The sequence below is a fragment of the Chaetodon trifascialis genome, chromosome 17 (assembly GCF_039877785.1).
Source record: "Chaetodon trifascialis isolate fChaTrf1 chromosome 17, fChaTrf1.hap1, whole genome shotgun sequence".
Taxonomy (NCBI): domain Eukaryota; kingdom Metazoa; phylum Chordata; class Actinopteri; order Chaetodontiformes; family Chaetodontidae; genus Chaetodon; species Chaetodon trifascialis.
This window is the reverse complement of record NC_092072.1, coordinates 6,728,583-6,872,761: the sequence shown is the minus strand read 5'-3', so window position 1 is coordinate 6,872,761 and position 144,179 is coordinate 6,728,583. Positions and strand designations below refer to the sequence as shown.

Here is a 144,179-nt window from a genome sequence, read left to right as displayed (position 1 = left end):
CAGTGAAACGCGCACACTGTGCGTCAAAGGACGCGCGCCTGGTGCTCTGTGGCTGACAGCTCCGTGCGCACGGAGCCCGTGCGTAAAAAGTCTAAGAACATTCAAAGACACATGTTTCTCAGTAAAGTATCTCGGGAACTTACTTGTCATACTCTGCGTTGTCCTTGTCACAGCGTGCGTCCTTGTGCTTCTGCCAGTCTTTGCCGTGCTTGCAGGTGGTGAGCAGCACCACGTCCTCCGCGTTGTGGACGTGATGTAAGGCATTCCTGGTGTCCGAGCCGATACCCGTCAGGTAGCGCTTCCCTTTGAACACCAGCATGTATTTTCTAAAAGGCGGGATGGAGTTGTACTTGAGGTACCCCCTCTCTCCGCCGGTCCTCGGGTGCTCCTTGGAGAAGAGGGGGATGGACACGTCGAAGTTGGGCCTGAAGTTCTCGGTGCTGATGCTGGCTTTGGCCAGCATGGCCTGGCCGATGTCGAAGCCCAGGTCTTCCGTATAGTCCGGCCACGTCCCCGAGTACAAGTTAAATATGAGGTGGTTCCTGCCGTCGTTCCACAGAGGCAGGTTCTGGACCTTGGTCTTCAGGTTGTGGACGTATTGCGGGGACAGCTGGTCCCGGTCCAGAGTGTCCAGACTCAGGACGAACAGACACGCCTGTCCGGGGTCTGAGGTGTAAAACCTGGACCCCTCAATGGTCGATAAAATATTCTGATAGCTCTCTGAGATCTTGTCCCCCTTCTGCTGCGGGTAAACATAAACTTTGAATCCGTTCTTGTGACACAGAGAGAAATCAAAGCATGAATCCATGCGGCACCGTTTGCCTTTGTAAACACTCGTGTTGACGTCCCTCTTCTGCCGCGGAGAAACGTGCAGGTTGTACTCCTCGGTGTCCGTCTGATCCCAGGGCAGGAAAGGGTGTAAAGGGTCCGAGAAGTGAGGCCAGGGCTGGTCGGGCCGGTACCCATTCCTGCTGCGATCATGCCGGCTCCTGCTCGCCGCTGGAAGTTGAACCCCTCCGAGGTAGAAGAGAAGCACTAGACATGCACCGGCGGAGAGCAGGATCAGGTAGCGTTTTTTGGCCTGCATGTGTCCTGGGAACAGGGGCGAGTTGTTTAGGAATAAGAAATGTAAAGTGGCCCGAAGTTAGGCTCTCACCAACCCCGGCTACACCGCTCCATCCTCCGGCAGCCTCCAAGGATCCCCAACCCCCCTTCTGCGTATTCGGTTCCCAAATCCAGCAATTGATCCAGTGCATGTGGGCGATTTTAAAAGTATTGTCCCGATCTCCCTCTTCTGTAGAGTTTCACCATATCGCACAGCGCCTGCAGCGGGGCTTGGGTGCACCTAAAACGATCCGAGCTGGTCGGACCCTCTCGGACACTAATCACATGCAGCGACTCTCTTCCCCTGCGCTTCTTCTCGCCCTCATTCGGGCTGGCTCTGCGGGGCTATTCAAACGGCAAAACTGTCCCGACAGCCGTCCGAGAACTCTCTCCCCCCGGCTGAACGGCGGCAGGGGTCCCCGAGGCTCTCCCAGACGGAAAGGTATACCCCGGTGTGGATGTTAAACTCGGTAACACATTGAGCAGCGAGTGTAAAAAGCCCGTCGGTGCAGCCGCCGCGCTCGGATCTCGGGGTGAATGCGTCCTATTTCCCCCGCTTTTGTCACTCCATGGTCCCGTGTGAAGAGCAGCAGAAAACCGGGGGAAGCGTCGTAGCGCAGGGGCAGCTCAGCGGTGCAACTGTAACCTGACGAATCCCTGCATTTCTCTTCTTATTTATCACAACCTCCCCTCAGACCCTCAGACGCGCCGATAGAGAATAAAAAGCTGGTCGGCGGGGAGCCACGCAGCGGGCGAAGTTCTCCGGTCGACACGAGGGGAACGGACGCCGACCTCAGAGCGGCTAAATAGCTGAGAAAAGGCTCAAAAAGACGGGATTCCTTGATCCTAGTGTCCAATTACCGAGTGCTCAGTTGTTCCGATTGTTAGTCGGTAACATTCCAATCCCGACACGACGGCAGCTGACGTGACGTCCCATCGATGCGAATCGGCGCCGCTGATTGGTCCGTCTGTGGGAACGGAAGAGGCGGGACTTGGGGGAAAGCACCCATTCATAACCGGAGTCCTCCGCATGTGCAAATTATCTAATTGTAAGCCTGTGGAAGTTGTTTGGAGATGAGCCAGAGAGCAAAGCAGCGTTGGTGAGAGAGATGCAGATGAGTTCAGCGTCTGATCACACACACACACACACACACACACACACACACACACACACACACACACACACACACACACACACACACACACACACACACACACACTGGATTATTTCCTTTAGTTCATCCATGCCTGCTTTTATTCAATGCATCACACATATTATTAACTTCTATTAATTTTATCTAGCTCTGTGAATTGACCTGATTTTTTTTTCCATCCCTTTCGCCTAAATGTGTCCAGTTTTGATTTTGCACCCATAAATATTGCAATAAAGAGCAAAAACCTCACAGAAATGTATAATAAGAACACAAAGAATCGAGGACAATTTGCAATTCCTCACATCTGGCACATACACATACTTATTATTTTTAATCTTTCTTTCTAAGAAACCATGAAAGTTACAATATAATGTAATTCAGTGTATGTATAGGAACATTTTTTCATATATAACACATGCTGCGGGTTGCACCTTAGATAGTCCACATGTTCTTTATTTATTAATTTATTCTTAGGTCATATTCAGCTCACAGCAAGCACAACAAAATACAATATTACTTTCTTTCTTTCTTTCTTTCTTTCTTTCTTTCTTTCTTTCTTTCTTTCTTTCTTTCTTTCTTTGGCAGTTTTAATTTCTGGTGCTCATTGTCTCACACTGATAAACCACTTTTTTCTTTTGGACAGCTGTAGAAACAGACAGGAAATGAGCAGAGAGGAGGGAGGTAACAATGATCCACAGCTGAAATCAAACTGGGACCCTGTGGTCTCATGTTGTGTCTAGACCTCCAGGACTCCAGGAAGCCTCATCCAATTTTTTACTTTTTACGACTGATTGGCATTTTGTCAAAGTCTTTCTTGGAAATCCAGAATCCCTAATCCACAGTCCCGATAGTGCAAAGACAGAAAATAGCGCTGATATCACCTACAGCACTCAGCATCTGCTCAAATCCATGACCTCATTGTTAACGTGTGCCAAAAACTAACAGTAAAACAGCTCAAAAAAAATGGAGGCATCTAATAAGAATAAGTTGTTCAAGTCAACCTCAGGCTAAAGTTTTTTTCTCCATCCACTAACAAACCAAAGTGACACAGCAGAGGCCACCCGCTTGACAAGGAAATTAATAGCAGAGGAGTGGCTCTCGCTGAGTGTCACCATGCCTCATAAGCCCGCATAATCCTCCCCACTGCCATTTGGTGGCACAACACTCGGGCTGGGTGAAGAGGCCATCCTCATTTTTTATCGGCCAATTAGCTCAGAAGAGGGGGACTAATTAGCGGGGCTGGCTGGGAGACAGGCCAGGATCCTGCGGTTGGCCAGCGCTCATCGTCGGAATATGCTGGTGATGAAGAGGCCTGGGTGCTGTTCCAGAGGGCTGCTCCTGTCTTTGTGGTTATCATGCTTAATCCAGTGCTAAGCGGTGCATATAGGTTGTTGACTGCGAGGGAAATGTGAGTCCTGATTTCGCTGTCTCTGGCTATGATTTGCACCCCGTAACTGGCTCTAGTCGGCTTATATTCTCTCTTTGCTTCCTCCAAGAATGTAAACTCTGCACCCTGATGGAAAAGCCACGCAGCTGGGAAAGTTGCCACAGCTTCGTCTTCTTCTGAGAATCTTTCTTTTGTTTATGCCTGGGGGACTTTGCTCCTAATTGCTTGCAACTCTAATGGGACTAATGTCTGGTTGCTAAATGACACTTGAAACCTTGACTGTGTTAAGCAGAGAAGATGGTGTAATCTGAACAGAGCTGTTCTCCTGAAAAATGCTTCTGTCTGTTTTATGTATTGCGGAGCTGTTAAGCATTTGCCTTGATTGCAGGTGAGACGGAGAGCAGCAGAGACTGCAGCGTTAACTGCTGCACCATCAAAGGCACCATATACCCCCAGTTTATCCCCCCCGTACGCCAACTGTTTTGGAATATTTTGGTGCTGTGTGGTCTCTGCATGGCGGCGGTGAAGACTGGGAGTCATTCCAGAGAGCTTCGCCTCGCTCCACTCCTTCATCCTTCCTTCTTCTAATATTTCCACCCCAGAAAAATCCCCCTCTTCAATCACACTTTGGTCTCTCCTTCACAGGACTGCAGCAGGTCTGAGATGGGAGAGGACGAGGAATCGCGGACTGCTGTGGAACCTTAAAAGCCGGACTGGGCAAGGTTGTTGTTTAAAACGCTGCTTTTTTTAAAATCAGCCAAAATCAAACAGTTGGGTTGGAAACAGACCGAGCGTCCTTTTGCTGTTCTGCACAAATTAAATCCTGGTGTCAACACGAGCATGAGCAGGAAATCAGCCCACTTGTGGAGGGAGAAAAATACAGGAAGTGACTAATTTTTTCTTACGGGGACAAAAGCAAAAGCTCTGCCCAACAAGAGGAACACTCACAAGTGTTTGATCATTAGTTTTATTTGCTATTAAGCTATTGCACGCTGGCTGGTATGGGAGGGACAATGTGTAAAGTTAGAGCTGAAATAAAAAAAAGAACTAGTAAAATGGCTTAAATCATTGTCTTTCTTTGGTATTGCCCCAGTTTGAGGCTGTCACGCACTGCCTTTGCATTTGAGTCACAGAGCTAAGCGTTCAATTTTCTGCAAAATAAATACTGTGCAAGCTTTGAAACACCCAGAAGGTCCACTACAGCAACACTTACTGCTGTTTTGAAGATATTTCTGGATTCCTCAAAGACTCTTCGAACCATCAGGATGAAAAAAAGTATTCCGTCTGTTGTGCAATAAAAAAGATTTTTAGCCGGTTTTCTAGGTTGTTTTCGTCCTCCAAACGGAGGCAACGGTCGGACAAGACACGCTTCCTTGTTCAACTTGTACAACAGAATGGTTTCTTTTCAACCTCATATGTTTTCACGCAAAATAATATGCCAGTATTTTGCTTGCTTTTGTTGTTTAAGAAGAAGAACAAAGACATATATGTCACTTCCTGGTTTAGGGAATAAAGTTGCAACGTGAGAAATGGGAATATATATATATTTTTTTTTTTCATGCAGCAGATGAAATATTTCTTTTTATCCAGGTGGTTGAAGGAGTCTTTGAGGATTAACCTTCAGAGCAGGTATTTATTTTGTGAAAAAATCGTATTCTTTGCTCTGTGGCTCAGATGTAATGCTGATAAATGAGTGGCACAGACTGTGGACACTTTGCTGCAGCAGCTGTTGCATCAGTTGTGTCATCATATTTGAGATAACAAGGAAAACTACCACATGTAGTGTAACACAAGCCTTCCTAAAGTTTTTAATTGGTTTCCATGAAGCAGAGAATCTTGGTTCTAACCCTCACGTGAACTCACGAGGGGCGAATATATTCCCTGTCTTTCACATTTTGGATCCTGGTTTTCAGTGGAGAGCAGGCCTCGTTTTATCTGTCGGTTATTATTGATGAGGTGGTTTCAGCAGATTGAGTCATTCGCAGGTAAAAAGCAGGTCTGAAAAATAGCAGCTGGTCTGCTTTTCCCCAAATTCAGATGTCATGAGATACTCAATTTGTATACTTGGCAAATGGATGAATGGGACTTGGGCAGCTTTCACACTAATGCTAATGCAATTATTGTAGCAGTTCTACGTGCTGAGTGAGTGCACAGACTAAAGAGTTGGTCAGGTCACCTACCTGGATTACCTGTGGTCTTTCTTTAGCTCTGCCAGCCCTGATAAAGCACTTCCCCTCAGTGACTGCACGCCGCCATGATAAAGACTTGCAAATTCAGGCCATGGTAAACAAATACCCACGGCTGGAAGGTAATCTGTGGGTTCAGGGAGTTTCAGGCAAGAGGAAGACAAAACAGCCTTTGAGAGTCTTCAGGCTGCTGCTGATCGGTCTCTGATAAACTCTCCTCTGGATGATGTAACGAGCTGGGTTCCTGCAACGACAAAGGGCATGTGTGTGTGTGTACGAAGGCCAAAAAATACTGTATCTCATGGGTGCGGTGTGTGTTTGGGTGCATGCACCTGGCTTGTGTATCACTTGACACTATATTTTCTTACGTGTGCGTGTGTGTGGATCCGTTTGAATTAATTTTCTAAAGGCTTGTGAAGCTCCTTGTGTGTAATCTCGCCTGCATGGTCTCACAGGGAGTGTGCGCTTCCATTGCTACAATATTGCTTTCATATGGAAAATACAGAAAACTACTCGTGGCCATTTTTTTTTTGTCTTGTCACCTGTGTTGCAATTTCCCAGGGCTAATTCCTGCAAACTTGGAGAGGTTAAAAGTTGAGAGAGGCAGGAATATAAACATATTGTAATGAAATGCTGGTCAAAACACTGGCCGGGCCTCGACCTGAGGCAATGAATTAATTCCATGTTGTTGTCTCTTCTCATAGCTGACAACAGCAAAGTGTGCAGTGACAAACAGGCCAGAAGTTTAGCTAAAAGAGCAATGTGACTGATGTAGCCATGGCAAGTGAGTGGGAGTCAATCTGGACTTGGACTTTCTGTTCTCAGACTGCCAGCCTCATGGATTGCTTCAGGCTACTGAATGCTAAATGGTGTAGCCTTGGCTATCCTTTCAAAGTGCTGCTCTCTCCGTGTGTGGGATGCCTAGTGATCTCCCCATTCTTTATTTATTTAAAGTGACCTTTCGACTCCCGAGCTGAGATTGCTTTGGGCAAACTGAGCTGGGTTTAAATGTTCGGGGGTGTGGGAGGGAGGCCATCGTTTGTTGCCAGGGCCCTGAGCGAACTGCGCTGAAACTCCACAATTTTAACCCCGGAATTCTTCTGGGAAGTGCCGGCTGGCAGGCAGCAGGAAATGAAGCGTTTCAGGTTAGATGTGGTGATAGGTTTTTGTCCTCATTAAAAAAGAAATCCCTGCCACTGCTTCCTCATTTGTAATCCACCGCAATTCATTCGAGGTGGATTTTGATTTGGGGGATTTGGATGGTGTAAGGCCCCCGAAGCCAGGAGAAAAGAGAATGCCACTTGCAGTTTTGTCTCACGCAAAGCACTGAAAGAGCAACTTTACATACGCTTTGTCCTCCCTCGCTTTGCAACTTTGTGATTAAAGACGAAAACTCGGTCTTGGCTGAACAGAATGACTGAATGAATGAGTGCACAGTGCAACCCATGAGAAACCTCCTCTTAAGCACACTTGCAGCTGAACGTGCCAATCACTTGAAACATCGGCCCCACTTCAGGGAGCTGAAACATTATGAGTGTCAGTATCATTAAATCTACCGTGCTGATATTAAATCAGTATCATTCAAAGGAGCTCATGCTGATATCATTGCTTCAGAAAGTGCTGATGCTGCTGTGGGACCTGCTGGCTGCAGTATGATAGGATTTTGCATCCATTCAGAGATTCTCTAATTCCCTCAGGGACTATACTGCACAGTAATCCACTTAATTTACAATTACCCATGCAAGCCACACTCATATGTAATGATAAATGGACTCATGTAGTCCCACTGATAGATCTGCTGAGCGCATGAATCAGACCATATACACTGTATATGGCCTGATTTCTATCCTTCCACCATTTGTCTCCAGCCTGTTGTCATACATACATGAACTGATCTCAATTTAAAAGAACTCACATATTTACAAATACTGTATATATGCTGCACGGACCCTATGTTTCTCACCTTGTGCATACGATATGAACCTCCTTGCTGTCTTTGAGGAGACGCAGGGGTAAAGCCTGGCTGTGCAGAGCGAATGTTAATGTTTTAACTCCCCTGCCAAAGATCAGAGCAGTGCCTGCTCTCCTCGGCCCTTTGAACTCTAACCCACATGTCACTGTATCAACCTCTGTCCTCGCCATGTCCGTGCTGTTGGCTGCTGGGTGTTTGGTATCGAGGGAGGATTTCTTGGCGTGAGGATTGTGAGATAGTCGGACACAACAGTTCTGTTCTTATACCTGTGACTTCAGGTGTCTGCAGCCATGCTGGTGGCTCTTAGAGGCCGCACTTTGGTAAAGGGATGGTTTGAGCCTCCAGGCTATTTTATGGAAGAAAGAAATCCCATTTAAAGTTGTAATGACACTAATAACTAACAATACAACCTCAGTACAGAGCCTTCAGTATGACTTCACATGACTTGCTTTATACGTTGACAAAGATCTAATATTTTTATTTTTTTATCTTTGGAGCAGCATTGGGAAGCAATATTTCCCATAACCCCGAGACCCGTGTAGGCCAAACGGCACAGCTCGACACAAGAGGCAAATCCATGGGCGGTTAGCTGAGACGTCTTTATAACAGCAGGCCAGAGAGGAGAAAGTTTAACAGATTACAGCTGAAAGAATGGAAAAACAACTTGGAATACGTACGAAAGTTATCACACAAGTACCTGCAGTGCTGCAAATTTTCATGGGAGCTGTAGTTTTTTGTATGGTATCAGAAAATGCATATGACACACAGACACATATTGCTGGTCCTTGAGCCGCACCGTTAATGTGGCTAAAAACACGATATAATTTCATCCCTGTGATTAAATTTCCCCTGTTTTCCACTTTATTTCTCCATATTGCAGTCTTCATTTGAAATCAATCTTTAAATCTCATTCTCTGTCTCTCTGTGTCCACATGGCTCCTGTCTCTGATTCGACTCTTTCGCTCTTACGGTTCTCTCACTTTGCTTTCCCTCACACATTTGATTGGCCCTTTTTTCGGTTTCTAGTCAAAGATACGCAAATCAATCTCTCTCTTTCACTTTTTAATCACTGTCTCTGCTCCTTTTCTTGTTCCGTCTTTCTCTCTGACTTAGCCTCTTTGACCCTTTGACTCAGTCAATTGCACTCCCCATACCTCTCTGCTTTGATTCACACATTTTAATTGCCCATTTCCCCATCTCCGGAATTAATGAAATCTTTATTCATACAAAGTTTTATTAAGATTTAGAGAGATGAGAGAGGAATACAGAGAAGGAGGCAGAAAATGAAACAATATACTTTGTTTTTGGTTGAGAACAGCAGATGTTGATGGCAATGATTACACTATAGCCAAATAGCTCAATCACTCCTTACTAACAGGGAATAAATCACAGAAATCACCCTCAACAAAGGCAAATGAGAAACACATTTTTCTCCCTTTGTTCCGAGTATCATTTGCTGTCCAAAGCCTTTGAGAGAGACACTGTGAAGGAAACACGGCAGATCAAAGCCTTTTCCCTCGCCCTCTCTCACAGCAGTCCTCATGCAGGAAGCGACAGATCTGGGTGATGAGTTGACAGCGGAGAAAACGGTGCAGGGAAAAAGGTTAGAATGACATGTGAGGACATGTTATGACTGCTGCCTTGACTTGACAGTGCAGGGTTAATTATGGATGGCCTCCTCTGTTGGCAAGGGCTCAACACAAGGTCGCAGAGACGACTGAGACTCGGCTGCCTTCTGGCTATGTGCGTTAGGCCATCTTATGTTTTATTACTGCTGGAGGTTGCATTGGGGTGGTGGAGTTCCACTTTCTGACATGAGAAGTTAACAACAGTTTCAGCTGATGTTTTATGGCTGACCCATTTTACTCATGGGTTATTAGCAAAACACATCCTTTGAGGAACATGAGGACCCTGTAATGATTTAACCAACCAGACTGAACAGAGTCTGACAGAGAAACGCAGCAGTTTCCTTCATTTGCTGGTAGTAAGACAAAAATCCCCGCGTGTACTTCAAGGAACAGTGTTGGGAAATATGCTTATTTGCTTTCTTTCCTTGAGCGCCTGTTAGCATCCCTCCTGCTAGCTTAGCATAAACACTTGAATCAGCCGCTAAAATCCTCTAAAGCTGACTTTTTCATCATTCATTTTGTGTGTTTAACCTGAGCATAACCAGGAATGTAATGTTGGAACTCTTTCCTGACAAACTTGACAACAAGGTTATTCCTCCGCCAAGCATTTCTGTGCAGTATCTGATCATACGGCCTGCCAAATATTGGTTGCTAAGCACAGGTTTTGGTCTCTGCACAGGCATGAAGGTACCAAACCTGGCAACCTCACAGGAATGACAAGACTTACACAAGCTTACCTGCACCAGGCTGTTGTTCAACCACTCATGAACCACTTTGTGAACTTTCGACAGTGCCACGCTAGCTGTTTCCACCTCGTTCCTGTCTTTGCACTAAGCTAAGCTAAGCTAAGCTAAGGTAGGCTAACCACATCCTGAACCCATCTCTGTAATTAACCCACAGACGCTGATAGCTAATAGCCACAGACCTTAAGCTAATGCTGTCAGCATCAACTGCATGCCTGTAGCCTAAGGCGGGAATGAGAAAAGGTATTGACAGTCGACATGGACTTAATGAGGACAGAGATCAGGATGAATGAGAGCCCTTTTATTGCGATTTCCTCCCCTCTTTTCCCAGCCACCCTGCTGTGTACGTGCACACGTGTAAGCTATGCTAACTATGCTGTGTGTCAAGTCAAGCCATACATAGGTGAAATTTGATAAACTTGTTCAAAGAAAAAGCAATTTCCTTCTTGTGCTTTATCTCAGTCCGCTCTGCTTTTCATTTCACTGCCACATGTTCAATCAATCAAGGATGCCATGCTGACATTGCTGGCACGCAAGCCGAGTTGCATTGATTTCTTAAAGGGTGTCAGCCCTCTGTGGCTGGTAAATGTGCCTCTGAAGGATCTGTTGTGTTCTCACATCATTGTTGAGGCACTGCAGATTCATACACATTTGATTGCCCAGATGCCTTAATTAGCTTGGTCAGGCAAACAAGCGCTCTGAAGTGGTTCTGCCTGAGTGTATCTATTTAAGAGACCTTGTTTTTTCCACAGAGATATAGATTGGAATAAAGTGATGTCAGCACGAAACAAAAGCCTGAAACATTTAGTCGATTTACTGTCCTGACCTGGCAAGGAGAAAGTTGCTCAAGCCAGAAAAGTACTGGATTTGTCTGTGTTGTCTACAGGCTGGGAAGTAATTTGCCTGCTGTGTCTATGTTTGGGGAAATGGGGGGTAGTTTTTGCTTTGTCATGGGGAATGCGATGATTCATGCTAAAAGAAGCCTAACATCTGGCCTCATTAATCATTTCTTTTCAAGTCTAGGTTTTCGGGGAATACTTTTCTCTTTTCATCACATTCTCTCTTCCTCGCTCTCCTTCTCCTCTCCCTCTCTCCCCCCATCTGCACCGCTCGTCATCTGTTGACATTCTGGCATGGCTCATCACCCATATCACTCCTCCCTCCTCATTTGCTCCCTAATTTGTTTAGATGGCAGAAGAAGAAAGAGAGGGGTGACAGTGAAAGTGACCAAGGTGCGGAGGGAGAAAGGAAGGGATAAGAGAGAGTGTGGGAAGGGAAGAGGAAGGAAAAAAAGGAAGGAGAACTGTGGAGTTGTAAATCAAGTTTGATGAAATCCGTTTGCATGCTGTTTAACAGTTAGGGAGTTTCTCATTAGTCACTGAGCTCTGAGTGAATGCAGTGACACATCCACATTAATGCCACATGCTACGTCGCCTGGGGCTCGCCAGCACGGTGATAAGAACAATATTTTCCATTCGTTGTGATGACAAAGCCCCCACACGCCACCGTCAAACATTTACAGGGTTCGGAAATTGCTGCTTTCCGACAAAGTTCCCATGACCGCTGTCTTGTCAGCTGACATGTTTGTTAGTCTTTATTACTTTTTATGGCCCAACTGGCAATCCTAAGGGATGTGCTGCTCGTAACGTTGACAGAGAGAGATTTACTGTGTATAATATTAGCCGTATTACAAAACTGTGGAGCGCATTTAAGAACTAAAGCAGGGTGAAGAAAACTAGGAAAGCTTTAAAAAACATGACAAAGCATTTAAACTCAGAAATGAAAGTTCATTCTTGACCTCTGGAGCAGTAGTTTTACTCAAAAACTTGACTCAAAGTCCACATACTGGCTTTCACTGGAGTTAATAACCACATCGCACTGTCTTCCTCGAGGGATGGAGTTTGCTCTGTTGTCATGGAGATACAGTAGAGCTACCATGTCCATGACAACTGAGCAAACTCCATCAGCCGAGAAACACCACAAGCTGCGGCTGAAAGATCCAGAAGAAAAGCTAGTCAGCAGACATGCAGTTAGATTCTTTTAAGTCAATCATGTGAGTCATGATTGCAAAAAAAATCTGATTGAATGTGAATTAATGGTGCATTTAAAGCAACAAACAACAAAAAAAGTAGTCATGGCTTTGTTGCGTGAGTTGCAAAACACCATGAAGCAAATAAACCAGTTCCAAAGAGACAAAAGAAGTCCCAAAATTACAATGCGGCAAGCCCAAAAAGTCTTTCCCAGTGTGCCATTATTTGGCCATTTTCTTTGGCAAAGAGGAACAGCAGTCACAAGCAAAAGTAAAGGACACTTATGCTAAATACAGTGAGACTTGTAGTGTGAGCAGAACATAATCAACGCCTCTATGAAAACGTGCAAAGCTCATACTGTAACTGTAACATTCAAACCAGCAGTTCGAGCAAAGCTGGACAAGTAAACCAGTGTAATAAGCTCTGATAAGATAATTTAAAAAGTCTGTCCTGCATCAGGTTTATGGCTGGAAAAACCAAATTGTGCTCTCAAACTACAGTCTTCTTCCAGGTGTTTGCCAGATGGTAGCATGGAAGAGCGTCTTTCTGCAGGGACTCATAGGTCTGATGATCACTTTGTGTTCTTGTACAACAGCCAGAGCGGACCTTCTTCTCACCACAAAATGGCTGTAATGGTTCTCTGTGCAAGCATCTTATTTCTTCCCATATTCATATTTGCTTTTACAAACAGATATTACAATGCTCGTCCTTTGAAGTCATTGTCTGAGCAAGGTGCTGCCATTATTGTTTATATTGCAAAGGCCAAATTAAAATCCCCTTAATACTTTCCAAAGAACTTTAAGGATTGCGTTTCTACTTTGGCTTAGAAGCTGAGTTTCAAAGTTTATTCTTGGAATTTTAAACATGCGATATGGTTGAAAGCTCAAGAACAACGACTCTACTATGTGGACAGTGTGGTGAGGTTTTCAGCATTGCTGATTCTAGGGTCAAAAATGATCTTTGCACCTCTACTTGGCAATAATTTAAGAACACAGCCTGAATCACCAGGTCTCCACAAGATCTAATGCCAAACAAATCTATGGAAAGCTCTGCAGTAAAATTTGAAATGTGAAATACTACATAACCATCAAAGAGCTGGACAATTTCCCACTTGAAGAACAGTCCATTATCCACAAGACACAGCTCAAGACTTCAGTACCAGCAATTCATGGTGGACTGCGAATGCTCTCAGGAAGAAGCATAGCTGATTGGATACTTTATATTCACATATTGTAAGACATTGCTATCAGTTTTTTCCACATATGACTAAACTATATGTTTCACAAAACCTGCCTTGGAGCTAAAGAAGATGACTGCTGTGGTTATTTTCAGACACAATGTGAAGATGATAGTCCGTCCGTGGGGGGAAACTGTTTCTGTCTTCCATTGTATGACAAATTCAGGCATTTGCATTAAAAAAATGCCTACATGCTGTTTATTTCTTTTGGTTATGCAAGTATGAAAGCTTTCAGGGAGGGCAGAGTATAAAGTTGATTTAAAAAGCCTGAGCAAAATGGCCACAACGGCGTTGTTTGTATAAAACTTGAATTTGTTTAAGAAGATCTTTGTTATATATGAGACATTGAAGCATAATGTGGCCCACAGATGTGTCTTTCAGAGTGAATGGGTTCAGCATCTATACAGACCATTACACTGAAATTAAATTAAATTAAATCAAAGCAGAGAGGCAGGCACAAACAGACAAACACACATTCACACTCACACACACACGCACACACACAAGGACAAGGAGTCATCCAATTAAGTGAATTCAATGCAAAGTGCTGAACAATAGCCTACAACACAGACAAAGTGCACACGTTGAAGCCATTAGCACTTACATAACTGTGATGTGTTTGCCAAGTTAAAACAAATCCCAGTCAGATGCTGCAGTGCAGTGCATCACCCTCTATTCAAAGGAACTGCGTGCCACACGTGCACGCAAGAGATATCATCCAGCACACACACACTGATGGCCTCTGCGCTTGAGATGAGAAATTATGGGTTTGTACGCTCAGATCTGTAGATTGTGTCTTTGATCAAAACAGCAATTCAAAGTGCATTTACAGCCATTTTAAAAGCACGTTGGCCTGAGTTTAACAGCGAGTGACAACAAGTTTTCAAATCAGTGAAGATTAGGCGTTGACATGTTACACAGTATGTAGAAAGGATAGTCAAAACCGGCTTAAAATATGAATCAACCATATGCTAATGCCCTTCCTCCTAACAGCAATTGACCAATCCTAGCGTAGCAACTGTAGCTATGCACAGCAGGTCTGTCAGGCTTCGGATTCCTCCACATGCTGATGCGTATGGAGCTGTAGGAAGAGACGAAGCATTTACAGAATGTGGAGAGTGATGTTTCTTTCTTTTAGCACTTTGAATAGTTAGCACGTCTTCTGCTAACTAGCTTCCTCCCCACAGCGGTAACCTTGTGTTCCGTCCGAGGTCAAAGAGCACATCAATAACACTCGCTAACGTACGTTTCTTTAGTAAAAACCCTGCTCAGGACTCGCACATCCAACGTGTAGTATTTTAAAAAGGTCCTGGATGATATCAGAGTTAAAGCTAACGTGAGCTGCTCTTCATCAGATTTGGAGAAATTTACGCTCCAGCAACGCAAGCTAATGCTAATCATTGTTAGCTTTACGTTTGCCACGCAGCGGTAAGCCCTCATGCTGAGAGACTTTTCTCCTAAATGTTAAAAGTGAAAACCTATAGGGACTAAGCTCATCTACTCTTCAATACCAGAATAATGCTGTTTCATTATTTCCATTTAAATTCTATTTGGGTCACAGAACGGTGAGGATGGTGACTTTTGCCGTGGGATATGAAGCTTTAGCCTTGATATCACGTATGTAGCCATCAATAGCGTTCTTCTCAGTTGGAAACATTAACAAAAATCAGCCGGAGGCAGCATTTTCAATCAGCTCACAAAGTTAACGTTAGCTTAATAAGCTTGCTCGTTAAAACTGGTAAAATCTGCAAGCAGCAAGTCATATCAGCAGGCAAAAATCAATGGGCGCCGGCTAGAAATGAGAAGCCTGCTTTTGTCTACCTCTGTCTGAAATCAAGCACCCATTGTTTGAAATATTACTAATAATTTCAAGTGGTGAATTTGCCAGAGTGAATATTGTGATGTGCTTGTGTGCCATGCACAAATGGAAAGCTGCACAGGCCAAGCAACAGCAGCCTATCTAAGGTTGGTTGGTTGGGGGTTATATATACATGATATATTGTGCCAAAAAATAAACCTGCAACTTGCATTGTTAAGTTTTGCTTTGCACTGACGTTGCCTGTGGTTTTCTGCTTTTGGAAAAATAGAAAAAAAAAAAGACAACAGGAGGCAAAAATAAGGAGAAACTGCATGGAATAGGTGAAACTGTAGGAGCCACTCAGAAAGGCCTTTCTGTCCACCAATTCAGCACAAAAGTACTTAGCTCAAGGACAGCCCATTGGCTCCTAACCTGTGACTGTCGGCTCGGTTTATCAGGGCCCAGAGACACACAAATTCAACCCTCTCATGCCAGTTTCTTGTGAATATTATCCAGATATGCTCTCTGCTAAAGACAGAAGGTTACTGATATCAAAACCTCCAGCTGTTTCTTCTGCTCTCTGGCAGAACAAAGGGGGGGGGGGGGTCTTCCCGCTGTAAATCACCTGGCCTTGGTCTGCCATAAACCTCTGCGAAGCTGGAACTCCTCCAAACCTGAACATTTGGTGTTGCCTTTTATCAAAATGCCAGATGAAAATAGGAGAGAAGAGGGGGTGACGAAAACCAACAGATAATAAATAAAGATGAAAGAGGAGAGAGCAGACAGAGTAAAGAGGAGAATGAGAAAAAGAACAGCAGCGAAGTTGGACAAAATTTATTTCCTCCATGTCTGAACTGAGATCAGTGTGCGCAGAAGTCGAGGCGAGAGAGAGATTAGCGCAATTGTAATGTAAATGCATTAACCAGGTTATCAAACCGCGATAAAGGGCAGAAGAAGAGTAAAGAAAACCTGATTAAAGGAGCTGTCAAATTTCAAATGTCCCTCACATATCAAATCATTTCTCACTTACACTGTGAACTGTGTGACTGCATACACTGTGTGTCCATTTGTCTTCAGGAAAACCTTCACAGTGAGTAAAAGGACTGAAGTAGGATCTACAAAATGTTGTTAAAGTATCAGAAGTTAAAGTACTCATGCAGAAATACATGGCATGGTGACATGGAGCAAATCTTTGTTACTCTCCACCACTCCATAACCGGATGAACTGACCCTGAAAAGTGCTCTGTAAATTCATTTACATGATAAACAATAAACACCAACATCCTACAGCAGCACATCCTTAATTATTAACACATTATTAATCCCAAGATGGGAAACTAATTTGGCTGTTTATGCGCAGTGACAAAGAACAAAAGAGACACAGAATTCAGACAACACACAAACTAGCAAATATTCAAAGAGCACATGAATGTTGCTCACAAGCCTGCAGCCCAATTAAACCAGAGAAACAAAGAAACAAACAACGTATTGAATCAGAGTCAGAAATCAGCAACAGAAATAGATTAATTAAAGTAGGTTTTTGCATGCAAGGCCTTGGTAGTAATGTATGTAAAGAATATGTGAAATGTTAGAACTTTCAAGAGGTGCACAGTGATGGAGTGGGCAAAACATTGACTCAGTTGTATTGAATATAATTAAGTACTGAATAGAACGTGGACTATTCGTGAAGCGTCTGCAAACCGGAACGAAGAAACAGGCAACATGAAGTCAAACCGAAAAAAAGAGGAAATGCAAAAACTGTGCAAATGATATAAAACCTCACAAATTATGTCAAAAACACAACTGAAATCTCAAGAAACAAGCATTACATGCCATTCAATAGTTTCACCTGTTCATCTTTTGACCCCACCACTACTACTATAACTACTACTAGTACTACTACTGCTGCTGCTACCAAAAACACCATAGAAAGGGTGATGTATAAGAGCTCCTCCTGGAGCTGTTATAGGCCCGACCTTTTTAATAACCTAGTCGTTCCTGTTCCGCTCATTGGCAGTAACACTGTTTCACCTGACATACAACAGAATAAAGTCCTGTTGCTGTGCACCATGTGAACGCAGAAATTTCAGGAAATCATGACAGCACCAAAATGTTTGAGGTTTGAGCGCCACATGATGTGGGATTGAAGGTAAGAGAGTGCAAATAGCAGATAGGGGAACGAGAATGTCTCAACGATTGTCAGGGTGACGGACGAGTAAGATTGAGAGAAAGACCTGAAGAGCCTTTTGAAGACAGCTGGTTTGTGCAGGCTAAACAGGCAAATTCTGAGAATTCTCAGTGTCAGCACCTTTTCTCAGGAAGATGTGTCTTTATCAACCTATGAAATCAGACATGTAACTTTATCTACAGTACATTTGTCAATACAAGTCTGCAGAAATTTCTTCATCCCTGTCTTTTTCTGTCTCCGCTCTCCGACCCCCCCTCCTCGCCTCGCTCTGCTCTCAGTCCGAGCTTGCCTGAACAGCTTGGCAGGTATCGCTGCAAAACATTCCATCTACCAACATCCCTGAAAACTCACATTTCAAGGATTTCCAAACTGATTAATCCCTGACAAATTGTCAAAATTGAAGCGATGTAAGGCAGACATGGCTCTCACCCAAATCTTGTCAATTCATGCAGCAGATTCAATTCATGAAGGTTATTAAAAATCTCGCAGCGCACGTCCCAGTGTGAGCAAATGTGAAATGTGGAACAGATTTTTCGACCTCCACTGAGAGTAGATTGGGTAATCTTCAGGTGAGGGAGGAGAAGGACAGTGCAGACCAAAGGATGTGGTCATGAAATGCTGCTTCTCATGACTGCACGTGTGACCAGAGCAGGTACAGGAAGGACAGCAGAGAAGGTGGAAGAAGAACTGTATCACCGTTTGAAAGGTCATAGTGTGTGAGTGTGTGTGGTGAAGACAGGATGGGAGATTCCACTGGGGGAAAAGAATTTGAGACGGCGCTTGCAGTAAATGAGGAAGCGCAAACAAAAACATTTTACCAAAGAGCTCCATTGGAAGGGATGAGAATTAAACAACTTATAGAGCATTTGTAGTTTAACGAGCTTGTCATCCATGGGAACACAAACTGGTGAAATTGTGAAAATGCAAACTGAGCTTAAGTGATCCAACAATGGGATCAATGTCCAGTATTATTAAAAAACCTCACTATATTTAAATAACATGGGTTTCAGTATAAAAACCGCAGGCCTGTGCTGTCATCATTTTAACTATTATTTCTGCCGAAGTCAAATTCCACTTCACCCGCTGGAACATTTAAAGTCCAAAAGAGAGCCGACAGGGAGTTTTTACAAAGCTTATAACTTTTAAATAGCAGATAATGGACTTGTTAACTGTCACATTTTATAGAGGTGTTTTATGTCTGAAATTGCTTAATGTGAACCTCGGCAATCCTGATAAAGGGACAACTGAAGTCAAGTCACGTCAGGTTTATTTATATAATGTCAAATCAAAACAGAAGTTATATCTGGGCACTTTTCATATAGAGCAGGTCCAGACTTATTCTCTGTAATATTATTTACAGAGAACCAACAATTCCCACTATGAGCAGGCCCATGGTGAACGTGGCACGGAAAAATGTCCTTTAAGAGGCAGAAACCTTGAGCAGAACCAGGCTCCGGGTGAACGGTCATCTGCCTCAAACAAATGGAGACAGAGAGAGAAGTAATACTACTACTACTAATACTACTACTGCAGATCCAGACTCTGCAGCTGTGGAGGCAGAAATACCTGCAGAAAGATAGAGGAGAGACAAGAAAGCACAAAACTGCAGGAGGGAGAACATGTCGAGTTAGTACCAGGCATTAATGGGGTAAGATGCATGCAGATAGAGACAGAGAGGAGGAGAGGGGAGCTTGGTGCATTATGGGAAATCCTTGGGCAGTCTAGGCCCACAACAGCATAACTGAGGAGATCTATATAATGTGTTTCAGAGGTGTTTGAGGCCAAGCACAATAACGTCTGAGTTTAACAGCAGGCCATTCAGGTTTTCATGTCCTTAAGGCATGCTTGAAGAGTAGCTAACTAATATAATTTGGTATCATAGGCATAAGTTTGTGGAGTGTTTTCTAATAATATTGCCTGAAGGAAGCATATTTTGCGTAAATGGATTAGGTCCAAGCACATAACCTTGTGGAACTCCATGACTAACTTTGGTGAGCACGGAGGAATCATTATTAACATGTGCAAACTGAGATTGATCTGATAATTAGGATCTAAACCAGCTTAGTTTGGCTGCTTCAATGCCAATTAAATGTTCTGGTCTGCAGTAGGATGTGATGGACGGTGGTGTCAAACGGTGCACTAAAGATCTAACGAGACAAGTGAGGAGTCAAGTTCTTGATGCAATTAGAGGGTCATTTGTAAGAATGCTGTCTCTGTGCTGTCATGCACTCTAAATTCTCAAACTATTGTTTATGTAGGGAGTCACACAACTGATTGGCGACTGCTTTCTCAAGGGTTTGAAAGAGAAAGGGAGTGTTATGGTTGGCTAAAAGCCCTGGATCAGGAGTGAGCCTTTTAACAAGAGGTTTAATCACAGCTTCTTTAAAGGACTTTGGTACATAGCCTGTTAATAAAGACAGATTGATCGTATCGAGTAAGGACGTGCCAATTAAGGGGAAAACATCTTTAAGCAGCAAAGCTAGGATTGGGTCTAAGAGACAGGTTGATGGTTTAGATGAAGAAATAATTAGTTGGTGAAGGTCAATGGGAGAAAAGCAGAGAAAATATATCAGGTTTTATAGCTGTTTCTCAGGTTATAGGCATAAGAGTGGTGTCCAGAGACATGCATGCCAGAGATGGCAAGGCTCATGACATTCAAAGCTATGAAAGTTAATGTGTGCTAACACTAGCTGTCATTTTGAGCGTCAGGTAATGGCAGAAGTAAAACAAGACTAATAGTCTATCCAGCAGCTCTTCCTCAGTGAGGGTGTACTTGTGCTGAGCTTTGTGCAATACATTAGCTTAATTAACATTCCCACAGTGACACTGCTAAAATGGTAATTGGCACAAAACAGTAAGAGTCCAGTTGAGGCTGATGGAAAGTTTTGGAGACATGTGATCATGAACAAAAGTGATGATGGCATGAAACAAAAAGTTTAGAGTTGAATGTCCGAGCTGAATTTCATAACCATCCCACAAAATCTGTCTCTGAAAATACAAATGTTGACCTCTGGAGAGCATGACTACCAAAATCTGTACCAATCAACTGTGTAAATGTTGAGATCAATAAAAAATGCATTCGTTACATTACTCATTAGCCTGGTCCAGTCAAAAGTGCATGTACACATTGTGTCTTTTGTATTCAAAAACATTGTGGTGTAACAACCAGGCAGCTCTGTTATTTGGAGGGATTTACTTCATCATCCAGCAGCTAGCTGAGCCTCCAGAAGTTCAGACCTCAGCTTGGCAGTTCACACACCCTCCAACTCAAAAAACAAAACAAAACAAAACAAAACAAAACAAAACAAAACAAAACAAAACAAAACAAAACAAGTGAACAAGTGAAAAGTGAAAGTGAAAACAACACCTGAATGTAGGCTTACCTGTTGGGTTGGCAACTCAGCAGATAACACACATGTAAGGAGGACAATCTTTCTTGAGACTGATCCTGGACCAATCTTTCTACTGAACACAGACAGAGACAATACTGACATTAAAAAATAGTAAATACTGACTTTCAAGTTAAAAGAAAAAAAACCAAAACACACTTTTCTGCATTTCTGGAGCAGGTAAATATTTTTGGATCTGGTCAGGCGCCAGGTGCAGCATCGCCCCGCTGCGTCTCACAGTAAGTAAACTAAAAGTAAACTTCCACATATTTTGGGTGCATCAAGGTTTTGCCACCTAATGGTTAAGCAGGTACAACCTGACCTACATGCAGTAAATAGAGCGGTTCTTTGTATCAGCAATTAATCAAAGTGAGTCCTAACAAAGTGCTGCTGTCCCGGGTACTCAGATAAGGGAAGGCACAAGCAAATACTGCATGATAGGCGCTGTATGCATCATGCCAGGCTAATATTCCCACTGAGGATTTTTGTTTTTATGAGTGTAAGGTGGGAGGATGTTCTCCTTTCTCTGTGCATTACAGCTCAATGGGAAGATAAAGGGACAGGTTCATAAATAATGCTTCATCTCCACGTGTCTGCCTGCATGTCTGTCTTGATACAGTATCTATAAGACAGTCTGTCATCCAGCCGACCCACCTGCTTTCCTGGCTCAGCTTCAACAGAAGTCACAGTTTTAGGCAGCTGAAAGGCATTCAGTTCATCCATACTGCACTTATGTCACTTCACATTTGCTCTCTTATGGGCTGTTGTTGGGTTATTATTTCACAATGCTGTTTTTTGAGGCCTTCTATGCAATGGTGCATTTGCACAAGTGTTGTCACAATGCATGAGAGTTACTCAAAGTAAATGCGTGGGTGGGCGTGTGAAAAATGAATGCCATTTTCAATGCATGACCGCCATTGTGTGCAAGTATGTATCATCAAGAGGGGAAGGCCTGAAATGTTGATCTAACCTTGTGCCCCAGCTGTTTTCATTCCGCATTCAGTAGAGTTTAATATTGAGGGACTCCGAGCTGTCAAAACACATCAGAGTGATAGCGTACACTCTGGTACAATGTGCTCCGCTGCCTGGTGAGGCACATTTTTCCATGTTGAGAGATATTTTCGTAGTAATATCTCTCACATTGGATGGATGGGTGGAAAGATCAGAGGTCTGTTCCTATCTTGCCGAACACATGGTCACTTTTTGTTTTCTCCTCTTCATTCTCTTATTTTCCATCTTCTTCCTCTTATCAATCACATACAGCTTCAATTTTCACTCAGTATAAAAACCGTGAGACATTCTGCGTCATTGCTAATACTCCCACAATCCAGTGCTACATTCCTGTAGCATTGCTGGACTTGTGATGGACAGTATCAAGTACCAAAATCTCTTTAATTCTACACATTCCTCTTCCATGTCAAAACCAGGCAGATGTATTAGTCACAGTGCATTGGTGGAGCAAGTGTTCAGATCCTCACACTATAAAAACACTCTGTTAGGAGTAAAAGTCCTGCATTAAAAATGCCAATTAAGTAAAAGCATTTCAGTAAAATAAGATAAATGCACCTAAACTATATGTAGAAAAAAAATACTTTTACTTTGCAGAAAAACTGTGACTGTTAAACTGTTATGTATCATATCATTATACTATTATTACTCGAGCTTGCTTTTTTCAGTCAACAGACCAGACCTCAAAATAATTTAAAAAAAACAAAACAACAACATTAAAAAAGGTAAATGCAGTGAATGAAAAAGAACAATATCTCCCTCTGAGATGTAGTGGAGAAGAAGCAGAAAGTGGCATGAAAATAAAAGTAAATGAGAAGTACCTCAAACTTGTGCTTAAATACATGTCAGCACATGTTCTTTGTTAACATTACACCACTGGCACAATGCAACTCAACCGCCGATTCGCTTGTTGCTGCTAGCATCAAGCCATCCGACAACGACTCAAGTGACATCATGTGAGGCAGTTTATCAGATTTTGCCTTTCACTGACGAAGTCGTCCTCCCCAAGAGAGACAGACAAAACTCGATGTGCAAAATTAGTGGAATTCCCCTTTAAATGAAGACATATCTTATCTTATATTAACACAATGAGCTAGCTTCATTTCAAGAAAAGAAGGTTTGAGCCCAAACACAAGAGTCAACACGGTATGATAACTGAAAAGTGTTAAAATGAGTCGCAGAGTGGGAAACGGCATCAGATCCGGGGTCGTTTCTTTCTATTTTGAACGGTTGCTCGCTAGCCAGCCGTTACAGAGTACACTGACAAATGAGGCGAGTCGGACAGTCAGCATAAAAAAAACTCAAAGGTTCCGCCTCACCTCCACTGTTCCCTGATTTACTCCCATTAACCTCCCTCCCTCCCTCCCTCAGCGGCTCACGGCAGTCTTCGACCTCCACGACTTCGGCCTCCCGCTCTCTCAAATCCATGTCCTCGTTTTCAGCTCCCTGATGCCTGGAACCACAGCCTGTGAGTCTGGCACCTCTAAAACGCCATGTTACCTTTGTGAGTTTGTGACTTACGCTGCTTCAATGACCACGCACTTTACATTTAGAGAATAATGTGGTCATCATATGAATTTTTCATTTTGAGAAAGCTATTTAGCAGGAAAAAATAAGCTGAATATATCTCAATCTGTAGTAGTTAATGAAGTGAAAATGTAAATCCTTGTAGCCATGAAATGCAAAGACATTAAACATTAATCTGTGCCCTTTCTCTTCAAGCACATTTAATACTAAATACTTTTTCTATCCCTGTAATAAGAAAATTGTCTTTTTTTTCCAAAGTGAATTGCGGTTAATTTCTTCTCTTATCTGTGTACTTATTCACCACCGCCTGACATGGAAATAGAGCAATTCAAGAGCCGGCTAAACTCTGGGATGAAAAATTTATAATACCAGCTGATTAAGAATTTTAATGCTTTAAGACGTGCAAGTATGAAATGGAGGCGCACATAACTATAAAAACAAGGAGGTCCAACTGATCCCAGGCAAGTTGAACTTAAAGAGATTAAAACATTTTTAGCTTAATTTTACTGGCATCTGTTTTTAATTTTCCTTTAATTGTATTTTATTTTTCTATTCTCTTCTAATCTTTTTCTTTCTTTCTTTCTTTCTTTCTTTCTTTCTTTCTTTCTTTCTTTCTTTCTTTCTTTCTTTCTTTCTTTCTTTTGAAATGTATGATTTTAATCTATTTTTATGCTTCTGTAAAGCACTTTGAATTGCCTAGTGTATGAATTGTGCTATACAAATAAATTTGCCTTTGCCTTTAATTTGTCTGGGTTTTGAGAAAAACACTGCTAAATACTGTTGATAAAGGACGATTCTGCAAAACACCCGATAATGTTCAAAGACAACTTTTTTTTTTTTTTACATCCAATGCCAACTTTTTTAAAATTCTGGTGTTCAGGAAAGGTCATGGTTATTGTGAAGGTGTGGCTACACTTGTAGTAATGTTTTTGGCCACTTGGGGGCAGCAGTAACAAGCCGTGAACACATCACTATCATATTAAGCTTTAAGCTGATATGGAGGACTTTTTAGTTTATACTGTAGTCACCTACAACCCCCGATTCTAAAAAAGTTTGGACCCATGAAAAATATAAAACAGAATGGGATAATCTGGCAATCCGTGTTGAAAAGTCTCCTTCTTTAGCTAAGTAAACTATTTAAAAACATGCTTGGATTAGCTGGAAAATGCATCGACGCAGACCTGAATTCAGGCTGTTTTATCTGAGCTCATGATACCTCTTAGAGATACGTGGTTCTCACAGGACAGCGACACTACAAACATATAATGATCTTATCAAATATGATTCATCGCTAACAGCATTCAGAGTATTTAAAAAGAGCTCAACATCTAGAGCAGTTCATAAAGTCTTCATGGAGACCTGCGTTTTACACACATCCTCCGTATGAAAAGGATACTAGAAGTAAGTTTGCTGCAGTTTAGTGAACTGACCCTTCAAACGGTGCCGCTTCAGCTGCTTCCAGCCTAATTTAACACTGCATAAAACTACTCAGCTTCTAACCTGTGACGGCTTTTCTGAAACCACATCCCATCTTTTGCCTTCCGTCCAATCCCGTGTGTCATCCTGCATGTGTTTCTCTCTTTATGTGTGTGTGTGTTGTTGTGTGTTTGTGAGTTGTGTCTTGGTTGGCACCCAGGTCCCAGCTGTCGCAGTAGAGCGAATTTGCGCCAAGCCGGATACCCACAGGGCACACTGGAGCCAGAGGCTGCCAGCTGGCCCACCACTCTTTCCCCCCACCCCTCGATGACACACTCGCAGACACACACAAAGTCATGTTTCCATCACTTTTGGGGACATTAAATAGACTTACATTTCCTGGAAACTTTCCCAAACCTGAACCTCAACCTTACTCCAAGTCTTCAGCCTAAAATGTAATGATTTACATTATGAGGACTTCATAAGGAAGGCCATTCCCCACAATGTGACGGTGTAAACAGCTTTATGTCCCCACAACATGAGACATATGTGTCCACAATCCCCTCTTCTACTGAATCTCACACCCAAAATCTCTTCCATTGACCTCCCAAACTCGCCAGCTCCCCCCTCCTCAATGCACACATTTATAGACACACTGAAGGTGGGCACACATCCAAGTCTTGGCATGTCAGAGCTGTAAAGGCGACAGGAGTGTCAACAACATCACACTGCTGCTACATAATCCCCCTCATCCCCCTGAGCACGCCAGCGTAGACACATGGCCTCAATCAATAAATCAGCCCCCTCGCTCAACATGTCTTAAGGAAAAAGAGGCGGGTTGCAGCGTTCAAGTAATTGCTGCTGGGACAGAAAGTGATGTCATCTTTAATTTTGGTGGACTATTTATTATGGTAATGCAAGATCATAATGGCTGAGATTAAGAGGCCGATATGGAGATAAATGCTTGAGAGAGAATGTAGGCCAACGAGACAATCAAGACATTTAGACGTGGCGGAGGGATAAGAGCTGAGAGTGACTTTTGTTCCTTGAATTGTTATTTATTCGCTGTTTTGTTGCCATAGATCTTAAACTGCCCATTCATATTGAAACGGTTATTGTTCAGCGTTATTTCAGCCCACGCATTATGCAAATCGAATCCAAGCCAATCAGCTGCAAATGCTCCACAGAGCTGCTTCTTAGAAACAGAAGAATACTTGTCATCCTGGGTTTTTGTGCTGGATGGTACTGAGAAAACTCGATGTGTCTCGCCGTGTTGTGTTCGGTGTGAGTTCACCCTCAGAGGTGTGGATGGGATGTCATTTCCTTTGTGGCTTTGACTGTGAGGAAGTGATGCCAGTTTGTATGACTAGAAGTGGTCGCAGGAGTAGACTGATGCACACGATCATCTCGTAGCTACCTGTCCATACACTTATTTTCATGCACATATGAAGGAAAGACAAATATTGCTACCTCGCCTACGCACACACCTGCGTAACAGGCTTGACTTACGTACATTTGATGGAGACCTACCCAAAATATAAGCACTTTTTGCCTAACCCTAACCTTAGTGTGTAAGATTCAGGCGAATCTATTGGCAGAAATATCTACCTCCAGTCCACCATGTTTCTACAGTAGCCCAGAATGGACAAATCAAACACTGAGTCTACAGAGCCTTTTTTGGGGTGTTTCGCAGCCACCGTAGGGGAGGGTAAGGTGAGGTGAGATGCCACTAAATCCTGCACACTGGACCTTTAACGACTGACCCAAATTGGGGAAACGGCTTTTGTCTCCATTGGACAATCCGTCCCAACTGAATTGGTCTTTAGCCTAAAATTGGTCCTTGAAAGTGGCCTATGTCAGACAAACATGCATACTGGTGGCTCTTGCAAAGCACACAGTCACTCCCAGATGCTCTGCTCCAGTCGAGCTCCAAGTGCAGCATCAGTTCATTTGATGCTCTGGTAACAGCAACAAGGTTGCTGGTTCGATTCCCTGGTCAGATGGGGCATTTCTGTGTGAAGTTTGCATGTTCTTCCCGTGCATGCGTGGGTTCTCTCCGGGTACTCCGGCTTCCTCCCACAGACCAAAAACATGCTCATTAGGTTAATTGGTGACTGTAAAATTGCCCCTAGGTGTGAATGGTTGTGTGTTTGTGTCCTGCGATCGACTGGCGACCGGTCCAGGGTGTACCCCGCCTCTCGCCCGTTGATGGCTGGGATAGGCTCCAGCACCCCCGCAACCCCGAAAGGGATACGCGGTATAGAAAATGGATGGATGGATGGATGGATGGATGGAGGGACGGCATCATTCGTCAGTGCAAAATATCACAAAAGACTAATTCAATTCAATTTCAATTTTATTTGTATAGCGCCAAATCACAACAGAAGTTGTCTCAGGACACTTTCCATACAGAGCTGGTACAGGCCGAGCTCTTTTATCTACAGAGACCCAACAATTCCCCCATGAGCAAGCACTTGGCGACAGTGACGAGGAAAAACTTCCTTTTAACAGGCAGACTAAGAGTCTACAGCCATGCTATGGTTTTTGTGAGGCTGAACTTGTGCACAGCATTGCTTTGAGCCAAATACCAACATGCTAACTTGTTCACAATGACAATGGTGATGGGGAACATGCTGATCTTAAATTTTAGTTTAGCATGTTAACATGCCAACGTTTGCTTTAGTGCTAAACACAAAGCACTGCTGAGGCTGTCATTAGTTTTGCAAGCATGTGGTCAAAAACAACAAATTAAAAGTTTGAGCTCATGATGGCATGAGAGGATGTGTGTGCCAATGTGATATGATGTGTCCCCAACAAGGGTGTAACAGGAACATACCTCATCAGTGCAGGCCGTGGTGGTGTATGAAGTTCCTCTGTCGTCTTGTCCTCGATCATTTGCAAGTTGTAAATGACTTTGTCCAGTCTTTCTCAACAGCTGGAATAGCCTGTAAATTCATATTAGCTGCTGAAACATTTTTTTTCTCAGCTAGCTGTTAGCCTGTGTGAAGCAAATCTGACAACGTGTAATAACTGTGAGCAGTGCGCTTGTCTCGTGGTCAGCTGGACACAGGTGTGTGCGGTGATGCGTTGGCTGTCCACCCAATAATTAATGCCATGTGTAAACAGGATCATTGAACAAACGACTGATTCTGTAGGTTTTCTGGGGAGGATCTCACACCTCTTGCCTAGTTTGACACCATTTAAGAAGTGCTGTGTGCCTGAACATGAGACCACACACAGACAGACAGAAAGCGGCCCCTCCTGCTTCGATCGGTTGGGATTCATCTATTTGTGTTTGATAGCAGAGTCACGGCAGGATTTCATGGCCACACTCCTGACTGACCATCTTATTTTCTAGACATAAATGTGCAGGCTGGTCGTGGCATTAGAGATCCACCGCTAGTAAAAGCAAATAAAAAATGAAAGAAATGCCTGATGGGTGATCTGATTTGCGTAACGCAGCTCGGAAATGATTGCCTAAGGAGATTTTTATCAGAAGATCTACGGTTAACCAGAACCCACATACAAGGTTGCACAACAAGGTAGGAGGAATGTTGCTGTTTGTTCCAACCACCCATCTATTACCTGCAGCTGTCATGAATTTTGCATAAAAATATTGTGAAAGCATCCAATTTTCTCCGGGAATAGAACTGTACAGCAGAGAACAGAAGGCGCTAAGACACAATGAACGTCTGAGGCGCCGGATTGAAAATTTCTCTCACGTAGCAGTTTGTTTGGATTGAGGGTGCTGACCATAAATGTCCCCTTTCTATTGATCATCAACCTGTAAGACAAATACGACCTGTGGCAACAGCTTCTGTCTCAATAACAATTCTTGTAAGGGAGCAATTTGGGACGCTGATGTTAATCATTCACCGGGGCAGTGGAAATACCCTGACATCAAATGTCTCCTGTCCAGGTGGGGAAAGCACAGAATGAAAAGCCTCCAAATGAATATTGACTCATACACACAGTGGATGAAAGTGAAGAGGCCGTCAAACAGGCCTGTACTTTAAACCCCTCAGGATAGTCACACCACCGCACGTTTTACTGTCCCACTTCTGTGCAACAGTGAAAACAAGAATAGACGATTTCTCACCAAAGGCAGCCTGTTACATCATTTCTTTTGTTCTGTGCTTTTGTTCTTTTTTTTGTTTTTCTTTCCTCTTTTTCCTACACGGTATCATTCCACAGTGAAGGAAGCCATCAAGTCAGTCACTCACGAAGCAGACAGATCAAGGCCCAGCAGTGTGAAATGTGTCGGCCATTTTGGCTCCACCGGAGCTGGTGGCACGCAGAGCAACTGCTCATTAGAAGGCAAGTGTGACAGAGCCTCACTCCCGCCTCCACCAGACGGGTTCGACTTCCTCACCCAAACAGAGCGGGGGGGGGGGGGGGGGGGGGGGGGGGGCAGATGGTGGCGGTGAGTGAAAGAGGAGAGAAAGCGGGAAGGGAGGAAGGCTGGAGGGAGAGTGAAAGTGAAAAGAGAGGAGAGATGCAGCGAGAGGGAGAGAGGTGGAGGGAGAGAGGGCAGGGGAGCGAGGAAACGTGCCGGCGGATATCATTAGGGTCGGGCGCAGGGCTGTTTAACAAGCGAGCTCACAGCACCCCTCCATCCTCGGTGGCGCCTGCTGGCTGGAGGCCCCCGGGTTCTGGCTCCGCAGTAGGGGCTCCTGCCTGTTCCATCACCGCTGAACGTAGGGGGGAGCTGAGGGTGGAGATTTATTTTCTCTCACTACCTGTGGAGCAAGCAGCACATTTGCACAGACACACGCACAGACTGAAAAAACAACCCAAGAAACATTCACTCAGGATCTCGCTCACATAGACACAAACAGCCTCGGGTGGGAGAGGTTTACCACATGCGCTCGCTCTCTTTTCCCCCCTCTCTCCTGTCAGAGGTATAATTGACTCTGCCCGACACATAAACGTAGTGGTAATAACCCCGGCTTCCCCTTGATGTGGAGCGGCGGAGCACACAGCTGTGCGAGGCGCTGCGAAAAGTCACTAGGCAGCGGGCGCTTGCTAGCTCGTAGCATCGCCACCGCCATCGCCATCCTGTTCGACTGTGTGACCGTGCTGCCGCCATGGGAGGCTGACCAGCAAACATTTCCTCTGTAGACCTGTAGGAAGAGCCTGAATACATCAGTGAGAAGAAGATAGAAAGATCTGGATCACAGGGCTAAGAGGTTATGTGAGTTTCACCAGTGACACGTGATGGCCGTGTAATGGAGCACCTCTTGGCTATGCGCCACAGAAAAGACACAAAAAAACAGATATCAAACTTCACAAAAATGTGACCCCTACTTTAATTGGTTGCACTGAATATTATCTGTTATTTAAGCTGTTTCCTATTTGTCAGTATATGAAATTCAACAGTTCTGAGCCAGTATGGAATCTGAAAGAAATCACATGAAAAGACACAAACCACCAATGACTTGATCCTCCATGGCTTCATACTGCTGATCCCTTTGTGCCATTGACTTCCACTGAAGTCCAAAAATGATTAAAACATTAAAGAGGATCACTGTTGCACCGGTGGACCCGTCGCAGTTTATTTTGCTCTAAGTGAGTATACTAGTGCATCAAATTAGGTCCCAACGTATGAACAATTTACTCCTGAGTTACATTTGCTAAAAATGAGAGTCCCAGCAGCTTTACGAAATTACTTTTCAAAAAACAAAACCATTTATTTGTTTTTAGAAAGAACCAGTAGACTTGGGGCTGAATACAACAACACAGGACAGGGAAGTCAGGAAGTATTGAAGCATGGACTAAGACACTGTCGGTTTTGATCTTTTCATGTTATTAGAGAAATTTCAAGGAAAGAGGAAAGTTCAAGCACTTTGCAGGATAGTAGAACATTAAAAGTCATGTTTGTTTTGTTTTTTTTACTGGCATTTGTGATAAAGAAGAAGACATGAAATGCTCGCACCTTTTGTCTTCTGTACGGAGTCCATGGAAAGCAGTAAAGAGGCAATTACAGAATGCAGAAACACTGAATGGCTAATGCTGAAAAATGGCATCCATAGTAACAAAAACGGCCATTTAATATAAATAATTTGTATGAATTAACAACTTTCAACCTGCAATTTGCACATCCACTAACAGTATTATTCACTAAACATGTTTCTGGTCAATATTGGCTCTGCTTGTAGTTTCGTTTTGGTCTCCACCAACTTCAGAGAAAAAACATCTGCCCTATATCTCCTGCGTTCAGCAGCTATTCACTACCTTTGTCTGCTATTTGGTAGCAAACAGCAAATCAATATGATTTTTTTTCTGGAAAAAAAGCTGGCTGTTCTGGCTGAGAACGAGGACGGCGCGATTGAACCAAAACATTAAAGCGGCAGGCATTTGACCCTCTGCTTATATAAAAATATTGATTCATGCAGCTTTAAGGCACAAGCTTCCAGGAGAAAGCCGAAGCGAATGTAAAGGTTTTTAGATGAAACTCCCCATTTGTCTGACCCATTATTCTCGCTCGTCCCTCACGCTGCCGATGCCCAAATGAATAGATTTTACAGCCGTCTTGTTTGACCTGAAAAAGACCCCTTAAACTTTGAAAGGTTGCCACAGTAAATCAGAGTAACGGAAGCGCACATTATCCTCTGCAGGGCTGACACTGGTCGTGGCAAAGCTGGCAAGATAAAACCCCATAAAAAGTGGCAGTTGGAGATGAGAGCATAGCCGGGCGCCAGAGAGCGAGGACTGAGAGTTCACGACCGGATGGATGTCAGCTTGATCTGTGGTGAACCAACACACAGCGACGCTTGATAAGAAGGCTTAACCTCCTCAGCTGGTGAAGAGACTCTCCTGATGCCCACTTACATGTGTGCACAGTTTTGTGGAGATACGGTACGTACATAACCGGCCAATGACGTTTCCACATGCACATACTGACGCATGTGGAGATAATGACACACACAGAGACGCAGGCACCAAAACGCAAGACAGAGCCAGGATGATCCTCGCCAAAATAAGCAACATCAATTGCTCTGAACGGTTTTCATATCAGTCATTTTGACAGGATCAGTGAGAGGAGGATGAAGAGGGAGAGCGAGAGAGAGGAGATGTAGGGGGAGGAGAGGGTGGGCTACAGATGAAAGACAACAGAAGGACAAAAAGCAAAGAGATCAAAAACAAAAGGAGAGGCAAAAAAAAAAAAAGTTGAATAAAAGTTTGAAAATGAAAGCGAGGGAGTAAAACAGGGGGAACAGGCGAGGAGGGCGAAGCCAAAAAAACAATTCTGACACAAACCACCGGTTGAAAACAACACGCAGGGAGAAATCAAACGAGATAAGAGAAGGGGAGAGATAAGGCGGCGAGAGACAAGGAGCGCATAAGAAAGAGCGAGAGAAGGCGGAGGGAAACTTTTCTTTGTCAAAGTGGTGAAGCTTTAGCACTAAAGAAGGCCTCTCTTCTACGACAATAAAACATGAAGGAAAGCAGATGTGATAACCGTCTCTGCTCTGCACGACAACGACTAACACACACACACACACACTCTGACAAACACTCGTGGTGTGTGGCCAGAGCCCCCTATCTGAGTACCAGTGCTCATCCTGACACTCCAAAGGCGCTCAGCGTGCGCACTGTCTAAGATGTTTAATTCATACAGCCGCCTGCTAGTGCTCAACATGAACGTGTGACGGAGGAGGACGGGAATGCAGAGCGTTATGCGCAACAGCCAGGCTGAGGATGATGCAGAGGCACCAGAGAGGGAGAGGGGTGATGCCAACGAAGGAAGGCGATGGAAGTGAAAGGAAGTGACGGAGGAGCACCCGCAAAAAACAGACAAACAAGGTTATAGAAATAGACGGCGCTGAAAAGTGTGAAGCAGTGGAATGATGCCGGAGAGAGAGGAGATGAGGGAGTTTGAGGAGACACAGAGTGAGTGATGGATGGAATTAGAGCAGAAAAAAGTGAAGGAGGGAAAAGTGAGAAAACAGTGGAGGGAAATTTTGCAGACACACACGAAGACAAAAAAACCCAAACAAAACCTGGAGCTGATCTCATCCAGGCAGGAGGCGAGAGCCTGGAGTGCTGAGGGTGTGTGCTGCAGGTCTCAGGAGAGGCAGGCAGGGGACTGAGCGCGAGCGATTTTCTGTCATATCTCTCTTTCTCTTCATCTCTCACGCCTGTTATCCTCCACCTCCTCCTCCTCCCTCGCCCCACCCTCTCCGCTGCAGCACGTGTAAAGCAGAAGGTACTACAGCACGTGTGGCACTTGTAGGCATCAATTTCAATTCAGGCAAAGGTCAATACCGGTGTGGCATTGATCGCGATACCTCAGCATAATTAAGGTCTCAGAATTAAGATCGTGCTCCTCGTGCAACCTGCTCCTTCATGTCCTTAAAACAGGACGTCTCCTCTCTCACTGCAACTATATGTAAAATCTTTGACTTCAAAAAGCAAACATGCAGATTTCCTCCAAAGTTAAAGCACTTTTCACAAAATTTGGAACAGTTATTTTAGAAAACAGGCTATATATTTTATCTAATGGCTCAATGAATTATTAATAACTTATTAGTGCCTGCCAGCGCGTCTAAAGCTCACTAATTAATATGTTACGTCTCATTTAAGTGTCACTTATGAAATAGTCCCTCAGTTAAAATGCGACTAGTCCTTTCTGAGCGTCAGTTTTGCTGTTGTTTGTGGTTGGTTAGCCTTTTCTGCTGTTTCCAGTCTTTATGCTAAGCTAAGCTAGCTGTGTCCTGGCTCTGGCTATACTGAATGAGAGAGGCATCAATCCTGTCCTCTGAAACACAGCAAGGAAGTCTTTCAGCGCACGTATTTGTGATTTTTGTTATAAGACAGACGTGAAAAAATCCCCACGTACACTTCAATCCTTCATCTCAAAGACAAAAAAAGGCTAAAGACCTACTTTTAAAGATCATGTTTGATTGTCTTGTATTACTTATTTGAAAGTTGTACCTCCAGTTTAGTTCTGTGTAATGCCGCATTAGTTAGTTTTAAGACAGAACAATGAAGGACAAGGCTGAGGTTACAGCCAATCAGAGAAGCGTCTGTGGCCACGGGAGAAGACCTCGACATGCGTGTGCACCTTCAGCTGCTTCTGCTACCACTGCTGCCTGTGACAAAGTGCAAAATGAACGGCGGCTTTCCAACTTTGTAAATGCTCACTATGAATTTTTCATGCCGCCGTGGATACGTGCGTTGTGTGTGCGCGCATTAGACGTGACAGCAATGTGTGAGTGCTCTCAGTCATTTCCAGTTGCGATTGCAGCGTCTCCTGCAGGGTCCTGAGGCCTGATGGAGAATGCTGCGTGCTAACCAGAGGAAACCTGCCCCCGAAACTGCAACGTCACACCTCTCCAGCCGCAACATCTGTCACATCTGTGCAGTAATCTTGCAAAACCTCACATCTGCTGCGTGCGAGTGGATGCACACACACACAAACACACACAAACACACACACACACACACACCCTGCACAGCATGAGCAGAGATGTAACATCCTGAACAGAATAAACAGAACAAACAGAGAACATGTTTTACATGAAGATTAATCTGTTTATTATATATATACTCATCATGATATCAATATCATCATTAATATCCATCATTAGGCACCTTATATGTAGATAGACTGGGGGTAGAGACTTGGTCTGCATGCCTGTTGGTTACAAAAACACTCAGAACAGAATCAAAACATGCTGTTAACACGGCAGAAACAAAACTCTTAGATTTGTTGTCGTCTGTTTAGATTGTTTGAGGCGTCGCTTGCATGTTTGCTTCTACACTTGTTTATGCATAACTAATGTGAAACCTGTGAGCGGCTGTGGTTGTGTTTACTGCTAATTTGTTCAGAAATGTGTGTATATAGTGTCACTGTGCACGCGCGCGTGTGTGTGTGTGTGTGTGTGTGTGTGTGTGTGTGTGTGTGTGTGTGTGTGCCTTTTAAACACAAAGTCTGGGTTTGTGTGCATGTGCAGCATGTGTGAAAGTTCTTGTGCAATAACGTTGTGTGAGGTTTGGTCTGCCGTTGTGTAACAGTGCACTGCACAGCAGCCTCTGTGAGTGTGTGCCAAACCTCTTACAGGTACTTTGAGACCGAGGCCTGAGCCAGTTCAGGCAAGTCCTCGGACACCTTGGCACGGATGCCAGATCTCGAGCTGGTTAAACCTGGATATCAGAGCCAGAAATACAGTGGAAAGTTTCCCTCATGTCTCTGGAGGAAAATCTATTCCCTCGCTCTCCCCCTGCAAGCAGGGAGCAAGCACACACTCTGGAGAGTAACAATAAAGAATCAATATTTTAGTGCCAACACCCAGGGTTATTACAGCGCTGCAGCCTGGGATATGGATCACTAAAACACACTGCTACATTTGTTAGTTTGTAGCCTGCAAGCAAATTTAGGTCCTGACCCAAAGTTTAGCCCGTCTGCATGATATTTTTAAAAATTAATTTCAAAGAGGCTTTGAGAGAAAAGGAATACAACACTTTGAATAATCCTTTACAGCCACACTGAAGTGCAGAATTGCAATTGAGCTTGAACACACGCACACAGCACTTTCTTTACAGGGCCACAATCAGAAAATATGATGAAATTCAATGCAAGTGGTTCATATACTACGAGATCACAAGAAGTCAGCCGTGTGTTCTTCTCCCCCCGGATTTTGGGAAAGCATGGACCTTGGCTTTGTCAGGCTCTTGTTCGCAAATTTTAATGCTTCAGACGATATCCGAGCAAAGTTTTATTTGAAATTAACTAAAATAGTTTGACATCTTGGGAGATATGTTTATTTTCTTTCTTGTTAAGCGTTAAACGAGAAGATTGATAGCACTCTCATGAAGTGACAGTCAGCAGCCGCTTAGCTTAGCTTAGCTTAGCATAAAGACTGGAAACAGGGGGAAACAGTTAGCCATGCTCTGTCCAAAGGTATCATAGGTAATATAATGAACTAATCTAATGAACACCTTACATCTCATTTGTTTGACATTTTTACACTCTTTTTTACATTTAGACTGAGACGGTCTGTATGCTACGCTAAGCTAACCTACTGCTGGATGTAGCTTTATATTTAATACAAGTTTTCAAAGTTAAATTTAAACTTTCACAACTTCTACAAACTAAAAATGATGAAGCAAATGAGATATAACTTGTTAAGTAGTGAACTTTAGAGGTGCTGGAAGGAAGATTTTGTTGCCTTTGGAGAGAGCGAGACTCGCTGTTCCCCCGTTTCCAGTCTTTATGCTAAGCTAAGCTAATGGACTTGATATGACAGAGTATTTCCCAAACTGCCAAACTCTTGTTTTGATGCAGAGGTTATATTGATTTTTCAGCATCAATATCAACTGATTATACTGCTGAAAATAGTCATAGAGTCAGAATCTCTTGCTGAGAGTCGTTGGCATGAATGAATCCAGATCTCAAACTCACCGCCCTTTCACCATCACAAACCATTTCTCCCAGTTCACATACTGACAGTTTTCCAATCTGGAATCGAGGAGCGGAGAAATTCCAAACTTAACGGAGGCTTCAGCCCTCCCCTTCCTCCCGTGGCCTTGACAGACGTGGACACGGCATCTCCACCCGACCGTGAAATAGCCACTTGTGTTTTAGCCTGAACAACTCCATCCCTATGTGACTGTCAGCACACACGCACACACACACGCACGCACACACACACACACACACGCACGCACACACACTTCAGGCTTTTGTAATCCTGGAGGACCGACTGTATGTCCTGAAGAACTGATCAATACTATTCAATCTGCTCACAGGTCTTTGCTGCGTTAGGCTGCGGCTGCTATCCAAACAATGAATGGCTGGACACAGAGGGACCCGTGTACAAATGGAATCCCATTAAAACGCAATGGCTCTCAGGGGCTGACGCTGACCCCCCCCCCCCACCTCCCCGCTCTGACCGCAGCAGCTATTTTATGCTCCTCTGATTGACAGCTCCCATACGGGAGAGGAAAGATGCTGTTACCATGACAACAGCTCATGCTACACCGCCGCGGATACGAGCTTTTGATAAACATCACTCCAGAAATCAGCGGCTGATATTAAGAGGTCGTTAAGCCGGCTACAGGGTTTTTATAATGTATTTACACTCACAGACAAGGTGGAGAAGGTGACAATGATCCGAGTAACAGCTGTTTTGTTTCGTGACGGGCACGTGTGCTTTTAAGTGCAGTTAAAATACCTATAATATCAACAGTGAGTGGCCATTATTCACATTGACAGAGTTTCTCATTAGAGATAAATAGAATACAGTGCGTCTCCCTAATAGGCTGACAGACAACATTTCCATGATGAGCTTTTTGCACACAGCACATCTCCTTTCTACACTATTTTCAATACATGTCATCTAAAAATAGTTCCAAGCAGTGAGATGGAAAGCAGACAGAGCAATAAGGAGTCGGCGATACAGAGGGGAGGAAATGAAAAAGGCTCTTTTGTTATCCGTGATGTCTTTTCTTCTTTTTCTCTCCTCATTAGCAGTAAAGAATATCAAGTCGTAGTATCTCTCGGTTCACGGAGCCCTTTTGCTTTTCCTGCTCATTTTTTCTGTCTTTCAGCCACTCCCTTTCCCTTTGTTTCAGTTTACCTACTGACACGTTGCTTTTAGGGACACCGAGGGAATTTCCTTCTCGCAGTTCATCCCTTTCTTTTTTCGTTTTTCCTCAGGTTCTGCTTCATCTCCTTCAGATTGCTTTCTCACAACGATGTCATTCATTTCACGGGAGCCAGCTTAACCGTACCTAATGTGATGCCAGGTTCAGTGTTTATTCCCAGACAAACTGTTGGCTGTTTTCACAGTGAAGTTCTCTCAGGCTCACTGTCTACCCTAAGAGAGTGATCCACAACATGGAGAGGGCTACGGACGCTTCGGTGGGCGTTCTTGAATGCCGTTTACGGGATCTGCGCACAGAATGAGAGAGAGAAAAAGAGCACAACAACACACACATGGTTGTGTAAAGCGTCTCACCCCTTTTGAGGTTGTGGGATCAGTCTGTGAGGAGATAAGGAGGAAGAATCAGGGAGGAGGTGTATAATAGTGGTATTTTGGACAGTCATTATGCTGCCGCCACTGAAAGTCTCAGCAGTGCACCACAAGAGTACTCATGGGAGAAAACACATGTTAAAGTGCTACGATGAAGGAGCTAACATGCCACAGACTGACCAAGAGACTGCGTCTGAAAGGAGGAGTGGATTATAGGTGTCACTCTTCACTGTAAGGGTAGGTGAGGTCCCCGAAAAAATCAGCACACACACACGATCCAATCACAAGGCAATGGTGCAGAGATTATCTGGTTTAAATGCTTTGAGGAAACCCGGCCAAGCAAGTGTTGAATTGTGGGTAGATGATGGTCAGGAGGGCTTGGCTGTCTTCGTAGTTGTTGAGGGAGAGGGGAATGAAGGAGTGTGGGAGTCATAGCGTGAGAGGTCTGGTGGAGGTTTGGCTGCAAAGGTCAGAAATGACGGGAGATGGGACGCCTGCAATGGAAACTATTGGTCAGATTCCAGGAAGCTGTGAGGAATTGTTTGGACAGCGAGGAAACGGCAAGTCGGGACTGGTGGGAGCTTCTCAGGAGTGGCTGGGAAGAAGGCAGGAGCTTTTTTTTTTGTTTCCAGATCTGTCTGAAGACGAGGACGGAGACCGAAGGTGTGAGACGGAGAGCTGCGATTGTTCCACGGAGAAGTCTGAGGGTCACATGTTGGGTGGATGTCGACAAGGCGGCGTGTCCTTTTTGTGACTGTCCTGCTCCGTCAGGCTATGGTGAAGACGGAGTGCACTCCAGAGAGGCTGCAGACAAACAAACAAAAAAGATTGTAAAAAGTTAATGAGAAAATGACAGAAAAGAGGGTTTGAGGGGTGTGAAACAGAGAGAAGGAAACACTTCTGCGAGGAGGAGGGGAAACGGCGAGAAAGGGAAAAATAAGACGAAAACAGAAGAGAATGACGACCAGCACAGAAAGAGGGATTGGGGAGGGGGGGGCAAAACGAAACTGAGCGGAGTGACGTACGTAGATGAGAGAGGAAATTAAGAAGTTGAGATCAAACAGAAAAAAAGAGAGAAAGGGCCGAGATAACAAGCATGGGCACAGTGAGGCATAAAAATGGATCAGGGGGATGGAATTAGAAAAATAGAAGAGAGAGGGGGGGAGATAAGAGAGACAGGATAAAAGAGAGAAAGAGGGAGAGAGAGGGGGAGGACGAATAAAAAGAGAGGAGACATAATTATAAAATGGCACGAGAAAATCAATGCGGTGAGCGTCATTGTGCTTGCAGGCGCTGTACAAAGGGAGGTGGAGAGCAGCAGCGTGTCCATCAAACGCATACACACCACCACATGTCAGTGTCTCTCTCTCTCTCTCACACACACACACACACACACACACACACACACACACACACACACACACACACACACACACACAGAAGCATTTCAAATGCAGAGTGAAGACAAGGAGGATGAGTCAGGCAGATGAAGCAGAGAGAGACAAGTGACATTTAGAGCTCAGTCGGAGCATGTGATGACAAGGCACAAAGATACATGCCAGCCCCGACTCTGACAACAGCTTGTGTGTATGTGTGTGCGCGTGTGTGTGCGTGTGTGTGTGTGTGTGTGTGTGTGCAGGGAAACAGATTTGTGATTTTATATGTTATTCTGTTCAGCTGCAGGAGCGGAAACTGAGGGCAGACAGCCCGGATTCATATTAATACCGTGAAAGTTGGGGCTACAGTGAAAAAAGTAGTAAAAAAAAAGTGCAGATACGTTTGTTCAAGTATTGAGATACTTTCCTTAAGTAAAAGTACAAATACCACAGTGTAAAAAAAACCTCTTTAAACTAAGAGTCTGGTATTTAAAATCCAACTTAAGCAAAGGTATTATCAGTAAAATGTACTTAAAGTATAAAAGATATGACATTATTGGATTTATAATACTTTTGCCTCAGTATCACTTTCCTTTGTAGCCACTTTATTTCACTTTACATACAAGAAAGTCGTTTATTCCAGTGGTTCCCAACCTGAGGTCAAGCCCCCTCCACAGGGGGTCATGAGACGATTACCAGAAAGTTTATACTGCTACACAAATGGTTCAATGGTTGAGAGGAGAAATCGCTCTTTGCTGTGACTGCAAACATCACCCAGACATCTGAAATGTGACATGACCACCTCCAACTAGACTCTCTGCTTCTCTTGTAAAGGGGTAACAAGCCAAAGCACTGGTTTCATCTTTAACAATGAACTAAATTTTATAAGCTCATCACACGCTTTTTCCACCAAATTAAATAACAAAACACACTGTTTATCCGTGCCCTCCAGAACAACATGTGAAAGTGCTTCCCAAAGCGTTACAGTCACTGCTGCAAAATAAATCTGTTTTATGCAACCCTGGTCCTAGAAATTACATTTGTATCTTACTAAGTTATTTTCACAATTGCGCTGTGGTGACAATGTAATCGCAGCCTGGATTATGTTCAGAGACAGCATTTGAGTGAATGAAACACAAAATTTATCTTCCCCGCTGGAGTTGCACGGAGGTGGTCGTGGCGGATGGTGGGCGTATAAAGTGGAGGACTGTGACACCAGAAACCAGCGTTATGGAACAGACTCCTGCCTGTGGTCGGTGCTGATAAAAACTCTGACGACCACGATCCTTCTAACATTAACCAAATGCTGCCAGTGCGAAACATAACCAGAAAAAAGCTGCATAACGCCGAAGTCACATTGCAAGATTACGTATTTTGGCCGAGAACAAATGAAATCCGCTGATATCAGTATCAACATTGAGACTTGGCAGGTACGTTAACTGGGTGTTTCATGAAGGGAAAATGTTATGGTTGAGGTTTGGTTAAGTTTAAGTTAAGCTTAAAGGAAACTCTAATTTGCGGATGTTGGGGGAGCTTTGTTGCCATGGTTACAGTAATAAATATGAAGCACCTGTAGGTTTTGGGAAAGATCGTGGTCACGTTGAAAAGAAAACTTCTACTGCGCTCTCCATGCCTGATGTTTCGTTGACCCATCCATCCAACCAGACCTCCACCTCACTTCTTCCTTTGCTCCAGTCACAGTTAATACAGTCACTGGAGGCCTTTGTCACTTGGATGCAAATATATTTTGCTTCGGGGGACTCTACGATTTAGTAGCTGTCAGATAAATGTAGTAAAGTACATTTTCCCCTCTGAAATTTACTGCAATAGAATTCTAAAGTAGCAGAACATGTGAACGCTCGAGTACATCAAAACTGTACTTAAGTACAGTACATAAATAAAAGTAGTTAGTCACAAACCACCATGGCTTGGGTATTATTACACACACACACACACACACACACACACACAAACAGCCATGCAAATTCAACCATGTAATATTCATCATCATTACTGGCAAACACTGCAATGCATCAAGCTATTTCTGCTCAAAAGCATGTAAACACCATGTCAGCCCACACACACACACGCAGGCACACACACACACACACACACACACACACACACACACACACACACACACACACACACACACACACACACACACACACACACACACACTCTCTCTCTCTCTCACTCCTTGTTAACTGTATTAGTGCCAGGGCTTATCAGTGCAGCGGGACCACACACCACAAAAGGCTGAAATTCATTACAGTCGTAGGAGGGCCTTGACAAGCTGTCAGCATGTTCGAAGGATTCTTCAAATCCCCCCTCCCCTCTCTGTCGTCAGACGATCGTGAGAATACTCAGAGCTCGGATATCTGTTTCCTCACACGCGCGCACACGCACACATGTACGCACACACTGGAGCGTCTCTTGGTCGACATCTTAATTTCAAGGATAGTTTGCACACGCAGAGGCAAACGGCTACATTTACACCAGCCCACAAACACAGAAAACTGTGCTCTCTGTCTTAATTTCATGGGTAGTTTACATTGACTCTCTCCATCACTCACACACACATGCACACACACATATGTACACACATTATTCTGAGGTAGAGCTGAATGGAGAGCGAGCCCAGAGGTGCAGTTCAATGACATACTCTGTTTTTCCAATTTAAGTCACCACACTTCTCTTGGCTGCCACTGTACACACACACACACACACACACACACACACACACACACACACACACACACACACACACACACACACACACACACACACATGCTGTGTATCTTAATATTAAGGATAGTTTGCTGTTATGGCTGAAAACATTTTGGGATGATCAAAGAGATTATTGTTGCCATAAAACTGTGCAGAACAATAAAACCCTGGATGCCTCCACAACCTTTATGTGAACATATTTTCCAATCTGGTTGAACAGCTAAGCAGCAGAGCAAGAAAAAAAAAAATGGAGCACAATCATCCTTCAGCCTGCGCTGTTTCAGTCTTCAAGGACAGAAAAGGGCAAATTACTCTGGAAAATCTTTTCTTTAGCATAATTACTATAATCTGCCAAACCTAAATTAAACAGACCAGCGTGTGAATGCCTCCCTGACATGAGTATGGAGTGTGTGTGTATGCGTGTGCTGTAGCGTTTGACAGAGAATTACAATTTCGACATCTTTCTGTGGTGTGTGCTTGCATGTGTGTGTGTGTGTGTGTGTGTGTGTGTGTGTGTGTGTGAATGAGATGCAGAGAACACTGTTTGTCTCCTGTTATTAAACTTACCAATTACAAGGCCCACTCATCACATTTATGTCGCAAACAAAGGGAGAGTTGATCTATTATTAATGTACTGTTCCGCAGTGTAATTCACACAAGGATTTGGTGTTGTACCCATACCTTCACACATGAATGCTTGCATGCACATCACACACACACACAAATAATGCTCCTGCAGCCTGCAGACGCTCGGTCTCCTGCGCCGTCGGTACGAGTGATGAATGTGATTTGCCAGTGTTAACAGATGAGCAGCTTTTCAGAGACAGGTAGTAAAATGTCTGGATCATCAAAATCTCTCCCTCTCTCTCTCCTCCTGCCATGCTTCACTCCTGTCTTCATATTTCTTCCTCTGCCTCTCTCACCCGTGCATTTGTAATCAGACCCGTCTTGCTTGTTTAATCTGAGCACACCTCAGCGTGCAGCCTCCTCTCCGCTGTGCGCCGCGTCTCGTAGTAAAAATGTGCACAAAGACGTATCTGCACCGATTCTGTCCGTCCAGCTTTAAAGTATCTATTCTGGATGCGGGCTGTACCTGGAGGGCTATCCCTGACAGGCTGGCTGCTGGAAACCCTGAGATGCAGCTTTTAAAGGATAATGCTGATGATCCACTATATTTTTCTTATTGTCAACAAATGCCATGAAAAAACTCCAGACTAGCACGCTATAGCAGTATTGTTTGTGCAGCCAGAGCCTGGTAAACCCTCTTCCTCTATCTATAACTCACTTTTGTCCAAACATTTAACAAGACTAAGAGTCTACAGTCATAGTAATGGCTCAGTGAGGCTGCACTGTGCTGAGCTAAATGCTAACATCCTCATGCTAACATTGAAAACATTTGGTTGTTTGGCAGGAGTTCACCCTCTGAGTTCAACATGAAAGCATGCTAACATTTGCTGCCTAGCTCTAAACACAGAGCAGACTGAGGTTGATGGGAATGTCATTTGTTTTGATGATGGCAATACGAATGTCCACCAAAGCTTACAGCAATCCATCCAATAGTTATTGAGTTATTTGAATAAGAAGACACATTGCTTGGGTTGAATATCTTCATGTGCAACAGCACTATAAGCATGATGGCATGTTGTGTTGTCGCAATTTAAATCCTGGCCTTCGGGAACAGTGGATGATGAGAAAGAAAAAAATAAGGCTTCCTGATCTTGATCAGTTGTCAAACTCTGTGGCTCGACAGTTGTAACTCTTGTCTTGAAGTAGCAAGTCCTTCATTCAATACAGCAGAAAGTGAAATCCTGTTAAAAACGGAGTTTGTGAGCTCTGGGTGCATTAAGGTCACACACAGCACTTCCCAAACTTTTTGGCTTGTGACCCTTTAAAATGAAGCATGTGACCGCTTATTACAGGTTATGGCCTCAGTGTGGACGTGAGCTGTGAACAGTTCACAGAAAAATAGATTTTTTCTTTCTGAGATTGTTTCATTTGAAGGATTTTCTGAGGCCTGAAGACGTAAAAGATTTCACAATCGAAAACTTGTGAAAGAAATATAATGGTTGATTCCTTTTAACATATTTAATGTCTTTAATATGCTTATATAATGCAATTTATGCTTATTCTGAATTTTGGGACAGGAGCAATAAATGACTGGGAAAGTGTGGAATGATCCAAAAACAGCTGTTGGGATCATTCCACAGGTAAACAGGTGCATTGGTAACAGGTGAGAGCATCATGATTGGGTATGAAAAGGGCATCCTGGAAAGGCTCAGTCATTCACAAGCGAGGATGGAGCGAGGTTCACCACTTTGTGAACACATGAAGGATGCTACTACATGGGCTCAGGAAGACTTTGTAAAACCGTTGTGTATAAGCACAGTTTGTTTGGAAATGATTGCATCCTGTTTTTATTTACCTTTTACACAGCATCCCAACTTTTTCTGGATCTGGTTGTACTGTTGTCTTGACAATAACACAACAACCTTACTGCCAAACAAGAATTCAGCAAATCCTCAGAGCCTCACGTTTTTAAAATTCTTGCTTTCAATAACATCTGCACAAGTCAACCACTGTGTGCTTAATATTGTGTTTATGGCAAAAAACATACTCTTAAAGTGTGGTTAGGCCTTGGGATGCCTGGAGAAAGTTCACAGTTACAATCATTTAAAAAGATGAATGATTCCAAGTCTTTAACAGGAAGTGAATTTCCAGTATTTCTTGCATTGAACATTGCCATTGTAAATTGTGAGGTGTGGAATCATTCAATAAGAACGTAAAGATACTAGACTGCATAAGCATCAACATTAGACACTGTAATAAAGGGAAGAATGTGAACAGAAGTTAACACTCACAACACGACACCAGCGACCTACAAGGCACAATCTCCGGGAGTCTTTGAGTGATGATGTTGGTTTCTGAAGGTTAACTTGTACAAACGTGTGGCCAATCATCATGTTTATTCTCTGTATGATTTTTATAAAAGCAGCATAAACATGGTTGTGGTCTGCACTAAAATGACTTACCAACAGGCAAACTCTTTGAACTCAGTAGAAGGTGCAGTTGCTCAGGGGTCATTGAGTCCACCTGCATCACATCTGCCACAGGTTTAGATAATTAACCTAAGTGAATGTTCAGGAGGGGCCGCTGATACATATATGCACACATGGGTGCATACATGCCGTTAAATATGTGGAGTTTTCAGCCTCTGTGGTGCTCAGATAAGGTTTAGAGAGCCTTGTCTCCACAGCGTGTGTTCAAAATAGGTCATCTTATTCTGCGACTCCAAGCAAGCACGCCTGCTTCTTTTCCTGCCCTGATTTCAACAACATAAACAACTGACGGGAAGTTTCCCCCCCTCTCTCCATCTATCTCTTTAAAGCAGGGCTCCTCATCAGCGAAACCCAGTGAGGTTAAGTAAATAAGTCTATTTTATGCAGAGAAAGAGACAGAGGAATGGTAGTTCTCAAAGTGCTTGTATTTTGGTATTCTAGCTTGTGTCAGGTTGGATTTGTTTGTTACTGTGCCTTTTCTGGTGCCACCTGCCACCACCACCAACACTGACACACACATTTCCCACACACACAGACCTTGCCTCCGTGCTTCGGCTTCCTTTAGTTGCTCAGCGGGGGACTGTCAAACTGAGCTGAGTACTGTTTCTTTACCGTGCTGCTCTATCATGCAGGATCTCTCTCCCGACACAGAGCTGTCATGGCCTTCAGGGCTTAAAGATGGCAATGCAAAGGAGCAAAAAGTGGAACGGTAAAAACAAGCCCCTCATTTATTTCAGTGCATGTATGCTGATGTCTGCACGTATCTATATTTACATGAGCGTCTTCGAGGGTGAAAGCGTGGTCATGTGCGTGGAAATTTCTATAGATATGCCTTCAGATGATTCATGGTGTTAAACAGGAAGGCACAATACAGTACTCTTGTTTTACCATGATGACATTACTGGTGGGGTTAGCCCAAGGCTTTAGCAACATGTTAGCTGGTAACTGGATTTGAAACATAACCGGAGTTAGAGCATCTCATGATAAATGGCGAGGACTAGATATGACGATGCATTTTATACTGCAGCTCTGAAAAAAGTGTCTGTTGACTGGACACAGCAACAGTGAGCATCCCGTTACCTGGAGGTCACTGCGCCTGGCCAGGAAAATAGTGCAGCACTTGAAAAAAAAACACATGCTTTTACGCAGTTTTTCTGAGGATTAAATACACCAGATGAAATGTGTTAACAGTGAGCTTTGGAGGTGCTGGTAGGTGGATTTTGTTACCTCTGGACAGACCCAGTATAGCTGTTTTCCCCTGTTTCCTGTCTAAATGCTAAGCTAAGCTAACAGGCTACTCACCATAGCTTCATATTTGCTGCACAGATATGAGTCTGGTATCAATTTACCTCATCTAATTCTCAGCAAGAAAGCGAATAAATGGATTTCCCCAAAATTTGAACCTTTCCTTTAAGAGACTGGCAGGTGCTCCATTGTTGTTTGTACTTTGTACTTGTTTGTACAATGGATGATATGATGATACACAAAGACAGCAAACTGCAGTCGCTGTTAAAGTGCGATGTGGCAGAAAGCTCTGAAAGTTTTCCACTAACATTTTTCAGCTGTTTCCAGATCAGCTCCTGCTTCACTCATTCGTGATAACTGATTAACTGCTTAAACAACTTCTAATGTAAAAACTCTCCAGCTTCTCTGTTGTGAGGACTTGCTGTTTTTCTCTGTTTGATGCCCCTGAAAACTGAATGTTTTTGGGTTTTGGACTGTTGGTCAAGCACAAGAAGACGTTCGGGGATGTTAGGTTACACTTTCATTATTAGCTTAATATTTATAACTATGCATCTCAGATCTTCACTTGGCCTCAAGGATGATTAGATTTGGTGGTCAAAGGTCAAGGTCAAAGTTACCTCCATCCCACTCTTGTTGGTGATATCTCAGGAACGCCTTGAGGAAATTTCTTCAAATTTGGCACAAAGGTTCACTTGGACTCAAGGATGAACTGAGTACATGTTGGTGGTTTAAGGTGAAAGTTCAAGGTCACTGTGACCTCAACTGTTGACCTGACAGGTTGGCAGAGACTGCAACAACTGCGCGGCGGTAATTCTAGTTGTTTCTGCACATTAGACACCCATTGAGTGGAAAACAGTTAGAAAGAGAGAGAGGCGGAGAAAGACAGAGGTAAAGACATGTGGACCCAGTGAGGGAGAGAACTATGAACTACCCTCAGCTCTCAGGTTCCCGCTGACACTGATAAATACCTGAGGAATAGGACACAGCCAAGAGCTTGGCTTCACCGTCATTAACCTTGCGAAACCTCAGCCCGCGCTGGTGATTAACGACATCCCATTATGTGCTATTAAACAGCAGCAGACGAGGGTCTCCTCTCCCATACCAAAACAGCACAATACTGCCAAGAAACTACAGCTTCTTACAGAAAGTTTCCCTGGGCCTGACAGCATGCTCCCACAGGGGCCAGAGGAAAGAAAAAAAACAGGCCTTAATATTACACATCTGCTAAGAAAGATTTGTTTGCGAGTTGGAGAATGACCCACTGTGGCCTAATATCCTCTGACTGCTGCTTCTTTAGCGTGCCACTTACATGTTTCCCCTCCCTGTCTTGTTCAAAGGTCTGTTATTGTTTATTACAATAGAACTCAGAGTCCCCATAGAGGGCTCAGTGATAAGCAAAATACCCCGACACAGAAAGGAGGCTTTTACCATATGAAAGGCGAGGGGAGAAAAGAAGGAGAAGAACGAAGAGGGGAAACAGGAGAGCGGGAACAGATAGAAGTGCAGGGCTGGGGTGGAGATGTGGGGAGTGGAGGATGTGTGTGTGTGAGGGAAGGAGAGAGCGGGAGGGGAAGATAAAGGCAGAGCTGTATTCCCTGATGTGGCTGCTGTGTGTTGGCTCTTCGCAGCTCCTGCTCTAAGGATTACTGCATTTACACTTCAGCTTAAAAATAGCCCCCCGTGATAATTTATTTAGCTGGAGCACGCCATCCGGCATTGTGTTCCCAGAGAATAGTTTTTTTTCCTGTCTGAGTCTCTATGAGATTCTTGCTCTCACTATATTTTAGCTGTGATATTCTCTTCCTCTTAATATCTCTTTCTCTTAATCTCCCACTCCCTCAGAAACTCGCCTGCTCTCTTAAAAAGAAAAAACACATATAAACAAGTGGATACGTTCACCTGCGCAAACCTGGCTGCTGGTTATTTTCTCGTCGTAATCTTATTTGTGCTGCTAAATTGGTTGCGTGAACCTCCGACTGACTCAGTCCAATAGTCCATAACACTTATTCCTAAAATATTCTGCTTTAATGTTGCTGATATTTTCCTGGATCTGTGAGGATTTGGGAGCAAGATGTTGATACGATATAGTAATCTTATTAGAATAAACCTTTGTAATCTGCTGCCAGGTTCATAAGAGTATGTGTATGTTCACAACTAAAAAGACAGAAATATGCACCCACTCGTTTCCATCGTATTTATAAACCTGTTTGAATTCATGGTTCTGTTATAAATATAAATGTGAGACTGGGCACAGTGCATGAGCCTGATTTCCACTCCCACAGTTAACTGCATGTCGGCCTTCATCAGGCATTGCACATATACATAATTTATACACATATATATATAATATATATGCATCCTCATGAAATGTCTGATGAAGGTCACTTATAGTTATTCAATAAGTTTATGTTGTGTGGGAGCTGATTTTTTTCACTCTGCACTTCTTCTCCTACATATCTGAGTGCAGGTACGCAAAGATCACTTTCCTTGTATGGCTCACTCCTGCAGTTAGCCGCCATGATCTCTTTGTTCTCATCAGTATGTCTCTCTGCGTCCTCAGACTGAGTTAAAGGAAGGAAAGAAGACACATAGGCGATGTCCTCAAACACTGGAGAATATATATAAAGAGAGAATATATGACATGTATATATAAACCACACCTCAATCATCAGTTTATAGCAGAAAACAGACCCTATAAAGAAAAAAATATGTTTGCAATATAAAAAATACATTTATTCCTGAATGCACCTTTAATTTGCATATTCGAGATTGCCGTATAGACTGCAGATATGAGGTGTGCATATTCTTCCTTTATGAATAGGTGTGGGTAATAAGGTATGCATGGCTTTTGCACAAATTCAGCATTTATACATTTGGCCCCTGGATCCTCAGTATCTCAGTATATGTTTAACCCTCTTACTCCAACCATGCTATCACATTTAGATGTGTATTTACTTCTTTAAATTCTCCACGCAGTGCAACCAAAGCCACCCGACATGAGTGAAATTAGCATTACCACAACACTCCTGATTCTAGGACAAGCTCCTAAGCCAATGATACACAGCTCAAGTGAAGAAAGCAAGTCCATTACCACAGTGCTATTCAATTTGCCCTTGGGATATGCTTGTTGAGTGTAGTTTGAGCATACTCGAAGGAAACGATCCCCCCTCAAGTCGCTCAGCTGATACGGCCTATCAAGACTGGAACAGGGGCATGTTCAAAGTCAACAGCACTTAAACATAAGATATGGGAGGCCTGCAGTGAGCAGAGACAAAAAGGCTTGGTTGCTATTTTGGAACGAGTGCTTCAGTAGCTGAGGTTAAAGGGGATCATCAGTCTTCGTGGCGCAGCGAATCTCATTTTCCGCAGAAATGTGATGACTCAACAGCAGGGAGGACAGCAGTGATGTACACGGTGGGTGCAGGGATATGGGGCTCACAATAAGGAAAGGATCGCAATGTATTCCGCTCAGCGTTTTCCCTTTCCTGACTGTCTCACTTTCTGTGTCTCTCACAACAGCAACCCTGAGAGCTGTTGGTGAATAATGATGACCTCACATGGCGCCATGGCTCACAAACACTGACAACTCTTATTTCCCTTTGTGAGTGTAGTAATGGGATCTTATTCCTCTCTCTCAGGTTTCTGCTCTTCTGCCAACTGCGAGCAGCTCTGTGGTGAGAGGGCGGCACTGCATGCTGCCTTCTGTCCAAACTCTGAGCTCATTCATCACAAAGTCAGAGGCAAAGAAACAGAGATGCTTTCAAGAGCCACTCCGAGATCTGGTGGGCCCAAAAAAAATGATGTCTTTATTTTTTTTTACGTTTTAAATAATGCAGCCTACACTCATGTAGATCTAAAACTGACTGTTTGCTGCACTGCCTTCGCCTTAGGCTACTGTGGGCAAGCCTGTCAAGCTTTGCATGGTACACATATGTTAGTGATGGGAAGTCTTTGGGCTCCCAGATGGCTCCTTCAGTTAGTCCAACTAAAGGCTTTTATAATTCAGCCAGATTTAGCAATGTGTTGACCTATGATTGGTATGTGTGCTCATATACCCCTTAAATTATTCAATGTAATTATATAAACATAATTTCCAGAATGCCATACTTTTTACATTATGCTTGGTATAAAAACTCTGAATAATGTAAAAACATTACAAAATACCACACACATATCTTAGTAATTGTTGAAACATTAGGCCTTTGGTTTCAGACAGAGCTAGACAAAGGCGAGCTTATCACTTTTAGCCAGCAACATATTGATTTTGCCAGCTGAAATGACAATGGTCACGTTGCGTTAGCCAGCTGGCTAGCCAAGCTAACATTCGCTCCATGAGCTAGTTGAAAACACGGTGACCAACTTGAATGTTTCCAGCTGATTTAAAAGGACAGTCATGTAAAAAAGGTCTTAACTTTGCACTTGATGGCTAAAGCTTCCTATCCTGAGCAAAACCTGAGATCCTCATGGCATGTAACACTAAATCCTAGCTCGCTCATTGCAGTGTAGAGCTAGTTAGTCCGATTATTATAAGTATGATACATAAGTAAAAATAATTTTAGCATGAGCCCTGTTTGGCTGCTCAGCTTATATTTGATGTAAACTTCCTCAAATTCAATAAAAAGCAGGACAGAGCGGCTAACATTAGCCTAACTGCCGATAGCATTCAGGACTGGCTTTCACTAAGTAGGGAAATATGACATGGTGGATATTCTAGTTACAAACAGGACTTTGTTACATAACTTATAAATCAACAAACTAATAGTTTGGCTGATGATATGTTCCTTGTATTTCAAAGTATATAACGGTTAGTAGCCGACTGTTGGTAGTGAGCTAGATAACCAGATGCTAACGACTTCAGCTAACTACGAGCAAACGAAGAATCTAATAAAATGTAAAAGTTGGAGAACAAGGACGGCTGAACAACTGAATGACTCAATTTAAAATAACGCTTTTTTAAAATTATCCTAGTAGGTATTAACATACAGCCTGAAAACAGAATTATTCGGGTTGTTTTGAGGTGAACGCAAGAAGAACCGGCATGAAAAATCACTTGCTGCAAGTTTAAAATGCATTTTGTAGTTTAACCATCTTTATTTAATGTGATTGCAAACCTTTACAGTTGCAAGCACTGTGCCACTTTCATAAAATGACTTGTGTGGAATTATCATAAGCAAACTGCTGAGAAAGAAAACCCAAGACATTTTCTTTGTGTTTTCCTCAATTTCCATTTAATCTGACTCATGCATCCGTTTTGTCCCTGAAGGCACCATTGCCACTGATGGCATCATTATCCTCTTTCACACAGTGACAACTTAAAGAAGCTGCTTTCAGCATTTGTATGTTGCCAAAGGAGCAGTGTTAAATATATATACGCTCTCCTCAATCTAACCTGTGTGAGAGATGCCTTACTATCACTATTCACTTTGGAAACACACTGTGTATACTCAGAGGATAAACTTGGGTGGAACTGCAAAGCCTTCCTCTCAGCGACACAGCCGATCATCATGAAAAGAAAATTTCAATTTCCAATGAAATTTTTTGGAAACACTTTAATTCCCCTTGAGTGGCTCTGGGATTTCAACTTTAAAGTAATTTGCTTGTCTGCTAATTAAATAAAAAGTCAATCCAACAAACAATTGGTTCCGCCGGTGCATGCGAGCTTGTGGAACTTTAAATGTTTGTGAGAGTGATTTTGAGTGTGGAGGTGCTCTTGTGTATGCATGCAGGACGTGCATGTGTTCAGGCACATTTCTGAGTGCGTTTGCTGTGTGGGTGTTGTGAGAAAGATCGCCTTCTTTGAGATTGATTGCAAATATTTTTGCTTTTCTTTGCTGGGAATCAGAAAGGCAGAAAACGTAGGCACACCTTGGCACATTCCTGTCTATGTTTAGAGCCATTACAATGCATGATTATGAGACATTTCTTACATAAAGTAGGAATAATGCAGAGAAATATGTCGATTAGTACTTAAATAGGCAAAATTGAGATTCCGTGCTCCTGATGACATACTTAAAGCTGTTGAACACCACTCAGTTTAGAAATTCACATTACTCACGCTGCTGCTTAAACATTATCCACAACAACAGTGTCATCATGCAGACAGTCTTGAGCTGCTCTGTAAGGACAAAATCCTGCTTTATTTTTTTTAGATGAACATACATTTGATCATTTGAACCAGATAAAACTAATCAGATGTAAAATGTGAAATATTTGGACCGTGTGGAAACTTCTTGCCTCGGATAAACTTACGCTTTCTGTGGGTTAAGTACATTTTGGCTCAATCAAACCACCTCATATACCTCTGCTTTGGCTTTTCCATTGATTCCCCACAATGCACTCGAACAAACCCCGGAGAACAGGAGCGAACTTGTTGCATTCAATTTGTGTGGGAGGAGAGTGCAATACAGATAATGATAGCAACAGCAGAGTAACTGCAATGGAGTATCTCCAGGCAAAAAAGGGGCATTATTTCATATTACTCAATAGACATGATGTTTTGTGTCTGCAGCGCCACAAGACATGTTGTCTATTGTCAGTGGGAAATTAGTATCTGCGCTCTCTTGCAGAAGTTCCCCGTGTACGATTATTGAATGTCAGGAGAAAATGCCGAGCCGACAAAAATGCTTTTGCCCTTAAAGCTGCAATAATCAATATCTTTATATGAACAAGGAAAATGACTGTAGTGTTAAGGGGGCTGTTTGTATTGACAAACTCACAGATGATTATCATCTGTCTTTGCAGTTCCCCTCAGCTCAAAGGAGCATTTTAGAGTCTTTCAGCTCATTGTTTTGTTTTTGCTGCTCGCAACTTTACTTTTATGGCCCATTCTCACTGAACAGTGTCCAGCCTTATTGTGATATACAATATACTGATCAGAGAACTGTTCTTATTGGTATACTGATATGATTTTGGCTAAAATACTCTGTGCTAACGAACACGTTCTATGATACATTTTTCCTAAAGACTAAGTGAAGTCAGAACTGCTCCTGTTCACTGCTGCCCGGACTGCATGACACCATGAAATTACCCTAGAAAAACTGTTGCAAACAATGGCAAAATATAGCCTTCAGCAAAAAACTACTTCAAAATCCAATGCTAACTCCTCAGTCCTCACTGGAGTACAGACTTGGCTTTCATATAGTGTAAGGCGGTGTACAGTCTTCATGTGCTGACACTGAAAATCTTCCTACCAGTCCCTCACACCCTCGCTGCTTCAAACAAAACCACTTGAAGTGATCGTGTATTCTGTGCGCGCCGCCTGCCCCTGCTGACTCTGTAGCATTAAACGTGTATTTACCAGCTGGGGGTCTGAATACATGACGAGGCTCCTGGATTCCCAGCAGGACCAAACCTGCCACCGCTACACCACATCGCCCTTGAGCTAGACACCTTAACCTTAGCACAGCACACAGTCGAGTACGCATCGCATCAAACCGGCTGTGTGTAAATGGATATAATGTCGGTGTCAGGGTGTTTAGGTCCCAGTGGATACAGAAGGGGCATCAGCAGGTAGTGCAGGAGCTATATGATGAATATTAATCATCATATGTGCTCTAGATCTGGACTCTGGAGATTGTAGACAAGTGTTACGTAGGGGAACAATATACATTCATTAACTATCAATATTGCCGTATCTGCTGCTGCAGCAACAGGGCGCCATGTCCCAGTATGTCTTGCAGTCGGAGCAGAGTAGTTAGAGTTGTATGTGTGTGTGCATGTGTGTTCAAATTATACACACATTACGCCACGTGTGACAACAGTGCTCCCACTGTGCGACAGGATAGCGATGCTCTATGGTGCGTGTCTTTGCTCGTCTCTCCAGTTTCTACCTGTAGGTTTATAATACGTCTGGGTCAACAGACATTGGGAACACAGAGGGAGGTTAATGTGAAGCAGATAGTGTGTCTGCCTCACCGCTGGCGAGCATCAGCATTGTTTGCCAGATGCATTAGGCACACAGTCGGCGAACGAGCTGCAGAAACGTATCCATTTGGAGATTGTTTTCAGACATCTGACACACTTGAGATGTGATCTGTTTGGATTGCCTGATACTTGAAGAACCTCAATATTGGGAGTGCCTCTTATAATCAAGCTCTCTCTTTTTTTATTCAAATCAGAGAGCAGTTATTCCTGAATCTTAATCTCTCATCATGTCTCTTCCCTCAAATTTCAGGGTGTGCGCTGCACAGAGGGGCAGATCTGGAGGAACAAGGTAGGTCAGGGATCTTTAGGCACTTAATCCTCAGCCGACATCAACATGTGAGTCGCTGCCTACATACAGCACACAAGCATGGCGTTGCCCCTGTTTGAAAAACAGCCAACCAGAGCTTTAGAGGTGCTTTTAAGAGAATTGAGGATGACATCTTTCTGTGCCAGAGCCAGAACGATGGCAAAAAAAAAAAACTGCAACGAAAACAGCAACAAGTGGATGAGATCAACACACATGTGCAGGAAATAACTCACATTTCTTCAATAAAGACATGCACGGATACATCACTAATCGATTAAAAATAAAACATGAAAACAAAGTCAGCCTGAAAAATGAAATGAATAAAAAAAAGACAACTCAGTCTGATTACACTGTAAAGCTACGTCATGCTAATATCATCCGTATATAAACATATATATTTTTCTGAGATTTCTTAAACAGAAAAAACACCAAATCTTCACATTCAATAAGCTGGAAACAGCAAATGTTGAACTAATTAATCAATTTTCAAAATAGTTTTTCTGCCGATCACCCATTTGATTGATCGCCTGTTCGTTTCGGCTCACTCCATCAGACCCAGCAGTCATCTTGTGTCAGAGTACACAGATGATTAGGATTCGTGTTCATGAGCAATCAGCTGCGTTTGTGTTGCTACAGGAGCAGTTTGCTAAAACGAGGTGTGTGGCCTCAGCACAGAGCTGCACGTGTTCGCATCACCTGCATGGAGCTATACCCTAAAAACACACATTTGATCTGTTGAATCCCTTTTAAAAGGGGTTAGCGGAAGGCTGCCTCTACAGACGGAAAGCTGGACTGTAGTAGAGCAGATTACTGCGGTGAGTGTTACATGAGTGCACTCCACACAGACTGGACTGAAGTGCTCCAGCATGATTCGTCCTGTTTTTGCATTGAGGAGATATTTATCATCTTTCCTCCGCGCGACAGGTAGACCTCACAGAGAGAACAGATATCTGCAGTCAGGTTGTGCGGCACAGTCTACAGGTGTAGGAGTGAAGCTGACCGCTTTTGCCAAAGTGCTGGAATGTGTGGCAACAATTTTTATTTTAAACCAAGACTCTCTGGTCTCTCTGGGAAGTGAAAGAGAAGAGAGGGAACATTTGCACAAATGATGACTAATCGTCAAAGCCTTCTTCGCGCACGCCCCGCAAATAAACGTGTCACCTGTTTTCACCGCCTACTTGACACTGAGTAATCACACAGTGAGAGACATCTGCCATGTTACTGGATGGCAGGGTTGCCTCCTACGGCCATCCCAGCCAATTGGGAGGGAGGAACTGAGTGCTGCAGGAAGTACTGAGGGTTTACAAATGACCTCTTTAGCACCACGGGAAGCATCAGATGTTGCAGGAAGCTTTTTTTTGTGCGAACAGTTGAACAATGGTGTATCTCAGCAGCCAATTCCTGAGATATCAATGATCCATCCTTCTTTATTTCACTGCCTGAAGAGGCAAGATAAGCAACATTACCCCAAATAGCATTCCTTGTGGTTGGTTGCGAAAGTTATTGTAGTAAAATGTCAAGTAGGAGCCCTTGCAGCCATACAGGAGAACACCTGCTATGGGCACAAATAATGTACTAACTGTCTGCCAAGTAGAAAGAGGAGGAGGAAAAAATAGAGAGGAGGCTTTGGAGAGAAAAACAACATCAGGACAAAGACACAGTGCAAAACGGACAGACAGATGGAAGCAAGGGAGGAAGGAGGGACGTGGAGACACGGCGAGGGTGAAAGAAAGTATGGATGGAGCAAAGTATTAGAGGACTGAGGCGCAGTCGGAGGCACACAAAGCATCAGAGCAAGCGAGCAGACAATTTAGCATTTGAGAATTAGTTTAGCTAATATGTGTGCACAGATGGTTCGGGTAAAATTAAACAACAAATAGAACAGAGAAGGGAATGAAAGAGAAGTGTTCTGGGGTCTGCTTGGTGCATATTTCTGTGTCTTGTTGCAGTAAAACCCCACCCATCGAGTACTCTATGCAGGTTAAAATAAACACTGAATAATTTACAAGTGCTATTTGACCCAGGTTTGCAGGAGAGGGAGCTATATCAATTGGATCAGATGAAATTCAGGTAGGTTGGATATGAGCCAGCGCTCTAATGAAGGGCTTTTATATATCCTTCTGTTAACAACCCTGGCTTTTCTGCTTCTCCAAGTGGAAGGGCGAGTCTGAGGAAAGCTGACTGAAGTAGTGCCGACAGAAATGCAAATCAATTTTTTCCTCTCAAGCACCCACTGTATGATAATCACTGTGTCTTCAAGAAATGAGGTGATTTTAGAAAACCTGAGGATGCTTAATTGCTAACCTGAGGAGTGAGATAACTAAATTACCATGGCCAGGAGCATATGTGTGTGAGGAGACAGAAATGAAGCAGGCGACAGAAGAACTGCACTTTCTATTAATAACCATTATGATTTTCTCTGCCACTGCGGGGATGTGGAACAAACTGTAAACCAACCTTGGCTTATTATCACCTTATAAAGTTGAAGGTGTTAGCAAACAGTTCCCCATTGTGGTGTTTCAGACCTCCTGATGAATGCAAGTCCAACATTCACTCTTGTTTTAGTTCTTTTTTGACTCCTGAGAAAAATATCTGGCTCTTAAGCTGCTAAACGCTTCCCTGTCTTCACCGGCTAGTTGCTAACTTCGTCTGCTCTTTGGTGCTGCAGCATGCAGACAAAAACACTTTCATGCTGGGCAATTTTGAGATTATGAGCTTTTGCTTCCATAACATTTCTTCCTTCAGACTGAAAGAAAATGCTCAAAATGCACATTCAGATGTTTATTTTAGTTCAGATTTCTCTTTATGGAGATGAATGCAAATTAGTGCATATTTACTAGATATTGAATAATTAGCATATTTAAACATAACATTTCAGAAAACTTGTAATACAAAACAATAAATACATAACTTTCTTAATAAGTAAGCGACAGGTGAAGTTTCATGTTGATGTCTGTCAGTTAAAATTTTTCCCCTTTTCACCTGCTGTGTCTTCTTTATTTTTACAATTTTACATGCTTTTTTGTTTTTTTCCTCATCTCCACTTCAGTAGCACTTACATACAGTAAACTTTCCAGTTTTATTCCCATGCATATTCTAAAGGTTTTTACTGAGGGGTGTGTTCATATATCATTCATAGCCTCATTTATGTAACATTTTATTGCTAAAAACAAGAGTTGATTTTTTTATGGCTGCTGACAGTATTTTCTAATTTATGGAGTGATAAAAGGGGATATCGAACATTTCTTCTGCAAAAACATTATGTCAATAGAATGGAACAAGAATTTTGAGCCTGAATATTCAGGTTTCTGTTCAGAAAATGCATGCAAATTAATAATGCCTTATACCTCATTTAATGCCTCATTTGCATATTCAAATGTGACATTTCTGAGCTGCTTCTGGAAACAAGGCTGATGACTGACTTGAGACTGAAGCAAAAACTAAAGTTGTGAGATGTGTGACCAAAACAATGAGCTGAAAGATGCTAAAACTCTACGACTTGATCCACTGCTAATATAAATATATTCATTAGTGCAGCCTTAATCTGTATTTCTTCTTCTACTTGGAATTATGCTAAGATGGAACCATGTAAATATGTAATACCCAGCCGCAGGCAAGGAGTTTTAAAAATTAAAATATCTGAATAAACATATCTCAAACACAAAATAAGACGAGTGTGCCTCTAAAAAATCCACTGAGGTGAGGGGGAAATTGTGTAAACAGAATGAATTACCTTGACAATTTTAATTTGTGGGTTGAGGAATTATGATTTAATTCAAAAAGCCCAAACGAGCAAATCTAATTTGAATATTATAAGGTGCTTTAATGCTGTGGTGCTATATAATTACACTGTGCAATCTGCATTGGTAATTGCCAGGAACGGCAAAGTTAAAGCATTTTGTGTTGTGCCTATACATTCACCCAACTATCCAATGTTTGTATTAATAAGCACTTGAGAACATGAGTGTGCACGTCTGTGTGTGTGTGAGTGTGAGAGTGTGTGTGTGGGATCCATGAGGCACTGTAAGAAAGGCAGCCAGCTAACAACACATGCTCGAATGCCTCTTTAAATGAATCATCTGTCTCAGTGAAAGGGCACCAGGCACTTAAGCAAAATCTTCTTGGTCTCCTCTAGGCGCAGACAGAAGTAAAGACAATTGTGTGCTAAAACCACCGCTGTTAAACAAAAGGATTTCATTCTTCATTACCGGCGCAGGAGAAAATGAGTTTGTCTACACGGATCAGCGGGCGCAAGGCGAGCAGGTAGCGCTCAAACCGCATCGCACCCCTCTCTGACAACCAAATCACCAGAGCGGCTTCAGAAATCAAACCAAATAACACACCGATCCTACACGGAGCAAGGCCATCGCTGGCACTGTGATTCAGCCTGTTAGTCAGTTAGGGGGGGGAGTTGATGGACAAATAAGCATTGCAGCCCTCGCCTCTTTATCTCCTCGTTGTGTTTAACACTGCACTTGTGTGATTGATGGCTGAACGCAGGCCTTGATTTGTAGGAGGTGAAAAGAGGGGAGTCAGAACGCCTGACAAAACAGGAACAAAGGAAGAGGAGACGTAGATGGAACGGAGGAGGAAGGAGGAGATGCGGAGATCCATTGTTAATCCTCGGCAGAGATGGGCTGACATTTGTTGGTGCAGCAGCCAGGCATTAACGCTGATGCCTGCTTGAATACCACAGTACATATATGGTCTTTGCACAGATTACTCAGTAGCATTCTTCTGACGTTAAGTTAGTCATTTTTACCATTTTGCAGTCTGTCAAGAGCAGCTGATATTTAAAATGATTACATCTTACATTTAGGGCTGACCCAAATGCACAGGCGCTTTGAAGCTTCGAAATCTGCATTCGAATGCTTCCTTTTATTGTTCACAATGGCGTCTGGGCTGCTAGATATTCGAGTCTTGCATTCACGTACGCAGATATGTTGACCGGGCTTTGGCTGGCGAGCGAACGCACAGCGTGTATTTGCAGAAGAATGGAACAGAATAGAAGAGGAATCATTTGGATTTGCAGCAGCAGGCGAAGTTTTGTACACTTTCGATTTCTTTTTGAGGCATTTCAGGGCTTTTCCCTTCCACCGATGAAACAAGTGTCACTGCTGTAGGAGATAAAAGTCTTATAACTCCTAAAATGGAGAAATGAACTTGTCAGAGGAGGCTGCTGGTTGGCTTATAACTCCCCATTCAATGCCATCAGTTGCCATCCTCCCTCTCAGTCCTCTTCCTCCGTCCCCTCGAATTCTGTTTGCACTTCATTTTCACTTTTCTTCGTCTTCCTATTTCCCTCAGCTCTTGTTTATACTCGCACTCCAACTGCCATGTCATCTTCTTACTTCCCTTCCCTCTCTCCTGCTTCCTCCCCCTGCCCTTCCCTGGGGTCTGCAGTGTGTTTAAGACGAGTGGCTGGCAGGTAATTACCGTCACAGCCTAAAGATCTTAATCAAGGTGTAGATGTGATAGAGTCACAAGACCAGGTGACCGATTAAGGCTTGTTTACCGCACGCTTCTCGCTGCACTGCAGCACAAACAACTGTGAACACTTGCACGGCTATGCACACAGACGTGAGTGTGTTATTTTGTGCAGATGAGCACAATCTTTAACACACACAAACACAATAACGTGCACTCTGCTCCAACCCGCAATTACAGAAGCAGCCACTTCAGGCAATTTGGAGGCGGTCGCGATAAACGAAGGTGTTTACATCATCAAAACGGCGCCGCGCTCGCAGGAGAAAAGAAGAGAGGAAATTAGTGTCGTTCGTCACATGTCAAGATTAAGGAGCGCTGACTTGAGTAAACTCAAGTCTTTTCACGTGATGCTGATGGAGCCCCTCTTCAGGTTTACTTATGGCACATTATCATGTGCAAACAAGCGAAGAGGGGGAACACTCCATACGCTCACGAATGGGCGATGGGGTTTGTTTTACATCACAGCTCAGCAAAGAGAGAAAAGAGGGAAAAGCAAGTAAGCAACTTCCTCTCTGTGCAGCGGTGCGGAAAACTAGACTAGACAAACTGCGGATTATTGTATGTTCAGCTGTACATCACCTGAGAGTCACTACAAACAGCAGCGCCAGAGAAATCAGGGATGTACCATGTTTTCTGCTTGGTAGCAAAACACTCGCTCGTTAAATTTCACTTGATTCAACACTGTCTTGCTTTACATCCCTCTCTGATGAACCCGGAGTGCATTGTTCCACTGTAACACTGGACTGACACAACCCCCGTCTTGTGCAGCAGAACTGCAGGGTAGCAAATCGAGCCGGTTCACTGAAAGCATAACTCAGTGTTTCCGCATATGAGGAGATTAACGCGCCTTATGCAAACTGCTTTCTTCATCAATGTGCTTTTCAAAGTTCATTCGTAACCTTGGGAAACAATGACCTTGAAAACTATCTCACCTCAAAGTCTGTTCTGGAGCTTCATTAGCAGGTGATGTTTGCTTCGCTGCTACAGAAGTCTAACTAGAAGTGTATGGAAATCCCTCAAGTGTTGTGAAAAAATGCTGATTTGAACATCTGTAAATCCACCTGCCTTTTGATCATGTGACATTATCAAAAGCTCAAAAGCTACTGAAATGACTTAGAGGCAAAACTGTTTTGTGAACTGTTCTCTCTTTTCTGTCAGTTTCTCTTCATTCATGCTCCGTGAAGGACTCTAATTATTTGTTTTGAAAGCAACAACAAGGCTTTTTATTAGACCTGCAATAACAGATTTTTGTCACTTTGGATCCCCCCCCCCCAAAAAAAGAACCTTTTAAGTAGATTTTAGCAAACAGTTGCATATTTACACATCAAAGACACACAGAGCTGGTATAAGCATTCATTTTCTTTCAGGTCTGAGGGAAACATCTGGCTCAGTGCTCCACTGTGCTCACCAGCTAGTCGATAACTGTCTTCTGACTGCTGTTTGGTGCTGGACAGGCAGTGTACAGAGGTGTTTTGGAGCTTTTTCACTAAAAACAGCTGCCTGCTGTGGCCAAAAACGACACTGATGAGAGTGGTGAGACCGAGCCAGAAACAGAAAAGTTGTGAGCTGGAAAAAACAATGAGCTGAGACTCGCTATAAAGCTCCGACGGGCTGAGATCGGCTGGGGAGCTGGGTAACAATTCTCTGTGGTCGTCACTGCCAGAGACCCCTTGTGCTGTCCTTGCTGCATTATGTTAATATTCATTTTAACTGATAATAATACAGCTAGCATGTATCCGCTCTCTTTCCAAACAAGCACGAATTCAGACAGAAATATGCATCACTGTTCATTACCTTCCCTTTAAAGAAGAGCCTCGAAACCAGGGTCAAACCTGCAGCCCACTGACACTCATTCCACTTATATCTTCCTGCACGGCTGTAAACATTTAGATTTAGTTTGTGACCTCAGGAGGGAAACAGACTCGGTGCAGCTGCCATGTAAGAGTCATACAAGCTCTGAGCCTAAGCACATTTATTCCCCAGGAGGTGTAGAGCCGATGTCGCACGACAGCGACATTCTGTAAGCTCTCTACGGAATAAGCCAGTAAAAATGAGATGCCACTATGATTAATAACCATAAAAATGTATGCACACATTCCACTTGAGGTGGCAACAATATGGATGCCGTGAAGCGAACAATGACAAAGTTTAGCAATTTCTGCTCCGAAGGTGCAGTCATGCACATCCTGGGGTAGCCATTTTCTATAAAATGTAATTTTCAGTGTATGGGCATTCCCAGAGTCCCGGTAATCATGCAGCTTCCAAAACACTGCAATCAGAGTGGACTCAGAAATGTGCGCAAGTGAGTCACCGTTTGTGTGTGTGTGTGTGTGTGTGTGTGTGTGCAACTATTTGCCGGCCGATGAATGTGTGCGTTTGTGTGTGCGTGGAGCCCTGCCCGCCTCCTTCACTATTTTCCATCAGGCAGTGTGCTGTCAGGCGGTGTTGTATAGCGGGGAACCATTCGATCAGTCACAGGGAATAGAGTGTGTGTCTGCAGCATGGCGGATGGCCACCACTCTTCTCCCAGGAGCCAGTTCACTTTAATTGAAGCTCCACTGAAACACAAGCCCGGGCAGTACAGTAGCTCACACAGCACTGTTATCTCCAGCATCTCTTTCTCCCATAGAAATGAAATCAGACTGACAGCCAGTGGCCTGCAGAGCTGCAGTGTGACAAACACACACAAAGAAATAGATGCACACGCACAAACACACACACACCCTTATAATAAAAAAGACACTCTCCAAACAAATAAATACACACACAAAACATCGCATACACAGCAGCAGAGACAAGAGTCGCCCGCACACACAAACAAAAGCACACACAAAGACAGTGTGATGGAGTAGCTGTGGCTCTCCATCAAACAAGAAATCTCATATTGGTCTGCTTTATATTGGCCAGAGCTGCTGCGAAGGAGAGAAAGACGTGAGAGAAGGAGACGATGGAAAATGGGAGGATCAATGGTGGGAGGGTGAGTGATAAGAATAGGAGAGGAGAGCAGAAATGGAGGTGAGGGGGAAAAAAAAAGCGTTCGGGAGACGACAGGGAGAGACACGTCGAGGAAGGTAGAGATGAAGGGAAAAGGAGCAGAGGGCGGGTGTGTGCACAGAAAATTAATAGTTAACCCTCTTTGTGGTTTTCACTTTACTTTCGTGTTCAAACTGGGTTAAGGCTGAAGGTTAAGAGCTAATCATTGTTTAAGTCTGTTAACCATGAAAGCGTCGCATGATGATTTCACACACAGTATAAATTATTAAATAAATAAACCAGCCTACTCTCAGGAAGGAGCTTAAGTGCGATCTGTGATTTCCTGTCTTGGCAGGACTTCTACGCACTGACTTTCTCACTTAAAGTCCTTTTTTCTTAATCAGCTTCTTACAATGAGTCTCCAGCCCTCAGCGTGCATGTAGGTGCAAAGCTATGCAGCAAAGCAAACACACTCTGAGAAAAGTTTGAAGACAGCAGTCTGCCTTTTTACTGGAAGCAAATGTGGAACTGAGACACAACAAATCCATGAGGGTGATTACAAATCAGAAAAGAATTAGATGCAATTAACATCTAAGTTAAAGTTTTTGTTTCCAAAGTGAACTGATAGAGCAGCAAGAAAACTGGACTCACACATGTATGCTAGCAGATTTGTAAGTAATAGTAATATTAGTAATATTGTAATATTGTCCTACAGGAAGAAAGTAAAGTGTTAATGGTAAAAGATCAATATCCAGCCCAGTAATTCATCTGCTTAATGTATAAATGGAGTTAGAACATATCATAGCCAAACAGTAAATAAACAGTTACTGTTACTTTGTCAACACGTTAGCCTCAGGCAGCTAATATGGTTAGCTTGGTTAGCAGTAAACCACCACAATCACAAAAGAGCTTTCATGACGCCCCCCAATGAAAATCAGGTTTTCAGCCTTGTTATCATGTCCATGGGGTGTTTTTTATGTGCTACAGGACATATCAGGAGCGAAACAAGCAGTCAATGGAGTTTCACATGTCACGCATCTAAGCAGCCAATCAACATCGAGCAGCAGGCGGGCAACACATTGTCAGCTGTTTGATAGCTTCGTTAAGCAAAAGGTCGTTACGTTTTTAACACCGTAATACATAAAATACGTTCTGATACGGCCACTTGTGGTCCTGTGCAGTCGGTTTCCGGTTGATCCGCACATATAAATGAAGGCAAAGGTGTCGAGTTGCGTCTAAGACGTTTTTAGCCGTGAGGAATTTTCTTGAAACAACAGAGATGAGTCTTGAGGTGCTTACTGAATGCCAGGAGAGAAACTTTAATAAAAACTGATCCTTCAGATGATGCTCCAATAAGGGCATTAACAGAGTAGATAAAAGATGCCTGTGTATATCGGACAAAACGGTGGATATAACAACGTCGGTTAAACTGCTGTGGAAGTCGTCAGCAGGGCTAAATATAGCAATGTTCAACTGAAACCAACTGCTGGTGGCAGAATTATGAGTGTGAACCCTCTGTGGCCTTGTTCAGACTGCAGATCCAGATTGATATCAGAAAGGACAGCAAAACCTGGATCCAAGCCACAGGTTGGGGATGGTTTATATTACAGATGTGTCTCAGTTTGGACGCTTTGGCTGTTCAAAGCTGATTTCCAAGTGTCCTTTCCGTCACTCGCAATGAGACGCACAACAACAACGTCATTGCTTGCTGCTTTTCTCTCTTTTTATATGATCTTAAATTGAATATTTGGAGTGTTGAGTTGATATTAAGATGTCTCATTGCAGTCAATTAATCAGAAAAAGGAAATATTCATATTTCTGTTGCTCTAGATCATATTCATGTGTCTTGATTTGACGAAGACAGTGAGGATGAAAGATGGCTTTTTGATATATTCTTCTTTCGTTTGACTAAACAGAGCCCACTTCACTGGTATCCGCGGATAGCAACAATATCTAGAAACGTTTCTGAAGGTTTCACAGTGTGGGCAGCTTTTGGCAGATAGTAGACCTGCTGCAGTTCATCTGTAATGCCTTTTGATTCCACACTACCAAATGCAATACAAAGGAGCATTGATTTATTAATTATTAATTAGCCCCAAAACCCTCTGGCATTTCCCTTGTTCCACACCATGATCTGAGCTTCTGCAAGCCAAGGTCACATGGTACCAAGCGGTAGTAACATTCGATAGTGTGTTTCATCACCCTCCCCCGAATTTTAATGTATTCCCACCATTAAGGCCTGCATAATGAGCAGCAGGACACTGTTTAGTATGCAGTAAACACCTGCTTGGGCCCAAATCATTTTTCACTCTTTTTCATCGTCAGCAACTCTTACAGGAGATGGTGTAGGAGTTGGGGTGTAGAGGACGGGGGGGCTATCTGTATTCTGCTAATCCTCCAGCACAGCGCTGCAGAGGGTAATGGGGGTTAACAGGACTTTCACTTAAACACACACTGAGCTCCCAGCTCTCAGTCAGTTTCTTAGAGGCCAGAGGAGGGTGCGCCTCCAGGTACAACCCCCTCCATCGACCTGCTCACCCAAGACTGCCTTGGGGTTATGAAGGTGGGGGTGGACGGGAGGAGTGAAGACGATGGTGAGTGAAGTTGCAGTGCTGGTGAAAGGGCACATGCGGTCACGGTAAAATATATAATTACGCTATTACTGCATGGATGATGCTTTTAGAAGAGACACTTCCACACACATGCTTGATGCACACATGCATGCTCACTGTCACTCAAATGCAATGGTGGAAAGTACTCACATTACCTCAGAGCATGAGGACAACAAAAATTAAATCGAAGTACTATAAAGTACTGAAGTGAGACTGTTTTCACAAGACAAAAAACAGTATCAAGTGTCTCAAAACTGTGTTTACACTCAAGTGAAAAGTCCTCTCGTGGTTGTAGGAATTATGACTTATGAAGGAAAAAGTCAGCATTTTAAACCAAACCACAATCAATCAAGTTGTTTTTGTGCCTAATCTAAACCTAATCGGATTTCAATCAAAGTGTTCAGAAAAAAACTTCTGAACACAGGACTTTTACTTACAATAGAGTATTTATATATTATGGCATTGCTACTGGGCTGCACGGTGGCGCAGCAGGTAGTGCGCGTGCCTCACAGCACGAAGGTTGCTGGTTCGATCCCCGGGTCAGGCGGGGCCTTTCTGTGTGAAGTTTGCATGTTCTTCCCGTGCATGCGTGGGTTCTCTCCGGGTACTCCGGCTTCCTCCCACAGACCAAAAACATGCTCATTAGGTTAATTGATGACTCTAAATTGTCCGTAGGTGTGAGTGTGAGTGTGAATGGTTGTTTGTCCTTGCATGTGGCCCTGCAATCGGCTGGCGACCGGTTCAGGGTGTACCCCGCCTCTCGCCCATTGTAGCTGGGACAGGCTCCAGCCCCCTGCAACCCCGAAAGGGATAGGCGGTATAGATAATGGATGGATGGATGGCATTGCTACTTTCACTTCAGTAAAAGATCTGAGTAGTTTTTCCACCTCTGCTCACATTGCTCCTTGGTGGCTTCTCTTTTCTATTCATGTATTCTTTATATTTACACAGTGAGGTATTCATCAATAAGTTATCTATCTATCCATCCATCCATCTATCCATTTTCTAAATGGACTATCCTGTCCATAGCTGCAGGGACCTAATATAGAATGCATCCCAGCATGCACTGGGCAATAAAATCAATACACTGTGGACAAGTCACCAGGCAAAACACATTCACACACGAACAGGCAACTTAAGAGTTTTTCAGTTCACCTAAATCCACGCTGCACCTAATCTGCATTACACCAAAGCCATGCAAAGCAGCAGGGGGAGAAATTAATATCAATTGCAGTCATACTTATATAATTTAAAACACTGATGCACCATTTTCTCTAATACACAGTATTATGTGTGCAGCACTACTGCGTCTACATTTTGTAAATTATTGATTCTCAATGTATAGAACATTCTCGCCCTAAATCATATATTAGTCTTACATTTGCACATTCCATTTACTGATCATGCAGTGGTTCTACATTACGAATTCACTGAGTGGGAAAAGATTTGACCCGAGGCTTGCAGTACAGCCATGAGGCCCATAAAGAGAATATTATCTCTTAGAGAACATGAACTCACAGCGCTGTCACTGATGCCATCACGCTAAAATCCTATATTATTTTTACAGTGTGTTCACATTGCCAGTGTAATGGAGATTCTTATAGCCGCTTTAAGCTGGTCATGATGGGGAGGACTGTAAAATATCATCATAATATTCAAGTTAATAAGTGGCTGGGCTCCTACTTTATTGCACTGTTTAAAGTAAGCCAAGGTAACAACAATTAAAAAGCTCAAGTAAGTAATTTTTAAAAATAATTTTAATGTCTCATGGCTTTTATTCAAAATATTGCCACTTTTTAATTGCAATCGGGCAACATCTTCACATTTTTAAAGATTACACTGTAAACAGATTTATAGCATTTTGAAAAAAGCTTCAGCCGTCATGGTGTTTTTATGAAATTTGAGCTCATGGACGTCTTCCCATTTTTGACATTATTTTTAAGGCTGTTCTGCTTTCACTTACAGTAAGCCGTGAACAGGATCAAGACAGAAGAAAGCGGTGTCTTGAATCACTCAGATCCATGCCGTCCAGTGTATGTGGGAAAGTGAATGCCGCTCTTCAATGGACCACCGAGGTTCAGGACCCCATGCATGCAGGCATTCACCCTGCTGGAGTGTGCTTGAGAAAAACAGTGAATCCCTGTGAACTGCTATGTGACCCGGCACTCAAAGGGCACTTGGACATCTGGCCTTTCTTTCCAGTGTAGACACATTTCTATGCTTTTGTCATTATTAGTACTACTGATAATAATGATTTAACCCTGAAAACGGTCTGGCAAAGATAAATGTCAATATATAATTTCCATGTTGACTTTTTAACTTGTCAAGTTAGTTAACTTATTTTCTGAGGTTTAATTTGTTCCGCCCTTTTCTTGTTTTAGACACTATTGACTGATACATTACATTTTATTTATTATTTTCTCATAAATCAATGATGGCCTCAGGAAGATACTCCATAATACCATATTCCCTAACCCTAACCTGAAACATCTTTAGGTTTGCCAAACATGTCATCCTTAAAAGACTTTTCTACTGTCATAACAATATTAGGACTAACGCGCTGGGCGTGTCCTCCACCATGCCTTTGGTGCCTGCTGCTCGAGGAAAAATAAGGGGCCTTTCTATGTGGAATTTGCATGTTCTCCCTGTATCCTCCATAAAAATACCCCCACTAAAAACATGCAAGAAAATCACCACCTGACCAATGGCGACGCCAATGGAACTGGTCCCTGGGCTCTTTTGGATGGGTCAAAAAGCGGGAAAGAATTTCACAGATCCATGGTGTATGCAGTTTCCCCCTCAACTCCAAATAAAGGAATTCTTCTTCTTCTTCAGAATAAACAATGTGGTTTCTTTATTTAGCCTGGACATTGAGCTTTAGCTTAAGTCTGTTGGCCATCGATTGCATAAAACATAAAACATAAAGCTAGCAAAAACTTAGCTGCACATGTTCTTGCATTTAGCCAGTTAATTGATAAAATCTTTCAGTAACAGGAGTTTCAGCTGGCAAAAGTGATGGTCTCTGGATAGTAAAGAGAGGCCTGCTTTTGTTTATTTCTGCTTTATGAAGGAAAATGCTTGCTTGAGGTTCTAGAAAAAGTTTCGCGTCTCATCCAAGAGGCTTCTTCAGTTCTGACTGATGGGGAGTCCCAGGCATTCATCCTCATGCCGGATTGTTCACACCTTGGGAGTCGTTGAGATCACATGTGAGTCATCGACCCACCTGGCCATCATGTGAGTCATTGGTCACATGAGTCATGGTGCTTCTGTTTGAAATCAAGGAGCCATTGTTTGAAAAATCCCAGCAATTTCTAGAGGTAATTTTTTAATCTGGCTCTGGGGGGGCACCTCCACTGTCCGCGCACGTGAAAAAGACAACAGCAATCAGAGAGTAATTTAAGAGGCTGTGCTCACAGAATCTGGGGTTACGCTGTGTAACCAGTGCTTGCTTGGTTTATACTGAAAATTTGATGGCGTTTGCTCAGCATGAGTGTGAAGGTGAAAGCCTGGTAAAATGCATGCGTGCTGTATGAGGATGGAAAGAGAGAGGATTGATGTTGAACATATACAAATACATATTTCACAGTGTTAATAGTATGTCTTACACATGCCATACGAGGCTCTGTCTTTGATGTGTCTTGTGAGGCTGTAAAAACGTCTTTACACCAGATTCACTCTCCACTGATGTCCGCTGTGCTTGATTGCTATGACCGTGGAAAGGTAAAGTGAGGATGATAGACTATGCACCCTCAAAGAGCCCTCAGGAGAATATGAGAGAATGGTAAGACTCTTAAATATAACATGGGCTCTGGACATTCATTAAAATGAGAGCAATGTCAAAAGAACAGGGTAATTGATATGACTCACAGGCAGAAAGGATTGTTTTCAAAGCATCAGTTTAGCTTCAAAGAAAGATATATTTAGAAGAAGGTTTGAAGAGGTCTACATAATATTCAGTAAAAAAAAAAGCTTAATATACTGTACTGAAAGGCTGGTCTACATGTCAAATACAAAAACGTATCCCTCTCCTCCCTCCAAAAACGAAGAAACAAAAAGTATTTCCCTTACTATAACCACAGCCTGCACAGTGAGAGACAAGAACAAGCGTCTCAGATGAATGGCATGATATTTCAAAGAGACTGAACTCCCCATGTGGAGCATTTTATTCTTACTTTCTGCCACCAAGAATGCTGACACCACCTAAATTCTGCAGGTATTCTCCTCGTGCTTCATGAGCCCGATTCATCTTCTTCACTACCTTCTTCTATCTGCGTTCTGGTGAAACCCTCAAGGTGCACAAAAGTACTCGTATGTATTGCTATCTCCCGAAAGAGTTGGCGAAACCACCCACAGATACTTCAACTGCGAGAGAAAAACTTCATGATAATCTTTCAGCGAAGATGTTACATTACATTTTTTGAAATTTCGACCGTTTCTCATTGGTTTCATCAGTAGTGAAATAAGAAAACTGAACTTCCTCCATCCTGATCAGACTACAACAGCATACAAATGATGGATAGTTTAAGGTGAGGCTCCACGGGTCAACACGATTCTGCAGCCTGGCCTCACCAGAAAAACAGCCCCATTGAGCGTTTATGCAAAGACATCATTAAGACCCATGTTTACGTTTATTCTTAGACGTCGACCTCTTGTGGCCACAGCAATTATGACAGGAGCAAAGGCGGAAGTCAGGCAGAATACAGAGCAAGAACGGCTACATTCGCATGAGGTGGGGTGAAAGCAAGTGCTAACTTATTTTATGTTTTCAGTCCTAATCATGACTGTTTCCTAAACCTAGCCTTGTAGTTTTGTTGCATAAATCTAACCAAGTAGTTTTGGTGCTTAAACCTAACCAAACAGCGACTATTTCACAACTTTAACCACGTGCTAACAAAAGTCCGGTGCAACAAAGGTCCGATACGCGTGTTAGTACTCCTCATTGATGATTGGTTATTGAATCTGTAATCCATTAGATGTCCGAAAAGTCCAACAAAACAACAGATAATGTTAAAAAATTGTCCTCTTTTCTAGAAATGATATGTTGCAGCTATAGCCACAAAAAGTCTTTTGCTGCGAGTCTTAATTAATAGAATCTCATTGCCCTCCTCAGTTCAGAAGCAGTTGTTTCCATTTAGTAACAATTTAAGTACCAATAAATATTATTATTTAGTACCAATAAAAGTTGCTCATAAAACATGGATTAAATCATTTTCAATTATTACATTAAGGAGTCAGCTTATCACTTTCAACAGACAACGACAGTCTCTCTCTGGACTCATGCATAAATGAAGGAAATCTTCTAAAGTAACACTTTGCTTCCTGGATTTGGCTCGTGAGCTGTCCTGAACTTCTTTTCCTTTCCTCATCCAGCCCTCACTCCCAAAACCTGTTCTTTTCTCCTCTCTGACTCCACCCTGCATAAGTTCACCTATGAGCCTTTCAAAGGCGTTGTGGAGGTAAAGGTCACCTTTTCAAAAACACGCCCTCCACCTCAGGCAAGAAGACGAGCACCTCAGTCACATTCTGTGTTTTCTCTCCTGGACTCTGGAGAGTCAACATGTTCTTACTGTTTGCCCGCTCTGCCTGGCTCCATCGCCTCTCTTTTCAATAAGTCAGTGTTAATGCCATTTTTGGTACTTTTATATAAAATCAGGTTCTAGCCGAGTACACGCATCCACAGAAATAGCAGGGGATCTGCGCTCAATATCTTTGTCAGATAGTATTGTAATTGTGTGGGGCTAAGGTGGCAGGAGCAGAGCGCCTTGGTTTGGATATTGCCTGGTTAGATTTCCCTTGAGCCTGATGCAGTGTAAGTAGTCTCTCTAGGTCTCTCTCTCTCTCACACACATCTGTCTGTCCCCTCCCTGCTCTTCATCTGTCTCTCTGACTCTGTCTTGCTGTCTCACTTCCTGCAGAAAACCGAGTCACGCCTCCTCCTCTCATACATCAGATGGAACGTTTTTAACGTGGGAAAATGAAATGTGTTAATGCACACCGCACTGAAGAGGCACATACAGGAAACACACTTACCAATTTGTGCTCTGACACACACACAGGTGCAGGCATTGCACAAGTCCTCATTCTGTAACATCAACCTGCTCTTTGAAAGATGCCCATCACCGCCGATGCACAAGAGCATTTTCTGATCTCCCACCTATACCTCTTTAATCCGAACAAAAACCGGCAACTAGCAACCTTGCTGTCACATCCAGGCCTGCCACTGCACCAGGCAAAGAAAAAGTCTGGCTCAAAGATGTAAAAACATAACATCTTTGGCTTTTGAGCTGAATGACTAAAACAGATATCGCATCAATAGTGAGATGCTGGTAGCTGAATACTGTTAAGACAGAGGCAGGCTACCTGTTTCTCCTGTTTCCAGTCTTTATGCTAAGCTAAGCTAACTCTCTGCAGGCTTTACCTCACAGATATGACAGTGGTGTGGCTGCACTCATTTAAGCTGCAGAACGAGTAATTGTATTTCCTGAAAAGATTGATGTTAAACCAATGTGGACTGCTGGTAGAAGACGGGAGTCAGACACTGAATGGCCTACTCCGAGAGGTATTGTGGTGCTATAACAGAGTCGCGCTGCTTTCACCTTTGTGAAGACAGTCATTATTCACGCGACCATTCACCATTCACGCGTTGCATGTCGGAAAATGTAAACATTTTAACGAATGCTGTCTTTTTGTCTGAGGAGGATAGTCTTGCATTACACACATCAGAGAAATGCCTTCCCTTATTGCAGCCTTGTAATGACACGTAAAGAATTAGACCCCTTGGCCACATCAAACAGGAAGAGGAGGAGAGGCAGATCAACAAAGGACACGGTCAAAAGATGAAAAGGCCGAGGTGTTCAGGGTGTGAAGGTTATGAAGCAGGCAGTGGTAATCTGGTCCAGGGATGATAATGTCAGCGGTGTAACCACTTTAATCATTCCCTTCTCACACCTTCCTATCTCTCTTTCTTTGTCTGTTTGCTGGTGGTTCTCCCTCCCTACTCCTCTCCTCTCCCTCTGTTCATTTACACTTGGCTGGAAACCGAACGGCTGGGCCTTAATTCTCCCGCTGCAGCCGGGACGAGCTGGCTGGAGACACAGGGCCATTTTAGGAAATGGGATTGAGGGGAGGAAAAGTTCAAAAGCACAGGAGAGGAATAAGACAGCGAGTGACAGCAAGAGGGAGAAAGCACAGAAAGAGGGATTATGAAAAAGAGATGGAATGTGTGGGAAGGCGTCTGACACGTCATCTCATGCTCTTCTGCAGAAGGTGAAAAATGTTGTGCAAAGATGGGACTCAGACAGATTGGCTTTAAGTGCCTCCTCTGTATACGGTCTAGGCTGTAAATATGGAGGTGATGAATAAGTCAGCGCTGTTGGCTGCTGGTCAAAATGCAAGTATGCAGCTGCATACTTGCATTTTGACAGAGGCTGGATATTTGAAAAGGTCACCTGTTGATAGACCTCGGGTTTCAACTGACAAGGGGCTAATTTACAAAGGGCTGCCAGGAAGGAAAATTTAGCTAATGCATCTTTATGACATCCTTAAAGGTTGTGGATGATGGTTGTAGTTTGAGGTCTTTGCACAGGGCAGCGTCTGTAAATGACGACCTCCTGTCATAAAATGGTCCATTGTGATGAACTTTGAAGCATCTGTCTGACATTTGCCCAGTGTTCCCAAGTGATGGTAAACAAGGATAGATGGCATCCAGAGAGCTGAACATAATAGCAGCTGATGACTATCATCTTTCTTGGTGTTGCGTGAAAGATGTGTCTTCCTGTTGTGTGATTTGTCACACTATTGTGTTCCCTTTATGAGGAAGGGCGCCGAAAAATGCTCAGTCTAACTCATCAACAACGAGAAAACACTACAGAAAAAGTTTGTCAGTTGCCTTCAGCTGATACTATATCAAAACTGAAACTGAGGCGATATCATTAAACGCTGAGAGCTTCATTAAAAACATTCATTCGAGTATAGAAATGATCAAGATGACATCTAGGACGCAATCAATAACAGTAATTGTGTTTTCTTTAGTTAGTAAACCAGCCGTTCACTCGCACAGATGAAAACTAAATAAGAAACAAGTATCTGTGTCATTAAAAATAGAAACCTCGACTTTGTCAGCGAAAAGTCTGCAGCGAGCCCGATAATTCTTAAAATTGATTTGAGCAACTGATATTAACGAGCGTTTCTCTACTCTTCTGCATTGCTTCATGAAATCAGTGTGGGTCACTTTCCTCCCTCCTTCCTTTCAGGACAATCTGTTCTTCATAAACGCAGATAGCTACACACTGTTGATGCAGAGTGATGCCATATATGAAATAATAAGTATGCTTGTTATTGCTCCAGATGGTTAGTTTGCTAGTTGGCTAGCCAAGCAGCTAGCTTGGTTATTCAGCTGTTCCCCCCACAAGTAGATCACAAAACAGTTAGTAAAAATAGCTAATCCTACAATCTGTGTTTTTATTTGGACTCGGGACGATTGGAAATGATTTATGCAGTGGCTTTAGGAGGGTTGAGCTGCTTGCCTTGATATTGTTTTACCAGATGTGTTTCCTAAATCACTACAACAGAGGCGTGTGCATGGTTTGCGTGACCCACCAGAATAACACCCAAATTGAAAAGTTTTCCTTTCATATCAACAAATCCTTTTCTCATGCACCTTCATCAGCCGCAGTATCTTAGCAATCCGGCTTGTGTGTGTACAGCAGAGCAATGATAATATCTCATGCAGCTACTGTCATTAGATAAGCAATTGCACTGACACCGCACATTTTAATTTTGAATAACAATAAACCTGCCTGTAAGTCTCACCTTTTAATAACCTGGTAAATTATGACTGAGAGAGTCATAACCAGCTCCTCAGTCCAATACCTTAATTACACCAGCCTCGCTTTTCCATTGTCTGTTAGAGGCTCCCAGAGGACACACATGTGAGGCAAAAGGAAGCCTACGACTATACAAGACTCATCTGGTGAAGTGTCTAAGAATAGCAGCGTTGATGTAAAATATGGTAGATTGCAGGGCCCATGTTTATCAGATGTGAATGTCATTAAATTTAAATATTCACATACATAAATTTACAACCTACTGTCAGGAACATAAAATTCACGAGGAATTCTCAGAAGCAGAAGCGGCACCATCACAAATCAGAGGCAACGCGCTGATTTAAATCCTGAAACGTCTGGACTTAGCAATGCATGAGAAAGGAGAGCCGTACAGTATTTCTCTGAATCTCTACATCCAAATGAGTTTTGTCTTCCACAGACTAAAAAAGGGTCCCTAATCCTTTAAGGGTACTCTGGGTTCTGTCTTTTTTTTCCTCTGTGTTTTCAGATGTCTTTGTACACAGAGCTCAGAAAGTGCGTTTTCAAAGATTCTGAAAAGGGCAAACTGCTGCTAACAACTAACCATGCTAGTGACAAATAGAGGTTGTGCACATACACTCTGAGCACAGACACTGACAGTGGACTGTTTTGTTTGAAGCCGTTCAAAGGTTTTTTACTTGGAATAAATACTAACCACCTTGAATCCAAGGTGGCTATGTGAGAAATTGTTCTGCAGCTGCAGCAGCTTTCAGCAGAAAAGCTCTGATAAACACACTTAACTGCCCAGCACCAAATGACAAAGTTAATGACTAACTGTAGAACATAGTGGAGCAATTTGCAGCTAAAGAGTCAGATATTTTTCTCAGGAGTTGGTAGAGACCAAAAACAGAGGTAAAAGTACAGAGAGAGAGAGAGAGAGAGAGAGAGAGAGAGAGAGAGAGAGCGAGAGTATTTTTCTCTCCTGTTTTTACTTTTTTTAAATACTTGCATGCTGTAACGTCTTTGCCCATCCCCGGTGTGGGATCAATAAAGTCTTATCTTATCTTATCTTATTGGACTTCACCAGGTGGCAGGGCTCCAATCACTCGCCGTCCAGGAAAACAATTTTAACCATCACAAAGTGAATATAACCTGTCGAAGAATCAAAATGTTGTTTCTTTACTTTGTTCTTATCATCTGTAGTTGTTGGTCAAACAGTTGATTTGAAGCTCGTTGTAATCAATAACAGCACACTTTTTCATTATCAAAGTACAAGTACCTCAGCACTGTACTTCAGAACAGAGTTGGAGAAAAGGCATCTGGTTGCTTTCATCTCAGAAGGTTGTTGAAACATAAACACTGATGTGAAGTGTAACTTTACCTCAAAAGTACTCAAAGTACTCCAAACTACTCAGTTGAAGTATTTCAATACATTTATTTACTGCAAACTTATGTTGTCACATTAAGCTGCAGTTCAGTGTTTATTGTTTCACGTTCCTCTGAACAAAAACTCAGTCAGGCCATGTGTTTAGCTTCAATAGCTGTTAGCTGCGTTAGCTCTGTCGGCTCTATTAACATCAGCAGCTGTTAGCTCAGTTAGATCTATTAGCTTCATTAGCAGTTAGCTGTGTTAGCTTTGTCGGCTCTAATAACACCAGTAGCTATTAGCTCAGTTAGCTCCATTAGCTCCATTAGCTGTTAACTGCATTAGCTCTATTAGCTGTTAGCTCAGTTAGCTTTATTAGCTCTGTTAGCTCCATTAGCCATAGGCACTGCAGGACTCTGCTGCCCACCATCTGCTAACAGCTAATGCTCTACGTTGATCTCAGCATGAATTTATTGTTCACAATGTAGCATTATCAGGGAAAGAAGAGGGTGTGTTCCCCATCGGTAGTGAGTTCACTGCGTTGTTTCGGATTGTTGTTCAACAAACCAAAACATCACAAAATCAACCACTTAAACCCACTAATAAAAAAAAAGACCAAAATAATATGTGATAGTAACTATACAGCACTGACTGGCTTCCCGGGGAAGATCTCTGTTCATCCCAAACACTGTGTGTGTGTGTGTGTCAATAATGTGTCAGTGTTGTGTTTACAGCTTGTTTCTGATACTCCCAAGTGGCCAAAAAATCTGTTAATGACAGTTAAAACAATGAGGAAAATCATAACAGGATTAGAATCTGCCATCCCTCCCACAGTAACAGACAGGCCTGATAATTTCAGCTAAGTAACACATAAATCTGAGTTATTAATGTTCTTTGTAAGAGTGTAGTTTGTGAACAGTTGAGTAAAACAGGCCTGTATGCTAAACTAGGTGGAGAAGCACACAGGATGGGTACTGGGTGTAGAATATAGCAGCAATTTATTTAGCCAAAAACACATAAGGGGCCTTTAAACTAAATCTAAATTTAGATAAAATGTAAATTGTTATTCCCCCTCCGAGAGGCTTGATATCACCACATGAATAAGATGCTGACGGAAACCAGGCCAGTGATCTAAGATTAACATCTTATTCTGGGAAACCGAACGCATCGTCCTGTGGGTCGACAGTCCAAATGAGCATGCACAGATCAACAATGTGCTCAGCAGAGCAAACACTGACTCACTCACACCTACTTGTCAGTTACCTTCGCTCTGACACGCTCATGCAGTTTTGTGTGTGACAGGGAGGCAAGGTGGTGCTGCTGCAGAGCGACCTTTAACTCCAAGAGGGTTCGCAAGTGCGATGTAGGCGGAAAACAGAAGTCTATGCAGAGCATTTAGGAAACAGTGCATCTCACATCCCAATCAATATGAAACAAGCACGGGTCAAACTGTTGTCAGGAGATATTTATACAATCAGACCAGCAGAGAAACACACCACCTGTGCTGTTAATTCCCTTAAAGCAAGTCTACGGCAAATCTTGTGGGAACCAGGAAGCCAGCGTGTGATGTGGCAACTGCGGGATAAAAGCCATGATATCCTTCTGGATGTTCTTCACTGTGATTATGGGTACTTTGATGATGCTGATGCTGTTCCTGTTCCTATTGCCCTCTCAGGTATTACTGCTGTAGTCAAACACAAGAACCAGAATGTCCCATAAAAGATCACGTAGCAGCTATATCCTCAAAAGTGCGGCCTGCTCTCCGCTGGGATCTGGTTAAGTAGCAATCTGTGCCGTGTCTGTCAGAGTCAAACAGACAGTGTTAAGAGTTAAAGGCACTCAAAAGTGAACTACTTCCAAGTCACGGTGGTAATGGGCAAATAAAACTCTAAAGCAAAAACAGGAATTCTTGCGAATGTTTTCAGGCTCTGGGGTGGAATCACACAGATGACACAAAAAAAAGAGAGCGAGCGCTCGCCTAATATTTCAAGCGATGATTTAATGTGTGCATAATGAAAAATAATATGTCCCTCATAAATATCTGCTGGGTAGATTTGGTGTCATGTGCCCCAAGTGTGCACTGTATCATGATATTGCCGTGCCAGGGTAGTAAATGGCTGGCATAGCAGAGCATGGTCTGCCTGCCTCATTCTACTTCTTATGGTTTCTCTGCACCCATTTTATAGTGGCAGCACTTAAAACACTGACATGCCATAATTCTACAGTTTCTGCAGCCAAAAGCTGTAACATTGATCGTCTAGAAAAAGGTGGAGGTGGAGATGGAACTTAGGAAAGTGAAGAGAGGGGAGGTGAAATGTGTAAAGAATCAGCAACAAAATGGGTGCGCGCGTAAATACACGTGTGTTGTACATTTGTTTTACAACCAAATGCCTTTGTTATGAGTCATTGCCTGAGGCGGAACAAATTACTGTAAATGGAACTATTAGCGAAACATGGAGGGTGAAAGGAGGAATTCAAATTAAAGCATTGCTCGCTAGCCACTTACTTTCTCTCCATCTGCATAATTATGGTTAGGACACCATGCGGTCGTGTGTGTGTGTGTGTTTATGGATCTGAGAGCGTGCGTGTGTACGTGTGTCTACATCCGACCGAATATCAGAGGTCACAGAGGTTTCCTCTGATATGCCAAGGTTATAAACACCAAGCGTGTTTCCCCCCCATAATCAGCATACACTCAACGAGCTGTTTTAATTACAAAGAGCTTGTGCACATGACAGATGAGCAGAGCCTGGGGTATGCCTACACCAGCCAGTCCATACTGTTTAGTGTCGTGTTGATCCGCACACGTGCAAACACACACACATGCAAAGCCGCAGAACTAAAAGCAGTGACCGCATTTCAGCTGGAAATTACAGCTGTACTAAAACTGTCACAGGTGGCTCTATCATTAGATGGTGGCTCATTAAAGAGTCACTGCGTACGCGAATGTGCTGTGTGTGCACAGGTCTGCAGTGTTTGTGCACGGCTGTGATGATTTTACTCAAAGCTAAATGGGCCTCTTTCTTGTTCCGGCAGCCAAATTGACCTCTCACCTTTATTTCTAAAAGGCTAATACGCTACACCGAGGCACAATATGCTTTGAAGTTCACAATCCTGCCTCCTGCAGAACCTCCGATGCTAAAACGTGCGATAATGTGAAGGTGAACACGACGCAAAAGCACACAAGGAGCGGCAGCTATGGGCCTGGAGATGGAGATGTGAAGAATAATGCATATGTGTGTTCAGTCAGGGGAGTGCAGTCAACCTTTCCTGATCAAATAAAGGTTAAAAAATAGACACACATATAGAGTTTGCCATGCCTGCCGCTACACATTAATATCCAAGAAAGCAAACAGACACACGCGGTTGTGTTAAAGCTGCAGCGTGTGCAGCACCAGCCCACAGAGGTGGAGAGAACTCAGGACTGGAGGGAAAGGAGGAGCATACTGTATATCGATACTACTCCGCACTGGTAGGGGCATGAATTTTTTCCTGCATCCGCCGCACTGACAACTTCACGGTCCACTGCTTTGACACCTAAAGCCAATCATAGAAAGTGGATTTTAGTGGATTGGTGCATCTCGTGGCCGCTGGCTCTGCTGACTGTGGGATGAGTAATGTTTTGGGTTTGTCCAAACTTGTGAGCGGAGCATCACAATTAGAGCAGGAGGAAATTACTTGACGATCATTTTGATAAAGAATAATTGTAATTTATGAAGGAGAAATGCAAAACATTGACAAATTTTCAGAATTGCTTCCTCTGTTTTATATCACTGTAAATTGAATGCCTTTAGGTTTTGGATAGTTAGATTTTCTTTCTTCAGTGAAAGTAACAATACCACAATGTAGAAACAGTGTCAGAGTCAAAGTAAGTGAGCTAAAGAACAGAAGCATCAAAAGCGAAAGTATTCACCATGCAGAATGGTCCATTTAGGAATAATGTGCATCATACTACAGGACAGACTGATGTATAAGCATCACTTTAATAATGCAGGTGCTATCTATAACAACACATCATAATCTATTAGCTAATTGTATTTTGTATTAATAATAAGTTATCAAATAAATGTAGTGGAGTAAAAGTATAAGTAGCAAAGAAGAAAAATATTACATAAAGATTAAATAAAGTATCGTGTAAGTAAGTGAGTAAAAGTACTTCCTTTCCTTTCTACTGCTGCTGCTTGCCAAACTAAACTCGGGTATTTTGCAGATTAGACAAATTACCATTAGCAGATTAATTGATCATGAAAATAATCGTTAACTGCAGCTCTAAGTTCCACGGTTATGGGGTATAAATCTGAATCAAAACTGTGCCAATACCTTTATTTTTATTAAGAGGATAAAGCAGAAAATCTTTCATCTCCAGAAAAAACCTTGTGACAGCCGTCAAAGCTACAGTAAGACGGCGGTAAAGTATTTATGCCCCTTCCCACCTACCACAGTCCTCTGGAACATCTGCATATCTCGTCATTAAGCTTAACTTTGATGTACTGCAACCACGTTCGTCTTTTTGTGTCCAGAATGTGCTGTATGTCAACTTTTAATGTCACGTCGGTAATGTCGTGCGACGCTGCGGTAAAGCCCATTTCCACATGAGGTATTATACATGCACCACTTCATCACTGCTACAGACGAGCTGTTATTTAGCATCGGCACGCTTGTCTGCGAAAGACCACAGGATAGGTACAACAGTCGGAGAGTAAACTTCATTATTTAATGTCTCCTAATATAGAGGAATGCAGCCGCAGGTATGCACTGAGCGAAACAATAAATCAAGGAGTCAGCCAGCAGTGGGAAACACTAGGCGTCCCTCATTAGCTGCAGCACTAGTAGCGGCTGCCAGACTGGTGCATCAGGGCCAGGCCATCCTGGGGTCAGTCTGGAGGATAATCAAAAGCTGTAATTATATCAGGAATGTCCCTAAAGCACAGCGACTGGTGGGGGCAAAGGATCGCTGGCCAGTATCAAGCACAGAACATGGAAGACTTACAGAGACGATGAGAAAGAGAGGAAAGAAAGGCAGAAAACAAACGCAATAAAGTAAATATGAAAGAGAAAAGCAGTCTCAAGGAAGCACAAATCCTTGAGCTGCTGCCTGAGAAAAGCAGCGCTCATGTAATAATGAAACAGCAATGTGGGAGGAACAGAAGGACAAAAGTGGAGAGACAATGAAACACATGAGACGTTGACATTTGAATAGATAAAACAGACACAAACTAGCTGTGAAAAGAAAATCAAGACAGAGAGGGAGAGACAAGGAGACCCGCTTGGCATTCGTAGCTAGCGTATGAAAGAGGGGTGGGGGTGGCAGGGATGGAGGAAGATCAATCATGTGGAATAGCAAAAAGACCTTTCAACAAACTGGCTTTAATCTCCTGACAATGCAACAAACTGGTCCTGATGTGAAACTTCTTCCTGAGGAGCAGGGGCCCCTGCCTCTAATAACTCCCCTCTGTGAACAAGCTAAATCTTTAATGGAGGGCAAGTTCAGCCCAAAACTTCTCTCCTGCAGCACGCACATAAGATGCATAAAGACAAAAGGCTACCTGTGCTGAGGAGAGCTTGGCAGGGCGACGCTGATTGCGTGCCAGTGTGTGTAATTCCACATGTTATTCTGTACTTCATATCCATACGTGCGCAGAGGCTACTTCCACACGTGCCGACAAAAACATCATCAACGCAGAGAAAATGTGGATATGTGCAGGGAATTAAATCATGAGCTACTTACAAAAAAAAAAGCCTCATTTATATTTCATCCCTCTGGCAACCCTTGCCTCTAAATATTTATTAAGTAATTAAAATAAAAGTTAAAAGGCCTCTGAAGCTTCAGGTCCTGTGGTGGTGTTGTGGATAAAAAGCACAGTTCAGTTACAATTAATTCTGTTTAAAACCCGAAGCTTATAACAATGCTGCCTCAAATGCATTTGGGGAGCAAAGTTTTGCTGAAAACGATCATGGGGTCAATGAATGCTGACTAGCTGCTAATGCTGCTTCTAGAGGGCACGTCACACTCAGTAATAACCCATAAAATCATAACCTGCAAAGTCAAAGGTAATATCTTTATATCTTTATTGATATGCCAAGCACCTGCCAGTCATGTATATCCAAAAACAACAAACAAGAGCAAAGCCTTCCTTGCATGGGACCAGTATTACCAGGGGACCTCATGGGAAGGCTCACATCAGCATTTCAGAGGCAGAGTGTCGTGTCTTCAGCAGCCGCATTAATAATACAGAGTTGTTTCCCCTGTTGTTTTCTGCACGTGTTAAAAGCATAAATTGACATTTAGATCGAGTAACAGATGCTCTGTGGCTGTATGGCATCCTTTTGCTGCTCCTAACCTCCTCTGACGTCGCTCATTTAAAACATTTTAAACGTCTCACAGCTCAGCTGCTGACTGTTGTTCAAAATGTTATGAGCTGCGATCAAATTTTATACCTCTGTGACCTCTGTGTTTGCTAGGTAATTTGCGGTGAAATTTTTACTTTAAATTATGGACATGGCAGATTTGCACAGGATTAAAGACACAGATGACCTCTGCAATTATTATAAGTTACTGGGAGTCCCCTGGTTGTACTGGTCCCATGTGAATTGGGCTGGTGGCTCTGTGAGGCTGTACTGCTGGCTGCTAATACATGCTAAGATGCTCATGATAAATGGATTTCAAAGCATCTGGATATTTAGCAGGTATAATGATTACCATACTTACGATCTTAGCTTAGCATGCTAACATCTAATAAGCAATAAACACAAAGCACAGCTAAGGCTGATGGGAAGGTCATTAGTGTTTAGCAAGTGTTTGGTCATAAATCACTAACGTAATAATAATTAATCCACCGGGAAACATGTAAGCCTGCACAGAATTTCCATTGAACAGTTAAGATACAGTATTTATTTGTTTGTTTTAGTTTGGACCAAAGTACTGAACTAACCAACTGTCAGGACGGTGGTTTAGACCAGGGTCAGCAGCAGACCAGTACCACATGAATACTGCTCTGCTGAGATGACAAAGTGCAAAGAAGGTTTATCACACTTCATATATCAAATATCAGATAACATCATCTATATTTATTCAATTTCTGCCCTTTCCATTTGCGAGCTGTAGTTTGGTACATTATACTTCATTTCAGATCGCTCAAGAACATGTTGAGCAGGAGTCATCCAGGACATGGTGTTATTTCTCTGTCGGGTTTAATTGCTTTCATCGTGACCCAACACAGCGGCCACAGCGCTGTACAACGTGCATGAGTACGTGCACTGAGGCTTTACAATAACAAGGGTCATTTCCTAAAATTTTCACCGCGAGTTAAAAACAAACAATTACAAAAAAATGTAAAAAAAGTTGTTTTTCCAGTTTTTAATGTGTTCAAGTCACCCACTTGGCACTGAGACAAGCAGACAATAACTTTTAATTACCGACAGTTAAGAAAAAAAAAGAAAAATGCGACAAGAAGGAAATAGATAGGCTGACAGTTTGGCAGGCAATCAAGCATAAAAAGACTAATGGCACCAATTACAACTGATGTGGGGGGGGGGGGCTGATCTGTGTTTCTAATGCAAGGCTTGCTTTTGATTTCTGACTTTTTCTTTTTTTCAAATTGTGTTTTACAGTGAGTCAGTGCCGTGTACGCCTTTTCAGTGGCTGTGAGAGGGCAGCTATTAGAGTGTACTAGAGTACAATCACATTAATTAGAATAGAAGTTCTCCATGGGTGCAACAGCAATGGGCAGCTTTGCCCATAAATTCAGATTAAGGCACTGAGTACTTAAAAGCTTTTTTTAAAAAAAAAAAAAAAAAAAAAAAAGGTGTACAACCTCAAAGCAAATGTGAAATTGAACACAATTCCCACATTTTCTACCCAGATATAATGCAGATTTTTAAAGCGAACATTTAGGACGACACATACAGTAAAAAGGGACAATACTTAATGATAATTTTCCTTGTTTGCTTGATCCATTGCTGGTAATCACTTGACAAACGACCGTGTTCTTTTCAGTGTGTGTCCAATTGCAAACACCACCTTTTTAAATACTGCGTGTCACTTTTGTGGTAATAACAATTTCAACCCAAAGTCATTAACAGCTCCCCATCAATCACGCCTGCCCCCAGAGTGAGAGATGTTATAATAATAATGGATGATCAGGTGTGGTGCGGCGCTGTTGCTACGTACACCGCCATAAATCCTCGATACACAAACCATGAGCCTGGACTAGCATAATATACATCATTTCCTTTTATGTACCTACTCGTTGCACCCCATTTCCCTCAAAATGTCCTTGGTATCCCCCTCTCTTCTCTACTCACCTTTCTCTCGCTCTCCTTTATGCTCGTCTTTATGCTCATCTGTGACACTGAGCGTTCTGAGGCGATTCAGCGAATAAATATTCTTTTTATGTCTGTCACTCTTGCTCCTGGCTTAGCTGGCTATGTCTGATTGATGCTCGCATAAACATACAGCAATAACTTTGGAGGGAATAAGTCTTTTATTAGTTAAGCACTGGAACACTGAACTTTAGACTGTTTAACGGCTAATACACTGAGGGCACTGGAAAGTTAAAGCTGCACAAGATTTTGTTGGAAAACAAATTTTGACTATTGCACGTGCTGGTGGCACGACGTGCACAGCACTGGAGCTGTGAGCCACCTTTGCCTGACACCTTACCAAGCTGACCTACAGCATGGCGCATGTTTAAACTGCAGCTTTTCTGCATACAGGCTAATGAAAAGTTTCTATGCATGTAAAATATCCAAGATGGTGCAGGAAAAATAGAAAATTAATGTGTCTTGCTGGTGCCACAGCTGCATGAATGGTACGTTTTGCCTGTTATTCTGATGCAAACTATAAGTGCACGCTAATTAATACATTCGCCCTCTTTGGTTCTGCTGCTCTGCAAAAGCCTCATTTAAATCTGTTAACTTCATAAACACATATGCAAAATGAAAGTCCACATTTATCGACTGGGAAATTGAAATAGTATAAACACATTTTTAAAATGTAAATTAAATACATATTTACATCCATATGTTTTCACAACATATATTTAGGTGCATGTCTTATTGCGTGGCGTTGTATAGCAAATGGGCTGAGCGGCTAGCATAGGCCTATTCTGTTTAGCACAAATGTGCAACACCCCCAACTGACTAAAGCTAATGCAGTTTTAATGTAAGTAATTGTGTTCTAAGCACAAACTAGGCTGGGAACTTTGGAAACTGAGGCATTATCTTATTATCATCTCCAGTAAAGTACCAGAGAACAGAGCCATCCTGACACATTAACGTGTCTGATGATGCATTAACTGATAAGCTCATAGCGGGCGCCCTGGCAACAAACAGAGGGCAAAACAACATCTCAGGTGCCATTTTTCTCCTCTCCATTACAAGTACCTACAGTAAGTCTGGAGCCAGTGCTCAGGCATGTTTATGGGGTAATGGCTAGTCTCAGAGTCCAGTAAGTGTCCTATGGCTATTGATCCAGGTTGGTAAGATCATGAGCGAATGCTGGGAAGCTGAAGGCGTGTGCTCAGGAGTCTGGCCTGTCCGTGCTCCGTGCGCCTGTCTGGGCTCCTGGATGTCCGGAGGTGGTCAGGGAGGCTGGAGACGGCAGCAGACTGAGTGGAACCAGCCGCGCTGCCAGGCGACCGATGCAATGACTTTTTAATGGCTTCTCATTTCATGATAAACTAATGAATGTGGCCCTGCGCAGCGAAACCTTACCCGCCGCTTCTGGTTTAAAAAGGCATAAAAGAGCAAAGTATTGAGCGTTTGGGTTTCATCGACCGGCGGGGTCGTTTTTGTTACAAAGAGTTCAGGTTGTGATTTCACACCAACATGCCATTTACAGAGTGCACTTCTGCAAGATGCATGAACTTCATTAAGTTTACACGACCGACAGGCTCCAGACTCTGCAGAGACTTGCCTTCTGTGGCGCACGATCACATCTATACAAACAGTATATTGATGGCTAAGCTCTCTGCAAATCTCCCTTTATAGCAGTCACACAAGCTACAGTCAAAGCCTCAAACCCTACTGGACATCTGGCGGCCAAGGACTCTCCGGAGACTCTGGCAAAAGAGCAGAACATCTCATGCAATGTCAGTGGACCTGTCAAAGCAATCTGTTTTTCTCTGCCATGGGTCAGAGGCCAGAGCAGCGAGTGCACACACACACAGCACATCACATATGACTAGAGCGCCGGTGCTTCGCCTCGAGCTATTCCACCTGTGCACCTTCTCCTTCCTCTGCCTCTCCTGTTTATCTTTCTTGATTAGCTCACTTTATTCCTCTCCATTTTCTCTCCTTCTTCCGTTCCCTTGCATTGTTCTGAATTCTGGCGGTGCCCCCTTTCCCTCGGCTTCATTAAGAGATCTGCACATGCTGTTCATACTCGGCTGCATCCTGCTCTGCTGTCCTTGAGAGCCAGAGTTGGAGGTAAGAGCGGGCTTGTTGTATTTGTGCAACCCCTGCTTCTCCCAGGGCGAAACTAGATGAAATGTGCTTCGCCTAACCTTGACGCCGCTCAACTCCCTCTATGCGGTTTTTCCCGCAGAAAAAAGAAAATGGCCGACTGGCAGTCCAGTGTGAAAGCCTTTGGAGTGAGGTGAAAGTCTGTAATTGGGGGCCCTGAGCAGGGGAGTCTCCGCTGCATGTCAAGGAGAATTATAGCTTGAGGTTATGAAAAAGTATTTTTTGGGGAGGAGGGATTCTTTTCAATATGCCACATTAGTTATGCTCATTTTCCTCTCCCTTCCTTTCTTCCACCTTCCTTTCTCAGTATTTAAAAATATAACCGGACACCATTTACTGATTGAATGAATGCCGTACCAGCTATGGGGCGTCTGCTCTGCCTTCATTACCAAGGCCAGTTTCAATTCATGCCTTAATGAAAGGAGTCTTTACTTTCACAACAGGGGATGCAATTACTCTCTGTATTTCGTAACATTCTACCATCAGAGGTGTGCAGCTTTATTGTGAAAGTCTGCATTTAGGCTTTGAGACCCTCAGAGACCCACGGCGTTAATGAGCAAGGTTAGGGCACACTGTGTCGTCTGGGCAGAGAAGCCATTTGCTCCTAAATGACATTTCCTTTGTTAGAATGAGCCCATATTAGCCCTTAATGTGGAGAGTCACCCAAGGCATCTGCATCGTATTCATACTGGATTCAAAGAAGGGTAAAAATGAAACTGTGGGAGACTTTATTGAAAGTGGGATGACTGCACACCTTATATATCTATATGGATAAGGAAAAAAAAAACATTATTCACTTTGTCAGACACAGGTATTCACTTTGTCTTCACCTTAATCACATCTTACAGGCACCGAGCCATAGATGGAGCCTCCCAGGGAGGAATCTCGCTGACAGGAAATTATGAAAAAGAATTAATTTGACCTTTGCTTGGAGCAAAGAAGAGAGAGAAAGAGGGGGAGTGAGGAGAGGAGATAGAGGGGAGGGTGGAAAGATGGAGTCGAGGGAGGTTTAAGGAGGAAGTGCCTCCGCAGAGGGCAGGATCCTGAGGAGAGAACTCGGATAATGAGAGCTCTCAGCTTCCCACATGGAGCAAGACATCTGATTCACTGGAAAGCCCAAAGGAAGGACGGTAGTCACCCTGAGCTCCCGAAGTCTTCAGAGTGAATGGCTTCAATAAAGACTTTGGAGGAAAGACTCTATTCTCTCACGATGGCCAGGACAGGAAACATTGGTGCTAGTTTGCTCAGAAAATGTGGGCTTTCCTGCACTAAAGAACCCGGCTCTGCCGAACTCGTGGCCGTATTCAGGTCTACTGGTAACTGAGCAAGATATGGTGTGTGTCATAAAAACAGCTTCAGCAGACCAGCTGTTTATTTGAGGCTTGCACTGATTGGTCAGCGTATCAATGGCTCTGCTCCTCATCAGCAAAATGAGCTCATACGACCTCCTCATGAGGCGCCTCGGTGGTCCAAACAATGAGTGTGTATCAAAGTATGGCTTCATTGCTATTACTTTGGATAAAAGCTGTGAGGAGTTCACTGACTGCATGACTGTCTCGGTTTGTTTTTCTTAAGTAATTGCATTCTAGTAATTACATTCTAGGTTTTGTCAGACACTATAGTGAAAGTTACTCAGACTTGTTGTTGGGCTTTATAATATGTATGTTATTTAGTGTCAATGTCGCCGCTGAGTGAACAGAAAAGTCAAAGCTGCAGGAGGCAAAATCCTTTCATAATAATTTTGGTTGAATTAGCTCACTTTGAGCATTGTATGTCACTAACAATACTTAATTAAAGGCTTCTTTTAAAAAAACGTGTCTGTGCGCGCCCGCCTCCAGTTTAAAATCAAGGCTAGCTAACATGTAACGAGCTGAATCTGTTGATGTGGTTTTCTATTTATCAGATTTTGCTGCTTTGGTCATTTTTCCTTGATTTTTGTGCTTCTACCATTTTTTTCTGTCTGTTTCAATTGTGTTTATTGTCGATGTACGAACGGGAGTCTGCACAGGGTGTTTTATTTTGAAAATTTGCCGGATTCTCCACATCGTTCCTGAGTCTGACTTCCTGTCTGGCTCAATCTACTCTGTGCAGGTGAAGCATCGTCAGCCAAAAACAGACTCTCATGCTCACTTAATAAAATTTCTTCTTCTTCTGATCAAATTGAGATATCAGCTGGTCAAATGTGTCCAATAGCAGAGCAACACACCTTCAGTGTTAGCCTATCGTCTTGCTGATGCCTTTGAAACTTAAATGGCCTCTCACTGCCTTAGTTCATTCATGCTGCTGTTATGTTACCTCCCCATCGCTGACGAGTCTTTGCAGACTCATCAGCTGACACCACCAGTGTCTGGACTCCATGGGGGGATTTATCTGGCTGCTGCTGAGGGCAGACGCCCCTCAATTACAAGATCTCCCTGCAGAGTCTCAGCGCCGAAGACTTTCTGACAAGACTTAATCATCACATACAATCTGTCATAATAAACAATTATCTTTACTTCGTTCACTGCTCCCCTGCGATTAAAATACAGTTTGAGAGGAAAAAAGCAGATCTAAAGGATCCTTTAGCAGACGTGGTGAGATCAACAAATCCTGCTCATGCTCACAGGGCGCCTCGACACTTCTGAGGCGAGCTAACAATGTTCTTTCTCCAGGCCCGTTAAAAGTTATTGATCGGGCCGCTTGTTATCCCACAATCACCAGACTGTAAAATGAAGTGTTAATCTACAAGCTGGGGGAAACGTGGAACCCACCAGTGTGCAATTCTTCAAAAGTAAAGTTTCTCGAGTCACTCAAGATCTTCATGTCAGCAAAGTTTACATGTTGAACTCGTTAAAAGCCGTGGAGAAGAGACAGAGGAGGACATCCTGCTCAGCGAAGCTCTCCGACTGAAGAGATTTCCTTTATGAAGCCATGAAGCGCAGAGAGATAATTCATTAAGGTGCCCGCAGCAAAGGAACCGAGGTCTGCTAAAGCACAACAGGAAAGCTTCCTTCATTTACAGCCCCGGGGCCACAAAAGCTGCTCTGAACTTTTTCACCCTGAATCAGAAATTTAGACTATTGTGTCTGAGATTCAGGCACAGAGAAGCAGCTGCAGCTCTTGTTATCATATTTTAACCACGAACAACACCTGCCCAAAGAAGACTAAGAGGGTATTTTTAAGTATTTGCTTAAATTTTCTGGGACTGACGGGCGACTGCGCTGAAAACTGACAGGAAAATCACCTCTTTAACACTCCGGAAGCAGCAGAAATTGTCAGCAAACACACTTCTCGGCAACTCTGGACAAATGCTACGATTGTGGTGGACAGTAACAGACACAAAGTGAAGCAAAGTGAGACTGTCTGCGTCTAATTTTTTTCAAAGTTGTCCTCGTCTTCTCTTTTAGATGAGACTCTGTTACAGTAAATGAAGCATAAACAGCGCGCGGGTGTCTACATTCACAGATTAGCACTATGTACTCAGAAAACCACTCTCATACAGCTCTGTCAGCTGTGTAATTCAAGTTTCTTTTAAGAGTGATGATTTCACAAGCCAGTAATAGCATATTTACTGGCATACGGCTGTTATTGAAAACTCTGAAACGGTTATAAGCATGAAATTGAATACAGAAGACGAGCAAAATGAGATTTTTTTTTGAGGAGTTGGAGAAACGCGGCGGCTTAACGGCTTCCAATCTTTGTATTAGAGTTAATTCAGAGAGATTCAGTGCAGTCACTACAGGCTTTTACACACAGCTATTTGAATGGTTAAATGCCATTATCTAGAAAACAACCTAATTAATCACAACAGGCTCATTCCCGCCTCTCCATTGTCCCAGAGTGTGACTTTTTAAGCTGTCAGGGGGTTAACACGAAGCCATAACTCACTGTACTTCAGCAGAGGAGCGACGGACGCTCGGGTTTTACACCCTGCCCTCTACATTTTGTCTCAGGTGCAGACAGACCTTTGTTTGTTTCTATGGATACACACATTAAAGCTAAATATAATCTGTACAACGAGCACCTCAGACGTTCACCAGAAGAAAGGCAGAAAGGAGCTGCTGGGCCAACTCCATCTTCTTTTAAATCACCTCATAAAACCTTACTTTTATTAGTTTTCTTCCGTGTATTGATCTTTTATTAAATGTCCCTCCTTTTCCATGTTTTAGTTGTTTTCTAATATGTGTTGACATTTTATAAAAGCTTTTCCTGTTGATTTTATCTTTTCTTTTCATTTCCGCCCTTTCAAAGCACAGCTGCGCTCAAAAAGCTCTCCAATAAAAGCGTCTTACCCTTAACTGTCGAAAACAAGGTTTTATTTTGCATCGGATGACGCGCTAAGATTTGAAATACTTAGTCTGAGAAAGACAACTGAATAAATTCAATTCTGCTGATTCTCACAGCGGAAGAATTTCATGATACTTCCTGGAGTTGAGGACAACTTTTTACGATGTCAGTTTGATGGTAATCAATCAAGAATATGAGGATATTTGTTCGCATTTCCTCACAAATCAGAAAGTTCTGGATGGAAAAACACATTTCACCATTGTTATAGAGAACAGATCTATATTGTCACCTGGTTTAAACCTGTGCACAGAGCCGCATGTAGCCCAGAACGGGAGGTCGTCTGCGTCAGGAGCGAACCACCTTACTGGAAACACTGGTTTGGTTCTGGACAAGGGGTGGCGCCTGGGTCGACCCTGCAGGATGGTTAGCCTCTGAATTATGTGCCCTATGCACACATCGGCTTAATCAGACGTTTCTGCATGCAGCTCCTCTGGGTAATGTCCAGATAGGTCCCAGGTTGCAATGCATGTTTAGAAATGGACTTCAGGACGAAACTTAACATTTATTGTCATGACTACACCCCTTTAAACCTTTTTCATTTCAATAAACCGTTACGTGTATTCAAGATTGGATGCTATTTTATAACACCAAACTCATAGAGAACCCGTGCAGCATGTGTCCTTTCACTGCGATCAGAGCAGCTGTTGTGCAAATGGGAAAGAAGCTAAACATTTCTAAACTTTTGAGACACGAGCGAGCAAGTGAAGCTAATTCGCTATGCTAGGTGCTATCATTATGTTATGATAGTGCGTGCAATCAATGCACATTAATACACACACCCTTTTTCAACGTCAGATTTCGGAGAAAAGATTTTGAGAGAGTCGGCAAGATTTGAACTTCTTTACGAAGCCGCTTTTTCATTCTTCGCGCAGCGCGGCATAGCGGCGAGGGGAATGGCGGAGCTAAGCGCCCTCGGTTCTGCTCCCTGCACCGACTATCAGGCCGTCCTCTCCACAGTCCGAGGCCGTCATTGTTTGGGTATCACTCTCTATTTGGAGTGTCTCGGCCCGTCTCTGTTGACTGTAAGCAATAAGCGACGAGCCTGTACTCTCTGCCGTCCCCGTGGCAAAGAGAGAGAGAGAGAGGGGAAATCTAATTATTCCCCTCCCATGGCCCAGCAAGCCTTAAAGGTTAATCACTGTCCGTCTAGCTAATTCTGTCTGGGTACACTGCAGTAATTACAACACCTCGCTCTCTCTCGCCTGCTCTCTCGCCTTTTTCTCTATTGTGTATCTTTGCTCACTCCAGCGCTCTTTGCTGCACCCTCTCTCTTTATAGATACTGGATGTCTCTCGCTCTCATGCTCCACCATGTTTGCCTTTATATACAGATGCTGCACTCTCTCTTCTCATCTTCTGTCCCTATACACCGTAAATGTACATTTATATCTTTTATCATTTCCTGCTAAGGCTTTCCACTCTCCTGCCGCTTTAGTTTGCTGCCGATGCTTATCGCCCGACACTTCCTCCATGTTTACCGAACCTGATAATCAGACCGAACAGCCGCTTCTTTTCACTTCGTTCATTCAACCTGACGATGTGATCATGTTAGCTCATGTCTTATTAAAAAGGGTGGGGCCGTTTGCTCTGTTCTGCACCAACCAATCAGGAGTGAGTGACTTATCCATCCCCCAATGTCCACTGAATATTTCGATCCATGCACACTACATGAAGGCATAGAGCATGAGCATGACAGCAGTCAACAGGAAGTCAACTCCCAACAACCTGTACAGCTCGGCCAGCATCATTTACTCTTGTTTCCTTTTTTGAGGCCAGTTCTTGTTGCTGTTTTTTACAGATGTAGCAAGTTGGCTACCTGGCTATGGAGGTCAAAAACATAATCATCTACAAAGCTCTGATTAATGGTCAGAGCTGGAAAAAGCTGTTAATGAGCTCAACATTTTTCCTCACAAAGCAGAGATGTGAGGGGCAATTCAAAGGGCAGTCTGGAAGTTCATTTTTACCAGCATAATCTACCTTTAATCTACAGCCGTGTCCGAGTTTCTCTTTTTAAAGAAGTAACTCCGCAGTTAATTCCACTTACACTTTACCGATCTGTGTTGAGCCGCTGTCAATAAAACAGAGTACTTCCTGCCCAGATGTTTCACATTTAAAGCTTTCCAGTGGCTCAAATGGCACAGAAGCCTGGTAGCCTTTTAACGTGAAACATCTGCAGGAAGCGTTGCGTTCAGATGATTAAAAAAAAAAAAAGGAATAAAAACGTATTTTTGTTAAAAAAGGAAACTAAGAGCAGCATATTGCTGAGTCTGGCAATGTGTTACGCTGATGGAATAAATGCCCCCCCTTCATTTGGCTTTTATTAGTTCAGCCATTGTTTGAATCCTGGATTTGCAGAAAATATAAAAATGTACACATACTGTATAGACGATTTATATATAGTTCTCACCTCCTCTACTTCTCACACTCCTCGCTCTCCCTTTTCTCCATCTTCTCACCGCCTCTCTTTTGGCTGTTCTTCCTCATCCTACCTTCTTGTCACCTACAGTCCCCCCCCCCCCCTCACCGTTCACCCCCCTTCTTCCTTTACCTCTTTCTTTCTCTCCATCATCTCATCACCACTCCCCGCCACCCTCTCACTTCATTTCTCTCCCTCTGGCTCGGCTCCTCGCTGGTTACAGCTGCATATCCCTCCAGCAGCAGCTCGAGGAAGAGCGCCTTGGGCCTCGAAATACTCCACCACCTCTTCTCCTTCCAATTTCTGCCTCCCTGCCAAAAGCATCTCCAGAAGCGACAGCTTAGGAGACTTAAAATACTTCTGTTTTCCTTCTTCTCCTTTTCTCACTAACTTTCTCACCGTTCCATCACTCGCAGTACTTTCAGTGACACTGCTGCTAAATACAGGAAATGTCCAATAATGGATATAACAAAGGGAAAAAGACTACAGATGGTCAGTTCATGCTTATCATTCCTTACGAGACCTCTTCCTCACTTCTACCTATTTGTTATTGCTTCGAGTGATGATTGTGCATAATTCATGTGATGTAAAGCCAGATTTCTCCAATAAAAACCAAAAGACTCCTCTCCACACCTTCTCTCTCCCATTTCCACTTTCCCAGCATGCACCAAATTTCAGTCTTTTCTGTCCCTCTGTCCTTTCTCCCCGAGGCCCAGATAGGCTCGACTAACAAGCTGCTTCCTGCTGAGGCCAGCGGCCAGTCGCTGCTGAGGATGGTGGGCTGTCGCTTTTCATATCATCAACACAGAGGAGAGGAGAGGAGATGATAGCGGAGGAGAGGAGATAGGAGATGAGAGGAGAGGAAGAGTGGCGGAGATGAGACAGAAAGCACTGGGAGGGAAAGGGACGGGAGGCTGAGAGCAGCCCTTAGCAAAGTGTCATCACTCAGCTAAACTCTCTGCTTTGCGCTCTCTCTTTCTCTTTCTATTTTCCACTTGCAAGGAGACCAAAACAGCGGTCGGGGAGAGAAGCTGCTTTATTACCCTCCAAATGTTTTCCAGGAATTTCGCAGAGTGACAAAGATCCCTAGAATTTGTTTCTCAGCCCCTGCGGCAAAGCCCTGTTTGAGAGTCTGTGGGCAGACGGGCGCTGATGGAAGAAGCGGCGGCAGCGAGGCGAAGCGCCGCCCGTAGCGGTGATGGAGGAGGGCAGCTGCTAGAATCGCTGAGGAAGAGACGAGGGAAGCTGAGAATCACGGGGTGAGAAGGACAGAGCGAGGAGAGGATGGAAAACAACAGCGCCCTGTTGCTGCTGTTATGAAACATGCTACAGAGGATGCACAGCGCCGAGTGAGAAGTGAATTGTGTAGAAAGCAAAGAAATGAGGTTTAAGTGAGAAACTGCAGGGCGCACAGTGTGCATACAGGAAAATATGCTAAAGGAGGGATGATGGTGGTCTCTTTGTAACAGAAAACAGCTGGTAGTGGAAAGGTGATGCTGTATTTCATGTATCTTTGGTGAAAGGTCAAATTCAATAATAATGTAAATCAGGTTGATGTATATATCGTACTTCATGCGGATACACAGCATGTTAAATTTTTGGTTATTATGGTTTCCTGACAGCGGTGGAAAGTAATACTCAAGTACCACACTTAAATACAGTTTTAAAGGTACTTGAGTATTTCCATTTTACGCTATTTTATACTCATACTACACTCATTTAAGTAGGAAATACTGTACTTATTATTACAGATTAACAAGCCTAACAGTATTAAGAAGCATTAAAATTAGTTCCATCCCACGAAGTACAACTTTAAAGTACCGCTTAATGAACGAATGACATAATGTAAAACTGAGAGGGGCCATTCTGATACATTTGCATATATACAGGATTTTTACTTGTATTTCTACACAGAGGCAGTGTTACTTTCATGTCAGTACATGACGTGAATACTTACCACTGCTCACTGTGTTCTACTTGAGCATATTTATTTATTAGTTAGATTAACTTGGAAATTATACATTTCAAAATTTTAGTCAAATTACTTTAATGAAGGGTTTGAATTATTGGACAAATTCTTCACACTCGAGAAATATTATACTTTTGTCTCCTTTTTTCTGTTACGCTGGGTTTCTAATAAATTATTCTGGACCTACCACGAGCTACAAACCCTCATTATTGAATTCCATCTCTGATGATATTTCTCAAGCGTGACTGTTAAGATAATCATTGATTACTGTCACACTGTGATGTGGAAGCTCACCTGAGTGAATTACGACTGTTTGAGAAACCTCCTCTGTTATTAGACACACTTTGTTTGTGTGAGAGATGTTGTCTCAACAACTCTGGAGCACTTTCTCCCAAATATGATACAATAACCTGCTAATCTCTTCTTACAATTAAACTGACTGCATTTCCTTTTTGAGTATTAATAGTCTAAAAACATGGCTGACAAAACGGTGAAGGTATTTGTTCTTCTGTCAGCACGCCAGCACTGATTATCCTCCTGCTTGCGTTGGAGTGAAATAGCACCTACACATATTGTTGAGATGAGTGTGTTGCATAGACTCTACAGTTATCCTGAAATGTGAGGCTTCACATTCTAGGTTATCCCTGTGCAGATAAGTTAAGTTGTTGATCGTGTAAAGACCACGAGCAGTGCTATGGTGCAATGTTCTGCACGGGGACGCACATACTGTAAATACACGTCGGCCTGCATGTGACATGACATGGCTTGGTTAAGTGAAGCATGTGGGGCCAGTTGCTTGATGACATAGTGACTAAATGCAGTGCAGATTACTGAACCGCTGTAGCTGACGAGCTAAATGCGCTAACGGGCCTGGATTACTAGTCACAAAAGCTCCTGTAGCTTCTCAATAAAACATTAGCATACTTGTCAGCTTGTCTGCTAACAACAATTTGATGCACACATCTTTCTCATAATTGTCTGCTGACCTTTGCTCTTTCGCAGACTATTTTGTAGGTTAAATAAAAGTTGATGGTGCAGCACTGCTAATAAGCTAATCCTGCTCTCAAACATCAGCACTGTCGAGATGTCTTGTTATTGGTTAATGGCACAAAGTTGAACTCCACAGGCACCGTTCACGCAGATTAATATTCTCAAACTGATCCTCTGATCACAGCGATTCCACTGGAATGAATTGATTTCAATGTGAAATCTGGTCCTGGTGCGTCCAGGCCTTAAAGCCATCTGTGATCACTTTACACCAAAAGATACCGACGGAGAAAATTCGTGCACGACTCTTGTTGTTGCATAATCATTTTTGATTCATCACTTCCTGCCAGTTTTAAAACATGCGTGATTGCCATGACTACAGATGGCATGCACATAAATGCTGCACAGTAAACGACTTGAATATTTAACAGAATGTGAGATGTCGTTCTGCTTATGAATAATCTTTACTCAGGAGAGAAGCAGATACAGCACATGCTCTAAAAACCTGTTGTGTTTCCAAGCTTGTGCGAGCAGATTATATGCTGAGTCAGATAAATATGGGGAAATGCGCACAGTGTGTTTTATATGTTCAGCGGTTGGTTGAGTTTCACGGGGGCTGCTCGGAAGTCTACCTTGTGTGAGAAGCTGAAGGGTCCTGACTTCCTCCCGGACGCGAAGCTGCAGGACCTGCTGCAGGATGTGCTGCCTCTGGGCTTCCTGCATGATGCCCATTCTTTCCAGCTTTCTGTCGGTCAGCCTCATCAGAGCCCGCCCTGCGCAGACAGGAAAACAAAAAAACAAGGCCGAAGGTTAAGGGCCAGAAGGAGTGGGAGGCCAGTGGGAATTCAATATGCACAGTTGGAGACACTCTTAAGAGGGAAGACATGAAGCATTTATGTCCGTGGAGGAACAGAGCGAGGAAACAAACACAAACAGGGTCAGAAAATTACAGCCGCACAATTTGTGCATTGTATATTGATAAGAGAGAGCTTTTCAACATCGCAGCGCTGCTTCTGACATAAAAACCAACAGCTTTAAGAGCCTTTGCCTATTATGTGAACGTCAATTAGTCTGAAATTTGCTATTAAGCCGAGCACAACTCAACATGAAGCATGTTCTCCAAAAACACGGCGCACATTTTACATAAATATCAGGACTGTACATCCCTAGAGCGAGACTCCCTCACAGCTCCCTCTTTAATTGCAAATCCTTGTATAAAATCCATAATTTAATCACCCAATCAGTTTCTATGAGGGGGATTTGGGCGGCTGGTAAAGCGCGAGCAGAGTATGGTGTAATTATTAACGCTTGTTATGAGTGCCTTTGTAACATGTGGGCTGGTAAGCAGATAGGATGATAATTCAGGGTAATTACTAGGCATTAGGTTGGACCCCGAGAGCTCCGTTTGCTTTGTTGCCCCGATGACTGCACGGGGATGAAAGTACCTCTGATTGGTCGACAGCCAGGGGGGAAGATCGGTCCTGATAGGCTCTTGAAAGTTAGTCCGTCCTCGCCCTCGTTTTCTTCACCTCCCTCCGTCCCCTCCCTTTATGTCAGATCATTAAAGCTAACAAATGTGATGCTTAATTCACTCAGACTGAAACTGAATTTTAAATTTGTTCTCTCATTCAAAGCCTCCTTTTTGGAAACAGCAACAGAGAGAAAGGCAGACTTGGTAATTTCACGTCTCTTGACTTGTTTGGACGATCTATTGTACGTCGTTAGGACACGCCGAGCCCCACGCTGCCACTTTGCTACCACGGCACAGAAGGGAGCAGTTGGGAAAGCTAAGCACCCTTAAGTGTTAGTTGGTAAAACATTGACTGCGTTAGGACAATTTTCCCCTGCCTTAACAAAAGAAGCTCTTCGCTCGCCGCTGCGGCCAGAAGGGGGTAAAATGCCAAACATAGTTAAGATGCTTCATTGCAAAATGGCGCTGAAAGTACCCATTACATAAACACTGGGGAGCTAAGTAGAGTCATAAAGGCTCAGACGTGAGAGGAGCGTATTAAATGGGAAAATGGAAAGGACAAAGATTAGTGAGGTGGAAAGAGAGAGTGGACTAATGAATCAAAGGCGGGGCGAGGGCGGAAAGTTGGGGAACGGAGAGATGCGTACCGAAGAAGCCCGACGAGCACATAAAGCACAGTTATTAGTCTATAAATATTGACCAACCATCACTCGGCACCTCATCCTATGACCAAAGATAGATCGGCATGGCAACAGAGGCTCACTTTCTCCGTGCTTCAGTGATGTCGATCTTAAATAACAGCCAGGAGATAAACAGTTGGTTCACACAGCGTCTTTGCTAATCTTTGTGTTATTTATTGAGGCATCCGCACGCTGACACGGAGGGATCGTTTAACTCCTGTGTTTGCTGACGCTGAACCGCAGATCCCACTGCTGTTTGTGTAAAAATAATATTGCTTTATTCCTCTGACCTTTAGAAAACAAATACGTGAAAGAGTACAGAAGTAATCACCCACGAACAAATGAAGCTGACAGTTGACCCGATGAGGAAATGTGAAGGATGTGAAGGAGCGGATCAAAAGTTGGAGACAAACTCCTGCAAACTGTCTAACTTGTAAAGAGATATTTATTCGTGCTGCTTTGGCACTACGAAGGCATTAATACCAAACAGCAATTTACTATATGAGAGTCTCACATATCCTAAATTATTGTTTGGTGTTTATGCCTTTCTACTGAGTGAACGGGACTGTTTGCAGACTTACAGTCACTCCCTATTTAAGATGTCTTATCACAAATCTTATCTCACACGGACAATAAATGAACAAATATATAACCCTGTTTGGCCAAAGAAGGAAAGTGCAAAACGTTATCCTACATATTGATGTCAGTTAGACCAAAGAGAGGTGATGTGTGACATCAATCACAGATATACAGAAGATTGTACTAAAAATTCATTTTTATGCAATCATCAGACATTTAAGGTGAGATACCAGTGTCACACCTGTAGGTTAAATATGTAGCTAATTCCAGCTAGCTTAGCATAAAGACTGTAAACTGAGGCAAACAGTTAGCCTGGCTCTGATCTTAGAAGCTAACTAATGAACCAGAACCAGATGCTGGACAACCAGCGGAGAAGCAACTGCTACCAGTAATCTGGTCCATAATTCCACATAAACACAGCAGTTTTTGTACGGATTAAACAAATGAGACATAACATGTTCATTAGCGAGCTTTGGACACCTTTGGACAGAATCAGGCTAGCTGCCTCCTCCACTTTCCAATGTTTATGCTACGTAACGTACTCTTAGCAACAGAGCAAATGAGTGTCACAAAATGTTTAACTTCTTCTTTTATCACATTTTACTACAGAAACAATTTGCCTTTCTCCGCAGAGGACTTCTGCAACAAAATCAAAATCCCAGTTTATAACAAGTTTTTATAAAATTGGTCATGAAGTAGAGAGGTGATAAAAAAAAGTTATTGCAGAGGCCTCAAACGCAACATCAGGGTTAATGAAACCTTCCAGTTATGATCTAGACTTGCTCATCAAAAGCATTTTGCATAATGTTTATTTCACTAATAACTTTTGCTGTGGATGTCTTAACACATCAGGTCTGACATCCTCTAACAGCTGAAAACAACAAGTGTATTAATGCGGGCAGGTGAAACGCTGCGGATGCCTGGAATATGCAAAGCTCGCCGATGCCTGCGAACAAACTGCCCGTCCTCGGCGGTGGGCGCCAACGCGGCGCTTCCTTCCGGTCGGCGAGGCAGCATCAGCGGGGCGGAACAGCTTCTGAAAGGAATCCAAGCTTTCACTCTCTCGCCCCGCAGTTCTGAGCCATTGGCTTTGACAATCCCGCCGAGCCTCAGCTGGGAATTTTTCAAACCACAATTAATACACTGAGCAGTGTAGCATGGCCATGAGGAGAGGAGGAGGAGGAGGAGGAGGAGGAGGACAGAAGAGGAAATTGGTCAAGAGGAAATAAATGAGGTAAGAGTGGAAGGCATGCTTGATCAAAAGTTGAATTTCTGCCAGTGATAGAAAACAGAAGTGATGAGAAAAATGCTAACACCTGAGCAGCGTACAGCACCAGCACAGTATTATTATAAGAAAGAGCGGCGCCTCAGATCACTTAGCAGGTCAACGCGAACAGACGACGGCAAAAAGAAGACGAGGCAGACAATCACTGACTCTTGACCCAAAAAATATACATTACGCACTGTCACATATTGACAGTGTTGTCCACTGCTCGCTCAACAGCAGCAGCATCTGAACATGCGTATAATCACCGGCAGGGTCTTTGAAGGCACCACATCCACCTCCTCATGTCACCACAGCTGCATTTATGAGCATGGACGGGCAATTAAATGAATTTTATTACGATTCAATTTAATTCAATTCAATTCAATTCAATTCAATTCATACAATTCAATTACAGTACGATTTGGGAAGATGTGGAATAAAAAGTGAATGTAAATGACTGCGTTCACTTTTTATTTACCTTTTAGGTAAGGCAAGGCAAATTTATTTGTACAGTATAGCACAATTCATACACCAGGCAATTCAAAGTGCTTTACAGAAGCATAAAAATACATTAAAATCATAAATAGAAAGCACATTTCAAAGAAAGAGAGAAAGAAAGAAATTAGAAGAGAAGAGAAAAATAAAATACATTTAAAGGGAAATTTAAAATGGAAGCCGGTAAAAGACAATAATTTAGCATTTAGAATGATTAAAATCATTGAGCAGATATATTTACTTTAAGTTTTACACAACTTTTTGGGGAATTGAGGTTATAAATCCGACACGCCGCTTCCCCTCACAGCAGTGCTTTGTCGTCTCTTCCTAAAAGGCCAAACTCTCCATCCGAGCTGCGGCATGTTTAGTTCAGCTCTAGCGAAGATGATGGAAAGAGAGCCTTTGGTCAACAAGAAAGGTAAAACCAATTCAGCTGGTAGACGTCACACAGCAAGCACACGCACGCACAGCAGGCGGGGACGGACGTTACACACTGTGGAGGACAGCCTCGTACGAGTAAGTCAGACAGTCTAAGCATATGGCAGCTGGCAGCACAAGTATGGGCTCTGTAGTCATGATGTGCGTGCACGTTCAGCACTGAGTGAGTCAGAGAAAACTCTGAATGACGCCGCTGTAAGTATTTCATCTATTTCCCTTCATTTGTCCTGTTGTTGAAAGTTCGAGGAAATCCTCTGCTGAAAAGACACGTTTAATTCAAAAGTTCGAGAAATGCACAACTCGTCCAAAGCCAGTGAGTAATTTTCTTCATTACTGTGATCTCAACATTCACCAAATTAATCACGATTATGATTTTTGCCAGGATCGAGCAGCTCTGTGACAAAAACGCCCACTCTCTCCCACCGCCTCCACTGAAAGGCTTTGAGCTAACTCCTCAAATTTAGCTAAAATACGACGTGTCCATCAACAACCTCTATGCCAGACTGCATCATTCTCTTGCCCCCCCCCCCCCCCCCCCCCATCATTGAAGGGCAGCTCGTGCCTGCAGTCCAGCAGAGGTTTTCCAGATGTGCCACAAACACATATACGAGGTTCTCATTGCATCAGCTTGGCCTGCAGCTGTTGTTTTTAACCATTTCTGCATTTTTCAGTGTTTATTATCGACTGCCATCTGCACTCCGATTTGATGCATTAGTGTTTCATTGCTGCTAAAATGACATTTGTCTTATTCAAATGAATTAATTCGTAGCCTGCGATCAATATACACCCTGCAGTGTTTTTAATCGGCACTATGGTGATATAGATTCTGTCTCGTCTCAAACTGCGAATATTCAATTGTTATCCTGTTTTTGTTCTTTATTTTTTGGGGTTTTCTACAGGAGAAGAAGCAGGAACCACAGCGTCCACGTGTATCAGCCTGTAGACCATCTTGTTTTTTCCCCAATATGGCACCTTCTCCATCCCAGCTCTTTTTTTTTTTAATAAAAATTGAAAATGTGCATAAAAACAAGTGTCTTCCTGTCTGTATGCTTTCCACACATACCAAAAAACTAACCCTTCTCAAGCCTTCCCAGCTTCCTGTCCACTCACTCATTCAGATAGCTTCTTGGCTACCGTACTTTTCTGGGCCCCTGGAGGTAAATAATTTCTTCTTCTCTTTCTATAAGGGGGTTAGTGGATCCAAACTCGAAGGAAGCTGCTCCTGCTTTCACCGAGCGCTGAATATTTCTCTCCGTCTCACCTATTTCCTTGATTCTGGATGTTACCTGTAGCACATCTCTCCCTGATTCATAGCCAAGAGTCTATCTGGTTAGACAAGAGCTATACTGTCACAACACTAAAAAAATGCATCCCCAGCTATATTACACTGAACGCATTTTTACACACAAACCAAATACGGGCACACGTGTGTACACACACTTTACAGATGCTGATGTGAGTATACACACAAACACATTGTCCCTGGGAATTAGATTAATGAGTGGTGTGCGAGCAGCAGTGGGGCTGAGGCAGATTAATCTACAGCTATAGCCCGGCACGTCAACCACGGCGTTGATGAATGGGAGCTTAAAGTGCATCTGCACATACACATACACACACACACACACACACACACACACACACACACACACACACACACATACAGATTTAAAAGCATTGGAGAAGTATTTGCTAACCAGTCACATACACATGTGCATATAAACAAACAGTGATCCTGCAGGAGTCCACTTCACTTTCAGCTGAAATGCCACGCTCACTGTGGCTGTGTGGGGCAGCCGTGGGTGAGGACGGCGGCACAAAGGCAGCAAAAATTAACCCTCCAACCTCAAAAAAAAATCTCACTTTTCAGCTCGGACGCGCTTTGGCAGCTGTGCGAGAATGTATTCTATGACTGCTTCTCCTCAGGTAAATCTTCCACACCGGTCACACATATTTCTCAAATCTCCCACGCAGCTGTGTGTCCATATGTGTGTCCTCTGGGGATGAATGTCACCGAGCTGCATCTGGCGAACTGCACTCCAAAACCTGCACTACACTCTGTCAAGAAGAGAATAACAAGTGATGTGAGAGTAGAGCGCTGGGTAGTAAGTGTACTCATTGCTGCCAGATGCGACGGTATCCCCCCTCAAGAATAAAAGTGGCAGCTTCAACTCGCTGGCGATGACATAACGTAGACTGTAGCGGCACTGGGCAGAGTAGGGATGCACGGACTCACGTTTTCTTCAGTTGCAATCTGATTTGATTAATATTAATAAGCTGTGTGCTGTACCATGAACATCAGCATCATTCCTGATATTGTAAAACTGACGGTCCAACACAGGCTCATGGTGGTGCACAGCGCATGTTCATGCAAAGTGCCCACGTTGTGTAAGCAGCACCTTGCACCCAGGTTATGCGGCATTTAATAGCAAAACTAGAGTCAGTCACGCCCTGAATGCACTTTAAAGCATGCGCTATAGATCCTGTTATTCATCATTAAAATAAATAATGGTGCACCAGCAATTGTACAAATGTAACAGGAATTGAAGTGTAAATCTTTCAAACGAAGCAACAAACTGGTGCAAATAAACTTGATGAATCACATCAGAATTCACAAATATATAAACAAGTAAAACATTAAATCTAATGGTTTAGAGCAAATCACACGAGTAGACGTGAACGTAGCTATTTGAGTCAGCACCAGAGCGGTGGTGCACAGGGTTCGCTGTGATGTGGTGCAGCTTGAAGTCCTTAAAGCAAATGGTGACTGATTGTGTCAGCCACAGAGCTGCTTGTAGCCCTGCAGCTAAAAGGCTACTGCAGCCATTAAGCACCTGTGATCCAATGCTAATGCTATTCCTGACTGTAGGAGAGGAGACCTGTTATGATCCTGGAGTTCAGCCTCGGCAGTGAAACCAGTCCAGCCAGCCAGTGAGGCAGACACACACACACAAACACAAACACACACACACCCACACACAGATAATAAGCTGCCTCGATCCTCCACTTGTCACAGCAGCAGTGGCCTCATGCTGATTTCACCACTACTGATCTATTTCAGTTTGCTGATCATTATACGGCGCCTCTGTTGGTTAGCCACAGCTAACAACCTGCAGACAGCTCACTGGGACTCTCGCGTCGTGAAGTCGGCACAAATGACTGAAATCAGTGTGAGGTTTACTGTGGAGCTAACTAGCTGTCCTGAGCTAAGCAGAGATTTTCTGCGGTCATTACGGAGGGACTGCTGGCTGTGATTTGAGAGCGCTAACGTCCCGTCACAGGTGAAGGAGATCACACGGGATGAACGCGCGCTCTTGTTGCGCGTCGCAGACTTCCCGATGACCTGCTGTGATCCTGTCACTCAAGCCTCGAGTTGTGTTCGCTGCCGGCTGACACGCCACATCACACGGCTCTGACTGGTGGCATAAGAAGTGTGGCTGTGAGATTATTCAATATGATACTGTATTATCGAAATGTCACGTTAATATTAAAAATTCTGCTGTTCTCCTGTGTTTTTAATTGATGGGCATCTGTGCTGCATTGAATTTTAGGCCTCTCATTACTGCGCTGTATTTCACATCTCAGTTTATTCTCATTTAATTGCTTTTTAAATGCAGTTATTACATTATAATGTAATAATAAATAAATGAAAACGGAGAAAATTAGTTTGTAAATGTTTTGTTTGAAGACATTTGCTACAACATGATTTACTTCTGTTTTCTGTTCTGTTTTCCATTAATGTTTTTGTGATATATTTTAATATACGAACACACACTCCAGCGATTAAGTGTTGGACAGATGGAGCTGCAAAAGATGGATTAAAAAATGAAGTTTGCAGTCAATGCAAGAGATATCCCGAGTCCCATAATGAAGCGCAGTGGTATATTATGTGCTGCTGAAATACACGTCGTTCAAACTCTATAAGTCACGAAATAATGAAATATCCCAACCTCTATTCAAGCAATAAAACCATGCAGCTAGAGCTCTGAATGCGCTTTGGACACGGACAATGATCGCGCAGGTAGTCATGGCGTATCTGAGAGTAAAGACGCACTCAGCTTCATTTCCAGCGTCTGTGTGGGAACTGCACACGTGCCTCCACTTCCTGGTCTTCGCCTTTCCCGAGCTGGAGTGCCACTGCTGAGCTGTACTGGTGAAAGGCTGGTGAGAGGTACTCAGCACAGCGTGATTACTGTGATTGAGACTTTAATCACATGGCCACATAGTGGTGATGAGATGGGTTGTGTTTGACCAAATCTGTAATTTTCTTGCTATGATCATTACAACAGGCTCACTGGGGACAAGAGCTGTAATGACTTGAACATCGGGAGTCCATCTTTCTCTTCTCTGGCAGGTCAAGGCTTCTGTTCTTTCTTTATGTGATTATGAAGGTGGAGAGTAATAAGACCAAAAGGGAGTAACAGAAAGAGAGAATGCAGCGGTTTTGTTTGTTCATCGTCCTTCATTTAACCGCTCTGCATGTCGCTCACAGTCTCTGGAGATTAATGTCTAAACTCTCCATATGGAAAAGCAACAGCGACATTTTCCAAACATGCAATTGGCAGAACAGTAATTAATTTCATACTGCACATTGTTATATAATCATCTTGCCAATGGCAGCGTCATTAACCACGCTTCCTTCTGTCTGTGGACCAAATCGTCCCCCAAACAGCTCATCAGCAGCGAGCTGTTCGAATTTCCCGTTTGGAAATTACACAAAACAATGGCCACCAGCGGAGCCGTTTTGTGGCTCGCGACTTGATTCGCAGCCATTTTAGTGCCTTTGACTCGCTCGCTGTTCCTCTATTACACAGCAGCACTTTTATGACAGCAGTCTGTGGCGCCCGCACACTTCACCGTCTCATCGCTCAAGTGCTGTTTAGGCCTGTTGCTGGGCGTCCTCGCCTGCTTTTAAAATAGCGTTTGTCACCTTTCATCCTTTTGTTCCGCCGCTCATCAAATATACATTTTGTACCCGACGTGAGGCCTTCCAGTGGACGAGGAGATCACGGCCGGAGCGACGCCGGCTGCTGTTATTTTCAAAGTGGAGCGATGATGGATCCGCCGAAGCGGAGGGGGCTGAACACAGACCTTTAAGAGAAGTGAAGTGTGAGCTGCTGAATACAGGCCACCCTCCATTAAACTGCTAATATTACAGGCTATTAATTATTCAGAGTAAGGCCTTATGACACCATACATCAATGGATATTATGGGGCCGGTTACTCACTTATCTGGAGTATTCCTGCGTGAGGAAAAACAGTCTAACCGATGGATGATAGTGGTGCTATTGTCTTGGTCCCAATTCTCACTGCACTGCACAAAATGTTGTTTTGTGTCTCCTTCCCCTATGCAAGAGGGGTGGGGGGCTTTTATAGGTCTCTATCCAGGGACCCTAATCTGTCTGTGGCTGTTGGTGACTTTGAGTTACAAATAGGAGCAATAGGCTAAATCCAGATGGAGGGCAGGAAGTGGAAAGCACAATGGATGAGATGGAGGAATGTTCTTACTGTGCTAGTTTAGATTAAACTATGACAGAGAGGATTAATCAGAAAATCAGAACATATGTTGGACGTGACCTTTACACTATGAAGAGAAGTGATTTTTCAACTGAACTGAAAGATTTGCTGCTACCGAGGCAGCAGATATAACAACTACCTGCTCGTTCAGATGTCGTTCGACCCTAGAAACCAAATGAAAGCATATAAAAGTCTGGAGGCAGACGACTTTTTGCATACATTTAAACAGATTTTCAATAGATTTAAAGCAACAGCTGATGTTACACCATTTCCAGCATAATCTGACTCGGCTCCTCCCGACCGCAGACGGTTAACAGGACATTTTTTTCTGGTGTTTTTCACTCATTTCTTGCATTTTTCAACTTTTTGAACAATAACTTTTGATACTTAATACAAGCTCCTCATGGTTTGTTGGTTTATTCGATTTGAGCAACAGCAAACGATGCAAAAGAGCATTTAGAGTGTGTTATAGCGCCCTCCATCTGCAGTTCACACCACGACATATTAAAATTGTTAATTTAGCATTAATTTATGAGACTGAATAATGAAGAGAACTGCTTTTCACCCTGTCAGCATGTCCATGAATGTTTTTATATGCTAGAAGACATAAGCAGTCAATGCCACGGCTGAGCTTTTCTGCCTTGGAGCTTAGAAGTGGACGAATGACAGTCAGACTTTCACACTTCGAGCCTGTACGATTCCGGGTTTCCGGGTCAAACACGTATGGCTGCATTACTCCTATATAACCACTTAGCATTGTGCAGAGAGCAGTAGCTGTCCAAACAGACAACAGGCAGAGGTTTGTGTGCTTGATGAGTTAAAGGTGAGCCGGTGGAGAGTTAATGGACTGCATTTATAAAGCACTTCCCCAGTCTTACCACTCAGAGCACAAGCCTGCATTCACCTACTCGCACACACATTCGTACACTGGAGGCAGAGGCTGCCATGCAAGGTGCCATCAGGAGCGCCACCATCCACACACACACTCATACACACTCACACTTGCAGCACAGCTATCAGGAGCAATTTGGGGTCAATACCCTGCCCAAGGATACTTCAACATTTAGACAGCAGGGACCACCGATCGAACCGCGACCTTCTGATTAGCGGACGGCCGCTCTTCCTCCTGAGTCACAGCCGCGCTGACGGAGGAGCAGGGACTATTTTCATATCCATAGATCCGTGAATACAAGCTATAGAGTTACATCTCAGACATTTTGAGGCATAAAGGGATTTTTTTTTCATGAAAATGATGTAATTTTGATGAACGGAGATGAGTTTTTGGTGGTTTAATCAATGCCAGGGAGGCACTTTACTGTAACGTTTACAATAATAATGTCCACTTCGTTATGGGCTTTAAACGTGAGTCTTTGTGCGAGACGTTTCTGCAGCCAGCCTCTACAGCTGCATCTAATTCTGCCTTTGTATGCCTTTAGAGAGCCTCTGAATTTCCACAATATGATGTAATGATCACCCCTGACAGAAAATACAACTCAATAGTGACTCACCCTTTTTTCCCCCGTCTTCCACCCTCTCGCTTTTGATTACCAATGTCATCACACCTTTTGCGCTGATTGCATCTAAGGTATCGGAAATTGTGAGTTTAACTAATTTATCGTGCCGAGCTACTCTCTAACCAGAAGAGCTTCGTCCTCATAATTACAACGGATTAGGGACTAATATCTAATTATGCTGTAATATGCTTTAATGCATTTTTAATGGCAGCTGGGTGTTAAAGTCAAATTCGCCGCTGTCTCTGTTGGGGGTGGGAGGTGAGGTTTGAGGGAGGGAAAGGGTTTCTTGGCAGCATGGGCTGCAGGGAGGATGGGAAACATTGATTTCTTTGGCTGAGGTTGCAGGAGCCTAGCAGGGAGGCAGCTGCTGCATACTGAAGTCATTTGACGTTAAAAATGTTGCACCAGCCCCTGATATGCAGTAAAATGCATTTCCCTCGCTGCTGTTTTATGTCAAAGGAGGGAGGACACAAATGCCTGTTTGAATTATGATCTGGAATAGAGACCGTTTATTGATTTGCTACTTTATGAAAGGATGACTACGTTGCCAAGACAAGTGAGATTGAGCACCGCTGGCAGCCGAAAAGAGGGTTGAATATTCTGTTATGGATGGATTGGATGTGAAATACAGTGAAGAAAGGCTACAGTCTGGAGAAACTTACGTTCTGGAAACCAAAAACCTGGCCTGTTCATGCAGATCCACACATGAACACACACACACAGTCTTCCAGGGTCAGAGCCAGTGCACGGAAAGCACATTGAACGCCGCACTTACAAATGTATTCACACTCTCTGTTTGATTGCTTTCCACAACAATACTCCATTCATTTCATCATTCATTCATTTGTTCCCCCCTTGTTTATTCTAATAAGGCGCAGGAACAGAAAAAATATCTGCATAATATTTCAAAGATTGATTGGGATGCAAATTGCCTTGTGAGCCCAATTGGTGTGGCTTGGCCTGTTTTAATTGGGTTCTGTTAATTAATGCTCGATGTGAAGACAAACTGAATTACTTGCAGGTTTTGCGCATGTCATTATCTCCTAATTGTGCCAGTAGGAAAGCGTGTGTGTGTGTGTGCCGTGTGTGCGTGAGCGTGCATGCATATTTGGTTAACCCTTTCGTCTCTTGCGTGATCCTGCAAAAATCATTACACCCTGACAACAAACACAGGTCATTAAGTTAATACGCCATTAGGAAGCCGAGATCTCATGTTTTAATCACTGACAGACTAATCAGAGAAAATATAATTTATTTACAGGCTGTAACTGAATGCTTTAGGCTCGTCAGGAACACTTAGGTGTTTAATCTTAAAGTTCGATTAATTTCCCTTAGTTTGATTTGGACCTCATGAGAGATTTCTGCCACATGAATGACCGGATGGCTGCACTTGACATGATTTCTCTATCATGTCACAGCAAACAGGCGGTGGCCTCTACAAGCCCCTCTCCGCATGAGCCAGATAAACGAACTGCAAAAAACAACTCATGTTCCACCACAGCCGTGCTTCTGCTGCGCCTTCAATGAAAGGAAAAGTCCAACATGCCTCCATAACCCCGTCTCAAACAAGTTGGGACAGGAGCAAGAAAAGCTGTGTGAACACATGATTGGATGAAGGAACACTTTGTAAAACTGTTGTCAGTGAAAACAGCTTGCTTGTAAATGACTGCATTCTGTTTTTATTTATGTTTTATGCAACGTCTCAACTTTTTGGAAAATGGGGTTGCGGTTTGAAAATGAATCCAAAGTGTAGCGGCGGTTCAGCAAGCATGCAATGAACTGTGGGTTATCTCCTGGACCTCTACGCTGCCAACGAGATATATGTGCAATTCAAACTGCAAAGCAGCGAGATTCATATTTTCGGACCATTAAACAGATGACGCTAAATCTCAAAACCCTCCATGCAAACATATAACAGTCAGAATGCATCAAAGGCTAAAACGGGAGCGTGAGTCATTACGCCACTCATCATGACCGCTGAGCGATTTATCCTGCCAGCCAGCCACTGAGTCGAGGAGGTCCTCGGCAGCAACAAATAAACATATTAATGTGATCAGTCGTGCTCCGAGAGCTAGACTGCACGGCAATTAACAGTCATCTGTTACTATGCAGACTGGAGTGTCGTTAGCACCGGGGTGACCTTGAGGAGCCTCGTTAGGGAAATGATTGACGTGGCAACTGCTGTCAGTGGTAACGCAGACAGCGGGAAGGGAGGGATGGACAGACGGGTGGGCCGGGTGGCAGGGCTGCAGGTGGCAGGCAGAGGGTGCAGAGCACACCTGGGACCTTATGAATGAGATCTGGCTCCTTCAAGGTGAGAAGTGACAAATGCAGCAGAGCTGTAAGAAAGAGATGCCGCTCCAAGTTTTCACAGTTCGCTGGAAGTGAGAAAAGATTGTTTTGTCTACAGAAATCACAGCGTCAGTGTCGTCAGGTTCTCCGCTCAAAGTTGTTTCTCTGCGCCTGATAAACAGAGTGATTTTGATATTTCAGCATCAACCGCTAATCACCAAGCAACACCCATGGCACAAAACCAGTGCTTTTTAATTGCTTGACAACAACAAAAAAAACAGTTAAGCTGCAGAATGAGTGAAGGCTGGAGGACCGTCCTCCATGACAGTCGCTGCACAGGTGTGAACGTGTGAACGGTACCTGTGATGTCGTGCTGCTTGAAGGAGTCGCTGTAGATCTGGTGCTGATTGGGACAGTGTTTCTTCAGCCATTTGCACACGTCCTGCTGGGTCCACAGGGCCACCGGCTTGGACAGCTTCACATATCCTGGCTGTGACAAACCAAAAATGAAACGTCAGGAACATTTCAGAGCCTGAAATACGCCGACTGCGGTTTCATGAAGCGGTAGCATGAGTGCCTTTTTGCCTCTGTTGTTGCTCTGCTTTAGAGATTCCTTACATACAGTATTTAAGTGTATTATCAGGGTTATTGTGCACACTGGTTAGAGCACAGGATGCCAGGACCGCACACAGTGACCTTCCACTTGACTGCTTGTGTTTAATGGTGTTTGCTGGCTGCTGTGTGACATTTTCCCCTCAAGGATCAATTAAGTATTAATCTTTGAAAGTGAAAAGAAGAGTCAGTATGAGAAACGCTTATAAAATCTAAAGCTGAGTGCACACCGCATTTTGTGTTCATCTGTCCAAACGGCTCCTGTGCTCACATTTTACTGTTTGTTTGAGTGGTTATAACATGGCTGCTCTCTAAAGATGATGCCAGGCCGTCACTGTAAATAACAAACCGTTCCTAATGTCTTGCCTGGTACAATAGAGGTGAACTAAAATAATGAAATATGAAAATATGGTTTAGCTCTGAAGTGAAGAAGAAGAGTCGGTGTGGTTCTAAAGTCCGTTGACCTCCACAGTGTCTGTCCAGCGTTAAGGTACCCTGGGAAGCTTTAAATGTTTTTGTTTACACTCAGTTTTACTCCCCATTGTTTCCCGAAAGCATGTGGAGTGAATTTTCCTTTCTCAGAAAAAAGTCCTCTTTTGAATGTTTTGAAACCTGCATTATTTATAGCAGCTCTTATTGACAGATTCCTGCCTTCAACAGTGCATCAACAGCACCAAATGCCTTGTTTTAAACCAGAGCAAAACAACACAACATAAAAACATCAGAAAAATGAGACAAGACTAGAGCTGTGCCCGACGCAGAGGAGGCCAAATGCAGCAGACGCGGCCCCATTCGGTGTGACTTGTTTCCTGGTTTTATAGTTTCCTGCTGCTGTTGTTTTTTTCTCGATAAATCTTTTCATCCATGAATTCAGAAAGAGGTGAGAAATGATTTCCCCGAGCCTGAGGTGACACCTTCAAATGTTCTGTTTTGTCTGGCCGACATTTCAAAAAACAAGATTCAGTTGAAGCAGGAAGCAGAGGACGTTTGCAGCTTTTGATTTATACGATTAAGTGATTGAAAGGGGTGTGAAAGAGGAAATAAATAATAATAATGCAAATAAAATTCAATGCTGTTATGCATCTCACACACACACACACACACACACACACTGCATGTGCTGATAGCACTTTAAATCAAGGTATTTGCTCTACGGCGCCACGAGTTCCACTTACTTCAAGTGATGTAGTTGAGAGTGAAGCTTTGCATAAAACTGCTGGATGGAGCGAGGTTCACCACCGTGTCAACACATGATTGTATGAAGGACATTACTACAGTAATGCAGTAAACACTGCGTGTTTAGAAATGGCTGCACTGACGTCTCAACTTTTTTGGAATCGGGGTTGTAAATGCCTTTAACATCATTAATAAGTACTTTTTGGATCATGAACGTCAAATTGAGATACATGGTTTGTCGAGCAGACGCAGGTCTTATTTGATGCTGTTTAGCTTGTCATTACTGCATTAATGCTCTTCTCACCTGAAGCTGCCATTTACAACCGTCTTGAATCAAGGTGTTAATGAGCAGCTTCACTGGAGCAATAAAGAGTTCATTGTGCTGCTCGACAGCAAAGTTAAAACCGCCGCCGGTAAACGCAGTTCTCCTGCAGATGACCGGATTCTGTTTTTATTTATGTGTCACACAGCGTCCAAACTTTTTTTGGAATCGGGGTTGCACACATATGCACCCGTCTGTATTGGACTGTACTCCGGTTGCAAGATGCCACTCGAGCTTAAATACTTCAGCACAGTAGCCTGCCAAAGGATCCCTCTTGAAAGTGCTGGCAATGCTTCTGATTTTGATTGAGGGGCTACTAAAATTACAAACAGAGAGAGGTGATTAAAATTTCAAATCCACTCCCCTCCACTTCAGCCTGCTCTCTGGCTGCCGTGTGGTGTGGCATAGCAATGGAGGCCCCTCTCTTCTCCACCCAGAGAAAGCAGAATAACAGGTACTGGCAGCACTTCCTCTGCTTTGCCTCCGCCCCCCCTCCCTCTCCCATCCCTCCCCCTTACTCAATCTTGCCCGGTCCCTGTCAGATCTATCACATTGTCTTTCTCACTTCCTCTCGTCGTACACTAGCTCTCATCTTTCCCATCCCTCTCTTTCTTATTATATCGTACTCTCCCTCCACGGCTCCTTCCCACTCGCTCTATATGTAGCATCCCAGCAAGAAAGAGAAATTGGGAGGGATGTACGCACTGGTTTTGGCATGTGGTCCGTATCCCCTGCAGGTAGGCGAGGTGACAGACAGCCAAAGCGAGCAGGTAGGCAGGTAGGCGAGGCCGCCGCTCTTAATGCGATTGCTCGGCAGCCCGCGTGGATAGATGCTGATTCTGCAGCGAAGGGAGGGCACGCAGGAAGAAACCACATTAACCATTAAACACAGCTCAACTCAATGCTAATTAACCCTGACTAGCAGCCTGAGGCGACGAAAGAGAGAGGGAGGCCTGGATGGAGAAAGAGTGAGGGATGGAGTGCAGGGGGAGAGGAGTGTGTGTTGAAAGCATGTGAGGAGGGAGAGCTTGGGAGAAGTAGCAGGAGAGAGAGGAGGAGGATGGCTGGACTGACAGATGAGGCAGCGAGAAGGGGAAAAAAAGCCAGCAGACTCTGACACAGGAGACTCTCTCATTTTCCATGAACCCATTTGTGAGTCAATGGCCATCTGTGTTTTACATTCTGCACCGATTTAGCCCATAGCTGTGTTCCCGGGGCCGGTACAATAGGTGCGCCGGTGCCTTCCTGCCTGCCAGCCAGCCAACGCAGCCAAAGGGCGGAGAGAAAACAGCAGAGAGAAAGAAAACAGGAGTACAATCATGCTCAAAGAGCTGTGTTGAAGAGACTCCGGGCCAATTAGAGATTTGAGTGACAGCAGAGGGGCGAGAGAAGAAGAAGCCTGCTTTAACACACACACATCCACATGTGCAGGCCAGGCAACACCCACATTGAAAAAAAAAAAAAAACAGGAGTGAAGCACGCACACACGAACCATCCAAACATGTGCGCCAACATTCATTCAGAGTGTCGCCGTCCTTGGCTTTAATTGATAACCGAAAGCCCAGCGCAGCTCCCAGTATTCTTCACGTTACCTTAGCAACAGAGCAAGGACAACCTCAAAAATTAAAGACGAGGAATAAAGCCTTCGGGGAAAACGCACAGCCCGAACACGAACCGGAGTGTGGAATAAACATCCACACATTAACGACCACAGTGGAAAACTATTACTTACATAATGAAGCATGTAATCGCGCCGACACTGATAAGCATTTATAGATCCAATATGAATGTACTCTGCTAAATTAATCAAGAGGCAATCGCACGGCCCCCTTTGTGATGACAGTACTGGAATACAAAAAGAGCCGGGGATGAAAAGCAGTGAAAAGCATCCAGAGACAAACACCATCCAACTGAGAGAGTGAATTTGGCGGTTGTGTTGAAGAAAGCAGTTTCCCTTGTGGCGAGATTTTCCCTTTGGCTCCAAGATCGGGTCAAAAGGCTTCACACTCAATTAAAAATGACGAGTGCAGCAGCAATTAGCGCGCACAATGACATTGTTTCGTCGATAATTTCCTGTATGTAGTATTAAACTGACCACAAAGACTTTATAATGTCAAACAGATTCCATAGTTTCTCCGAGTTTTGTTTACTCCACAGGAAAAAAAACTCAAATTGAACCTCAACCCTGGATATTTCCCCAGACAAAAGAAGCGGGCAGAGTTCATTTATTGAGCAAAATGCGTACAAGGGCAAAACAAATATTCAATAGCTCTTTGACAGCAAAAGAGCTCTTACTTTTGTTCAGAGCCATTACAGCTGTCTGGCAGCCTTCATTAGGAGCCATATTGTTTGTTGGATGAAATGAAGCTGTGTTCAAAACAAACGCGAGCCAGATTCATTGTCCAGTCCTGAAAGACACAACGGCATGAGACGTCTCGGCTACATGCATGATGCAGAGATAGCTGCGGACTTGGGGGGTAAATGGAGCTTTTATGAGCAGAAGTGAGAGTGAACCAGATATTTTGAACATCGCTTTTCTTATTTATGTCACAGTTAAAAGAGGTGAGAGTGATACGGTCGAGTGTTTAAGGTTGTTTTTTCAGCCTTTTTCTTCATCTCTATTTATTTCAGAGGGAACCCGGAGAGCACACCCCTCCATCAAGTCCACTTTTCAGTGCCGTTTCTGAGCATTTGCTGCGATGACACTCGACAAGCGACACTCCCGGTGACTTGAAACCAGAACGTGGCTGAAGTCTACATGCGCCTGCTCGTTCGAACATTTGTCCTCTGGTGGAGTTGATTGCAGACAGCTCACATCTGGATGTGAGTAAGAGCGTAATTAGCTGCAGATATGTGCGTGTTTGTGTTTCTGTAGCCGCACCTTAGCTTGAGAAAAAAGCATCATCACAATTGTGGCGATGCTACAATTGTTCTCCCATGAAACCACTGTGCCTGAGTGCTGCATAATGACTGCTCTCTGTGTGCATTCTGCGCAACCACATGTGGAGGCTACCCCACAGGATTACTGCTATCTGTGATTGTGGATGGTGATTCTGCAACTGGCAACTTTTAACATTAAAATGCACGGCTTTCATCCTGAAAAGGCCCAATATCTTGCAATTTCGTCATGTTAACAAAAGTGAAAAATACTTTGTTTATCCGCCCTGTGATTGTTCGGATCCACTCCACAAGTCAATGGGTTCTTCCTGGGCTTATGCAACACCCTTCCAACAAGTTTCATGGAAATCAGGCCAGTTTAATTTTTCATAAATCCTGCTAACAAACAAACAAACCAACAGGACTGGAAACATAACCTTGTTGGCGGTAAATATGGGGAACAAATCAACATAATATTCATGAAAAGTGAGAACTTAGCTGTTCAGTTTTAAACATAATTTCTCTGACTAAAGCAGTATTTCTAAAGTTACAAACTCTGCTAATAAGAAGTTTTATTTTAAAGGCTTAAATACAAGCTGGGAGGGGAACAGCAGAGTCAAGCTAGAAATGCAGCAAAATGGGAATTTCTGCAACAATAAAGAGAAAAATCACATTGATTCAGCACCTGTGAGACTGAAGTTGTAATGAACTGTCACATACAGCTGTTACAATTAGCTTTAAGCCCCTCTATTAAGCATTTACACCCAGTATTTAAAACATATGACAAATTCTTCATATTATAATGTCGCTATAAGCAGATGTGTTTATTGTATAGTGTTTATTCACATACAGCATCATAATTATAACCCCTATGAAGACTGCAGCATCTGGTTATGAAGTGTCATCAACAAAAGACCTGATATCTGCTTACAATTACATCACAATGTGTCATAAAGCATTCATTAAATAGGAGGTTATGTAAAGTGTTGCCACGCTGTGTATCTTGCCCTGCGTGCGCTTGATGAATGTTGCAGTGTCATGCCAGTTTGCATGATTCTGCATACTATTTTCCATTTTTTTGATCAATTTTTTGAGAAAACCAGAAAAACTGCAAGGCTGCATTAGACTGTGATCCCTTCACGTCCTGACGTTGCACCAGTCAGATCTTCTGTTACATACTACCCTCTAGTGTCGCACCTACACACTGCATGCACTTCGTTGAGTTACTGGACAGAAGAGCGCCGAGGAGGAAGAGGGCCGCTGCCATTAGTGTCATGTTGACTGAGTGAATGGCTGTTTGAGACACGGAGCCCTGTGTCATTGGCCCTATCTTCACTGCACAGCTAATTAACAGCTCTGGCATGCTCTCTCTCACTTTCCTTTCTCTCTGCCTCGCTCCATTTCTCTCGGCCAGAGCTGGCAGGAGATGAAAATTCCCTGTATTAATTAATCTGTTACATACAGGAATGGGGATGAAACCGAGATATGTGTGTGTGTGTGTGTGTGTGTGTGTGTGTGTGCGTGTGTATGTCCAGAGAGCTGACAGAGAATAACACGCTATGCTGGGTAAATTAATAAGATTTCATAAGGAAGCTCGGTTAACAGGCAGCGCCAACTTCACTCTGGCACATCAAAGGAAGTACACAAGGCCTCCTCACAGCGCCTGACCTTGGGATTCGGCAGGGTCCATAAAGCATTGCGGGGTGTGTTAACACTAAACAAGATATATTCACCTTGGGCTTGATATTGATTACGGCTGAGATGAGCTGATTTGCTGTGGATGTTACAGCCATCCACTGAGTCTAAATGGCTGTTTTATGCCTCATGTTTAATCTATGGCTAAGCCTTGGCTCCATTACAAATCCAGCCGGGTGCAGCATTCAGCTTCAATCTAATATTTAAAAATGAACGCTGCTGATGTGGTGAACTGAAATGACCTGGAGTGCGTTTTTCTACAGGTACGAACTGCGCGAAGGTCTGCATTTATTATGCCTTCACATTCATGAAGAGATATGAGCTTCAACATTTCATTTTTCCATTGCAAAACAAACCACAGCATATTTTTCGGCATAGAAACAAGAATATCTTCATCTTAGTCAACAGCCCTGACAAGATATTGAGTCTCCCACCATGCGAAGCAGACTTTTTGAATTATATATATATGTAAGGCTGGGTATCAAACTTTAAAGCTAGGGTAAGAAGTGTATTTTAAGAGCATTTTTCCTGCATTTGTGGAACATCTTGACAGACGAATCAAATGCTTTGGCAAGAAAAAAGTTGAAAAATATCTGGTATATGTGGCTGTCGCAGGTCTGTAATAAGCATACCTGCGTGCACGGTGCATGACTGCAGCCTTCCACAAAGATAGGCAGACATATAGCTAAAGCTACCAGCAAGCTAGCTTCAAACGAAAATGTGTGTAAAGCCTGGCATTAAAATGTCCAACTCAAGGCCAGATATCTTGATAACTTGATGATGCAAAGTAGGCGTTTCTGGTACATTTACTTCCAAGGTTCACAGAGAAGGGAAACAATCAGAAAAGGTCAAATCTCCAGCTACACCTCCAGCTCGTGGCCTTCATCAGGCTCATCATCGCATTTTTTATATTACAATCACTGCTGGAGTCTTCAGTTCCTCACTCGAAACTAAATTTGTGGCAGTGATTTTGCGTCAGATTTGTGGGAAAATCATACCAGGCCAACTTGAAGCTGTATGCACTCTAACTGCTGCTGACTTCAACTGTTAACAGTGAAATTAATATGCTGCAAACCTCCCACCTGCTTCTTAATTAAGCTCAAACCCTAAAAGTATTAATAAATACTATCTGCCCTCTGGCTGATTTGCATGATAGAACAGATTGCCATTGTATGTAATTATAGGCTTTATGCACTTACTGACCTATCGAATTTCCTCCAATGAGAAAAACTAATCCTCAGCTGCAATCTAGAGACACAACACTGAAAGTGAAAGCTCAGTCAGGGAAATTATTTCAGCTAATAGAGAATAGAGTCCTCCACGTCTCTGATGTAATTCAGATTTAGCTGCAGCCTCGAGCAGAACGATGATATAAAATTACATGACGATGTCCACAAAACCCACACAGCACAGATCGTATGTTACAGATACTGTGTTATTTTTGTTGCTGCAGAATGAGCGCATATTAACTTACAGATACAGCACAATAGAGAAAAAACTGAGCCACTCCACCCTCTGCAAGTGTGCGCGTTTGCACTCATTGAACCCAGGCCTGGCTGTCTGTCTGGCAGCTCATCCCGGGCTCACACAGAGGACCATGTTTGACTCAAAAGTGCTTCCACATGCTTGACTGACAGCTGATTACCACAGATTTCACACAGAGAAAAGAGAATATGAAAGCCATCACTCCCATCTCCTCCCACTGTCCCAGCCGCGGTCTATTTCTGGAGAGGAAGTAAGGAGTTTATTCTGCATAGCTGATGATGGATCCTTTGATCTACTATCAGAAACGCTGAGGAAGAGTTGAAACACAGCCTGAAACAACAGCTTGTCTTTCACTGTTTATTCCCCGTTAAAGTCTTTGTTTGTACTGAAGAGGTGGATGTGTGGAACATAGGGGATTACTTTATGTAAGTGGGTGGCTGATTTGTTTTGTGTGTGGCAAGCAGTCAAATTACAGTACAAGGACCGTTTTGTGCGCAAACTGTAATTTGACCACAAATACTATCAATTTAGGACCAAATGAGGGTATTATAAAAGCAATGAAACTGCCGCAGCGAAACCAGGCCACCAACATGAATTTCCTGTGTGAAAACATGAGTCAGAGAAACATGCTAACTCCTCCGTTTAGCCGTACCTACATTAAACACAGCAGTGTTTTGAGCTAAACGCTAACATCAGCATGCTAAAATGCGCACAATAACAACGCTAACATGTTGATGTTCAGTAGGTATAGCTTTTACCATGTCAACCATTATAATTTAACATGTTAGCATGCTAACATTTGCTAGTTAGCACTAAATACAAGATACAACAGAGGACAAAAGGATAAATGAATTAGACAAATTAAATGGTATTTAACAACTTTCAGGTGATTGTTTTGTTTTTCAGCCATCAGCTTCACCGTTTTTAGTTCAGTCTCACCACAGCAAACGACAACCAAAGTTAGCCACTAGCTAGTGAACATAGCCGAGCATTTACCAGCTAAAGAGCTAAATATTTCTCTCTGGACACTAAAACAGAGCTGAAACCGAAGTGGATATTAGAGTTATATTAATCAGGTGGTCAGAAAATGAATGCTCATGTTGCTTCATGTCTGCTCGATGTGTAAACAGCTACCTGTTTGCTAGCGGGTTAGCCAACTTTTATGGCTGTGTTTTTTGTTTACAGCTTGTTCTGCTTCCAACCAAGAGGCCAAAAAAAAATTGATTCATGCTTCAAAAATCACACTCATCACGTATATTACCACTGGCCTTCATAATTAACTGAAACTAAGAAAATCAAGTTTTTACTGTTATCTGTAACTGAGTGAAAAAATGCATCCCATTTCCAACTCTTTGAGTTTTTAACAGCGGCAATGTCTTCTCAACAAGAGACCACTTCTGTTATAAGCCCACTTATCTAACTCATAGTAGGGGGAAAGTACCAATATGGCAATGCAGACATCATCGTTCTGCATTAAATGTTGTATTTGAGTAGCAGTACCAAAGTCTAGCGGCAAAATGTACTTAAAGTAGGCAGAATGACCCACTACAAAACTATATAGTTGAATGATAATTTAATGTGTAAGCATCACTTCAATGTTAAAACTGGTACAGACGGGAATGAATTGAACTACTTAATCTGCAATAAAACATCTGAATTTATTTCTTGATCATATTTTGTATTAATAATCTGAATCTGCAAAGGCAGTTCTTCAAAACTGTACACTAGTACAATACTTCTGTAAATGTACTTAGTTATGTTCCACTACTGAACTCAAAGGATATCATTCAGTCTTTGATGCCCCCAGGTGGTAGCATCACAAAAGACGCTACAGGAGACAGACACTGAGCTCTTACCCGCGTCAGCTCAGACTCGGAGACGGAGCGGTGTGGCGGCGAGCGACGCTGGTACATGGGGGGGCTGACATCCTGGTAGCCTGGGCTGTCGTCGTCCAGCAGCACGGCCCCAGCGTCCACCAACTCCTCCTCTTCCTCCAGCTGTGATGTCATGTCCTCTGGACACATCTGGTGGTCGATCCCATTCTGGCTCAGGTTGCAGTGAACAGCTGTGAGGGCAAACAAATGGCTGGATGAGTGGTGGACGAGGGTAGAAACGAGTATATTTTCAGACAGTTTACGTACTTGGTGAGTATAACATGAATGTATTCAGAAGTGTTTCAATTCTAATGACTTTGGTTGTAGTTGCTGTAATGCATTAAAGTTGTACTATACTGCAGAAATGCTTCAATGGAAATGCTCTTCAGTTCTTTTGGCTTCCAAAACAGCACTACATGATCTGATTTTTAGTAACCCAAATTGATTTTTAAAAGGATTCAAGGTGATTCTGAACTATGTTAGAATGTAAAGTTACTTGCCAACTAATGATATTTCCACCTGTGAGCATGTTGAACCACCTCAAGTCCTCCCACACTGAATGCCATACTGTTATAACCCCACTAGATGGCAGCAGATAACGGTACATGGTGGATGGGTAACCACTGAGTCTCAATTCAAACTATGCCATACAGTCAGTAATATAATGTACTTTTTTGGACATAATATACAAGAACTCAATGTATTTATCAACAGGCACCAAGTCCTGTGCTGAGGGATAAAGTCATTAAAACATAATTAAAACTGGGACTTTAAAGGGTCACTGCCAATTTCAAATTTGGCAATTTAAGTGTTCTTTTGTTACAAATTAAAGGTTTAATTCACGAGCAGTAAAAGCATTCTTGCCCAATTTAACACACGTATATGATTTGCTGCTTTATCCTTACCCAGTCTGATGTGACCAGTAGCTGCTGGTGGCTAAATACTCACAAACTTTACACACAATATTGCTGAGTCCATTTGTCTTTATTACTTTTCTCTACTTGTGCTACTGTGAAGGTGCATTTCACCATTTACCATCATCCTGTCATTGTGACCTGAGAGCAAACTTTACATCATCTCTCAAACAAAGACAAAGCAAAATGTTTTCCCAAAAAAATGCACTTTCAGTGATATTTATGGAGCTGTCTCACCGCTGTCTGCTGTTTATTCCTCCATTTATTTTGTGCATTGCAGTGTGAGACAATAGTGTCCATCAACATCACACACAAAAGTCAAGTGATTCAGTATGCATACAATCGTCTTTGAGTATCTTTTGTCACTTCTTCACCACCAACACGTATTTATTCAAAACCCAGAATTAGCATGCAGCATGGAACTGAGCCACAGCTCGACCTTACACCAGACGTACATCAAATCAAGAATACACAAATGCAAATTAAATACAGTATGTCTGCATAGATTTTGTGGACGTTTCACTTGTGTGATGGAGCTCTTGACCTTGCAAAGTCAAGATTAATAACGGAGCTCTACAACAGCAGGTTCATCTTCGGCCAAAAAGAAGCATCTGTTCAGTGAAGGTGTTTGGTAAAATAAAAAGCAAATGAACTGCGCTTTGACGACAGATCAACATTTCTGCAGCTTTAAATCCGACTAAAACTCTTGCTTGTAAGGACACATTGGCAGTCAAGTTCAAATCTCAAGCGTACGACTTAAAGTTAAAGACAGGCTTTAAATCCAGTGAATCAATTCCTCTCCAAAGTAAGGGCTGGATTCTGTAGACTGGAGCTTTCAGGAGATGAAAGACAAAACTCACGTATCAGCAGCAATTCCTTCTAATAAACTTGTATTGTACCACTTTGCCGTTTCCTCCATGACGCGATTATTTTTAGTTTTCTTTCCCGTCTGAAGTGTCAGGCTCCGGCACTATTTCAGTCTCATCAGCCGGTGATGCAGGCGCACAAGTGACAGCGAGCAGTGAGTTGTGAGGTGTCACTGAAATAGGCCATTTGTCATCATGCAATCTGCCCACTTGTTCTAAAAACACCAGGAGCTCATTTTTGTGGAATGGGAGCCAAAGACCCGTTTTCATCACACCTGAGGGCTGCATCGGCTTCTGCCGCAGCTGCAGATCGAAAGGTCAGAGCGCCGTTTTTCAAAGCCATTCTGCTTTTCCTGAATGGTCTAAAGAGAGCTGTCGTGAACTTGAAAATGGAGTAGAAAATCTGCAAGAAAAGCTCATTAACGCACACACGGACTAAGACACGGTTAATGGTCCATAACGAAGCGTTTTTAGTGACGTCGAACACGATAAAGGCACGTGTTCCAGGCAATGACGCGTGTAAATGGCTTCCACAGATGAAGATTTGAGTGGACAAACTGTTTTTGGCCGAGATTAAAAAGATGACAGCCATATATCGGTCAAACAAAAATTTCTGTCTGTTTGCTGGCAGGCCCAGCAAGCCCAGGAAAACAGCCAATTAGGGACTTATGTCAGGCCACTGTCGCCAAGCAATTACAGCGACTGTGACACAGTCCAGAATGACGGGAACAAGACAATAACAGCAACAACATCTGTGCTGTCATTTGATTTAACAGGAGCAGGAGCGCGAACGCCACGGTAGGTGGTCCTGTCCTCCTCCTCTGACAAGACATGCTGTACAGAAGCAAAACAGGAACTCGATATGATTCAGTGAATAAATGCACTGAAAATTAAACGAGCCTCTGCGAGAAACGTCCTCCTCCGTGACCTTAAATCCAACCCTGTTCTCAGAATTATTGAAAATGTTTCAGGCTCACGAGGCAATTTTAAATATCAATTCTCTGCACTTTCATTCATTATTCTGTGGGCGTAGGAGTATTTGTTATACATACTGTCAGAGAGCACTGAACCCTTCACAGGTTTCTGCTGGGTGGCTCAAATTGAACATGTTGGAATTTATGCTTCTGAGTTCATTACAAGTCGCACGCTGTCAGAAAGCCAAAAACAGCAGCACAGCAACAGTGGTGGAAAGTGCATTTACTCAAGTAATATAAATACTTCTACTCCACTGCATTTCAAAGGGAAATATTGCACTTTTTACTCCATTATATTATTTGACAGATGTAGGTATCTTTTATTTTTCATATCACACGTTAAATTAAAGCCCAAAAATTAATGAATGCAGAACAGCAGAACTTGTTTTTTATATATATTTTCCACGACCCTTCAGTTTTACCCTGTGACCCACTGGCGGGAACCTGACCCATAGGTTGGGAACCTGTACCATGCCACTAATGCACTGATACACCAGTATTAAGACTAAAAATGTAACATTCATTAATATCTATTTATTTCTCTGCAAAATTAAGTACTTTTACATTGATATGTTAAGTACATTTGGCTGACAATACTTCTCTGCTTTTACTTAAGTAACGTTTGGAAAGCTGGACTTTTACTGCCCAGCAAACACTGGTGACATCGTGCCAAAAATGGTTCCCACTGAGCGCCAAAGACTGCAACGTGGTTATGAGACTTACGGCCAGATGGTGACGCTGTTTCATGTGGAACAACGGCCCGACCCAGAAACCAGGAAATACTGATCATGTTACTGCTATGAATAAAGCAAATGCATGCGTCTATGCTTTTTATACAACACATTATTGAGAATTTATTCATTCATGTGTTGTGCTGTCGTGTCTGTAAGAGCCGTTGATCGCATATGGACCAAGTCTGCCTTCAGGACGTTCTGGCAGAAAGTCAGGTGATGCAATATAAAGAGGAAGAGTCACATGTAGTGGTGGTGGTGGATAAGTTGGTAAAACACAAGAGAGTGGGGTTTGTGTCTTGTGTGGAACCAAAAATCAGCACTGACTCACTATTTTTAGACTTGGCTGACTTATTATTTTCATTTTTTAGGATGTATAAAGCCGCTGAATGCACACCTAACCCTAACCCTAACCCTAACTCCTTACCTTACCCAAACCTAAGCCTAACCTTACCCAAACCTAACCCTAACCCTGCACAGGCCTCGTCACTTGGTCAGGACCCTTTGGTGTCATTTTTGAATGTTGGGTTGGTAATCCTTACATATCTTCATGTACGTAACGAACGTACTTATTCTAATTAAGGCCACAGTCTAAACCTAACCAAGTAGCATTGATTTGGTTATTTTTTGTTCCCAGCAAGTTTTATTTTGAAAGTCTAACCAGACGTTGCCTACTGGATGTTGCATATTTATTATTGCTAACTTTACCTCGGAGCCCTGTACGTGGAAACCTGGCACTAAAGGGGAACTTCAAGTGTCATAGTTTGAAGTGTGATGAGTTGGGGGTGAGAGCGTCCAGCTGACGGCCAGGTGACGTCATTTTGGAACTATTTTTGAACCATAACAAGACGTCCTGATTGGCTGTTCAAATGATGGTCATTGAACATCTCATTGTGTTCTATCATTGTAAAAGATCTGGACACTTGTTCCACTTTTCTCTGTGAGGTGGAAACAACGGCAGACAGAGTTAATGAAAACAGCACAACCTCAAAGTTTGTCTTGCAGAGTCGAAGGAGCGTTTAAGCAGAATAACTGACTCACGGCTTTTAATGGCGAACAGACTGATCACAGTGCACTATTATAACGTAATATCCCAAACAGGGCGAGGGCTGCAGACCGGCTCCGTATTGATCCCAGATAAGAAACAGAGGTCTTGAGATGCCCTGTTAAAAACCCAGAGAGAATATACATGAGCGAGCCACGCTTTAAACAAAGCCGACTTGAGATGCGCGGCACGAAGCATCGCTCCCTCTCACTGCCTCTTTATTCCCCTCTCCTCGCCTCCACGCTCACTCCTTCTCCTCTCTTCCTCGCCCTGACTCAATTCACGACTGCCGCGCAACAACTCTGGAAGAGAAATGAATTATACATCCTCTGCTAAAAGCATCTAAACAATGGTACAAGCAGACTGGAGGGATGGAGGGATGGATGGATGACAAGATGATGAGAGGGGTCAGGGAAGTGGAGGACCACAGAGGGAGGACAGCTGCGTTTCTCTCCATCCTTTTAATGGAGGAAGGGTGGGTGGATCAAGGGGCTAGGAGATACAGAGATGCTTTTTTTTTTTTTTTTAAACGGCAACAGTTACTATAAATAGCACCATTACATTCTTCCCTCCCTGACATGCGCCGTGCAAGCATGGCGAGGGAAGGGAGGAAGATGAGGGAGGATGTCTGCCTCCTTTTTCCCTCTGCTGTTTTTTCTCTCAATGAGATTCAGGGAAACAATGGGGGAGGAGGGGAGGAAATGAATGGAGAGCGCATGGAAGACGAACAGCGCCATGCCCGCACCACCGAATGCATTACTGTGATTGAGATGAAGATTAAGGAAGAACTGGATTAGTCTTACATATCTCTTCATTATAGTGCATGACTTCAGACATGGATTACCAACAGGTCGTATCCAAAAAACACCACCCGACAAGAGTATATATCTGTGTGTGGTGGGGCGCGTAATGATGATATACTGCTTAATCATTTTCTTCTTCTTGTATTATTACGCTGAGAGTCTGGACCAGATGAAAACATATTTCTAAGCACAGCAGAGATGATCTGAACATCCAGCCTTTGTTACCAAGGCTGCATCTTCACCTTTGTGGGGACTTTCTGAGCTACGTCAGCTCTCACCCAGATATTTTTATACCTTTATTAAACCTTTGTTGAGGTGTTGAATTCTCTTTTTTTTTATTGTGCCAGTTCAGTTTGAATCGACGTCCTTCAGGCCCGACGAGCACTTCTTTTACCTTTATCTCAGCTACGCCAGCTCTGACCCGGAGAGCAGTGAATGAGCAGCATCGGCCTGATCTTCAAGTTCAACACAATCCTGAGAATAAACAGGACTCTCTGCATTATTAAGATACCCTACATCACCTATATATCATCTACATTAAGACTCATCAAGTCCTCAAGCTAAGACTTTTTTTTTTTTTATTATATAATGATTAATGGTAACATTTCTGCAGCTTCTTCTTTAGTCTGGTCTTCCTCTTCTGGCTCTCTCTGGTGGTTCGAGCTCAACTAATGATTGTTTTCATTATTAATTAATCTGCAAACCATTTCATCTCTGAATCAATGAATCATTTAGTCACTAGAAGACAGTGAAACATGGCCGTCACACCTTCCCAGAGTCCTGGCTGATGCCTTAAAATGTCTTCTTTTTGTCCAATGAGCAGTCCAAAACCCAAACAAATTCAGTTTACAATGACACAAATCAGGAAAAATGAATAAAAAAAAGGCTAACTGCTTAATTAACTAATTGTTTCAGCTACTCTAGAAATGAAGTAAAACACAGAGAGCGGTGGAAGAAAGAAAAAAAAGGTTCTCGTTTCCCTTTTTGTACTTTTCTCTAATCTTGTCTTTTTTGGTGAAATATAGGATCATTTGGCCTTTGAACAATTATTTAAATGAAACCATGTGAAAAGTTAAATAAATGTAGTACATAGTCAAGTTAAAGGTATAACGTAACATGAAATGGAAATACTGAAGCAAAGTGCAGCACTGGAGTAAATGCACTCAGTTACTTTTCACCACTGACAGCAAGCAAATCACCGACACTCAACACTCAACATAAATCAGATGAAACGTTTCTGCTGACATTCAGATTTAAGTCATTAATGCTTTGAGGTCGAACATGTTTCCAGTGGATTTTAGGACATTTTAAGGACCTGCAGACTTCCTGCTCAGATGTGTTAATGATGTGTTGCAGCCTGACGTTTAAGTTTGCTCTGTTACTTGGAAAAAGGGAGGTTTCTCTAAGTCAAATGACGGACCGGCCTCTTTTAACTTCACACTTAAACCCGGCTGATAGAAAATGCGTGTTTCAAACTGGAGCGACGGAAGAAGCCAGACGGCATTTTTCTGTGCTGAGTCCAGAGGCTGTGTTTCACAGGCCGAGCTGGTTCAAAGTGAAACCAGTAGTGGGTCCATAATCAAAAGTGAAGTTTGCTCTGTGTGGGCGCTCAGGCTTATAGTGATCTCTTTCTCTTTAGCTGACTCTCAAAGTGGAGCAGAATGAATTGTTTGTGACTAGAATCAACTGCATGACCCAGAAACAAAGCCTGGAGATAGAGGCCAGGGTAAGCCAGGCCAGATGAGATTGTACCACTCTGCACTGCAGCGAGGAGATCTTTGCTCTTTTGGCTGCTTCCAGGACGTTTAGCGAAAAGGTGAAGCTAATCGCCGTCCGCTAAGAGGCGTGTGCACAGGACAGGAAGGAAGTGGGTGCATTCACTCCCAAACCGAAGGCGCCAACAGATGCTCTTGGGAATCTGAAGAGGCTGTTTGGCACCAAAGCTGGCAGGATCTCAGCAAAATGACATTTGAGTTATCCACGCAGCTGCTCCTCTTTTGATATGTTAACAGTGGCTTGGAGCTGAATCACAAATCAGTGCAACACTGAAAATAACCAAGCAGTTCAGGAAAGAATGTGTGGATTAGCACATATTTTTCACAGAGCTGGTCAGCTTCCTCCATCTGTCATCTCTCTCTCCAATCAGCTCACACACACACGCATGAATTACATGCACTCGTACACAACCCTGCGTGCACAAAGATGCACACACAAGCTGCAAAAATGCCTTCTTACAGTAACGCTGCATGCGCTGCTGATTCTCGCCCAGACTGATCTGAAAAGTGAGCAAGCCGAGCAGATCTACACGGGGTGTCAATTGAGTCCATCCTCTGCCCTCCAAATTAGAAAAAATGTGAGAAGAGTGTGTGAATGTGCGAGCAGAGAGCGCCCGAGGACCTCGCAAAGAGTATCTCCATCAGCGGGGGACAGAAGACACAGTCTGATCCTTGTTACACGCTTACAAAAGTACTAATTAGAATATCTTTGAAGGGTAGAAAGAGACGCACATCGCCTGCAGTACAGGATGTTTTTGGACAGGAGCCTGCAGGAAGAGCTCGCTGCTCGGCGAGATTAAATTCAGGAGAAAGAGAAGACGAGTGCAGATCTTTCTTTCTTGATTATTCGTTTTTCAAAGAACAAAAGTCTCTCACGGCGTCTCAGCTTGGGTCTAATGACTGATTCACCAAAGAGCGCTCTCTTTGGAGGTGACCATTAACAGCTGAACATCATTAAGGCCGGGGATCAAACCTCAGGACGCGTTGGTAGCGATGAAATATGTGTGTGTGTGTGTGTGTGTGTGTGTGTGTGTGTGTGTGTGTGTGTGTGTGTGTGTGTGTGTGTGTGTGTGTGGAGTAAAAACTGTGTGCCAAAGTGCTGGCATCAAAAGTCTGCTCAGATCTGGAATCTTGTTTACTTCAGTTTAATGAGATAATTCCTAATCTAAATGAAAAATATTGCTAATTTTACAAGAAGTGGTCCTTTGAAGCTGCTTGTGTTATTTAACATTTAACATTTGAGAAGTTTGGCTCCTTTGGTGACAAGACTCGACGCTACGTCAAACATGAATGTGATCATCCAAACAGTGCAAAGACAATATATTTAATGTTTTTCCTCATCAGCTTCTGAATTTGTTGCTGAACAAATTGGCACAGGAGCAACTAAAGACTGGGAAAGCTGGTTAATGCTCCAAAAACACCTGTTTGGATCATTCCACAGGTAAGCAGGTTCATTGTAACAGGTGATAATATCATGATTGATATGAAAGGGACATCCTGGAAAGACTCAGTCATTCACAAGCGAGGATGGAGCGAGGTTCACCGCTTTGTTAACACATGATTGAATAAAGGATATTATGAGCTGCCATTTCCATCCATTTTGTATCAAGGTGCTGATGAGCAGCTTCACTGGAGCAATAAGGAGTTATCTGTGCTGCTCAACAGCACCTCAGCAATACGCCTTTGAGGGAGGAATATTCTTGAGCCGCAGTGGAGCTGCAGCCTTTAAACACGTTAACATCATGTCGAGCGCAGAGAGAAAGTCTGAGTAAAACTTAAGTGCTTCCTCTTTCAACATGATGCAGCAATTTACATTTCACTCCGGCAGAATGGGCGTCGCTGCTTTCAGAGGAATGAGAGCACACGGTTATGTAAGAAAACTAGGTATTCCACCTCGAGCCGCACATGCTTTAGGTGTTTCTGTAAGTCGGGCATCCGTCTGCTTCACTGATGGATCCATGACTCATTAATAACAACAACCGGTGATCTCAGCTAACGTTCAACACTCAGCGGGTCAACTCGGCCGTCGCCGGATTTAAAAGCATGCATTTGAATTAATTTGTCGCCACTGTGCGCTTCATTAGCCGGCTAAAAGTTCAAACTGCCCTGAAGGAAATGCACATTAGCAGGCTTAAGCTAATTTTCTCTGTTTACTATCTGACTGGTGGCTTTGTCGCGGTTGCAAGCTCAGCAGGGCGGCACAAGGGTTAAATTCAAGACTGTTGCATAAGCGCAGGCTGGTAATATACATGTAATGATGCGTTGCTAATAAGACATGGCATCCAGAGGAATTGTTGTCAAGGTCCTTTAAGGCTTACTGGCTTTAGTGCATTCATCAGCATATACAAAGCCTCCACAAGGATCTCACCAGTCTGAACTGAGAACAGCTCAGGGAAACCTCTACAATTACAGGACAACTAAAGTACAATGAGGCCAGCATATAATTAACAGAAGCAACATACAGGCAAGAGACGCCTTTTGGCATCGATGTACGCTCAGTTTTCACTGTCATTAGCTCGCCTGTGTGTTCATACGTCAGCTGTAGAGACAATGAGGATTGACTGCATGACTAACTATCAAAGTGAAGTCATGTAACAAGTTATCCAGGCAGCTAGACTCTGTGTGGGGCTCTTAATTCACCCTGACATCCTATCAAAAGTTAACTGTGCTCAAACTTCACAGGCTGCCCTCTCCAACCCCGGGGCTAGATCGGCTATGATTGGTTGGTCCCGTGTCAGGCAGGCGCGGATGTGCTCAGCTTTGAACATTTCTCAGCTGCGGAGAGCGAAGGAGGGGTGGGAAAAAGGAAAAAAGGCGAGAGGGATGAAGTGAGAGAGGATGAGAAAAGTTGCAGGGGAGAGAGAAAGTGAGAGGGGAAAAAGACAGACAAAATGAGTCAGAGAGACGGAGCCAGAAAGAAAAAGACGGAGTGAAATGACCCACTTTACAGCACAAACACACACGAGCTAAATATAACTGTGCTTCACTTTGGCTCGCCGTGAAGCATGCATCTCAGGAATAAAGCTGTTAACGTGCTCCGCTTCAAAGACAGACAGTAAAAGGACGACGGGAATAGATTGTTTTAATTTAGAGCCGAGTGACATCTATAAATATTTGATAAGAGACACAAACTTCCTCTATTTAGAGACCACAACAGGAACTACTGCAGATCAAGTGGAAAGTTCAGTATTTCTCTATTTCTCTCGACAGTACGGCAGTATGCAATGTGTCTTTTCAACCTCTTTCCTGCTGCTGCAACAACAACTACAGTCTTTGGGTCAATAAATATGATCAGGTCAGTGTCAGCAGTGATGCACAGTAAAGAATTACAGCATGAAGGCACAGTACAAATATCCATCCAGAATAAAAGTTATTCTTTGTCCCCATGTGCAGGAAGTCCTTAATCTTTCTGCATCTTCGACCTCTGTTACTTGTCTGCACAACCCACAACCAGCTCTTCCCTCCCTGCTCTGCAGTGGCCACTTTCAACTCTCATAGTCACCAGAAATTCACACCCAACTGCGTCCCAGCATCCAACTCCCTCCTCCAAACAGCAAAAGCGTCCACTCAGATTCTGCAGACTTCTGTAAAGTCTCCAAAGGTGACTTAATTTTACAGTGTTGAAAGAATTTTTACCTTAGCTACTAAACATTGCTGATATGATATCTATATTCACATTATATACGGTCACATTGTAGGTGGATGAAATGTAACTTTCACTGTAACTTTGCAGATTTTGCATTTTCTGTAAGTGCAACATCAAACCTCACTACATCCATACAGTTATAAATTAAAAAAAATGAAAGAAGTTGTGCATTTTTGCTATGAACTATGGGCAATCTTCCAACTTTGGTGTAGTCTGTACCCTAAAGCACTCATGGACACTCCAGGAAGTGCGGCAAAGACCAGAAATTCAGATCCAGCCTTTATCTACCTGGTCCTCTCCCTGCCAAATCATCTATCGTGCTGCTCGGCTTTAGCGGTTTGGCTGTCTTGGTCCTGCCTGGTCTGACTTATCGTGACCTTTGGCGTGTCTTTGTGGACATCCTACCTGCCTGCTTTGCCCTTTTTGTTCTGGTCGCTTGTGCTGACTGGTGCTGAATCCTATTTTTATTTCGACCATCAAAGCATGAACTCCGCTTTAAAGTTAACTTTTTGCCTGTGACTCATGCATTTGAGCCTGCTACGTGTTTTACTGAGCCATTACAAGTACCTCAGTACCACAGATGATACAGGAAAACACATACCGTGCACTCTTAATGCAAACATTAGGACTGAGCTCGGAGCGCATTGCACCCCTTCAAAGTGTTTTTGTTCAAGTAACTGATTAAATTAGCGGTGTTGTAATTAGCTGTAATCTGCTGTCACCACCCTTCAAAACACACAGTTACAATTAACTGTTTTTGCTCTTCACTTTCAAGTCATTCCAGACTTTCATCCAGCTGTTTTCAGACCACGTGCAGCACGGCTGTAAGTGGTGGACGACACTTGTTAGCATCTGATTTTGATGCCAGCTTGCTGCCTCCATGTCAATTTCCTACTTGAAAAGCATTACTGTTGTCTAAAATTAGATACTGCATGTGCTCCACCTTAAAAGGGTCAAAAGTATAAGCTCTGCGGCGCTGCTACACCACGCCACATAATAACTGCCTTCACCTGACACTGACTCCCTCCATCTGTGCCCACTCAGTGACACACAAACCGTCTCAGATCTGCAGCTTCAATCAGTCAGCAGAACAGAGCCGGGAGGACTTCATGGTCATCAGGGACTGGAGCTGACACGCTGCCAAGTCCCTGCACTCGCCATAACAGGGTGCCAAATGATGCTGAATATTCACAAAAAAAGCACAATGGTTGGCGTTTCTGAGAGAAAGGTGCAAGTTCTTTATAACAGGGACATGATCGATGAACGACTGGAGCAATATTTATCTCTTCCCCTGAGTTTAATCTGCCTGATGCTCACACGTCACGAAGGTCAATAGAGCTACTGTGTACAGTAGATTTTGTTCTGCCCTGGTTGGTGACACAGACAAGGACCCGCGCCGTCAGCCAGGTTAATGTTGCAGTGCATTAAAAAAAGTCCCGAGTAGAGGTCGGCTGCTGCGGAGAATCTGCATAAGACAAAGGCGTCACAAATCTGAACTCCTCTCGCCATTTAGCCTTCGCTCATCTGCATATTCATCAGATCTAAATGTGGAAAAACTGCACCTTTTCCCTCCTTCGTCACTGTGCTTCAGTGTGCAAGTGTGTCAAGCGCAAAAAAATGACAAGTGGCTTACAATTCAAGTTGATTGAGTCGTGCATCCCGAGGCTACAGGTGACACTTTCACACAGTGAGAAATCTCAGTGCAGGTGTGACATGAATATGGAAATAACTACGGTTCCCATCATCTTATCCACTGGGCTACACTCAGTATTCTGGGCGGTGGTTATGTAAGATAACTCTTTTTGAATCTTGAGAATATGGTTCTGCTCTAATTTCTTTTAGATCAAACTTACTTGAACCGGCCTGTCCTGAAGGTACAGCAGAAGTCTGACAGGACTCTCATACCTGTGAGCTAAATATGGAGCAGCAGGTTAGCTTAGCTTAGCATAAAGACAAGCTAGCCTGGCTCTGTCCGAAGTAACAAACATCCACCTTTAAGGGGCATTAAAAGAATAATAGGTAAACTTTTCTGCATAAAATGTCTGCCTTTTGTTGTTGTTTTGATTGAGAGATCACTAAATTACATACTGTGCCTTTGAGTCTACTATGGAGCAACACCCTCCGTCAAGTGTTGTCACCTGATTAAAAATACACAACTGACTATTTTCAGGCTTCACTAACCAACCGAGTATTTTCTCCATTAAGCAACGCCTCATTTAGCCCATAAAATGTTGTAAAACAGTGAAAACTGGCTTTTAAAATTTCCCCAAGCCCAATATGATGTCTTCAAATGTCTGGATTTGTGCCAAAAACCAAAATATATTTAGTTTACAATAACAGAAGACATGAAAAACCAGCCAATACTCACATATGAAGAGATAAAACCTGATTTATTTTTTTTTTGCACTTCTGCTCAAACAAATGATCTAATTGATAATTCAATCAACCAACAGGCCTTTTTTTCACCTAAGACATTTTGCCATTTCACGGTCTGCTGTGAAAAGAGGCCTATTGTTTCAGCACAATGCAAAACAAGAAAACATATATAAGAGAAGTGACAAAAGCTTACTCGTGCATTACGCTCAGCAACAGATTTATTGCCCTGTGGTTCTGCTTTGTTGCCCTGGCGTCAGCTTTCTTGGTGTTTTGCAGCTGGAACAGGACGAGTTCATTCCCACAAATTCAGCTCGAAAACAAAGCGGCCGTCAGGTTTGTCCACCGCAGCTCCAGACTCCACTGGCTTTACCTTCTCTTGGACTCTTTTCTCTCCAGCTGACAGTCAGACAGTGCGAGCTGAGCCAGCTGAGGCGCTCAGGCCGGACACATCGGGCTGAAATGTAGTGAGTAAACTGACATTTGTTAGGCTGCTTCCCTCTCAGGTGCGAGATGCAACTAAGTTTTTGAAGATAGTCTAATATGTGAATGCTGACATTGCTAGAGAACGGCTCTGTGCCCACTACGACTCTTTTCTATTTTCATTTTCTATTTTTATTTTCTGCTTAGCTCTCATTCTGAATTCCACGCAGCAGCACTTTAGTGTGGTGCATCAAAGATTGCTGTCGGTCCACCCAAGGGACGATTACACAACACTGCTCTCCTATGACATTTCCTACATCTTCTCTCATCTTAATCCCATTTCCTGCTGAGTAAGGTTGGTACGATGCTTCTTCACCGGAGCAACTCCTGATTAACTGGACGAAAGATGTAATCCTATTCCACCGGCTCAAATAAACATGTCTGTTCTACTAATTCTATTCCTGGGCCGGATCCCGGGGATGGATTTGAAATGGGTTTTCTGAATGGGTGCACAGGCAGGCAGAGCAGGGCAGGACATATGAAGGAGGCTTGATGCACAGAGGCAAGAGAGGAGGAGTGGAATAAACAACCTCGAGCACGGGGCTGAGCACTGCTGTGGCTGGACGCGGGTCCAGTTCTAGACTCTTTTCATTATGCCCATGTTTACGTTCGCCTGTATTAATCCTAGCTCTTCATCTTTGACCTGAAGTCATGCGCCCTTATTATCTAATACGACATAAACATGACATTGAAAATAACTCTGCATGCAAGTGACCAACTGGTTAAGACACATACCATTTGGGCCCTGACTACATATTTAAACTATCCACAAACAAAATATCGACAATGCAAAACGCCTCCTATTGAGGACTTGAGGCAGAAAGATCTAAAGCTTCATCACCAGGAGTCTTTGTCAAGTACATGTGGAGTGCAACTGATGTGCATCTCCAATTAAGAGTGATACAAACATCTGATTGAGCTTTGCTGTGTTTTTCAAGCATACGCACAACACCGATTCCAAAACCGTTGGGATGTTTGGTAAAATGCCAACAAACATCAGATGCAAATCAGATGCAACTGGTTGGTAGCAGGTGATAGTATCATGATTCTTTCACATGCCCGAGACCTTCGAGTCCTCAGGTAGCACCGCATTAAAAATCGACATGATTGCATAAAGGATATTACTACACAGGGTCGGGAACACTTCAGAAAACCTTTGTCAGTAAACACAGTTCATCACTGCAAGACTCCACCATGCAAAGCAAAAACCCAATAACCACAACATCCCAAGCTCACCTGAGATGTACTGACGCAAAATGGACTGCTGTGGTCTGACAAGTCCACATTTCAGCTTATTTTTGGAAATCACGGATGCCATCTTGTCTCCGGGCTAAAGAGGAAAGGACCATCCAGATTTTTACCAGCACAAAGGTCAAAAGCCAGCATCTGTGATGGTATGGGGGCGTGTTACTGCCCACGGCACGGGCATCTTCAACATCTGTCAAGGTGCCATTAATGCTGCAAGGTACATACAGGAACATATGCTGCCACCCAGACGACGTCCCTGATTTTTCCAGCGAGACAAAACCACTTTCAAAACTTCAACAATTAGTGTCCTCAGCCTTCCCAAAGACTTCTGCTGTCAAAAGAAAAGGTGATGTAACACAGGGGCAAACGCCATGTCCCCACCTTTTGTGGGACATGTTACACGCATCAAATTCAGAATGAGATTATATTTACCAAAGATTATTAGTTTGAACATTAAATATCTTCCTACTGAATTCAATTTAATATAGGATTTGCAAATGACTGAACTCTGTTTTATTTAAGTTTTACACAACGTCCTGACATTTCTGGAATTACTATCTGATGATGTAATCCGTCTCCAGAGGGCATCAGATATCCTGTCCGACATGATGCAACTATCCCCAAGACTCTTGTCTCTTGTCTTGTCCCTCTTGCAGGTAGAGTTAAGCCAGAGAAAACCTAACATTTTATGACACACAGGACACAGGACAACATCTTCTGCAAGCACGTGTTTCCCAGGCCAGACTTTCAGAGAACATGCAGTGAGGTTTTCATTTTTAGAAACACAAAAAGATGCTTCCTCAGAGGTGCTCCTTACACAGATTATGTTGTCGAATTTGAACTAAAAGCGGCTATTACTGAATTTTCACACTATATATAGAACCCGATTAAATCGTTCCCTGGAGTCTGACTCGAACCGCTTGCCGGCTTGAAGTATTATCAGCACAGAGCTTTGCAGAAATTTGGAGTTTTCTGCCATCTTGCACAGACTGAATTTGCCAAACATGGCTAAGTGAAAGTGCCCCCCACAGTAATGCTCAGAATGGGGGGAGGCACTCTCCAAAGTGCTAGTTTCTCAAAAGAGCTTATTGTCTTCTCATGTGTTATAAATGATTAAATACTTGACCTATATTCTCCGTCTTTGAGGGGTTGGTGGAGCACTGGAACAGAAAACAGTGACACTGCAGAGTTGTTGTGATTTCTCTCAAACGTAAATTAAAGTGATGGTGCTGCAGCGAGCTTCGTCCGGCCCACCGGGACAGCTTCGCTCATACCGCAGAGAAATAAACAACAGCAGGTTTAATTAGATCCAGGACTTCTGAGCAAACTGTGGCAAATTAGGAATAGAGACTGGTTTGCATTACAGTAATCAGTGAGTGTCATATTAGAAGGGATAGAAACACAATACATGCATCTGTATACATGTCAATTTAACAGAGCTGCACAGCACTTAATTTCATAGATTCATTTACAAGGAAGCTATTGCTTCTTTTATGCTTAATAAATTTATTTAATATACATATCTAATAAAAGTCATTGCTTTTGTCTGTTTTGTCAAAGCCCTGGGGTTGTCAATTCAGTGTTAAACTACCAGTGAACGACTCATCAAATCAAAAATCAATATTACAAATTTAGTTGAAGAAATATTCAGATACTTTACACAAGTAAAAGTATCAGTACAACAACGTAAAAACACTCAGCAAGCTCACTATTTGAAGTATCAAAAGTGAAACTTGGTCCTTGTGATACTAAAAAGCCAGGGGTCACAAGATGAATCTGAGGGGCCAGAGAAGTCCACCTATGGAGGGGGTTTGGGTGGTGGGGTGGGTCAAGCACTGGACCCTCACCCTGGAGACCGGGGTTTGTGTTCCATATAAAACTGTGAGCGGAGGCATGAATGGAGCCTTCACAAGGCAGATATATAAAACAAGCCAGTCGCACAACAACGGCACAGCCAAAATTTGCTCGCTTGACAGCTGTGAGTAGGAACGACAGCCATGTTCACTGTTTACCTTCATTATGACAATGTCAGGTGTTTTCTTACACGTGAATGAGACATGAGGCAGTTGTCCGACGTTCATGTGTTTTGGAGGGATTTTTTCAGTTGGATACTTTCAGAATCTGGCTGACTTCTGTAATATCATCTACTTCTATCCAGCTTTAAGTACAGTACTTCAGTAAATGTACTTATTACCGTTCCAACTCTGACTCCTATAATTCTGCTTTTTGAGGCAGAGCGCTATCATCACTTCAAAGAGGAAGTATTTCAGAGTATTAAAGACTATTTCAGCCACAGTGCAGTGGCTGTATAGGATGTTTAGGCCAATCCAGCAAAATGTGATCTGACCTTGAGTGTTTTGAAGTGCAGGATTTCTCCCTAATTTTGTCGGACCTATTAGCTATATCAGCTTCAGCGAATAGAGACATGAGTCATAATTCATCTCTCCCAGTGACACAAGTCAGTGAATCATGAATGAATGCGCCGAGCTGTCCTACAGCGGCTCGAAGTGCTCAAGTCACAAATTATATTGATGCTGCGTTTCACGGTTTGCACTTGCTTTACTGCTGCGATGACAAAAAAAACAAAAAGCTTTCAAAAAAAAATCGCACTGTGCTGCTAAAATGACATCCGAGCATTACGCTATCTCTGGTATCTTGCAGGAATAGTTGCAAGAGGTGATAATTTTGCAAGATATGAACATGGCTATGTGAAAAACTGTTAGATGAAAGTGATAAACTGGTATCATAATTTGGGAATTTCACAGCTGTGGAGAGGATAAAGTATGTTTCTCCGTAACTATCACATCTAACAAAGAGACACTGTTAAAATATTCATCTATGTTAGCCTGGATGAGAAAAGACAAGAAAAGCATAAAACTGGATACACCATTGAGCTCCGGAACAAAGTGTGCATCAGCAGGCAGCTTCAGCACCGGCCTCTTTACTGCTTTCAAAGAGAGGAATCTCAAGAGATGCATGAATGAAACCATACAGGGGGGTGTGCTGGAAGGATCGCAGCGTTATATCTGTGGCCGTGCTCGCCGTATATCATTAAAGACATGTTGTATTTAAGGCTTTGAGGCAGGTGGCGATACATTTATACCTGTGGGTCATCACCAGAAAGAAGCTGCAACATCAGAGCAAGACGGGCAAAGCTCGCACGAGGCGCCTCTTGATCTTAGAAGGCATAAATAGAGAAGACGTTGTTAAAGCGGATCCTAGAAAGCTCCAGGGGAAGCTTTTAGGTGGACCTGGAGTAGAATATTTCTTATTTTACTTTATTGTGAGTTATAGCCTAGTGAGAGAAGAATGACTGCTGCGATCAAAGAGTTCAGAGCCTCTATCCAGAGCACAGACGATGCACTAAAATCTGTAAAATATAAGGAGAGGGGAAGCAGGAGATTGCTGTTTCACATGTGTCTATTTTTGGGTCCTTGACATGGGAAAATAGAAGAAGTGGTGCTGCATAGAGCAGCAACGCTCTGCATGCAGCTCTTCCTCTCATTTCGTCTGTGCTATCAATGTCAGGACATGTAAACATTGGCTTGCAAACACAACATGATGCACAAAAAGTCTACTTTTATGAATCTAGAAGGGAACCAGGAGAGGTCAAACAGCGCACCGTGGGTATATAAAGCATTCTGTGATGATGGCAGACATGAATAACCTGATTGGGCAGGTATGCAGGAGCGCCTGAGGTTCATACCAATCATACCTGCATGGGCAAACACGCACTGGACAGCGCTGGGAAAACCCTTGCAGGGCCAGACCCAGTCCAACCGCATGCATGTGACGCCCCCCTCCCCTCCAACATACCTCTCATCGGATTCTGGATCCACAAGATGCCCCCGATGAGGTGAGGAGATTGGCCGAGCATCCCGCGCCACTGACCGACACTTTTTCCTCCCCTCTAATGCCCGGCGCACCTTCACGGACTGCTCAGTGACAATCACGGGGAGAAGTCGGTGACTTCACCCGCTCCACATGTCACCCCACCTGCGGCCAAATGAGCAGCCTCAACCGGACCCGTTCTTGTGGAACAGGCGGAGCGCACACACGGCGCTCTGTTGCGCCACGACACGAGAGAACAATCCGGTCTCTAAAAGGCTAAATGAATTTCTCAGAAAGGAGTCCCTGCTGGAAAACCTCAGCACCGCGGGGCTCCGGGATCCTCCAGGGAACACAGTGCGCGGCACACCGGAGATGATTATGCAAAGGAAACGGACGCTCCTCGGTCGCAGACCTGTTAACCACTGTTGTCTCCAATCGCAGCGCGCGCGCACATACACACGCACACCGAGCAGCAACATACACAGAAAGAGGCTGCGCGTTAACACGAGTCTTTATGGTGTGTGGTCATGTACCAGGACAGTGAATAGCAGTACTGTAATAATCGGAGATGACCAGGACAGTGTACGTAATGCGGAGAGAGCAGAGGCTGCAACATCACCCAATCACAGGCTTTCACAGCTGACCCGACCGCGTCTGGGTTGAGCCATTCACACCACACAGCTCCGATCATCCCGGTTAACTACAACTATACTGTCTGGTTTCTTTCAAAGGAGACAAAAACGGAAACGGCATCGTGGACAGCTCAGGGAGAAGCGCCTTACCTTCGACAGCCATCGTGCTACTCCACAGATTTGGGCATCACTCGCAAGGGAGCAGGCGAAATGTAAAAGTCAACGCTCTCTCATTGTACCTTGTTTGGCGTGTTATCATCACTTTGCTGCGGGCGAGCCGGAGCGCACAGCTGCTGCCGCGCCTCAAAGCATCCTGGGAAGTGTAGGCTCAGCGCTTTCTGGAAAATGAGGGAAGGGCAACTTCCATCCGTTTTGCAGAGAAAGCAGTTTGAAAGCTCCCTCTTTCACTTCACGTCTTCTTTGTGTGTGTGTGTGTGTGTGTGTGTGTGTGTGTGTGTGTGTGTGGTGCCTTAATGGAAAAGCACCACATTAAAGCCCACAAATTTCCCTATAGGTGAGGCTTTTATTGGTTTATGCTGCACATTCCATTGCAATTAAAGCCAGAAATGTGAAATCAATTAAATACATTTCACCAAAATACAACAAAACTACACACAAACATATACACACACAGAAAACAGAGAAGTTTTCATCTGGTCATCAAGCAGTTTTCTTCAAGGAAACAGGGTCAAAGCATCCTCACCAGATCGGGATCATGTTACAGTTGAAGTTAAAACATCAACACGTGTTGTTCTACGTTTTTGTTAACTTACATAAGAAGAACTCTCTGTTCAGTATGAAGTTGGTACCAGCAGCTAATTAGCTTAGCTTAGCACAGAGACTGAAAACAGGGGGAAACAGCTAGCCTGACTCTGGAGCTCACCTTTCAGCACATCCAAAGCTCACGTATGAAGGCGGGACATCCAGCGAAAATGACAAGTTGTGTTTTTACGTGGGTCATATGCAGGACTGTTTTCTAGGCAGGGACTAAGTTTAGAATACAGACAGTGACAAGCGGTGTACAGAGGACTTTAATACATAGAATACAAAATAAATAACAAGAGAAGAAGAGTCAGTGCCTCCTCATTAATGTAGCTGGACTGGATCGTAGAAACCAAAACCCAGATCTGGATCATCGCCTTGGTACAGTTATAAAACCTCCTCTTGATGACATGCGAGCTCTGGTTCTTCTGTTTATTTTTCTTCCATAGAAATGTGTGCATGTTTTGCAGGGACTCAGTATGATCACCACACTGTGGCATTCTGGGAAATTATTTATTTGTGCATTGAGCTGTGCTTTAAAGATTCAGTTTCTTAACCTTTATTTACACAGTGCTGGCTGAGCACACATGCTGTTTTACATGTTGTTAATAGTTAAAATACACAATCACTCACGCATCAGTCAACCAGTTTAGATTAAGTCACCCATACTTGATAACAGAGGGATGAACTGAAGGGAGTCTGTGAATTCCCCCCATGGTTTTAGAGTGTCATTTGTCCCTGAAGTTATCTCAAGAGGTGTTTTGGAATAGAAGCAGCATGCTGCCTTGTGACTGGAAAGTGTGATTTCCCATAAACTGCTATCACCCCTGCCAGTTCGGTCTATTCGATGCACATTAAGGCCATCAATGCTGAGCTAGCGCCAGTCTTCCTGGATCTGATGCAGCGTCGAGATCCAGCTGAACGCAGCCTGAGCAGTCTGCAGGGGAGCTGAGGGGGGTGAGTCGGAGGTAAACTCCCTGCTTGACTGGAGTAAGTCTGGGGCAGGCAGGCTCATAGCCAGCTGGCGGTGCTTTGATAGTCTAGCAGGCTCACTCCTCGCCCAGTTATGGTTGAAGTCAAGGCAAAGGTTGAAATCAAGGCGACAGCAACGGCGGCTGCTCCTCTGTTTGTGTCCACAGGGCAGAACGTAAAGCCGTAAAGCCTGTCTGCCACACATCCATAGATTCAGCTTTGTGCATGTTCATCCTCTGTGCGCTCCACTGGTGCGGGCAATAAAACAACAGCTTATTTTTAGACTGGCTGCGTCCAAATGTGCATACCATAATTATCAGGTCTTCAAACTGACAGCTACAGTAAAGGCCAGTAAATCCTCTTTGGTATGCTAATTAAACAGAGCAGTTCAAACATGGCACACCTTCCCCCTGAAGAAAGGGGACATACAGTAGCTTGTGCAGCGAGTTAATTCAACATGCAACTTGTGCTCCTGTCTGTAAAATGTGTGTGCTGTACTGTAAATATGAACCACTAAACCTGTTCACTGGGTGATTACACGTGTGGAGGAAGCAGTTGTAGTTTATTCTGAGAAGACATGCAGTACAGGTACTGCAAGCAGAGCAGATAAACAAAACAAAGAGTCAGACGGGGCCCAGCCCACTTATCTGTCTGCATGGTATTTGATTGTGACGTTCTCACTCCTGGTGTCCTGCACTGATCAATCAGACGACAGGTGCGACTGCATGAGGAAGTCCGTCTTGCATGTGTGGCGCGACACGCCTCAGCTCACACAGGTGTGCCTGTGGGTCCACGTGTTTTCTCTGCCTTCTTCCTGGTTTCTTCTTTGGTTTTCAGGTGCGCTCGGCCTCTCTGAGTGGTTTCCCTGACACGTTCTTCAGCTTCCCGCTTGTCACGATGAGCTTTTCAAGAGGAAAATGCTATGAGTCATAAGTTTCAGTGTGCTAAAAACAGATTGGTAAGAAAACAACAAAGCAATTGTAAACATGAGAAGAAAACTATATGTTTGGGAATTGTAAAACAAACATACTATTTCCTACAGTATATTTATATTTTATATGTATTTTCTGGAAACTTATACTGTGCAATTTGTGTTAAAGCTGAGAAAGTCTATAAAAATCTTAAATCGGTGCAATCATTTCAACACAATGTGAAACTCCATGGAAATAGACATAATTTAGAGCTTGCTTTAGAAAAGTGCTCTATGAATAAAAGTTATTATTATTATTTACAATAAAGCATTTTCACCACTGTGTGCAGCAGTAGTATCCTTCAAAACTGTATCAACACAAAGCTTTGGTGCTTTAATGCTCTACAAATGATGCATTAATGGACATAAATGTTCTGTTCACGGTTAGGGGTGTGTGTGTGTGTGTGTGTGTGTGTGTGTGTGTGTGTGTGTGTGTGTGTGTGTGTGTGTGTGTGTGTGTGTGTGTAAGGTGCAACAATGGCTGCCTGAGGAAACGTTTTACTTCCTGCAGACAGTGAGCTCTGTGACCTCGGGTCATCCCTGTTTCACACCGTCTCCTTGACGTACTGATGAGAATAATTATGAGGATCAAATAGTTTCTATTTCTGGAAGGATTGGTGACTGTGTCGGCAGTCTTCATGGCAAAAAAAAAACAAAAAACAATGAGAAAAGCTCAACACTGGAGTCTAGATTAAAGGGATAGGTCATACACATATAGTTTGACATGTTCATACATGTTGAAACAGTGGCCTGAGCGCTGGCCTGCATGCAGCGTCCAGCCTCTGTTTGCAGCGCTGACTGCAGGTAGCGGACACACTTTGACACCTGGACAGAAATCTGGATGATGGCTTTACATCAGATAACTCAATCTCCTGCCCCAGCCGTGTTTGGGACCAGCAACAGGGGACCATATGAGCTGGAAAGTGATGAATGAAGGGGAGACAAGTGAATGTGTTGAAAGTGGAAAATGCTGATGTTTAATAAATTCCTGCCGCCAGTGGATCAATAGTCGTATCTCTGGTGTCTTGTAATAAAACATTTCGAGTCCCCCCAAATTAAATATGAGAGATATTTACCCTCAGATGTTACCAGACTTACACAGCACACTTCCCACACTCACACAGCTGTGATCCTTCCTACGTATATACTGTATGCAGGTGTATGCTTAAACACATACTACATGCATATATTCTCAAAATAATGAATTACCAGTAGTGGAAAAAGTACTCAGAACTGAAGTTACCAAATAAACATAGTGGAGTAAAAAGTACAATGTTTGCCTCAGATTCAGCGGCAGCAAATGAGACCAGATCTGTCCACACGAGGACACGAACGCATCATCGGCTCTTGTATGACCGACTCTTTAAAACATGGCAGTGTCTCTGTGAGGTAAAGCTCAGTGGCGGCGACTCCATCGAAACTCCCAGATAACTCGAAAGTGAGCAAAGAGGTGGAGCGTGGGTGGAGCTGTGGTGGGCCTAATGAAGCCTGGTTACTGAAACCTATAGGTTTGCTAGAAGACGTACAGAATGCCTCAGTCTGCTGAAATGGTTTGAAAACAGAAAACAAGCAGCAGCTAACAGGGAACACTGGTTCTGTACGATTCTGCAAACTCTACTAACACTCAATAACTGGCTGTGAAAAGGAAAGTTTTCCTTTTCCCCCCAGACAGTCATAGTCTCCCTTTACATTCATCATAACAGGCTCAGTCTAGCGGACCGTGAGATTTAAAAGTGCCGTGGTCTGCTCTGTTGCTCTGCATTGTGCCTGCGGTGTAATGAATGCTGAGCTGCAGGTCTTCAGGCCATGAAACCCAACCCGTGTTTGAATTACCGTGCTACACTGCACTGCAAAGCTGCTGGATATTTGGTACATTAACACATAATCAAGTATCTCATCAATATAGGCCATAAAGAAGAAGTGCAAAAGAGACACATACGAGAATCTGCTAGCAACTCTGAACGGAAACTTAAGCAGCCAAAAGCTAGAACGTCATCCTCCAGAGCTCCTGAATTAAAACTTTAAAGTCTTAGCAGATTACTCAAAACATATGCATGACAGCCACAACTCAAA

General features: G+C 43.3%; 2 protein-coding genes across 3 annotated transcripts in view; both read right to left on the bottom strand.

Moving 5' to 3' along the window:
- Positions 1-2,016, bottom strand: part of ext1b (exostosin glycosyltransferase 1b) — a 111,968-nt gene extending 109,952 nt beyond the window's left edge. Inside the window, exon 1 of the mRNA XM_070984914.1 lies at positions 144-2,016. Coding sequence (XP_070841015.1) covers positions 144-1,087 — 944 coding nt within the window. The 5' untranslated portion in view covers positions 1,088-2,016. The remainder of the gene's footprint in view (positions 1-143) is intronic.
- A 32,272-nt stretch (positions 2,017-34,288) lies between these two features.
- Positions 34,289-139,707, bottom strand: samd12 (sterile alpha motif domain containing 12). 2 transcript variants are annotated; one of them, XM_070984661.1, is made up of 5 exons: positions 139,553-139,707; positions 120,064-120,272; positions 110,401-110,530; positions 96,420-96,560; positions 34,289-38,551 (listed from the first exon to the last, which is right to left on the bottom strand). In XM_070984661.1, the coding sequence occupies exons 1-5, from the start codon at positions 139,563-139,565 to the stop codon at positions 38,520-38,522; spliced, it is 525 nt and encodes a 174-aa protein (XP_070840762.1). In that variant the 5' UTR covers positions 139,566-139,707; the 3' UTR covers positions 34,289-38,519. The 2 variants fall into 2 exon arrangements, with proteins under 2 accessions (XP_070840762.1, XP_070840761.1); XM_070984660.1 differs by lacking the exon at positions 139,553-139,707 and adding an exon at positions 138,756-139,200 and having other exon boundaries at positions 36,113-38,551.
- Positions 139,708-144,179: the final 4,472 nt, after the last annotated feature.

What these genes read in the sequence shown, in the direction of transcription:
- samd12 (XM_070984660.1), bottom strand. Translation starts at nt 138,816, where the DNA reads ATGCTCGGCCAATCTCCTCACCTCATCGGGGGCATCTTGTGGATCCAG. An exon ending in CCGAGTCTGAGCTGACGCGG is followed by an intron (nt 110,531 to 120,063) that starts GTAAGAGCTCAG and finishes GGTTTGTCACAG; the next exon opens with CCAGGATATGTGAAGCTGTC. An exon ending in CAAGCAGCACGACATCACAG is followed by an intron (nt 96,561 to 110,400) that starts GTACCGTTCACA and finishes CTGTCTGCGCAG; the next exon opens with GGCGGGCTCTGATGAGGCTG.